Consider the following 137213-nt stretch of genomic DNA (forward strand, 5'->3'; position numbering starts at 1 on the left):
AGTGAAGGAGATGAAGGATGTGAAAGTAGTAGAGGGTAGAGAGGGAGGTTGTGAAGAAAGGAAGTGGCAATCGGGCAGGCCTGAATCAGTAATAAATAAAAATTAATGATTAATGATGGATAATAGTTTGTACATAAATATGATGTTGGAAAATGGAAATAAAAATAAGACAGGGTCTTATTTTTGGGGAAACACGGTATTTCCTCCCAAAATCCATCAACTGTAGGAAATGAAGCTAATTTGATGAGATGACTATATGCTGTGGATATAATGTCTCATCTCAAAAAGGGAAAAATATATACTTTATTTACTTCAGAGGAAAGGAAATATAACCTCAATTTGAAAAAAGATTGATGTTATCAAGTCATTGACTTTTTGTTTTTCTCCATGAAATGTTTATCTTACAACTCAAAATAAAAAACTGCCTCCTCTGTTCTATTGATACTCACAGGGTGTGTGTATGTGTGTGGGTTGTGTATTTCAATACACTTGAAATATTATTAATTACCCAGTAAGACCAGTCCATCATCCATTTTTGTATATATTTTGTCTTGTACTTGGTTAATTTCTAGATGCCTATATAAGGTTGCCATTAGTGGTCAGCAGAAAACTCCAGCTGAAGCATCCAGGTAAGTTATCCCCAATTCATTCTCATATATTACAGTAGCTAAAGCAGGGGTGTCATACGCACATGGTCACTGTGTCATCACATGACATATTGAGACTTTTTCCCCTTCAGTAAATAGAGCGGAGCTGGGGCCAGCATGTGACACATCTGGCCTGCAGGCTATGAATTTGACACCCCTGATCTAAGGGCTTCTGATTAAAAAAGCAAAGACTAATGAAGCCCTGTCACTTCCTTCAAGAATATTGCTAGTCTTGGAAACCAGTTGGAGTCTCAGCAAAAACAGCTGCAAATAGCAGAGCTCCACTGAGCTCTGTGAAAACCAGCCAGTATTTGCTTGCCGGGAGAGTCTATGGGGTCAAAGCCACCCAGGAGGAGAGGCGAAGGAAGGAGAGGTGCTTCATCAACCAATTTCTTTGTTAGGTCCAAAGAAAGGTTTCCCAAATGGCAACAAGGACGGTGGCCATTTTTGTGTCACAAGCTGTGACAACTGAGACAATTAAGATTTGTGCTGGAGCGGTAAATGGACAGAGTATTGAAACTGGGTGAGACAACTTCCAACTTTTATTCTAGAGACCTAACCCAAGTAAAAGAATTTTAAAAAATAATCTCCAAATGTTAAGAAAGCGGTGATTGGATACATGGAGAAAGAGAAAGATTAAAGACCCAGATGTGAAAGAAATATCTAATAGAAACTTTAAAATATAGAAAGCCTGGAAAAGATTAAACAATACTTTAAAAAGTGATTAGTGGAAGAAACTTTTTTTTAACTTATTTCTAATCCCCCCAGTTGGTTGACAATCAGCAGTTGTTTTCCCCACACCGTTTAATGGATTTGGAGCAACAGAGCCATCTACTGGAGGAAGATGATTACTGCAGCGTGGGAAAGTGATAATTGTTTAAGATACACAAAGAAAAGGAGGGGGAAAGGGAAGAGGAACATCAGAGCTGCTGCCGTCTGAGATCAGCAGGCCAGATTCAGTGAGTCGGATGCACCGCTGCCACTCAGGAAAAGAAGAGAGAGGAGACACTGTGAGAGCACCCATTTTGCGTGTTCTCCTCCTGGGCAGTGGCAGCACATTCAGCTCCCCAAATCTGGCTTGCCGATCTTGGCCGGCCAGGGGGAGTGGAAGTGGGGAGGGATGGGGTGGCAGAGAAACAAGAATTCTGCTGCTCGCTCAAACCTCAGATCTCCTGTTTGCCCTGAAGGCTCTTCAAGAGGAAGGTGATTGAGCGAGTCAGTGGCTTTTGCAGTCCAAGCCAGCTCTTCTTCTCCTGCTCCCCTTTCCTCCCCCCCCCCAGTGGTGTGTAACTTGAGAATTTGGATTCTATCTTTTAAACTCTTCCTGGCCATCTTTTTGTTCTCCACTTCGGCTTCAGGAGCAGTAACCAATCCCCATTCCACCCCATCCCTGGCTGGGGGGGGGGGGCGGGCTCGGGAGAACTTCTCCAGGGCTGGCTGGCTGACCCTTGGGCAGAGACTCCCACCCTGGCCTCCTTGGCTGTTTTGAGAGTGGCCGTGGAAACCCAAACCAGTTTTGTGGTCCTACAGCAGCGATGAGGTTGAGGTGAGGCCAGGGCCATCGAGGAGTGAAGTGTGGACTCCAGAGCCTCCAGAGACTAATGCATGCATGAGAAGAGCTGCCAGAAGGCAAGAGCAGCTCAAGCAAAAAGGACAACTTGGGAGTAGGGCCAACAGATGATTGGCTCCTCCCATAAGGCTTAAAACAGACCAGCTATGGCGTTTGGGCTTTGCCGGAAAATAACATTGGTAGCTTCGTCTTCTGCTTCGTCTACGTCTTGCATTTATTTTTGTGAATTCTGAATGTTTGCTAAGAAAGGCCTTTGGCAGTTTGCTAATTGGACCAAGGTTTGCGATAGGACTGAGGAATTTGTGTTGGAAGGAATTTGTTTTAATTTAGTTGAACTACACTGGGAATGAAGTAATTCTCAGCAATTAGAATAAAGTTTTTTTTTTCACGGACTGATTTTCCTACTATCTACTTGGGCCTGGGTCACAACATCCAGCCCAGTCCAGACAGCCTCCTTGGTTGGTTGCTGGGGAAGTGGGGTGGGGTTAAGAGAAGGTGTTGTGTCTCGTCCGCTTTCACCGCAGCCGGGGCCTTCTTATCTGCTTCCGAACGCTGAGGAATGTCCTAGTATGCCTCCCGGCCCCAGCCCTGGCTCCATGCCCAGACAGGCTGAGGAGGAAGAAGTACCTCCAGCCCCCAGCTCTGGCTCCATGCCCAGGCAAACAGAGCAACTAGACCCCTCCCCCACAGCATGTGAGCCTGAGGAAGGTCAATTACCAACAGCTACAGACTGGAGTGACCTTCGCTTCAGAAGAATTGATAGGCGGCGGCGACAGAAGGAAGGGAGGGGCAGGCCTGGATAAGTGCTGAGTCATGGAGCCACACCCCATGGCCTATATAAAGGATCTGCTTTCTGGCATTCTCTGAGTCAGGTAAAGTCTAACATATCTAGCTGAAGTCACTTTCTGGTCTCCTGCCTGCCTTGAGAACTTTGCTAGGACTTTGGCAGAGCTCCAGAGGCACGCCTGATTCGGATTTCCCTGACCCGGCTGTCAGCGGAGGAGTGGGACACGACAGAAGGTCCAAGAAGATCCCCGACTGCCATGCCGCACTTCTCCTGCCCCCTTGCCCTCCTTTCACACATTGCCATGGTCTGCAAACAAGACACCCTCCTCGAGCCGCTGTCCCTGATCTCCCACAATCCTTTCTCTGAAAGCCAATGATGCAGAGTTTGCTTGTGTACAGGCTTGCGTACATGGGCAAGCCTCAGAAGGCATGTGTTGTTGGCCTTTGCGCCCTGTGACCTGCTCCACACCGGACATTGCCTCAACTCGGGAGTTGGACTTGGGACTTTCTTCCAGGGCATCCTTCCAACCAAGCCCTGCCAACTTTATGGGAGTGAAGGAGGTGGTGGAAGAAAAATTAATTTTCTGGACATTGGGGAGCTGCCATGTTTGCTAGAGGCAATGAGTTGCATCGGCAGAGCAGCTTGTCAGTGCTCCGGCACCAGTCCCCCTGCCAGGGCCCAAAATTTTGAGGTCCTGCACCTCAAAAATAATGAACCCCGATAATAAGGCCAAGGCCATATTTTGTGGGTCAAAAGAAAATAAGACCCTTTCTTTTTTTCGGAGAAACACAGTAGAAAAGGGTAGAAAAGGTATTGGGAAAATAGTAGCACCAATATGGATATATAATAGAATTTATTATAATCAAGGCTAGGAGGTGGAAGAATGATTAGGTATATTTAAATGTATTATTATTATTAACTGTGAAAAAATATATTAAAATTTATAGCTTTTAAGGACTATAAATTCAGAGGACTTAGAGATATAACAACTAGAACAACTAGACACAAGAACAGTTTTTTCCCGAAGGCCATCACTCTGCTAAACAAATAATTCCCTCAACACTGTCAGACTATTTACTGAATCTGCACTACTATTAATCGTTTCATAGTTCCCATCACCAATCTCTTTCCACTTATGACTGTATGACTATAACTTGTTGCTGGCAATCCTTATGATTTATATTGATATATTGATCATCAATTGTGTTGTAAATGTTGTACCTTGATGAACGTATCTTTTCTTTTATGTACACTGAGAGCATATGCACCAAGACAAATTCCTTGTGTGTCCAATCACACTTGGCCAATAAAATTCTATTCTATTCTATTCTATTCTATTCTATTCTATTCTATTCTATTCTATTCTATTCTAATCCCGGGACTAATTAAACTTTATCAATAATTGGTTTTATTGGCGTTTATAGAAAATTGAAATATTGGAATTATGGTGGAATATTAATATTTAAAATATTAAATATTAGTGATCAACAACAGTAAGGATCAACAAATACATTGATTTAGAGGCTTGGCAGAAATTGTGGATGTATAATTATAAAATGACGATGTCTACAGCATTCAAAGAGAATTTGTATAAGATGTTTTACAGGTGGCACTTACCCCCAACAAGAATTGCTAGAATGTTTAAGGACAAATCTGAAAAATGCTGGAAATGTCATCAGACACCTGGATCATATTACCACATGTGGTGGACATGCGCCAAAGCGAAAAGATACTAGACTAAAATACACACTTGGTTGGAAAAAATGATCAAAAAACATATTGACTTTAAGCCAGAGGTCTTTCTGTTGGGAATTATATCTGAGATATATACTAGAGAGATAAAATATTTGATTGTGAATATCATTACAGTAGCTAGGGTTGTATTTGCAAAAAATTGGAAAAATGAAATTACCCTCACAAGATGAAATAATAAGAAAAATGTTGAAATATGCAGAGATGAGTAAGTTAACATTTGAAATTAGAGAGCAAGAAGATAAGCAGTACTATAAAATATGGGACTTATTCTATAATTGGTTAGATGGAAAGATATTTTAGAAAAGATAAAATATATGTATGAAAGAGATGTTTATTTTGTGAATGCACAGGAAGATATGTTAGCACCCCTGCAGCATGTTGTAATGAAATTGATTTGATGAGTTTTCTTTTTCTATGTTTAAAAATAAAAAAAATTCAAAAAAACCCCAACAAATACATTGTATGAAGAAATGTTATTAATGTTTAAATATATTTATGGAGAAAGTGATAAAGAATCATAAAGATAGAATGGTATTGTTTAAAGGCAAAGATGTGAAGGTAGGAGAACCACAACAAATGGGAAAAAATAAGTACAAATTGGGAAAATAATATTATATATATAGATACATAAATAATCTATTATAATTATAATGAGCATATTAAGGTTAAAAGTTGGAAGACAAAGACTATGTATATTCAATTATATTATTATTGTTAGCACTGTGTAAAAAATACATTGACCCAGTCAATACGCTATCCACAAAATATGTTGGTTGTTAAAGGAAAACTACAAATAAAACATATACAATTAAAAAAAAAGAATATTGCTAGTCTTGCACAATCTGGCAGACTTCAATTACTTTTTTTGTTTTTGTTCTCCAAGGCAAATTTTTCATTACATAGTGCACTGAAGATGTTACCTAATTAGGTAAGGAAAAAAAGGTTAGAGAGCACCAAGAACTCCCCAGTTCAATCTAGTTCCACATATATTTTCTTTTATTGGCACATCAGAATAGTATTTTTTATTTCAGATTCCAGCCCAAAGATTTAATATCTTCATCTTGATCCTCATATAGCTTACATCATTCTCTTAACATGTCCTCAGCAACAGACATCATGCCTGGGAATTGACCCCTATTTAGTATTTTCAGCCTATACTTTGATAAAGATAACAATTACGAATGAAAGCAAATATACCCGTCCCAGGATAATGTTGCAGGATCTAATCTGGGTTGGTCACTGGGAGCAGAAGTTTTGTCTTCTGAGCTTTTGGACTTCTGCTGGAACCCATCTTCAGGGAACTTCTCTCTAGCCTAGAAAGAAGTTCCCTGAAGATGAGTCTGAAAGAAGACAAAACCTCTGTTCCTGGATCCTGCAAGATAGCAATTACAGGTAGGACCACTCTCACTATTGCCAAAGTTTTATTTGTTGCTGAGGACCATCCCACTCCATCCTACCTTATCCCTGGGAAATCTAATCTACAGGTCACCAATAATCGTAACTACAATTAGTATCAGATTCTTAACTGAATAGAAAAATATGCCCAATGATATTAATCTCTTTATGAGTCTATCCTCATCATTTACATTCCTAAGTAAAGATTATAATCAAACCCAAGCAAACTAAATCAGGATCAATATTAACAAATGTGAATACCCACCCTTTATTTAGATGGACAGAATACAGTAGTTAGCTGATTGGTGAGAATCCTTCATGCCAGAAATACGATAATAATATGTACATGTACATTTATATGTATCTTTTCTTTTATGTACTCCGAGAGCGTATGCACCAAAACAAATTCCTTATGTGACCAATCACACTTGGCCAATAAAGAATTCTATTCTATTCTATTCTATTCTATTCTATTCTATTCTATTCTATTCTATTCTATTCTATTCTATTCTATTCTATTCTATTCTATTCTACATATTCTCATTGTGTAGATAGTACTCAGTATGAGAGAAAATAATTTCCAGCTTGAATCAATCGGACATGCATGTGTCAGTCTCTTAACAGGACTCACTCTTGCATTACAGTCAAAATTTCTTTTCATATTTTTCTGCTTTTTTTCCTGGAAGTTCTGCTTTACACTGAAAGTGATACATCCATATTTATCTCTAATTACTATGACTGCATATCATCCAAGAGCAAGAGTTGACATGGAGGTATAAGAATTATGGTTATCAACATAGCTAAAATGTTTGCTCTTTGCAGTTTAATCACTATTTTAGTGGCAATACTAGTATTTCATTACAGGAGGATGGAATCATATTAAATTACTAATTGCTCTGTATTTTGCCATCATCTTATTTAAGATAACCCTTCAATGGGAGAAATAAATATTCATGCAAAGCAGAAGGCAGTTTCAACTGAGAAATGCCTTTATGGCAACGGATTCCTAACTGCCTTCGAATAGCACAACGAGTTAAATGTTGCAGTGGGCGAGGTTGATTCACCAGGAAAAGAGCTGAATCATAGAACATTTGATGCTCCTGTAAAGACATAAAGAAAAGTTAAATGTGGGTTTTGTGCATACATGGGACTTCAATAGGAAAGCATCAAGAGGCAGACATCTTATACAGAAATTATTATAAAAGTTCCCTGCAAAGAAAAAAATCTCATATTCTGCAACAGACTAGAACCCCATGGAACAATGTTCAAAGTTCTCTGGTATTTTAGGGACACACAGGATATATGTTCCTAAATGTATGGTAGTACTGTATTACATGGTTTCCAGATTCTAAACCACTTTCTACATGTTCTAAGCTGTATCTATTATATTGTTTGTATCAAGACAGTCAAGACTGTTAAATATCTATCTCAAAAGCTGTGCACTTTCATCCACCACTATTTTTCTAACATTTATTGTTCAGTCTTGATATAATTTCCAGATTTCTCTATTTTATTGGTAAAGCAGTTTATACTACAGTATCTGTTAATGTTCTGATATCACAGTTCAACCAGCCAACTAAGCATAGGTCCTTTTAGACATTCTACTTTATATTTCAAGACTATATATTAAATTAAATCCCCATACATAGAACTAGTTGTCAAAGACCTTACTTAGAACCTCGTGTTATGGGAAAGAATCAAATGATGGAGTAGACTTTATAAAAAACAACAGCAGTAAAAGCCATGACATTCAATTTTAAAAATAAATCCCAAATCCGTGGTTGGACAATACTTTTAGGATCAATCCATGGTTGGACAATACTTTTAGGCTTGAGTAATACAAAACAATGAATTAACTTTTGATTTTTCCAGAATTCTGTTTATTTTAAATTGAGAATCCCTGTACTCAGAGTACTCTCATTAATGAAAAGTTCTAGACTTACCAATGCTTTTTTTTACTACATAGAAATCTCTCTCCTGGAGGTGTGGCCAGCATCGCGGGTGTGAAGGTCGCAAACCCTGGTGTCTCTGGGGTTTGTACCGATATCCCCCTCGATCTGGGGGTCCATCCAATTTTAGGATCGGACCATAGCTGCCTCAAAGGGGCAGCGAAGAATGGGGGAGCCGTCAGAGCGAACGGGGAGATTGCAAACTCCCTGCAGCTCCGAATCTCTTTCCCCCGGCCCAGCGGAGAGGAATGCAGCCACCATCAGCTGCACCAAAGCCGCGGCGGCTACAAGTTTGAGCAGGAGGAAGAAGCACTAAGTAAACAAAATGTTGAAGTCGGGTGAGTTACTATCTCACGAAGATAGTACGAGTCTTGGGGAAAAATCTTAGACTGGCGGCTAAATTGAATGAGAAGTGAAAGTGGAAGGAACTAATTGAAAGAATACACATTCTGAAGGTGAATGAGTTCTGATGGGGCTTGGAATGGAAGTAGAGCCCTAATTAAACAAGGAAAGATTTTTTTTTCAGTTAAGTAATTAAGCAATTAAGATCCCTGGAATTTTAATGGATTATACAGGAAATAAAAGAAATAAAAGAAAAGAGTTAAAGAAAATCGTAACTTAAAAAGACAATTAAAGATAGAAGAAAAATGAAAGAAAGAAACTGTCTCTTAGGGCTTAAAACATCTACAACCCAACTTTATAATATGGTTAAGGAAAAAATCTTGGAAAATTGACCTCCACATACTAAAACATCTGAGAACAAAGAAATTTTGTCATCAAAATGGCTACTTATTTTTGTGATTTGCAATTGTTTTAAAGAGAGACGTCTAGAGGCAGAGGAAGATTGTAAGAGTTGAATAGCTTTCTAATGACTATTCCCATGAGGATTGGTGTTGCTGGGACTACACAACAGTTTTAAAAGAGGACTTTAGATGGCTTGTCTTTGGATTATAGAATAAAGCGAAGAATTGGTTATTTAAGCAAGAATCCAGAGGCAGAGGAAGAATGCAAAAATGGAATAGTGGACTATTCCCACAGAGAAGGCTCTGTTGATGTGGTCACACAACATTTTTAGAAAGGATTTAATGGCTGCTCTTAGATTTATGTTAAGAATTTAATTAGAAAATGTTAGTATCTATGTTAAAATACAAGTGACAACTATAATTAAAATAATAATGATGCTTTGGGAAATGGAGAGAAAGACTGTAGAATAAACTGGGACAAGAGAGAAATGAGTGTTATTATGCAGATGAAAAAGTTATTATTATTTTTCTTGCTTTTAAGAATAAGTAAGGTAATAAAATGATTTGATAAAAACTTCTAAGGAAACAGTTAAACACAATGGAGGAATAACTGGGGGAAATAACTAGCAATTACCCTTTTAAAAATGTTAAACTTTTGTTTGGTACTAAAAACTGATTAGATGGAAAAATTTTAAATGTATGTTATTGATTTAGAGGCAGAGGAAGATGAAGTCTTTGTGAGTTCAGGACTATTCCTATGCAAGAAAGAAATTGTCTATGTGATCACTGGGCAGTTCTAAGAAAAAGCTTTTAGATGGTCTGACCTCTGATAAGTAATGTAGATATAAAGTTCAGATTGGTGAAATTTAAGAAGTTAATAGAAGATTTATTAATGATGTTTTGGGGAATTAAACAGGGGGACTAGACTTCATTTAAATACCTTTCAGAATGGGTTGAATTTGAATTTCTTTTTATTAGATTTGTGCAAATAAATAATTAAATTTAAGGAGAAGAAAATATATTGTATTAGATTATAATGTGGGTGAAATTTAATATTTTTAAAGATGTCCCTTACCAATAATTTGTTCACAATGATTTTTTTTATTATGTTTATAAAAAATAAAAAAAAATGGCAAAAAAAAAATCTCTCCCATCTTGCAATATTTCTCCAGATTTCTCCCATCTTGCAATATTTCTCCAGAATCACATACCATCATGTGATTCTTCATTTACACTACATGATCAAGCTTTGTTCAATGATACACAATGTAAGAATGTAATTTGATTGTTACAGGGAGAAATAATGTTATGAAAACATACAGTTGACTTTCAAACAATGTGATGGGAGCCCAAATTAAACAAGTAATTTTGGAGTTTTAACGGGAACAGGGAGATTGTAGAGGGCATAGAAAATGGCATTGAGAAATAGGAGGAAGAGCCCTTACTTAGTGAGAATTTGCTGAGTGAGTGGTCAGATGGTAACAAAAATGTGGGCAGGGTATGGTTATTTCAAAGCTTTCTGGAAAGCAATTCAAGTATATACACTCAATTGTAAAAACTAATTCTTGTAAAGATATGAGTACTTAAATTGAAGCTATGGATAGAAGTCAGACTGAATATATGACTGTTTACTTCTCTTTTAGAAAAAAGGAAAAGGGTACCCAAAACTGTCAAATTTCTTAACTAGCATTTCCCCCTCTTGCTCCATACCTGTAGTACAAGTCCAGATCTCACTCAGCAAGAAAAAGCCAAGGGCAACATTATGGTAGAAGACTATGACATATAAGTAATGGTGAACAAAAAATAAATAAATACTGTTAATGGAAAGGGAGGAGCTTCACACCGTTTCCAGTCACAGAGAACGGAGCTCTCTGTTCCTGTGCTGGTTTCTCTCTGTCTGTGGGCTCTGAAAGGAGTCAAAGCCGCTCTATAGGGGCAGCAAAGCTAAGGAGGTCGCTGAGAGGTTGCAGGAGAGATTGCAACTCTCCTGTGGAACCCTGAGGCTTTGTTCTCTCTATACCATGACAATGAGAAGACTCAGTCTAAGGTGGCTGCCACGAAGCTGGGACAGCTGATGACCATCTAAGCACAGTGCAGGAGCGGACTTTGGTGAACAGTGTGTGAACTGGGTGAGAAGAATTCTTTTTATTCAAATTTTAACCCCAAAAGAATATCGAGGAAAAGAGAGGCTCACAACTATTTTTAAAAGTAGCAGCGACCTAGCACTTTAAGAAAGCTTTAAGATTGAAATTGAAGGAATAAGAATTAAAGGGGAAAAGGGTACCCAAAACTGTCAAATTTCTTAACTAGCATTTCCCCCTCTTGCTCCATACCTGTAGTACAAGTCCAGATCTCACTCAGCAAGAAAAAGCCAAGGGCAACATTATGGTAGAAGACTATGACATATAAGTAATGGTGAACAAAAAATAAATAAATACTGTTAATGGAAAGGGAGGAGCTTCACACCGTTTCCAGTCACAGAGAACGGAGCTCTCTGTTCCTGTGCTGGTTTCTCTCTGTCTGTGGGCTCTGAAAGGAGTCAAAGCCGCTCTATAGGGGCAGCAAAGCTAAGGAGGTCGCTGAGAGGTTGCAGGAGAGATTGCAACTCTCCTGTGGAACCCTGAGGCTTTGTTCTCTCTATACCATGACAATGAGAAGACTCAGTCTAAGGTGGCTGCCACGAAGCTGGGACAGCTGATGACCATCTAAGCACAGTGCAGGAGCGGACTTTGGTGAACAGTGTGTGAACTGGGTGAGAAGAATTCTTTTTATTCAAATTTTAACCCCAAAAGAATATCGAGGAAAAGAGAGGCTCACAACTATTTTTAAAAGTAGCAGCGACCTAGCACTTTAAGAAAGCTTTAAGATTGAAATTGAAGGAATAAGAATTAAAGGGGAAAAGGCAAAAAAAATGTTAAAATACAGAAAATTGGACTTTTAAATTGGCTAGGCACTGCTCTGGATTGGCATTTTGAAATGCTGGAATTATCTACTTAAAAAACAATGCTATTTTTACATTGTGGGAAAATGGAAAAACTGGTTAATATTGAAATCTAATCTAAGAGTGCCATCCGCTGATGAAAAGAAGAATAACTTACTCCCAAAATCTTGGAAATATTTGATTACTGGAGATTTAAATGTGAGAATAAGAGACACTATCATTAAAATGACCCCTGAAGATTACAATACAAGACTGAATTTATAGAGGGATGTAAGGAGGTTCTGGAAAACTTATGGGACTATCCAGAGAAACAGGTTGATCTTTGTATCTTTGGGATACAAAGAGCTAAGAATATTGAATTTTTTGAGAAGTGACTATAGGTTTGAATATATGGTCTTCGGATTATTAAACAAAAGAGGTACACAACAAAATCTAATGAGATGCTTCATCAAGGAGAAAGGAGTGGAATTTGGGAAGAAATGGCATTGGCAATTCAAAGTACAAGGGAGACACTGATAAGACATTTTAAGGAAATTATGAACTGAATAGAGAGCATGGATGGAATGCCGGGAAATATAACACAAAGTTTAGTTTAGTTTTAGTTTTATTTAGATTTTTATACCACCCATCTCCCGAAGGACTCAGGGCAGTGTACAGCCAAGTAATAAAACCATACAATATACACATTAAAACAAAAAACTTAAAACCAAGCATAATTATATAAATGGCCGAAATTTAAAACAGTTAATTTTAAAACCCTAAAATTCATACATAGCCCCAATAAAATTTAATAAAACTTTTAAGCCAGTCCAGCTCACGGCGAAAGGTCAGAAGATCAGGCAATTGGCATAAACCAGGGGGAAGTTCGTTCCAAAGAGTAGGAGCTCCAACAGAGAAGGCCCTACCTCTGGGGGCCACCAGCCGACATTGTTTGGCGGACGGACCCTGAGTAGACCCTCTCTGTGTGAGCGTATGGGTCGGTGGGAGGCATAAGGTAACAGCAGGCGGTCCCGTAAGTAAGTACCCCGTAAGTAAGGCGGTCCCGGGAAGTAAGTACCCCGTAAGTAAAGTAAGTACCATAAGTAAAGGACAATGAATGATCAAGATTCCTAGGAAGAGGAGGAGCCAACTGAAAGAGTAGATGAAAAAACGGAACAGACAAAACAAATGACACAAGATGGTAAGGAGGAGATAATAACAAAAATAATAAGGATTGATGACATAAGCCAAGGGGAGAGCATCCCAAGGGAATTAAAAAAGGAACCTGAGAACAGGAAGATTCTTATGGAAGAGAGATAGGGGCAAGAGTAGATATTTTGGAAACCAATCAACAGAGAAGGGCAGAGAAGGGAGAAATGTTTAAAATGAGTTGCCAAGATGTGGAAGCAGAAAGAAATAAAGAACCAAGAGAGGAATACAGAAGGCAAGCTAAGAAACGAACAATTAAAACTTTAAAGCAGGTAAGAGATGATGGTTAGAAAGGGAATATGTTTAAATACAGTAGTGGCATAATCAAAGTTATAATGGGGATAGAAACTAGAGAGAGGGGGATTAATAGAATACACATTCTTATATAAGGAGAAGTAATAATAAGAGGGGAAATTAGAATTTGAATGATGGTATTCTTAAGTATACTTAAATAATATGGGACTAGCATAAAAATAATATATTCAGCTACTGATTATTTGTATTAAAACGTATGACATGCAGAATATGGTGATTGACATAAAAATATTTGAAATATTGAATAACTAAATAATGAAGTTATAAGTTGAACAAGCAAATAATGAAAGATTTTAATTTAACATGTTTGTATTATTATAATTATATAAGCTTGCTAAATGTAATAAATATGATTAATAATATTCTATTTGTATTAAAAGATAGGACACTTAGAATAGGGTGATTGGCATAAAAATGACACATTGAAATATTGAAAAACTAAATAATGAAATATTATATTTAATAAAAATATGTATATTATTACTAGAATTATATAAGCTTGTTAAATGAAACAAATATGATTAATACTATTTTACTTGTATCAAAATGTATGACACTCAGATGTCACACTGTTCATGCATTGATATGTTTATAAAAAATAAAAAACTTGAAAAAAATACTGTTACTTACTTGCCACATTTCAGTGGATACAGATCCCACCCAGGAATCACAGGACACTATTCGGTCATAAGAATTCAGAATTATTTCCATAGATCGAGGTGATGAGGCACAAAACTTTAGCATCTAAGTGCAGAAATGAAACAGCAAAAGACGACTATAAAAAGCATGAATATCTTGGAAGGGAAAAGGAATGTTTTCAACCAAAACCCTTATATTCTCACAGCATCTACAGGAAGCACAATCTGAGAGAAACATTAAAAACAGCATTGTGTCAATTTTCATCCAGGAGATGGTTTCTATTTTTAAAGCTGGTGTGGACTTTGAAGACAAAAAAATGGCTATAGGATTGGCTCATTTACATAGAGTGAAACAAGTGCCTCTCATTGTAAAAGCTGTAGGTAGTGCTATCATTCCTCTTAGATGTCTAATAGGATAGAGCCTGTTTGGTATCCTCTTTCTTCTATATGTGAAATTGAAACCCCAAATCTCTTGTCCTTGTACAGGAAAGAAACTGTCCCAAGTTGGCCATACATTTTAAAAACTTACAAACATTATTCCTTACATATATTATTGTCATATATTATGCAATCCAAAAATCAGTCAACAGTTTCAAGAAATGATCACCCATAGCATCAAGAAATCATTAGAATTGAAGGCACCATTCTTACCTTAGGATTAATACAGGCAGCACCATGGTTGAGCAATGTGACTATAACTTTTTCAGGCTCTTCCTCCAGGTAATCTTCCACTGCTTGCAGAGCACAGTCTATAGGAGTATTGCCAGCACAATTACTAATATTGACTTCTGCCCCATGCTGTAGCAGGAGCTCTACAATACCAATGTGACAGTTGCTGCAGGCATTGTGCAGTGGAGTATGGTTCTTTCGGCCAGCAATCTGGACATTGGCCCCACCATCGAGAAGTTGCTTTACCACTTGGTAGTAACGGCCAGCCTCCTCAGGTCTATCTGCATTGGCACAAGCAGTGTTGAGAGCTGTCTCTCCTTCCTGATTTCTATGAGCAGTATTTGCTCCATAGCAAAGATAGAGTTTGACATGATCCTCTAAACCATGCCTGCTAGCCACATGCAATGGGGAAGCATGACCATCTCTTGATTTCTGGTTCACTAGAGCTCCATATTCCAATAGTAGTTGAGCACATCTGAAAGGCACAGAGTTGCATTGAAGAATTTTGCAATTGCCCTACAATCCATTGTTATTTAATCTTACATTGTTAGCTTTAAAATGTATTTTAAAATATTACAGAAATAGATTTGGGTGCACATAGCTAAGTGCCCCTCAGTTAAGCACTCTTGCACTGCTTGTAATTACATATGGCTTTATTCCACTATACCCAGTTACTCTCTTTGCAGATCTATTAAACACAGCTTTCAATTATTTTGTTTATGAGGTAAACCATGTAAACAAATAAGTCAAACTTTATTAAAATTTAATTCTGAATTAAGCATTCAAACTGAAAGCATTCACATTAATAAACCAAGTGGGCAAACTAGTCCCTTAATTACAAAGTGCACTTCGCTGCAGTTTAAAAAAGAATGTCATTCATGGGCAATTGGACAGGGCGGAGGGCAGAAGCTATTTAACAGAAAATGTAAAAGAAGCACTTCTGCCTTAACTCATATCTATATACTACTAAAACTCTTATATCTACCTTATTGTTTGTAATCTTAAAGTTCATGAAATAGTGTGTCATATAACAACAATTTCTAAGTCAATATATCTCAAATGGAGTAATTTACGGAATGTGTCAAAATCCAGAACCCATAATTTCTTTGGGATTGAAATTTGGCAAAATTGCTGCTCTAGTGATATTTAGGTCATAAAAAGTGATTACATGACTCTGGGACACTATCAGCATATGAGCCAGTTTTCCAAGCACCCAAATTTTGATCATATAACCACTGGTATGGTAACAATCCTAAGTGTGAAAAATGATCATAAGTCACCCCTTTTCAGTGCCATTGTAACTTTGAACTGTCACTAAATGAATGGTGAGAAGTTGAGAATTACCTATATTTTAAAGGGAAAGGTATGGAATGCATATGTGAACAGGAACAGATTTGTTGTCATTTGGAATATTGTGTTTGGAGCTTGTCTTCTGTGAAGGAGCATTATCTCTCTCTCTCATGTTAAACTTGGGGTTTTTTTTTTAAGCAGGATATGGGGATCATTTTATGCCTTTTTAAGTGGGATTTTGTTACAATTGAGAGCTGAGGTGTAGACTGTTGAGTTTTATATACTTAATTAATGTTACAATCTTAAAAACTGTTTGGATGTTTTGCTGATAATTGGATTGAAGAAAACATTACTTATTTGATTTGCCAATTGTTAAGAGATGGATTAGGGCAGTGGTTCTCAACCTTTATAGTGCTGCGACCCCTTTAATACAATTCCCCACAATGTGGCAACCCCAACCATAAAATTATTTTTGTTTTGAATTTATCGCGCCTGAAGCCGTATTGGCTAGCGATCTGAACTGCTTGCGATTGCCTTGAGGACGGAGGCATTAAAGCAGAGACTCCTCCCCTATTAAATTTATTGCGCCTGAAGCCAGATTAGGCTAGCGATTGGGAGTGATTGCAGCTGGCTTGAAAGGGAGATATCAGAGCAAAGATTTCTCTCTTTTTTAATTCATCGCGCCTGAAGCCGAATTCGGCTAGCGATTTGAAGAGCCTGCAGCTGGCTTGTGGAGTCAACCATTGGAGCGTGATTCTTCGACTCGCAAGTATACTTCCCATATTTCCGATGGTCTTAGTCGACCCCTGGCAAATCGTCATTCGACCCCCAACGGGGTCCCGACCCACAGATTGAGAACCGCTGGATTAGGGGATGAAGAGTCTATATTTGTTAGATAAGAAGAGGTGAAGAGATCATGAAATTGTTTATACTTGCCATAATGATGATGGGAAGGGTTTTTTATCCTTTTTCTTGCATTTTTCCTCTTTTTTTCTATTCTAGTTATTCAAAATTTTTAATAATATTGTTTTTTTTTAAAAAGGAAGTTGATCCATTTCCATTGCTTTTCTACCCACCTGCAGTTATTGTTTCTCAATTTAGATAAGGAAATATCTATGAAACAATGGGTCATGGGTTATAGTTCAGGTAATAAAATATAAAAGGTTTCTATCAGTGGTGGGTTGCTACTGGTTGCTACTGGTTCTCCCCAGTTCGGGAGAGCCAGTAGCGGAGATGTTGATGTGAGAGAGAACCGGTTTACTCCAACCATCATCTGGGCCCTCCCAACTGCCGGTTCACACCGACTGTCATCTGGGCCTTCCCACCTGCCCCTGCGCTATACCTACCTTTATTCCTTTGTTTTTAGCCCAGCTGAAAGGTGCGACAGAGCAGATTGCAATACCTCAGCTGTTCAGCAATTCAATGCACTTGCACGAAGCGATTGCGTGCAAAGCTCGTGTGTGAAGCAAACAGGTGGTAACACCGGTTAGAACCCACCACTGGTTTCTATATGCCCTTCTATCACACTGAAGACACAGATTTCTATAGGAATGATCTGCCTTCAAAAAGTAATTAATGTGCTTCTTACATGTTTTACCCCAAGAGAGTAATTTAACATCAAAGAATAATTCTTGCACTTGAAGAACCTTCTTTGCTATTTTAAAAAATATGCCTCAACTTTCTAATTAACCCATCTTTAATCTTCCTTTAAGCCATTACACCCACAATTCTTTCAACTTCCCAGACATACGGCAAAGTTTCCTGAGTGGTGCACAAATGCAATGGGGCCAGCCCCTCTTCTGAAAGAATATTAGCATTAGCGCCATAACGTAGGAGCAGACGGGTACATTCTTCATGGTGGTTGGCACAGCTATCATGCAAAGCAGCTTTCCCACCAATAACTGCATTGACATCCGCCCCTTTCAAGAGCAGATGTTTCATACAGTCTTGATAGCCCCTGGCAGCTGTTATTCGCAATGGAGACGTGTGCTTCTTTTGAGCAGTCAACACCCACAACCCTGTAAAACCAATGAAGACAAAGATAATTGATTGGCCAAAAGCTTCCTGTATCAAAACATGGCAAAATATACTGTCAGAATATAGAGCTTCAGTAATCTAATTACAATAGTTAAAATTAAATTGAGGATATTTTTTCCTGTAGTACATTCATTACAGCTAATTTTGTTGAGGGACATCAGTTGAAGACTATTTCACATACAAGTTGTTCTTTATTCAGAATTCACTTATTTTAGAACATACATGGAGAACTTTCAGAAAGATGGAACATAAATTAAGGAACAATAAAGCTAATAATTATGATAACAAAACTAAAACTAAACCACAAAACCACCCCTAATTTACAGATTAATGCAAATAACTCAAACATGTTTATTTGTGGATTTCCAAGAAATATTAGTGCCTCAAATACTAAAAATATAAAAGCTGGTCTAGGTGGAAGTTTGGCCTGACTCAATTTCATTATACAGTCTGAGAAAATACTATGCTGGAGCACTAGAATGAAAATACAGAGGAAGATTAAAAGATGCAAAACATAAAAACAACTAACTATAGCCTTCTATAGTCTTCTTCTTTAATGGTACATTTCCTTACACAATTTTTTTAAAGAGGATGATATATGGCTCGGTGGGGAGAAGAAAAAAAGAGAAATGTGTTATATTTAAAATGTTTTGCTTTTCACCCAATTCCTGAGGATTATAGTTTGGTGACAATCATTAGTGAAATAGCTTTAAATATATAATCAGAACAGATACAGGATTAGGGATAAGATCCCTACTTAGATCTTGTCTCAGAAATAAAAACTAAAGACTCTAAAGCCAGGTAGAGATTGAAAACTATTGTTATAAAAGAACATGTTACAGAAATCTAAATCTAAAGAATAACAACAATTTACAGCAACACATTAAATTTATATGCTGCCCACGCCCCCGTGACTCTGTGTGGTCAATTCTAGGAAACCTTGTTACTATTAGTTCAGTCTTAGAATATCTATGGTATGTTGCAATGTTTATAAATGATATCACTTTACATACAATTCTAATTTCATCCGTTTTACTTTCTTATCAGAGTTTCAGATAAGAATTAAAATAGATGCTATGAATATATTTAATTATTTTTCTCTATTTTTATTGCAAGGTTAAAAAGATGTTTACAATTCAAACAAAGCCTGTATACTACTAATTGAAAACATAACAATATTGTACAGGTATTCCTTCCTTCCTATTACGGTAATGAAAATACTTTAAAAAAAAAAAATGACCAAAAACATGAGAAGCTTAAAACATGGAAATGGATGATTGAAAACATAAATAAGGCAGGATAGTATGGTAAAAGGCTCTCTGGGAAATAAACTTGTCTGGGCCTCTACTCAAAGTTTTTTTCCCCAGCTAAAATAATCAACACATATTCCTTATGGAATTAAAATACATATATTACAAGCCTTTGTTCCACAATATAAATAGTGAATGTTTGTCTAAAACTTGAAGAAAAAATGACCAACATTACTTGTTTTCTTTCGGCAAGAGATTATCCATCTTACCCTGATCAGCTGACCATTCTAGCTCTTCCACCTGGGTCTCCACAATCAAGTTAGAAGTGATTTTATCTTTAAAAATGCTTTGGATTCTTGGCAAGTCTCCTGTGTAAAGGGCATTGTGAAGAGCAGGATCCCGACAGTACTCAAGATGTCTGGTGGGCTTGGGGAGAGAAAGGAGGCTCCTGGCAGTTGGATGATACCTCTGGCTGGCCCACTGACGAGATGCAGCCCTCTGCCGTTCTTCCCATTCCAACTTTTCTCGTTGCAAGCGCAAGGAGCGCAGAGTGGAAGAGGTGAATACAAAAGTTTCCTTTGACATTCTTCTAAGCAAGAAAGGAATTTGGAGTTTTTTATACAGTAGCCCAACTCATCAACCCCAAATTATTTATGAAAACAGGCGATACTTCTAGTTTTCAAAAGCTACTATTATGACAAGGTCTCACTGACAAGCACATCTGCGTACTTATTACTCAGGATTATAAATAGAATTGAGTAGTCATCATAGAAGCAGTGTCATCTTTCTTTTTAGAACTGAGCAAAAAAAGAACATCAGTTCTCAAATTCAATTAGAAAATTAGTAATAAATCAACATATGCCACCTACTAACAAAACTATAATGAAAATATAAAATGATAAAAACAAGAACAGATAATATTTGAACCTAAACAAAATTGCTTACGTATTTAATCTCAGCCATATATATGAAAATTGCTTGAGGTGGCAAAAAAACAAAGGAACTTGACATTTAAATGCTGTTTCAAAGTATCAGCCAAATTGAGAATAAATTAATTACTGTTGATAGTCTATATAATAAGAATGCAAGAAATAAGTTTGCAAGTCTACCGTAGATAGCCATAGATGCACATAAAGGCATAAAATAGTAGAAAATGTTTCCATAAGAAAATGCAGATGAGCAGAATTAAGCAAATGAAGAACAAGGCAGTAAAATGTATTGGGTCTTTTCCAGGGACAAGGAATATTTTTCAATTTCAAGATAGCAGGGCATGGTTTCTCTATAACTCAAGAATGAGCTACAGAGCACTACAACAGAAGTTCTACATAAAGGCTAGTTATAGTAAAACTGCTTTCCATGAGAGTCAGATTTTTCTCACTTACTAAGAGCAATCTCTGCATGGAAATTGTGGACGCAGGATGTTTCATACATAAAAGAATATGCTATTGCATTGTCCAATACAGCTTTCTCCATATTGTTGTCAACTTTAAGAAATTATAATTCTGAAACTAATTGAAAATGCACCTTTTATGCACCTCACTGCATTGAATAATTTCATAAATATAAAATCTATTAACCTCTATGCCTTGTTCAGAGAACAGTAACTAGATTATCATCCTCACTGGACCATCTCAAAACATTGCATATTGAAGAACCACTGCAAACACACTCTATATTGCACATAATTCATCTGGTAGACAGATACACTGACCCTTAAAAAACTTCTACCAAGTAGGTTTCCATAATTTGATAAATATTCATACAATTTATCTGGAATGTTTAACAATCCATTTGGCATTGCAAATATTTTGCACAAGCTGACTCTTATTTGAATGAGTGCATGAAATTTGACCTCTGTCTTGATATTTATAATTGAAGTCCTTTTCCATCTATATACTACTATGTAATAAAAACCTCTTGCTTTTTATTGCTTTTTTTCTAATTTTCCAAAAGCTAAAATTAGAATTGAGTTTATTCAGTTCTTATAATACCCAAGAGTTTGTGTATCTAAAGGCCCTCACATGAATCTCTTTGTATGTAGAGACTTTTTTTGTTTGAACATGCAATGAATATACGTAATTAAAAAACTAAATGTAACTAAAAAAATGGAATTGTGGTATGTTTGTGCAAAAATGTTATAATTTTCACTGCATCCTGAGTTCAAATGATATGACATTACCTAACAAAAAAACAAACAAACAGCTGTTTCCACAATGTTTTGAAAAAGTTCTATAGGCACATTATTAAAAGTGAGGTAGGTAATAGCTGAAATAGAAGAAATTAATAAAAGAGCTAATTTGGTGTAGTGATTAAGGTATTACGTCTAGAAACCAAGAAATTGTGAGCTCTAGTTCCACTTTGGGTATAAAAGCCAAAATGACTTGTCACTATCTTTCAGCCCAACCCAACTCACAGGTTTGTTTTTGTGAAGAAAATAGAAGAAGTATTATTTATGTTCATCCCCAAAAATAAAAGTGGGAGAAAATCAATCAATCAATCAATCAATCAAGTAAATAAACGGTGAAATAGACAATCTTTTGTTAAGCTTCAGAAACACTTCAACAGATATATTTTTCACATTTATTTTTCAGACAGTATCAGTTAACATAAGTGTTTTTATTGTTTTGGAAGACCAGTTAGAAGACAGTTTGTTATGCCTGAAACAGTGTATAACAAAGCACCACAGTAAACATTCAATACATACCTAAGGCAATTTCAAACCAGATGGAGTAACAGTTACTTGTTAACTTAAAAAGTCATTGTAGGTCATTCCAATAGCCTGGCAAAATTTATTTTCTGAAGAAGCAAGTTTGTAATAAGGTGTGGTGCAGGGTCTCAGTACTAGTGTGCAAAAATATAGCATCTCTGCCAAAAACCAGTCAAGTCTTCCCACACACAGGAGGAACGTTAGCTTAACAACCAACCATCTTGCTACTCAATCTATTTTCTGTCTAACCCCATAAAGGACAGCTTACATCTAATTTATAAAGAGGATTTTTTAGCGATTAGAAAGTGCCCCTGCAAGGAAGTCTATCTCATGGTACAAAAGGACTCATGAACACAGGAATATGTCCATGATCCTACCCAGCAAGATCTTTTAGGATTAGTGAGCTGTCATAAAGTGTTCTGTTCTTCCAAACTGGAGAAAAAATCATCAGGGAGTTCACCAAGAAGCTGGTCCAGATCATCTACAAGGATAAAATGAGAAGTGAGACAAGTTTTTAACAATACATTAATCACTCTGGGCTACATCAGCCATGGTGGCACAGTGCTTAGAATACAATATTGCAGGCTAACTCTGCCCCTGCCAGGAGTTCAATCCTGACCAGTTCAAGATTCACTCAGCCTTCCATCCTTCAAATTGGTAAAATAAGGACCAGATTGTTGGGAGCAATATGATGATATCTGTAAACCACCCAGTGTTGTAAAATACTGTGAAGTGGTATATAATTCTAAGTGCTATTAGGTTCTGGTACGGACATAGAATTTTAATGAGAATCTGCCTTTTTTTTCTTCAGTGTCTTATTTTTTCTGTGATAAGGGCGGAAAAAGGAAAGAGAGGAAAATATTACCGTATATACTCGAGTATAAGCCGACCCGAATATAAGCCGAGGCACCTAATTTTACCACAAAAAACTGGGAAAAACTATTGACTCGAGTATAAGCCGAGGGTGGGAAATGAGGCAGCTACTGGTCAATGTAAAAAATAAAGATAGAGCCAAGTAAAATAACATGAATATTTATTTGAACGAAAAACATTTCCCTACATTTCTTGTGGGCAGAAGGTGGACCCCTATGTTTCCTTGAAAACACCTCCCAATATTTATTAGAGTGACTTCTCTCCCCAGAAGAAAGGTGCGAGCGCTGTTTAACAATCCCGCCAGCTAAATCCTATCGAGTCAAAGGCCAGTCAATGGGGCTAGGATGAATTCTGGGTCACCAGGGACCTTTTTGTGCCGTTCCCCAACCAGGGCGGGCCAAGCAGCCGCCTTTAGCGGCTCTGGAATGGATGTTGAGGTAACCCAAGAGGCAGCCTCTTTTCAACTCCCCGCCTTTTTAAACGCCCTGCCGGGCGGCGACAGGGACGCTGGACACCAAAAGCGCGCCTGCTCTTCTCCGCTTTTATTTTATTTTAGTATTCAATCGGCAGCAGAGGCTCGAGCCTTCTGGGGCGCCGGGAAAAGGAGCCGAGGAGCTGCAGCAACGTTGCAAGAGAGCCGAAAAGAGGGGTGGGGGGGGGAGAGAAGCAAAAAAGAAGAAGAAGCAGCAAGCTTTCCAGCCGACTTCGGTGTGGCGCGAGAATCCGATCCACCGCCTCCTTCCCCCGGCCGACAGGGCTGAACTGCCGCTGCACCACCACTTCCCAAAACAGATTTCCAGACTTGGAAGCAGCCCGCCACGAAAGGAGGAGGAGGAGGAGGAAGCGAAGGCGAGCGCCGGCTGCTCCTGCTGCTGTTTCGCGCTCTCCGCCCCCTTCCAGCGCCTTGACGCAGAGCGAGAGAGAGCAGAGAAAGGAACCGCGCCGTCCGACCGGCTGTGTGTGTTTGTGGTGGGGTCTCGCCCCAGCCACCCACCCACTCGCCTCCTTTCCTCTTCGGAGCGTGGGCTGATCTTAGAAGCCGCGCTGTCGGCGGGGCCGTCGCCTCCTCCTCTTCCTCCACGCCGCCTCTTGCACGCCTCAACCCCCATCCCCACCCTCTCCGCGTGAAGGTCACCTCCTCCTCTTCCAGGCGGCGGCGGCGGCGGCCCGAGCGGAGCGCCACAGCCGCAGCCCGCCTCCCACCTTCCTCCTTGCTAAAGGGCCAAAGTCGGCTCCCCGCCCGCGCGGGACCCGAGCAAGCCGGTCCCAGTCCAGCCGAACGGTGAAAGCGACATGCCGAGCGCCACTCCGCTTTCACCGCTCGCTGACTGCGATCGCTTGGCTCGGTCCGCAGTAACTCGCCAGGCTGTGCGAAGAAACCATTTAAAAGCCCCGCCAGGGCTTTCTTTCTTCTCCCTCCGTGCTTCAGAAGTTGGGCTTTTAAATGGTTTCTTCGCGGCACAGCCTGGCGGGAGTTACTGCGGACCCGAGCAAGCCGGTCCCAGTCCAGCCGGACGGTGGAAGGGACATGCCGAGCGCCGCTCCGCTTTCACCGCTCGCTGACTGCGACCGCTTGGCTCGGTCCGCAGTAACTCCCGCCAGGCTGTGCCGCCAAGAAACCATTTAAAAGCCCAACTTCTGAAGCACGGAGGAGAAGAAGAAAGCCCTGGCGGGCTTTTAAATGGTTTCTTCGCGCACAGCCTGGCGGAGTTACTGCGGACCCGAGCAAGCGGTCCCAGTCCAGCCGAACGGTGAAAGCGGAGCGCGCCGCATGTCGCTTTCACCGCTCGCTGACTGCGACCGCTTGCTCGGTCCGCAGTAACTCGCCAGGCTGTGCCGCGAAGAAACCATTTAAAAGCCCGCCAGGGCTTTCTTCTCCTCCGTGCTTCAGAAGTTGGGCTTTTAAATGGTTTCTTCGCGGCACAGCCTGGCGGGAGTTACTGCGGACCCGAGCAAGCCGGTCCCAGTCCAGCCGAACGGTGAAAGCGACATGCCGAGCGCCGCTCCGCTTTCACCGTTCGGCTGGACTGCGACCGGCTTGCTCGGTCCGCAGTAACTCCCGCCAGGCTGTGCCGCCAAGAAACCATTTAAAAGCCCAACTTCTGAAGCACGGAGGAGAAGAAAGCCCTGGCGGGCTTTTAAATGGTTTCTTCGCTGCACAGCCTGGCGGAGTTACTGCGGACCCGAGCAAGCGGTCCCAGTCCAGCCGAACGGTGAAAGCGGAGCGGCGCCGGCATGTCGCTTTCACCGTTCGGCTGGACTGCGACCGGCTTGCTCGGGTCGCAGTAACTCCCGCCAGGCTGTGCCGCCAAGAAACCATTTAAAAGCCCAACTTCTGAAGCACGGAGGAGAAGAAAGCCCTGGCGGGCTTTTAAATGGTTTCTTGGCGGCACAGCCTGGCGGGAGTTACTGCGGACCCGAGCAAGCGGTCCCAGTCAGCGAGCGGTGAAAGCGGAGCGGCGCCGGCATGTCGCTTTCACCGTTCGGCTGGACTGCGACCGGCTTGGCTCGGTCCGCAGTAACTCCCGCCAGGCTGTGCGCGAAGAAACCATTTAAAAGCCCAACTTCTGAAGCACGGAGGAGAAGAAAGCCCTGGCGGGCTTTTAAATGGTTTCTTGGCACAGCCTGGCGGAGTTACTGCGGACCCGAGCAAGCGGTCCCAGTCAGCGAGCGGTGGCGGGCGGCGCTCGGCATGTCGCTTTCACCGTTCGGCTGGACTGCGACCGGCTTGGCTCAGGTCCGCGCGGCGAACTGCTCAGCCTTGGGCAAATCCCGCCGGACGATCTCGCCGCCTCTTTGGCGTCTCCTGTGCGGGGTTCCCGAAGTACATCAAGACGTAGACTCGAGTATAAGCCGAGGGGGCGCTTTTCAGCACAAAAAACGTGCTGAAAAACTCGGCTTATACTCGAGTATATACGGTATATAGACTTGCTTTCTGACAAGCAAATTCATATTTAATGCTTAGTACATTCTATACTTAGATGACACTGAACGTATCCTGACACATCCTAAGAATTTCTGTTTTTCTTTCTTGGGGGGATGGGGGGGGAATGCACAGCAGGCCCTTATAATATGTAGCTAGAGCAGCACAGAAATAGATGGAACACACTAAGTAAGAGTTCCATGACTGCACATAAACATAACAAATGCAGCTAATAGTAACTTCCCTAGGTTTCGTAGGCAGGAGAGGCAGGAACAACAGAAGCAGGGGTGGGGCAGGCCTAGGAAGCGCTGAGTCATGGAGCCACACCCCACAGGATATAAAAGCAGCAAGGGCTGCTATACCTCTTCGTAGCAAGCAAATCAACTGCTTAACTAGAGCTGAAGTACTGTTTGTTCCTGGTTGACTCATCAAGAGAGATAACAGAGACACTTGGTAGACACTCGCTAGTTTGCTGCCAGAGCTGACAGTGCCGGCTAATTAAGTCATCGCTCGGACTGAGGCGAGAGGGACAGAACACCATGCAACCTGTACTAACAGGGTGGGCATGCTTCAAGTCCCCTTTCTAAAACAATGTTATTTGATTGGACTCGAAGGTATGCATTTTCTGTGGCAGTGCCTATCTTCGGGAGGAATTCCATCCTCCGCTCCCAAAACATACATTTTCTACTGGCCTTTAGAAAAACATTAAAATTCTCACTTTTTTTCAGGTGTTGGATCAGGATGATGAACACCCCTATCTGGAGGAGGGTAATAATTCTGAGTTTCTGATCACCTATTATGGGTTTCTTTTTCATTGTAATGGAGTTTCTTTTGGTTTTTTTGCTCATCCTTTACATTCTAAATCAGTCAGAATCACATTTTTAAAGGTGGGCAGCTATATAAATAAATAGGTGTAATATGAGGACTGATATGTGATTTTGCAAACATTATCTAGCTCTGCAAAGCTTCCCTCATTTTCCATTTTAAAAGCACACAGAGAAGAGTAAGAAAAAACAACAGATAAGAAGATAAACATTACTGTTTAGCATTCTATTTACCCAAGTCAGCTCTCTCAGCAGATTTGCCTACTCCACAATTTCCTGACTCTTGTAATAATGCTGGACTTTCATTTGATGCTAATACTTGATGACATCTCTTCTTATTTCTCTCACATCCTTCCATATTCTTGTTATCCATAGTGGCCATTACAATCATAGCACTTACGGGAGGATCCTTCTATAATTTTAAGACAGTATGTTCATATAATATCTCATAGACAAGCTAAGAAACTAAGTATTTGCACAATTTATTTATTCAATTTATTTTTCTGCCTATCTCACCATTGAGCTATTCTAAGTGGCTTACCACAAAACAGAAATGAAAAGAAATGTAAACATAACAGTAGCAAAGTAATGTAACAATATAACAATTTGCAACTTCCTCACCCATAAATGCTATCCAGTAATAGCAGGAAAAACCAGAGATGCTCCTACCATGTTAGATCATTCATCCATTCTGTATCATTCTGTTCAAAATGATCATTTGAGGTTTATTAGCCTTAAAAATTAAAATTTGAGACCCACTAACTGCAGAACACTCAATAATAATATCACATAATATATATCTTCAATGCCCGTTGATCAATTTTGAATTCAAGATATGTTCTAAATGATTTCAACACTTGTAGACTACCTTCTTCAAATTAATTGGCATTTAAACATCAAGTGATCAAGCCCTTCCTTGGGTTCCATTGATAGGGAAAGTATCACTGGCTAATATGGATTTGGACTAGAATAATGTATGCTTTAAAGAAGATCTAAAAAAAATATTTATCATCATTTAATTTTTATCTTGACCATTTTAACTCAAATAGGAAACATGATTAATCCTCCCTCCTATTTTTAGAGCAACCCTTTGAGGTGGGTTAGGTTAAGAGTGACTGGCCCAAAGTTACCCACCTATGCCTGAGGGAGGCCTAGAATGCAGTCTTTTGTTACACTACTATACTGAACTATTATACTAAGCTGGCTCTCATGGGAGCATAATATTTTTCTGTTCATTAATGAGTCACTATCACAAGTCTCAATTTAGCTCGCTTGGATTTAAATTATGCTTTCTTTCCGTTTAGCTATCTACCCACATGAAATTTCTTATATATTTTCCTACAATAGCTATATATCTATTTTTTTAATAATTAAAATATTACTATTGTTGTCATTATCATCACATCCTTACCTGTGGTATCACAGTCTCACTTGTTTCCCAAATCTCTTGGTATGGCTGAAGCTGATTTCCACTGTTGAAACCAGGTGAATATACTTTCATTAAGTTACTGGGTGTGACATTGAGATAGTGATTACGATGGGATGGAGAGAACACGCTCACCTGTGAAGATAGTTATCATTTGTTTTCACAATAATAATAATAAATGGCATTACTAACATGCTAATTTGTATAGGCATGCTAAAGTTTGATGCCAGCAGATGGAATATTTCCAAATCTTGTCTCTCCACTGATGCTTGAAATAATCCATGTATGTTATAGTCACCATAACTGCATTTCTTGTTTGCATCTTAAAGAACAATAGGAAGGAAACAGTCTTGTTATGTATTAAACATTGTCAATGGATAATCTGGTTTCTGTCCACTGCATTGAAATAACACACCAGGATTGATATATGTGTGTACAACAGGAGGGAATTAAAACATCTAGTTTAAAATTGTCAAATGGAAGTGAGGGTTGAGAATATTTATATTAGATAATTAGAATTTTTACTGAAGAAAGCTCTAAAAGAAATCATATTGTTTTCGGTTTTGTGTTTTGCCAGACTATAAATATCTGCTTTATTCTGGTTCCAGAGGTTTTAGAGACAGACAGCAGCAAAATATACATCACAAGCCTCTTGGATAGAAAGTTGATGTTTTTCTTTATCTTATTCTAACATGCTTCAAATTTTGCAAAATGTATCATAGCTCAAGAGCACAATACCAAGGAAATATAAGTAAGTCAAGTGCAAAGATTTTACATACATATTATTACTTTCGGCATGAAAATTTTCAAGGCACATCCAGCCTTGAATTTCTTGCTTCCTTACCTGTTTTAGCAGAAGCACTGAACCAGTTTTAAATTCACTTTCTTTTTCTTCCAGCAACAAACGATGTATTGTGCCCTGCATTTCACCTATTTGAGAGAAGATCAGAAAAATGACAGCAACAAAAAGAATCTGCCAAAATGTTATATAGCAGTAATTCTAATTTGCTTGTAGAGAATATATGGACTGGATTCAAGCATGTAATCTGTTATTTGCTCAAACACAGCTGTTACTCTCAGATGAGTAGTTGAATATTTAGTGCTATACATTTCTGCTTATCATCTGGCAATGTCACTGTTTTTGAGTTTATATTGTCGGATATGTTCTATAGGTATGGTTGCATAGTTAGTAATTGTATTAAGTTCTTCTAGAGAAGATTGGAGGATATATTTAGACACCCAGAATCTTTTTGGAGTTGGGTGACTTTCTTCTTAATCTGCTAGCTTCTCTTTTTAGGGTAACAGTTATGGGCAACAGGCAGACATTCCCCCAAACATATAGCCTACAGAGACATACTTCAATTTGGTGAAGTATTATGTTATTGGACTTAAGTGCCAAAAACCATTCATATAATCCATTTGGGAAACTTGGCGATAATTTTTGTGGCTTAGCTACTTTCGACATAATTCATCTTGGTACTGCAGTACTTGGCTAATCATGCATGCATGCAATATATGCTCAAGAAAAGCTTGCCTATATTTCTTTTGTAACCATGAAAAGCACAGTAATAATGAATTTCCCATAACTTCCATTAGAATGAATCCCTAGAGGAATGTACCATTATTTTCTATGGGATAAACTTTAAGTAATCAAAAGAGCAATGGCTACCCATTTCAGGTATCCACAAAAACTAATAACAATATTATGCAGGCAAAAGACGTTACTGTACATGACACAAATCAAACATCCAGCTAAGTTACAAGGGAAAGCATTATCTCATCAGCCTAGTAGGGTTGAACTCTTTTTATCCTCACCAGTAGGGTCCTTGAATTCAGCACCTGCATCAACGTTAGTCCTCATCAATGATTTAATCATTACTGCCATGTTTGGAACCTTGTTCTTTGGGAGTTGCTTCAGAGCTGCCTGAATGGAAGAAACCAAGGAAGGAAGAGAAAAGTTCCAACAAGAATTGGGAATGCATTCAATTGTGAGAAAAAATGTCTCACATTAAGAAGCTGACAAAGGAGATATGTTGAGATGGTCTTGAGGAGCTTATTTTCTATCCTTAATAGAAGAGACACAGGGCATAATATAGAGGGCTAAAGAAAATTACTTGGGTATTTTTTTTCTCATTATTCTTAAATAGTTAGCTTAGAATTAATTAAATAATCTTCTGAGGGAGAATTTTAGGGATGGTTTTCTTGCAAGAAATGAGGAGACAAATATTTTGGAAGAGCTTCAAATATATGACTGTGGTAATACTGCATCATCTCCTATTCCTTGACTATTAATTATTCCACGAAATAGTTATTTAAAAAAATATATCTGTTTCTTGCAACTGACATAGACTTTTCAAACAGAAAACTAATTCAAATTTCAGCATTTACCTTACGAAGTACCATAGAAATGCTGTACATCTGAAGAAAACAGGATGGATCTCCTTCATCCAAATCCAATTCATTTTTCATGGCAACCCATGGGCCTGTTTCAAATTCTTCTTCTATTGTTTGCTGGGAAATGGACATTTCCTGAAAGAATAGCAGAGAATCTCAGATAAAGATTTACCTCAAACCCACTGCACAGCAACATATTCATCTTAGAAATGTATTATATATTTTGGTGATATATTAACCAATTATATATCTGAAACACTGATTCATCTTTGTATGTACTCACCTTTCCCATTAGCTTTAATTATATCAAGGATTTAGGAAAAAAACCCTGATGAATACAAAAGTGTATTTATACTTACTACCACAATTGACTCCAACATTTCCATTGCTAAGCAGGACAGTTATTGAGTTGTGCCCCATTTGTGCCACAGTTGTTAAGTGAATTTGGCTTCCCCCATTGGCTTTTTGGAAGCAGCCAGAAGGTTACAAATGATGATCATATGACCCCTGAACAATAAAATTGTCATAAATACATGCTAGCTTTCAAATACAAGAATTTTGATCATGTGATCATGAGGAAGTGGCAATGGTTGTGTGAAAACTGGTCATAATTTTTCAGTACACTATAACTTCAAACTGAATGATTGTTAAGTCAAGGACAACCTGTACAGGTATAATTCAAGAATTACAGCTCAACTATTGAAAATATTATCACATTTCCTCTAGCTCCAAAAGTGGTAAAGTTGAATTTGCTTATCCATGAGCTGAAAGGTATTCTTCCATAGATGTTCTCTATTATTAATGACTTTCCAGGATTACAACAGTCACATTGGAGAGCTTATTCAGTTTATCATCCTTAAAATATTAAGTATATCATCTTCACAAACAACAGAACCAAATTATCCTGCAAGAACAAAATTTTCAAGATGGTTTCTTTACCTACAGGACCACATGACACATTTAGAGTCTACTTTTGAATAGTTAGGGATGGGACACTAAATTAATCTAGGCATTGGATGAGAGAAGATTCTTATTTCACCCAAGCCCCAACTCACAGACAGACCCAATAAAAATCTCCTTACTCCAAGATGCAGATGCTAGCTATAAGGAAGAAGATTGCTCAAAAGTACCTGTATAGGCTCATTTTAAAGACTAACAAGCAGATTGGAGGCAGCATGATTTTCTATTAATAAATTTAGTATCTTAAGCCTAGCCAGTACAAAATTTTCAAAGACAAAATGAAATTACCTCAGTTCGTAATTTTGCTACAGCTCCGTGAGTTGGCATATGGGGAGTTGCAATGAGAATCTCATCCAGGTTTTTCCCATTAGGCTTTTTAAATAAAGAGGAAAAAAAGTAAAAAATGTACATCACCTATGGATATTTTTAAAAAGCCCTCTTATTCTTTAATTGCTTAAATAGAGGCAGAGATTTCTTAGGATACTCAAAGTGGTCTCTGGAGAAATTCTGTGTTTCAAGTCATCCTACTTATAGAAGCTGAAGGTATTAAAGAATGCTAAAATTATTAGATCTAATAGACACACAATAGAAAACTCAAGAAAATAATCTATGCAGTAAAGGCTGAGCCTTTACTTAGGGCAGCATATGCAACATATCACAGTAATTTTAAGCCGGGTTACTTACGGGACCGCCTACTGCTACCGAATACCTCTCACCGACCCGTGCGCTCTCACAGAGAGGGACTCCTCAGGGTGCCGTCAGCTAGGCAGTGTCGTCTGGCGACACCCAGGGGAAGGGCCTTCTCTGTGGGGGCTCCCACCCTCTGGAACGAACTCCCCCCAGGACTTCATCAACTTCCGGACCTCCGAACCTTATTCATTTGTGCAGGACTGGGCTAGGTTTTAAATTTGTATTGATTTTAATTGGTTTTAGTATTTATATCATTTTAATTAATTTGGCTTTAGAATAAGTTTTTTAATTGTGATCTTAATCTGTATTTATATGTTTTTATTGGCCTGTGAACCGCCCTGAGTCCTTCGGGAGATAGGGCGGTATACAAATTTGATTAAATAAATAAATAAATAAATAAATTTTAAGTCACAAAATGTTTTGGAAAAGAGTAACTAATAGATTTAAGTTATATTAGTATTCTAATTTGGTCCTGTGTGCCATTCTGAGTATTTATATATTAGGAAGATAACTACTGCAGGCAAGAATCCCTCAGAAGAAATGGAGTAGCCTTCACAATCAATAAAAAAGTAGGAAAAGCAATACTGGGATACAATCCCCAAAATGACAGAATAATCTGTTCAAATCCAAGGCAAACCATTCAATATCACAGTAATCCAAATCTATGCCCCAACCACTGGTGCTGAAGAGGATGAAACTGACCGGTTCTATGAAGCCCTACAGCACCTTATAGAATTAACACCAAAAATGATGTCCTTATCATCATGGGGGATTGGAATGCTAAAGTAGGAAGCCAAAAAATAACTGGAATAACAGGCAAGTTTGGTTTTGGAGTACAAAATGAAGCAGGGCACAGGCTGATAGATTTTGTCAAGAGAATACGATGGTCATAGCAAACACTCTTTTCCAACAACCCAAGAGACAACTCTACACATGAACATCACCAGATGGTCAATACAGAAATCAGATTGACTATGTGCTCTGCAACAAAGATGGAGAAGCTCTACACGGTCAATAAAAAGGGCCGGTTTAGCTCACGCTGGTAAAAGCCTGTTATTAAGAACACAGTAGCCTGCAATTACTGCAGGTTCGAGCCCGGCCCAAGGTTGACTCAGCCTTCCATCCTTTATAAGGTAGGTAAAATGAGGACCCAGATTGTTGGGGGGGCAATAAGTTGACTTTGTAAAAATATACAAATAGAATGAGACTATAGCCTTATACACTGTAAGCCGCCCTGAGTCTTCGGAGAAGGGCGGGGTATAAATGTAAACAAAAAAAAAAACAAGACCAGGAACTGATTGTGGCTCGGATCATGAGCTTCTCATTGCAAAATTTAGGCTTAAACTGAAGAAAGTAGGAAAAAGCACTAGGCCACTCAGGTATGAACTAAATTATATCCCTGATGAATATACAGTAGAGGTGACAAATAGATTTAAGGAATTAGATCTGATAGATAGAGTGCCTGAAGAACTATGGACGGAGGTTCGCAACATTGTACAAGTGGTAGCAACTAAAATCATCCCTAAGAAAAAGAAATGCAAGAAAGCAAAATGGCTATCTTGCAAATAGCTGAGGAAAGAAGAGAAGCAAAAGGCAAGGGAGAAAGCGAAAGATACACCCAACTGAATGCAGAATTCCAGAGAATAGCTAGAAGAGATAAGAATGCCTTCTTAAATAAACAGTGCAAAGAAATAGAAGAAAACAATAGAATAGGGAGGACCAGAGATCTCTTCAAGAAAATTGGAGATATGAAGAGGACGTTTCATGCAAACATGGGCATGATAAAGGACAAAAATGGCAGGGACCTAACAGAGGCAGAAGAGATTAAGAAGAGGTGATAACATTACACGGAACTATACAAGAACAAGCTTAACATCCCTGATAACCACGATGGGGTGGTCAATGACCTCAAGCCAGACATCCTAGAACAGTGATGGCTAACCTTTTTGCCATCGCGTGCCAAAAGCGGGGGAAGTGCTGGGGAGGGGGGTCACATATGTGTGCCCACACCCATAATTCTATGCGCCCTGCTCTCCATGCAAGCGTGCACAACCCACCCCCCCGCACTCCCCCTACTTTTGGCACGTGATGGCATGGTGGGCCCAGTAGGCCTGTTTTCCTCTCTCCCCAGGCTCCAGAGCCTTTCTAGAGGAGTCTGGGGAGGGCGAAAATGGGCTCCCCACCCGAGGCCGTCCGGAGGCCCAAAATGGCCCATTTGCTGACTTCCAGTGGGCCTAGAAGGCCCAAAAATCAGCTGGCAGAGCTGAGGTTGCGTGCCCACCAATATGGCTCCGCGTGCCATAAGTTTGCCATGACAGTCCTAGAATGTAAATCAAATGGGCCTTAGGAAATCTGAGCAACAACAAAACTAGTGGAGGTGACAGTATTCCAGCTGAGCTATTCAAGATCTTAAAAGACAATGCAGTAAAAGTGCTACACTCAATTTGCCAGCAAATTTGGAAAACTCAACAGTGGCCACAGGATTGGAAAAGGTCAGTTTACATTCCAATTCCAAAGAAAGGCAATGCCAAAGAATGTTCAAACTATCGCACCATTGCACTCATTTCACATGCTAGTAAAGCTATGCTTAAAATCCTATAAGCTATGCTCCAGCAGTATGTGGATTGAGAGCTACCAGAAGTACAGGCAGGATTTTGAAGAGGCAGAGGAATTAGAGATCATATTGGCAACATATGCTGGATCATGGAGAAAGCTAGAAGTTCCAGAAAAACATCTACTTCTGCTCCATTGACTATGCTAAAGCCTTTGATTGTGTGGATGACAACAAATTGTGGCAAGTTCTTAAAGAAATGGGAGTACCAGACCATCTTATTTGTCTCTTGAGAAACCTATATACAGGTCAAGAAGCAACAGTGAGAACTGGACATGGAACCACTGATTAGTTCAAATCTGGAAAGGAGTCCGGCAAGGCTGTATATTGTCGCCCTGCCTATTTAACTTATATGCACATCATGAGAAAGATGGGGCTAGATGAATCAAAAGTTGGAATTCAGATTGCTGGGAGAAATATCAACAACCTCAGATGTGCAAATGATACCACTCTAATGGCAGAAAGTAAAGAGGAACTAAAGAGCCTCTTGATGCGAGTGAAGGAGAAGAGTGCAAAAGTTGGCTTAAAACTCAATATTAAGAAAACTAAGATCATGGCATCCGGCCCTCTCAATTCCTGGAAAATATATGGGGAAGAAATGGAGGTAGTAACAGATTTTATTTTCCTGGGCTCCAAGATCACCACAGATGGGGACTGCAGCCACGAAATTAGGACACTTGCTCCTGAGGAGGAAAGCTATAGCAAATCAAGACAGCATTCTAAAAAGCAGAGACATCACTCTGCCAACAACAGTGTGTATAGTCAAGGCTATGGTTTTCTCAGTTGCAATGTATGGCTTTGAAGGTTGGACCATAAGAAAGGCTGAACGCCAAAGAACTGAGGCCTCTGAACTATGGTGCTGGAGAAGACCCCTGTTGAGTCCCTTGGACTGCAAGGCAATCAAACCTGTCAGTCCTAGAAGAGATCAACTCTGACTGATCTTTAGGACTGATCCTGAAGATGAAACTGAAGTACTCTGGCCACCTAATGAGAAGGAAGGACTCACTGGAGAAGAGCCTAATGCTGGGAAAGATTGAGGGCAAAAGAAGAAGGGGACGACAAAGAACGAGGTGGTTGGATGGAGTCACTGAAGCAGTAGTCATGAGCTTAAATGGACTCCAGAGAATGGTAGAGGACGGGAAGGCCTGGAGGAAAGTTGTCCATGGGGTCGTGATGGGTCAGACACGACTTTGCAATGAACAACAACAAGTTTAAAATATTTTAGAAAGGTTTTTCCCAATGTTTTCACATACAGACTTACTGTGTCTCCTGAGTGTTCTCTTACTTGTTGAGGCAGAATGCCTGCTGGTCCTGGGAAGCGACGAGTCTTAGTTCGCAAAGAAACATGAGCCATTGACTGAGGTGTCTTGCTGGCTGCTGTGACCAAACGGACAAGATGATTGGTGAGAACAGGAGTCTGAGGCTTTCCAGAACCTGCAACTAAACTTGGGGCTTTAGGGATGACAGGAGGGATTCCCACAGTTGCCACTGAAGGACCATATGTGATATGGAGTTGACCACCACTATTGGCCATTCTCGAGTCAGAGCAGCTGGAGCTAAATATGCGTGATTTGGGCAGCCTTGAAGGTGTACTTGTTGAAATAAAGGGAGAAGAGGGTCTAATCAGTGGCAAGGAAGGACTGCTGCACTCAGAAGTGGATTTATCCAAAGAAGATTGAGCAGGCTTTATCATCTGAATACTGGAATTTGAAAGGGAGACAATACTGTTGCTCATTCCTAAGTTAGCCTGGGGAAAACCAGAATCCATGGAGGTAGGCCTCAGATTTGACTCTGAAGAAACTCCCGTTGGCTGTAGATGGCTGACGACCTCATCCACAAATTCTTTTCGAGTTTTTGTCATTTGTGAAGTATCCAATCCAACAGGATTCATTGGTGTCATTGTGTTTGTGACTTGTCGTTTCTTGACTGTTTCTAAGTCATTGTCTCTCATCGGCTTCTGGGAACCACAATCAGATCTGAAAGACTCTGGATACATACTAGATTCTTCTAAATCCATGCATGAAGCCAATACAAGTTCATTGTCAATATCATCCCTGGGGGAAGTCCCAGAGGGAAATATAGCTGGAGGCCTGTTCACAAATTTAAATCTCTTGCCTGAAGTGCTACCTGATTCACACTTGGCTAATAAGCCTGTTGGGTCCTTTTGAACCTTGAAGTTGTTTATCAGGGGAAGCATATGATTGTTTTTTGTCTCAGTAGTGCAGCTACCATCTCCAAATTGAAGTCTGGAGCAGTTTTGTACCTGTGAAATAGGTGGCATAGTCTCTGAAAAGCTACGGGTGCCTGGATCCTTGATTGGCATGAAGGCATTGCCAGGAGCTCTTAACCCTGCAGATAGGGGTCTCAGACCTCTTAAATTAGCAGATGTTGTGTCTAGAGTCTGCTTCTCCACATCACTCACAGCCATTAAGAAATCCTATGGAAAAAAGAAGATGAAAAGGCATGCCATGAAAAGTGATATTTCAGTTGTGTATATAGATTATGAAAATGTTGCTTAGGGACTTTAAGTTCTCAGAAGTAAGCAATGATTGAACAGTGAGATTTCATCTGAGATTTTGTGGCTAATCTATATTAGATTAGACTATAGACGTTCTTTATCAAATAGAACCTCTTGTTTCTTCTACTTCAATGGTTTGGCTTCATCATCTACTTTCCAATTATGATTCAGCAGTGTTCCCTTACCTCATCTTCAAATTCAGCCTCCACAGAAAACAACTTTTGGAGCTTGCAGGCCTGTAAGAGCAATTTAATAATTTGTAAGATTAACTTTAAAGGGGTTTCTCACAGCAATATTTTTATTTTTACTTCAAAACATTCTTCACCAGAAATTATAAGGAAGCTGTACTTCCTGTGTTATCAATACTACAAGCTGAAATTGCTAAATGATTAGGGGATGCTAAAAATACTGTTTGCTTCCTGGGGACTTAATCATAGCTAAAAACAGAATGCTAGATCTAGCAACAGATCCTTTTTTTCTTAAAGGAAAATTAAACCTCTCTTAAATCAAAGAAACTAAAAAAGAAATTGCTTTTTAGATAATTTTGAAGACAAGGAAAGACTTCTTTATCAAACTTCATAATTCTGCTAACCAATAGTATCCAAAATGAGATTTTTTGAATTCTTAAAATGAATTCTTATTGTACAGAATTCTAATTTTAAAATGCATAAATTCATCTTTATTTTAAAAGTCTATAGGGATTCTCAGTCATCCAGGTCATGGTTGTTCCAAAAATGCTTTTTTATGAGGCAACTGGACTGTCTTGGTTTTTCTTTGAAGACATTTCGCTTCTCATCCAAAAAGCTTCTTCAGCTCTGACTGGATGATGGGGAATGGAAGGATTTATATTCCTTGCAGACAGCTGGTCATTTGCATTCTTTTAGAGAGTCTTTGAGCCACTTGGAGTTTATCTGTGTCCTCGGGGTCACCTGAGTAGTGCAAATGGATGTGGAGCCTTCTTGGTTGCGGGATGTTTTCTTCCTTGTGTTCCTTCATTCTTGGGTCTTCAACAGTCCTTCCATTCCCCACCATCCAGTCAGAGCTGAAGAAGTTTCTTGGATGAGAAGTGAAACATCTTCAAAACAAAAACTCCAAGAAAGTCTAGTTGCCTCCTGGAAAGCACCTTTGGATCTTCTTCATTGTACCTTTCCAGAGGCTCCATACATTATTTGCATTCAACAGACCTGGCAACAGATGTGAGTTGAATTATCCAAATAAATGTCACTTATCTATTTTAAAAGTAATCATTATTTTTATGCTTATATACTTTGTATTGCATGAAGCTTTTGGACTTGACAATAAACTATAATGAACCTTTGACATTACTTGTTCAGTGCAAAATAAACAACATTAAGTTATAATTTTAGTGACATTCATGAAATACCACTTAAAAGTAACTTAGTGAAAGCACAATATTTTGACATATAAAATATTAGTAGATTAGTCTAATCAATTTCCATAGTTATAACATATCTTGGTTATTTAAAGGGATATATCTACATATATATAGATGACATCATCGTTAAATGTATTTGTAACGTAACTCTAGGCAGTTTACAAATGATTTCAAACATGATAATAAAAACTTCAAGTAGTAGATAGCACAAATTGAGTAGAAACCAATATGAATTGAAGAGATTATGAGTCTGCACAAAATAAATATCTTTTATACCATTCTGTCACCATAATTTGCTGCCTTTTGCTTTTCTCAATTTTTCCATATCTTTGCCTCTGAGTCTTATCATATGCATTCTAAAATGGTAATAACACCAAAATTGGTTTTTGTTTTATTTACCAGTATTTGTCATTTGCTTCATTTATTTCATAATGTTATTCAATATGCCAATCTGAAAAAGATAATTGTCTCTTAATTGGCTACAGAATCTTTAGCTACAATAACTGTGACAACACATGTCTGTAACTGGTGATCTCTCACCTTATTAAGGATTTTTGGACTATTCCTGCTTGTGAAGTGCTACAATTTAGGCATATCTGGGGGATTTCTAACAATTGTTCATTGTTAGAAATCATCCTGCTACATTTCTATGGAATTAAAGTCAGTGCTTCTCAAGCTTGGTAAATTATTCAATTTTTTTTTTAGTTGAATTTATATCCCGCCCTTCTCCGAAGACTCAGGGCAGCTTACAATGTGTTAAGCAATAGTCTTCATCCATTTGTATATTATATATATATATAAAATTGGGTAAAAGCGCCTTCTCTTTGAGTAATGATACCCAAACTCGTTACCAGAGGTGGGTTTTAGCAAGTTCTGACCAGTTCTGGAGAACTGGTAGCGAAAATTTAGAGTAGTTCAGAGAACTGGTAGTAAAAATTCTGACTGGCCCCGCCATCTATTCTCTGCTTTCCAAGTCCCAGCTGATTGGGAGGAAATGGGGATTTTGCAGTAACCTACCTGAATTGGGAAGGGAATGGAGAGTTTACAGTATCCTTCCCCCGCCATGCCCACCAAGCCACACCCATAAAGCCATGCCATGCCCACCAAGCCACACAACCAGAACCGGTAGTAAAAAAATTTGAAACCCACCACTGTCCTTTGCCCAACCATAACAGGAACATTTAAATAAGGACTTTCTGATAAGTAATTAAAATAGACTTTCTGACACGTGGATTTTTTTGATAAGAAAATAATGGGAAGTACTGAGGTAAGTGCTAAATTTCAAGTTAGCAATTTCAAAACAATGAATTTGTTCGCATTCATACATGTTCTTGCAGATTTGTTTGTATATTTCAGATCATTGATGCATTTGTGCTTCTGCTGATGGATAATGTCCTGATATTCTTCTGAAAAAGGGTGTCAAACTCAACGCCTGCGGGAGAGATCCAGTCCGCAGGGTGCTTAGATCTGGCCCATGAAGCTGCTCTGGAAATAGCAAAGGACCAGCCCATGGTGCCTCTGCCAGCAAAAATGGAGCTCGGGAGGGCTCTCCTGGGTTCTGTTTTTGGCTGTGACAGCCTTCCCGAGTCCCATTTTCACTGGCAGAGAGCTGCAGAAGAATCCCCCCATCCCTGCCTGGGCCATCACAGGTGCCCCCGACACGAGCGACATTGAGCTGGCCATGCTCACCCTGACCATGCCTACTTCGGCCATGACTCCCTGGCCCGCTGGGGTCAAATTCTGATGTAGCCCTCAATGAAATCAAGTTTGACACCACTGTTCTAGAGCAATGTTTCTTAAAACTTTTTTCTCTCAGACATTTTTCCACATTCAAAAAACACAGAGGACCTCACAGAACTTCTGTTTTCATGATTTATCAATATTTACATTAAAAATAAAACTGACACATTTATACCACTTCTCACAATAGTTTGACAGAATTTTAATGTTGTATTGTTTTTCAAGTTGACTGGCAAATAATTGGATTTCATGAACCCCTGAAAGGATCTTGGGGAAAACCCCTATGGTTCTAGGACCACACTTAAGAGATACTGTACCATTTGCTTACTTAATTTGTGTCCCACTTTTATTTTGACAAATAAACATTTGTCGTCGTCATCATCAAAACATAAGACAGAAAACATATCCAACATACCCTTCTCCTTCTATATTCCCCACAACAATAATCCTATGAGTAAGCTGGACTGACCAGTCATCCAGTTGGTTTTCATGGCTAAAGCAGGACTTGAATTTACAATCTCCTGCTTTCTGGCCTGGTGCCTCAACCAGTAGACCTCAACCACTACACCAAATTATTCTACCAGAAACCCTACCTTTATCCAATGTGTTTCTGATAATAGAGTAATAAATACTAACTTTAAACAAAGCAAGAGAGCCTGCAAATTCCTTGATGTTTTTGGAGGGGTTTTTTTGTAACTTCCTAGACAATTTTATACTTAAGTTCTAAGAATGATTTTAACAGAGTGGCCACTCTTGGAAAGATTCTGTTTTCTTTTTTCTTTTTTTTCAATTCCTATTTTCCAAAATAAGTATTTTCAACAGGGCATCATATGCTTCCAGAATCTTATGATGTGATTTCATTGCAATGCAGACAACCAAAGATTTATTCAAAGCAAGGTTGACCCAAATCAATTCTATTTAAATCAGTACAGTACTGTACTCACAATTAGTCCTTGGTATTCATTTAATTGAATTGATTAAACTGGAGTATGACTTTTTCCCATTGGCATGTTTCCTAACTTTATGAAATAAAAATACCCGCCCATAGGGGAAATCGGCAGCACAAAAATAAATAAAAATAAATAAATAAAATGTTGGTATTATTCATACAAAAACTAAACCATGAATGGGAGATTTATACAAAGTTTATATAACACTCAGGGTAAATACCCAAGCATGCATAAAATCTAAAAGAGAACAGATTTTCACAGAAGTGTAAAAGTGGAAACAGTGACCTAAACACAACTGGCCATAAGATAGTATATCATTAAACAGCAGTCAGTGTATCCCTTCTGGGAAAGCAAACCACATTCCCAATGAAAAAGGATAGAATTAATTTTAATTTTACAAGGCCTTCATATATCACAAGCATAACCTTCACTTTATTGATCAGTTACTGCCCATCTTTGCCCAAAAAGACACCAAAGACAATGGCAATTTCTAAAATATTCCTACTTTTATGTAGCTATTTTGAGAATCATTGTCTTTTGTGGCCACATGATTTTGAATACTTAATATTGAACTTTGTGGCCACAAAAGACTATTCTCAAAATGGTAGCTACATAAAACTAGGAATATTTTAAAAATTGCCAGTCTTGGGTGTCTTTTTGGGCAATGGTAACCAGGGAAGTTTTTTGAGGCATTTTGTTTCAAACAATATCAACCAGCATGACTGAGAGAAAAGATTTGCAGCTGCATTTCAAAAACTTTCTGAAAATCAAAAGGCTGTTTAGCCCAATTCTAAACCAATAAATAACAAGCGTATTTTAATACACGCCAAAACCTCCTTTTCATACTGCCTTATAGCTCTACTTAACACACACTCACACATTCTCTAGGGGCAAATCAACGATTTAAATTCAAATGCTTATTGTTTTTACGTTTACCGTTGGGTTTTGTACCCTTTGACCTTGTAACAGAAAACCACCTGGGGGATTTTTTCCTCGTTGGCCACACAGCTCCCTCGGTTTCTTTGCACGGAAACCAATGGCACCGTCTAGCTCATAGACACTCAGTCATTCTCTATATTTAATTCCTCCCCCCCAAGCTACGCCGGTCCTTCTTTACCATCGCAGAGTAAAAGCTCCAACGCTACTATCGGGGAAAAGGAAGCGAAGAGTGAGCCTTAACGCCCGAAAGGCAGCGCCGCCATTGCCTTAAACGCCGCTCTAGCGAACATTCGAATTAGCCATCCTCCGCCGACGAAAAGCGTGACGTTAGTTCTTCTTCATTACGCCTGCGCGATAGGGCTTCGTTTCCTGAAGTCCTGCCTCCTTTCTCTAATAGTTATCCTTTGATTGCGCAACCGTAAGCAAGTTCCTAGGATGCGAGGCCGCCCAAGTGGCAATTTTTATTTTATTTTATTTATTTATTTTTATTTATTTATTTTCGTCGAGCATGTATTTTATGACAGATTACAAGTGCAGACATACTTTACCTGACTCTGTGGTCTCTTCCCATAATCCTAAAAGCTTTAACCAAAAACTTTCTACTATTTTTTCTACAGTTTTTTCCCGAAGGCCATCACTCTGCTAAACAAATAATTCCCTCAACACTGTCAGACTATTTACTGAATCTGCACTACTATTAATCGTTTCATAGTTCCCATCACCAATCTCTTTCCACTTATGACTGTATGACTATAACTTGTTGCTGGCAATCCTTATGATTTATATTGATATATTGATCATCAATTGTGTTGTAAATGTTGTACCTTGATGAACGTATCTTTTCTTTTATGTACACTGAGAGCATATGCACCAAGACAAATTCCTTGTGTGTCCAATCACACTTGGCCAATAAAATTCTATTCTATTCTATTCTATTCTATTCTATTCTATTCTATTGACCTCACCCCATTCCTAAGAGGATCATAAGGGGTGTGCATAAGCGCACAAACGTGCCTACCGTTCCTGTCCTATTGTTTTTCTTTTCTTCTTCCTATATATGTTTATATGTGTATATACTATATAATCTTTTTGTATGATGTTGTGACAAATAAATAAATAAAAATAAAAAATAAAATGTAAAGGGTATGAATAAAAGAAGACATTAGGACAGGGACGGTAGGCACGCTCGTGCGCTTATGCAGTCAGACATACAGCAATGTATGTCTGACTGCTCAAGCGATCCATTCGTTTTCAGCGGCGCGCATTTAGCTTCCTCTTTTTTTTTTTTTAATTTATTTATTTTGTCACAACATTATAAGCATAAGCACGAAAATAACTATATAATATATAAGCATATAAATGAGCATAAGTATGTAATAACTATATTAATTGGATATAATGAAAGGAATCAATAGGACAGGAACGGTAGGCACGTTTTGTGCTCTTATGCATGCCTCTTAGGAATGGGGTGAGGTCAATAGTAGAGAGTTTTTGGTTAAAGCTTTGGGGATTTTGAGAAGAGACCACAGAGTCAGGTAGTGTGTTCCAAGTATTAATAACTCTGTTACAGAAGTCATATTTTTTGCAATCAAGATTGAAACAGTTAACATTTGAGTTGAAATCTATTGTTAGCTCTTGTATTGTTATGATTGAAGCTGAAGTAGTCTTCAACAGGAAGGACATTGCAATAGATGATTCTATAAGTTAAGCACAGGTCCTGTCGAAGGCGGCGGAGTTCTAAGTTTTCTAAATTCAAGATTTCAAGTCTGGTGGCATAAGGTATTTTGTTGTATTCAGAGGAGTGGAGAACTCTTCTTAAAAAATATTTCTGGACACGTTCAATTGTATTGATGTCTGAAATGTGATATGGGTTCCAGATAGACGAGCTGTATTCAAGAATTGGTCTAGCAAATGTTTTATAAACTCTGGTTAGCAATGTAGTGTTTCTGGAGAAGAAGCTTCATAAGATTAGGTTTACAACTCTTAAAGCCTTTTTTGCGATGTAGTTGCAGTGGGCTTTGGCACTTAGATCATTTGATATTAAAACTCCAAGGTCTTTAACAGGGTGGGGGTCATCTGTAAGGTAATGACCATCAAGCTTGTATTTAGTGTTTGGGTTCTTTTTTCCAATATGTAATACTGAGCATTTGCTGGTTGAGATTTGGAGTTGCCAAGTTTTAGACCATTCAGATACAAAGTCAAGGTCTTTTTGAAGGGTCGTTGTATTGTTGGTCATGTTAAATAGTTTGACATCGTCAGCAAAAAGAACACAATCACTTGTAATATAGTCACAGAGATCATTAATATATAATATGAAGAGTGTTGGTCCATATACAACAGAGTCAAAAGCTTTACAGAAGTCCTATGTAGATCGCATCTATTGCTTTGCCCTGATCAAGGTTTGTAGTCCATATGTTTTTGCAGTGAAGAAGTTGTAAGTTACATGATAATTTTTTCCTGAAACCAAATTGTTTATTAGAGAGTAGGTTGTTTGTTTCTAGGTAGAGGGTAATGGATTGGTTGATGATAGATTCCATTACTTTGCAGGTGACGCAGCACAGAGATATTGGTCTGTAATTTTCAACTAGGCTGCGGTCTCCTTTTTTGAAGACAGGGATGACCGTGGCTAGTGACCAAAGTTTGGGAAGGGAACTGGTCGTGAAAGCTTTTCCAAAGATTATGCTTAGGGGTTCTGCTACATTAGTAGAAAGTTTTTTTAAGAAGTATGCACATAGTCCATCAGGTCCAATAGATAGGGATGGTTTTAGTTTGCGAAGAGCTTTTTCAATATTATCTTCTGTGAAGTCTATATGTGTTAGATCGTTATACTCATTGTTGGTATGATTGGGAAATGTCGGGTATGAGCTATCACTGTTAACAAAGACTGAGCTGAAGAATGTGTTAAAGAGGTTTGCTTTAACTGTTTTGTCATTATTTTCTTTGCCGTTAGATTCTTTTAGTGGTAGGATAGATCTCGAGTCATTAAGTTTGTTGTTCACAAAATTATAAAAAGCATGATTGGAATTTGTGCGCAGAAGGTCTTCTTGCTTGGTGTGGTAATTGGTGCATTCAATTTTTATTTGGTTGCATATATCTCTGTAGCGGTTTTTGAAATTAGCTACATGTCCCTTTTTGTTTTTTCTCCAAAGGGATTTTTTTTTTGGATTGAAGCTTTTTTATTGATATGGGTAATTTGTTTTTCCTGATTTTGGTGGTGGTTTGTGGTACGTAGAGTTTAATGACTCTATTGATTTCGAGTAGGAAAATTCTGAAGTGGTCTTCAGCAGTGATACAGGTTGAGAATAGATTTTGCCACTCAAGAAATGAGAGGTAGGTGTTTATAAGGTCATAGTTGGCTTTTTTGAAATTGTAGTTTGGAATACTATTATTATGATGATTTTTGTAAGGGCGTATATTGAGACAAAAGTTTATCATGCTGTGGTCACTGTTGGAAAAGGGTTCTTTTATTTGTAGTCCATAAATTGAGTTTGAGTTGTTGCAGAAGATGAGGTCAAGGCAGTTGTTGAGTCTTGTATTGTTAGTTACTAGTTGTTCAAGACCGAGATTTGTAACAGCGTTGTATAGGGTAGTATGGATGGGTTCAGTTGTACATTCCTTAGTTATCCAGTTAATAAGAGGTATATTGAGGTCACCCAGGAAGATGAGAGGATATGGGTAAGAGGTAGCCCATGTTAGTAGTGAGGTAAACATGTTCACATGTGCGATGTCGTAATCAGGGGCTCTGTAGCATAGTAGGAATTGAAGTGTGGTGTTAAGGGACAGGTCGCATACAATAGTTTCCGGGAGAGCAAGTTTATGTGCAACTAGAACATTTTTTAGATTCAGTGACTTTTTATGAAAGATAGCAACTCCACTTCCTCTGCGGGTTTCACGATCTGATCTAAAAACATGGTACTCTTTGTTTGAAATAATGGAGTCAGGGATGGATGAGTTCAGCCATGTTTCACATACAAATATAATATCAAATGTACCATTGTTTAACATGAGGATAAATTCAGGCAATTTGTTTACAATGCTTCTTGCGTTTATCAATTTGCATTTAAGATCTGCTACGTTTGTTGAAGAGGAATTAAGGGGCGTGCGTACCTATTTATTGATGATAGTTGGTTGAAGGTTCTGATCCATGAATGTTTAACAGTTAGAACAATTAATAAGTGGAATGACATGCCTGCAGAAGTTGTGAATGCTCCAACACTGGAAATTTTTAAGAAAATGTTGGATAACCATCTGTGTCAGGCCTGGAAACCATACTAGACTTTAGGGTTCCAGACGCTGCCACATTTTTCCCCTGAGGGGAAGAAGGGGGGCTGAGGGGTATGTAACATTCTTCAAGCGGTCAAGGTCGGATGGCGTTCACATCTGCAGGAAGAGTGGCAAGAAGATATTCGAATGAACTGGGAGAACGTGGGACCATGTGACCATCAAAAGGGTCAGGGGGGTGGGACTCTTGGGGTTTGTATAACTGGGAAAAGAATCCGGAAATTCAGTTTTGGAATTTCACTCATCGTGTGCCAGTTTCCTCATGCTAGTAAACAACTCTGAAAAACAATGGCTTCTGAGTTTTTTTATGCAGAAGAGGTTTTTTCTGGAACCTTGACATTATTCCAAAACTCTGGTCTGAGACCTCAACCTCCCGCTCCCCCACCACCCTTGATAATCCAAAGTGAAACCCACTATGAAATCAAGAAAATCCTTGACTCTAGACTATACAGAGGTCAATTACAATATTTAGTCCACTGGAAGGGATATCCATTATCTGAATCTACTTGGGTCAAAAGTTGGAAAGTAAATGCGGACAATTTGATTAAACAATTTCACGACACTTTCCCTGACAAACCTAAAAAACCTCTTGGAGAGGGGAGGGGGGGTAGAAGGGAAGTGTGGACCACTGACACTCTTCTTTATCAACTCTTTGTTATCTTTCCTAGGATATAGCTTCTTTTCCAAGGGGGGACGCCTGTCAGGCCTGGAAACTATACTAGACTTTAGGGTTCCAGACGCTGCCACATTTTTCCCCTGAGGGGAAGAAGGAGGGCTGAGGGGTATGGTAACATTCTTCAAGCGGTCAAGGTCGGATGGCGTTCACATCTGCAGGAAGAGTGGCAAGAAGATATTCGAATGAACTGGGAGAACGTGGGACCATGTGACCATCAAAGGGGTCAGGGGGGTGGGACTCTTGGGGTTTGTATAACTGGGAAAAGAATCCGGAAATTCAGTTTTGGAATTTCACTCATCGTGTGCCAGTTTCCTCATGCTAGTAAACAACTCTGAAAAACAATGGCTTCTGAGTTTTTTTATGCAGAAGAGGTTTTTTCTGGAACCTTGACATTATTCCAAAACTCTGGTCTGAGACCTCAACCTCCTGCTCCCCCACCACCCTTGATAATCCAAAGTGAAACCCACTATGAAATCAAGAAAATCCTTGACTCTAGACTATACAGAGGTCAATTACAATATTTAGTCCACTGGAAGGGATATCCATTATCTGAATCTACTTGGGTCAAAAGTTGGAAAGTAAATGCGGACAATTTGATTAAACAATTTCACGACACTTTCCCTGACAAACCTAAAAAACCTCTTGGAGAGGGAGGGGGTAGAAGGGAAGTGTGGACCACTGACACTCTTCTTTATCAACTCTTTGTTATCTTTCCTAGGATATAGCTTCTTTTCCAAGGGGGGACGCCTGTCAGGCCTGGAAACTATACTAGACTTTAGGGTTCCAGACGCTGCCACATTTTTCCCCTGAGGGGAAGAAGGAGGGCTGAGGGGTATGGTAACATTCTTCAAGCGGTCAAGGTCGGATGGCGTTCACATCTGCAGGAAGAGTGGCAAGAAGATATTCGAATGAACTGGGAGAACGTGGGACCATGTGACCATCAAAGGGGTCAGGGGAGTGGGACTCTTGGGGTTTGTATAACTGGGAAAATCCAGAAATTCAGTTTTGGAATTTCACTCATCGTGTGCCAGTTTCCTCATGCTAGTAAAGAACTCTGAAAAACAATGGCTTCTGAGTTTTTTTATGCAGAAGAGGTTTTTTCTGGAACCTTGACAATCTGACTGAGATGGTGTAGGGTTTCCTGCCTGGGCAGGGGGTTGGACTAGAAGGCCTCCAAGGTTCCTTCCAACTCTGTTGTTATATTATTATATTATAGTTTCTTCCCACTCAGAAGGTAGTTCCTACATTTTGTAAAAGTTAATGTGCATAAAGCGTTTATCACTTAACTTATTTGAATCCAGCCTTACCATTAAATGAAAGCTAATTAGATGAAATACTCAATACCTCTTTGCCGAGAGTTCCTGATCCTCAGACCTGTGCAGCCTGTATATGGTTTCTATACAGATAACGGGCTGAATTTTCTAACACACTATCTTATATGCTAATCAGCATTAGTACAATCCTATTTTTTTCCTGCCTTTACTATATGGTAATATTCTTTCAACATCCCAGTAGATTTACTATGGATTTAAAAACAAATTAACTATACATTCTCTGTATTCCACAGAGAAAATTTTATTGTTCCATCATAACCACATTTGTAAACTTAAAGGCTTGGCATCACTGTCTGCTAACTTTAAATGCTTATGATTTTATTAAGTAACTACATTATCAATAGGTGGCAGCACTTAGCTGACATCGACTGGTCCTGAAAAAAGATCTGGGAAAGAAATTAAAGAAATTAAAAAAGAAACTGAAAAAAAGCAAATAGGAAATCCCTTCCCTATATTTTTTTTTTACCAAGGAAGTACATGGATATGTCCATGTCATCACCATTAATCAAGATTAATTAGGACTACATCTACATGGAGGGAAGTAAAGGGTATCACAAGGTTCCATTTTAGGCTGAATATTCTTCAATATCTTCATGAATGACTTGGGTGAGGGAATAGAAGGGAAATTCATCAAATTTGTAGATGAAACTAAGCTGGCAGGTATAGGTAATAACCCAGAAGACAAGCTCAGGATCCAAAAAGATATTGAAAGACTTGAACAATGGACCCTATCCCAAAAAAATAATTTTAATGAGGAGAAAAGCAAGGTTTTACACTTAGGCAGGAAAAAAACAAAGGTACAAGTACAGATTAGGTGAAACTTGTCTTAAAAACAGTAACTATGAGAGGGACCCTGGAGTCCTAGTGGACGATCACTTAAACATAAGCCAGCAGTATGCTGCAGCAGCCAAAAAAGCTAAAATAATTCTTGGTTGCATAAACAGGGGCTTAGAATCAAAATCATGTGAAGTATTAGTAACACTTTATAAATCCTTAATAAAGCTACATCTGGAATACTGCATCTAGTTTTGGTCACCACATCACAAAAAAAGATGTTGAGACTGGAAAAAGTGCAAAGAAGAGCAACTAATATGATTAAAGGCCTGGAAACTAAAACATATGAAGAACAATTACAGGGTTTGGGTTTGGCTAATCTAGAGAAAAGAAGGACTAGGAGGGACATGATAGCAGTATTCCAGTATTTGAGAGGTTGCCACAAAGAGGATGGTGTCAACTTACTTATGAAAGCATCAGAAGGCAAGACAAGAAACAATGGATGGAAACTAATCAAAGAGAAAAGCAATTAAGGAAAACTTCCTAACAGTGAGGTCAATTAACGAGTGGAATAGTTTACCTTCAGAAGTTGTGGAATTTTTAAAGAAAAGACTGGACAGTCATTTATCTGAAATGGTATAGGTAGGGTCTCCTGCTTGAGCAGGGGGTTGGACTAGACGACCTCCAACGTCCCTTCCAGCTCTAGTCTGATTGATTGAAGATGGACTTGAGATTTTATTTCTAATACAATCTAATAATTTTGTTTTATTATTATTGATTTTATTACTATATGACTAAAAGGTTACATTGAATCTCTCAGTTTGTGGGAATGCATTGGTGATGATGTGAGATACAAATATTGTCTGCTTTAGTCCAAGCTCTAGAGTTACATTTTAAAACAATTCAGTTTATGAATTCAGGAAAACAGAAATCTGAAGAAGAAAAAAACTGTTCTCCACTTTCAAATTGTAAATCTGTAAATACTAGTAACATATGAGGAAGGAGTATTACACCTTTGCCTCCAGTAATTTAAAAAAAAGTGGAATAAAAAGGTTGAATAAAAATAAAAAATGCTGATTTACTCTTGCATTCCAGTTAGGAAATAAGTCTATCAATACTACAAGGCGCTCTTATTTCGCTCTGCTGCCAATCTCTGCTGTGGTTATGCAAGCAAGGTCTGAAGCAATCTATCTGTACTGTGTAGTAGAATTCATAGCTAATATTTTCTAAATTTATTAAATTATCCGATCCTCTGGCATCAGAGAATTTTCTACATGGCAGCAGATTCTGTTAAATAATGTAATGGGGTTTTTTGGGGGAGGGGGACGGGACCAACTGAGGGAGGATTCTCACACAGATTCCTCTGCCCCTCCACCACACGCTTCTTGGGACCACGTAAGCAGGCCTCCTCCTATTTTCCACTGGGTTAATCAGGCGGCACTAGGACCAGGAAAAGGGTGTCTCTGAACCTTTTTAACGAGTCCGGTTCTCTTCTCAAGACTTTTTGTTGCCCAGGCACGTTTTTCAAATAGTTTCTTAGTCTTTGATGTTCAACTGGCAAGGAGGAAAGGCAGAACACCTCCTGTCTTTTGAGAGAGAAATTTTGCTAATCTCAGAAACATAGAAATCACAATCCCTCAAAGGTACTGGGATCTTTTTTTGGGCCATCCCAGCTCAGGCCGCTGTTTTACACGTCGACGGAATTGATGCTGCTTGGCTGGAGTCCCCTGGGCCGCCTCTATTTTAGCAAAGCGCCTCCTCCGGCCCGTTCTTTCCCCTCCCTCCCATCGCAGCGTGCAGCTTCTTTTCTCCCTTTTCCACAATTGTGCCATCGGGGAAGATCATGAATTTTTTGTGCCTTGCCTTCGCCCTGAGTTCTTGGGGGGTTTACAGCTTGGGAGACCCCGGCCCCTTAGAGGATGTCGTCATTGATAGATACTACATCCCCAAAGTGTGCTTGCGAGAAGTTCAGATGGGTGACTTCGTCCGCTACCATTACAATGGGACCTTTCAAGACGGCACCAAGTTTGACTCCAGGTACTGGCTCGCTCGGTAAATCCAGAACAACTGTCCGAGGGGAAAGTCAGGGCTGTTTTTTAAAACTGCTCTTTTTTTGTCGAGACCAGGGATAGGTATGCGCTGATCACGAAGAATGCCTTGGAATCATTATTAGCCCTGTTAAATCTGAATTCCAAAAGATTAAATATATTACTTATTAGTAGAATTCGAAGGGAAAAAAGTTTTCCCATAAATTGCAATGCAAAAACAAAAAAGTTACATTTTATTCTTCCATTTTGCAGAGTATTTCTGAAATATTAAGTTCAGCAAAAAAAAAAAAACTAAAAAAGAAAAGGCCACACCCTCTCTTTTTTTGAGGAATTGTGTATCTTATTTTCCCTGTTTTGCGGGACTTCAATAAAGAAATTCGGCATTGCTGACAGTTCACATCACTTCTATGTGACTGCACAGGATTTGTGTTGCAGAAGACAAAGCATGGAGGAATGTTATTGGAATAATACAGGGTTAATTTTATAAATTCCCAGTTCTGAATGAGAAAGTAGGTGGGACTGGCTTTGGAACCAGATATTTGAGTAAAGGAGGGATAAGATGGATTCCTGTCTTATAGTGGGTTGAGATGCCAATGCAAAATGGTGGAAAATTCAATATGGTAAACTTTTTAAAATGTGTTTAATCTACTAGATTAAATAGGTGGTAAAATGTTAACATGTCATATGATTGTCAACCATATCTTGAAGTTTACCTTTTGACCAGAATATTAGAAGCAGTTTTGTTCCTTATTGAACAATTAGATAGAAGCCATCTATGCTATGTTTCCTTTTATCTCAGCAAATAAAAGAATGAGAGATTTGAAAAAGGAAATACTCTGAGAACTGCAGTGTTTGTTTTTTAAACAATTTGATTATAATGACATCTATTCATGTCAAACTATGTTTGCTGTAAATTTTGATGTGGAAACTTTATCTTTAATTATTTTCGCAATTATTCCTTTTAGAAAATAGATTTAAGTTAGGATTGCAACATGCATTAATTACTGATATTGCCTCCCTCGACATCTGGTTGTCTAATGGCATTATTCTGTTAAACATCTACCCAGAAGTAGTTCCCATTGAATTTAGTGAGATTTCCTACTGGAGAAATGGATACAGGATTTAATTCTGCATCTGCCAGATTCCCCATTCATTCAGCATCTGAGAAACTTGGGAGCAGGGTTTCTGGCCATAATTTGCTTGATTTTTTGCCCTAGCACCCCATATTAAACACACATATTTGCACTGCCTGGGATTTCTGAACATGCAGCAAGCCTTCTCTAATCCCATGCTTTCCATTTGTATTTGACTACAACACTTATCATCCCTATGCCAGTCAACCTACCCCAATGGCACCTGAATAGGAAAACTAAGGAAAAGGCTTATGTTAGTTATATTGGCTAAGAGCCATTTATTAGCTGGTCTTCCACTAAGACTTTTTTAAAAAGTATTTATGTAAGCATTCCTTCAGTAGATCAAGCCAACATGTTACTATTATTTAGTCATATTCATAATAACCCCATATTCATGAAATAAAGTACCATGCCTTTAACTATGCCAAAAAGTTGAAAATAAATTCTTTTGCAGTAGCTGGATATAATACTCTGTTAGTTCAACATCAGTGAGTGTGAGTGTACTATAACTTTTACTTACAGACCTATGGTATTCAAATGTATTACAACATTTCAATGTTTATTTGTACCCTATGACTATCATTAAGTGTTGTACCTTATGATTCTTGATGAACGTATCTTTTCTTTTATGTACACTGAGGAGCATATGCACCAAGACAAAATTCCTTTGAATTCCTTTGTGATTGTCCAATCACACTTGGCCAATAAAAAAATCTATTCCATTCTATTCTATTTCCTTCAAGTGTTAAATATTATTGCCCTTAATGTTTAGTTTTGATTTTCATTTAGACAGGGTCCTCAGAGTATTTAAAAGAAAGAGACAGTGGGTTGCAAAGGGGTGCCAAAAAGATGGTATCTATAATGGGACCTGCAATTTTGGCTGTAGACGTGTCACCTCATGAAATCATAACCGAACTGAAAAGTTAATTTTGAATGGCTAAATTTTGCAAGCTAAAATTCCGTTCCCATTCCACATGAGATAAGCTGCAACCCCTATAAAATGCATGCAAGTTTATGCCTACTTTAAATTTTCAGAAGATTTTCTGGTAAGGAAAATTCAATCCCAGTTTAAACTGCAGTTTTGGAAAGGCCGTTATGACTTAGTTAGCCTTTCTTCCAGCTGCATTCGGAATGTAAGATTCTGCTGTTCCACTCTGAGCAAAGGAAGCTAGAGATCATGTTTCACTTTCTTCTTTCTATGCTAGAAAAAAAAGGGATCACTTTAGAAGGAAAGATTTGCAGAATTGCTTTCTTACTAAAACATCCATCCGTCATCTGGATAAATAATTAGGTTGAGATACAATTCTTTTAAACAGATGGATTCTTCTTTTGCAGCATGACAATAATTATAGTAGCTCTGTACTAAAATATTCAACTGCATCATTACTTTGAGAGGGAATGTTTAGCCCAGAGGTGTCCAACTTCCACAACTTTACGACTTGTGGATTTCAACTCCCAGAATTCCCTAGCTATCCATTTAAAGTCTACAAATCTTAAAAGTTGCCAAGGATGGACATCCCTGATTTAGTCAATCCATTCTGTGCATGGATGACCACTGTGACTCATTATTATACTTGCTTTTTTTGTATATAAAGTGAATTATAAAGTAAATTATAGCCATAGGACTTTTACTTGTTGATTTCTCCAGCCTATTTCTTTCTATTTTTTCACAACCAGAATCATGTCCTTCTCTATTTATATTTGCATGGATTCTATTCTGAACCTGAAACAATAGAAATATGACAGATGGAGAAAATCCTGTTGCGGGTAGAATAACCTTCCAACGGGACAGGCGTACCATTCAAAAGGAACAAAAGACTCACTTGCAATATTCAGGCTTAGTTGATATTCTATATAAATTGTATTGATTTCAATGGTAGGTTGGGCTGAGATAGAAATTGGCTACCTAGCAAACTTTATGATCAAATGAAAACTTGACTCTGGGTCTTCTTAGTAAAGTCTGGTAAGATTGAGCAGCTGAAGGTTTTAGGGATCCTCACATTCAGTGATATTTTTTTTCCATCATTAACTCTTGGTGAGGTAACACTGCCCTAAACAGGGTTGATGCACAATTTGGGGCTCCTCCTGGACTCAACAGTTCTTGCTCAAGGAGCACAAACTCAAAGGAGACTCTTTGCATACTTATATTCCTAGATTGTGGGGTATGGTTTATATAACTCATGCCATAATTGGAAAAGTGCAATACATTCTGAATAGCATTCAGAAGCTGCAACACTGTAATATATGCAATAATGTGTATGCCGTGAGGTACTCCCACACAACACACTGCTACATCAATTGAACTAGTTTCTATAGGCAATTCAAGGTTTTAGTTATCACCTTTAAAGACCTACATGGCATGGAGCAAGAATATTTGCAGAATGTTTCTGTCCATCCCACAAGATCAGAATGGGCATATTTCACGTCCCATTAGTGAAGTGGTGTTTCTTTAAGAGTCCTTGCCTTAGATTTTTCTTTAATTGATTTGTAAATTTGTATGATATTATCTGTTCACCACCCAGAATTTCACTGGTACTTAATCATTATAGAAATTTGCCTAATAAATAAACATAAGTTTTATACTTCGTTGACTCTCCCTACGCAGCTACATTTTGTTACTGATTAGTGGTCAATTTAGAACAATTGTCTAATGATTTTAAGGCTCACTCTTTCTGACAATAGTTTCTTCCTTCTCCAGCTATGACCGTGGTGCTACTGTGGCAGGTGTCGCAGGTGTGGGACGACTCATCACTGGCATGGACAGGGGCCTTCAGGGCATGTGTGTGAATGAAAGGAGGCACCTCATTGTGCCACCACACCTTGGCTATGGCAGCATTGGTGTTGGTGAGTATCAAACTTCTGATGTTGACTGGAAAGGAAAGATAATGAGAGCGAACTTTGCCTACAGATTTAAATTAGAAAGTTGCTTCTCAATCACAATTACAAATAGGCATAGTATTTTCCAGATTTCTTTTTTCCTCTCCACGCCATATATTTTCATCTATAATTGTTTTTTCCACCATTTTCTTTGTGAATATTTTCTAGCTATATGATAATATGGAAAGATATAATGCTGTGTAAGGACAGTGTACATGGTATTCCCCTGGTCTCCATTACAGTGTATCTTATTTTCAAACCCTTAGCTGGTCTCATCCCACCAGACACCACCCTCTATTTTGATGTCATCTTGCTTGACATTTGGAACAAAGAAGACAAGTTGCAGATCACCACCCTCCAGAAGCCACAACAGTGTAATCGCACAGTGGAGAATTCAGACTTCGTACGTTACTACTACAATGGCACCCTTCTAGATGGAACCCCCTTTGATTCTAGGTAAGAAATTCTAAAGCATAGAGAGCAATTTCCTGAATGCTGAGAATCAAATGTGTTTTTTTTTAAATCAATTAATGGCCACAATTGGGCATATGATGAGATGATATTACAAAGGGCATGATCTATGTGGTTCTATTGAAAGAAGTTTGCAGGCCACACTAAAATCATGTGTCACTTGCAGACTTCTTTTGGTTGCCTACTTTGGTGCTAACATATTACTGATGGCTTGATTCAGACAAAGAAAACAATTTCCATAATCAACTCAACAATTTCATTTTTTTCTGAGTAGGAGCAGCAATCCCCAAACAACTATACAGTTGCAGTTGCAGAAGAAGCAGACATTCCCAGCCCAAGAAAATTAAGTTGATTGATCAAGATGTTATAACCTTTTAACTCAGTTATAGTTAGAAAGTGGAGACCTTTTTGCAAAGTCATTAATTTCTAACTAATTACAACAAGGTCTAATAGGAGTAGATAGATACCAACATTTCATTTTGAGTGATTATTTATTGCCAGGCATCCAAATTTCTTGCTTTTTTAAGGTACTGTATTGGACCGCTGCTGGCTGCTCAGTTTTCCTTCATTCCCTGAGCTGCTTCATCTACCTAGTATTCGATGTTTTTTTTCTCTCCATCCTCTCTTGCTTCCTAGCTATGGAAAAGACAATACTTATGACACCTATGTGGGTTCAGGCTGGCTAATCAAAGGTATGGACGAAGGCTTGCTAGGGATGTGTCCTGGAGAGAAGCGGCAAATAGTCATGCCTCCTTTCCTGGCCTATGGAGAGAAAGGCTATGGTAAGCTGGTCATGTATTTCTTCTGCATCAAGAGATGGTCCTCTTCTTTTGCTATCAAATCCTGAGTCACAAAAATATGCAGATCTATTAATTTGGATTTCACAGATAATTTATTTTGTGGACTTAAAAAGCAACTACCATCCATCATGAGAAGGAGAAGGAGAAGTAGACCTTTATAGGTTGAGGATTGTGGCTGTTAGCTCTACTCTTACATAGGACCCTTTGTAGTTTTGGGATTCTGTAGTCACCCTTCCAGTATCCAGTTATTTCGGGACTGAAGATCTCAGAATTCCCAGCTGGGTAGGAGAAATATGTGATTATATGCAGTGCTGGGATATGTTCAGGTTTTTAAAATCTGTCTGCTTGTTTGTTTTACACCAAGTGCTGCTAGCTAATGAATTAAGCTTTGCAACTGGGCATTTTTTAAAATGAATGTCAAAATCTATTTCCATAAACATACCATCTTTTGTATTCCTCCAGAGTGAATGTCCACAAATAACAAACACATATACAGCGTACTGTGTCACCTAACTGAAAAGCATTGTTGTCACCTTATCTGGCTCAATTCATACGTTGCCAGCCTGAGCTGAGTCCTATCTTTTTTTCTCTCAGGTACTGTCATCCCCCCGCAAGCATCTTTGATTTTTTATGTTCTTCTGGTGGACCTGCACAATCCAAAAGATAGTATCTTCTTGGAGCACTTGGAAGTGCCAGCATCATGCAAACGCAAGGCTGTGACTGGAGATTTTGTGCGGTACCATTATAATGGCACTTTAATGGATGGGACCCTCTTCGATTCCAGGTGAAAAAAATATTCTGCAGAACCAGTTTTATATTCTGATGACTACATGTCCATACAGTCTTTATGACATGAAAGTATAGAAGTGATTGGCTTCTTCCAGCCTGGTCCTTGATGTTTATTTTATTTATTCAAATGTATTAGCCCTCAACGCCAATGGACTCGTAAGTGGCGTACAAAATTGGAGAATCAAGAAAAATAGATAAAATATCAAATCCAAGAGATGGTCCAGATAAAAGGATCTTATAAACAATACAAACAAGAGCACCAGAAATATAATAATACACTGATAAATCAACCCCAGGCTTGGGACTAAAAACAGGTTGTAAGAACTTTCCAGAAGTTGCAAGAGTAACCTTCAGCCTTCCATCTGAGTCCTAACCAGCCTTTTAGACATCAGCAATTGGCTAGGTACCATGACCAAGGTAGAAATGAAAATGAACGGAAAAAAGATCTTGGAATTGGAATTTACCTGAAAAATACACCATCAGACAAGAAAACAGGTTGCATAGAGACGTGATACGATTTGAAAGCCACCACTTGCATAGAGACATGATAGAGCAAGGGACATTACCCAGCATGGGTTGCTTTCTTAAAATTGGATGTTCGAAGTAGGGTTTTGCTACATGACTAGGTGTTCAACTGGGTCAGCATAACTGAAGTTGTACCTCTTTTTCTAGAAACGGGGGTTCCTGATCCTTTCTGGCAGAATAGAATCCTTACAGTAATGGGTACATGTGCCAGAAGATTTGATGTCATCACATCCTTATGCAAATAGCACTACAAATATTGCTATCCCATATACTAGATTCTGGCCTGAATGAAAGAAGTATGTTTACATTATGCAAGATAGAAAAGACCAGTTCATGTCAGCCTTTGTTATATTGTGCTTATGCAATTTAAGTTGTCATCCACAAAGGGGAAGTACCAGTAAGAGCAATCAGAACAAAATAAACTGCTAAACCAAAATCCTGGTGAATTATTTTACCATGCCATTCAAATAAGAATAGCTAATAAGAAAGTGAAGGGGACACGGTGGCTCAGTGACTAAAATGCTGAGCTTGTAGATTGAAAGGTCTGCAGTTCAACGGTTTGAATCCCTAGCGCCACGTAACAGGATGAGCTCCTGTTACTTGTCCTAGCTTCTGCCAACCTAGCAGTTCGAAAGCATATAAAAAAAGCAAGTAGAAAAATAAGGACCACCTTTAGCGGGAAGATAACATTTTTCCTTGCGCCTTTGGCATTTAGTCACAGTGCTGGCTCTTCAGTTTTGAAACAGAGATGAGCACCACCCTCTAGAGTCGGGAACAACTAGTACATATGTGCAAGGGGAACCTTTACCTTTACCTTAATAAGAAAATGTTCCCTTGTTTGTGTCCTATAGGTTGCTCCTTTATCTTCATAAACCCAGATCGGTACATTCAAAAGATCAGTATAGCCAAAAAGTGACTATTTAGGCAGATGTTTCCAAATACAAACCAAGAACAAGAAAAAATTACGCTGTGGAGCAAGAAATAGAAATCCTCTGATTGCTGAAATCCTAACTATTTGAATTTGATTTTAAAAATGGTAGAAGAATGAGGTTTCCATATATTTATCTTATTACTTAAGCCAGATTTGTGCACCTTGTTGTGATCTTCCTTCCCTTATTCAGGCAAAGTTTATTTAAATGAGCTTAGACAGTTTGAGCAGTCTAGCTGAGAGTGAGCAATGGATTTTGCTGTTAGCAACAGTCAGTTCTTCTCCACAATTTCTTCTCTCTTTCAATTCCAGTTATTCACGGAATCATACTTATGACACTTACATTGGAAAAGGCTATATTATCCCTGGAATGGATCAAGGACTACAAGGGGTCTGCATTGGTGAAAGAAGACGAATAACAATTCCTCCTCATTTAGCCTACGGAGAAAATGGAGCAGGTAGGTAGCAAGGAGATTGTGGAAAGCTTTAGTGTAATTATAATAAACATTTTTATATGTATAAACATATATTACCTTCCAACTGTGTCGGACTTAAGCTCTTATAACTCCCATAACCATTGTACAATATGAGTTGTATAATGCAAACACACCTAGAGAGATCTTGAGAATTCTCTTCTTGATCAGACACAGCAATCTGTATCTGTAAGATACAATTATATTATGAAAATAAATTAGGCACTCTTAAGTTTGGCCAAGAGTTCCCTATAAATCGGAAGTGCAGATTTTAAGATGTCTTGAGGTACTATGTGGCTCAATCCCTGTATGGTTACCTGGGATGTCCAGACAGATGAGCTACTGGTGATAAAGTCTGTGGAGATTCTCAGTCATCTGGTCATAGTTGTCTTAGAGGTGCTTTTTAAAAAAGCGACTGGCCTGTCCTCGAGAAAAAAAACCAGTTCCATTGCCTGTGAAACACTGGCAATAAGCTATTATGACACATGGAATACAAATATACTTGTAAATTTAAGATAAATGTTCAGCTTTTTGCAGTAATTCCTTTTCTATTTCAGAATGTTGTGCCACTTTCAAGAACATATTTTACCTGACCTGAAAATAAATCCAGGTTGTTTGTGCTGTGTGGCTTGTAATCAAGTTTTTTATAGGCCATTGATTAATTTGATTGGAATGGAGTCACACTTTTCCTCTGGGAAATTAGGGTGGGATGTATAGCACTCCATTCTCCAATTTTTGCACCTCAAAGCTACCTAAGTTAAGTTAAATGGAGACTGTCCCAAAATAACTGACTTTCTATGACAGAGGATATATATACCCTTTTAACTCCTAATCAACTTATCTGCTACATCACAAGGGCTCTCCTATAAAATATTAATAGAACGGTGCTAATTAGGGTCTAGTATGATAGAGTTAGCTCTGCTCTTCCTTTCCCTTGAACACACAATTTTAGATGAGCATTGTTTGCCTTCTAAATCTAATAGACTAGAGCAGGGGTCTGCAACATTAAATACTCAAAGAGCCATTTGGATCCATTTCCCACAGAAAAGAAAACACCAGGAGCCACAAAACCTGGGTGTGTGTGGCCAACTTGATGTCACTCACTCCCAGTCACATGACTCCCTACCCACGTCTACCCAGTTGGTCATTCGGGCAGAGAACTGGTTGTTAAAAAAATGGGAACCACAAAACCCTTTTGACATCTCTCCCACCCACCCTCCCTCCCTCCCTCTTTCTTTCTCCCCGTCTCTGTATCTCTCCCCTCATACTCTCTCTCTCCCCTCTCCCTATCTCCCCCCCTCTGTGTCTCTATGTCTCTCTCCCCCTTCTCCCCCTCTGTATCTCTCTGTGTGTGTCTCTCTCTCTCTACACGTCTCTCTCTCTCTCTCTGTATCTCTGTCTCTGTCACTGTGTCTCTTCTCTTCTCTCTCTCTCTCTCTCTCTCTCTCTGAAGACTGAAACTGGGCCAACCCGGCAAGCTCTCCTTGGGGCTCTCCACTCCTACTTTTCTTTCTTGGCAACTTTTTGGAAATCCGAGCTGGCTAAGGAATGAGCATGAGCCACAGCAGAGGCTTCCCTTCAGGCGACCCTCCTCCTCCTCCTTCTCCTCTCTTTAGACAGAGACAGACACACAGAGACATAGAGAGAGATACACAGAGATACAGAGAGGGGGAGACCGGCTGACGGATGCGCTTCTTGGCGAAGATGCTCCAGCTTTCTCCTAGCCTGACCCCCAGGGTGGGCATGTGGGGGCAGTCCCCTTTTCGTGCTGCCTTGAGTTTTTTTACTCCTCCAGTGGAGCAATGCCACCACTGGCTTTCATTGAAAAGCGTTCTCTGGGCAGCGAAAGTCCCCCGTGCAAGTTTTAAAACCGCAGTTGGGCTCATACTAGTGAGTCCTCATGTTAATGAGGCCGGTGTCGGTCGTGGATGGGGCGGGCCAGTGTCTTGGGGCAGAGAGCAGGTTCCATGTCTCCCCAAGTGACTGAGGCATGCCCAGCACCAACATGGGCTGGAAGAAGCTCCAGCAAGGGTGAGGCACTGGAAAATCAGCCCCGGCCACTTCTCCATCTCCTGTCGTCACCCTTACCTTCTCAGGGCAGGCGAGGAGTAACTGGTAGTGGAGGGAAAGAGGCAGGGCCAGCCAGTGGTTGGATCACCTGACAGGGACCCACACCAGAGGGCCCAAAAACCCTCATGCAGCTCTGGAGCCTTGGATTGTCAACACCCAGACTACACTAACCCTGAGATACAACAGCTTCTTTATAAAATGTGAAAGTTTCCAATGTCTACAATTTACTTGATTCCTGCCAAGGATAAGTTTGCATTCCATAATAGGTAATACTGTAGTATGGAAAAAGTTTTCAGAAGATATAAAGTTCAAAATTCAGTGGGCTAGATTGTGAAACCAAAGCAGAAGTAATGGCCAAGTTTATTCTTCATGGTGATATGCTTGATTCTGCCTTCATGCAGTATGTGAACTTACTGATTCTGATTTGTTAGATCAGTTTGTCTCAACATGGTGTGTATACCTTGATATCATAGCTTGTTCACCAAACCAATGATTAAAACAAACAATGGGTTAACATATGTAAACACAGGGAACAGATCAATGGACAATGTTGCCTCATGTACTGTTTGAAACTTTCTGAAACCCATGTTCCTGGAGAAACAGCAGCAAAATATCTTTGGTCAGCCAAGTTCCACAGAAGACCTACATATGTACTCTTCTCCTCATTTTTTCTTCCATTATTTTGTATTCTAGGGAACAAGATACCAGGCTCAGCTGTACTTATATTTGATGTCCATGTCGTTGATTTCCACAACCCCACAGATTCCGTAGAAATAGAGACCATCTTCCGCCCTGCAGACTGTAACGTCACTGCTCGGGATAGAGACTTTGTTCGCTATCATTATAACTGTTCACTCCTGGATGGCACCAAGCTTTTCTCTTCGTGAGTTCCTAGCTCCAAGTTCATTTCACTTAAATATCTACACTGCCTCACTTCAAAAATGCCATAATGGAAATATTGAACAAATACACAACATAGGACTTTTTTTAACCTATATGAACTAAACCTCCTGATTTGAATTCATTTTTCACAATCAAAAATTGACTAATCCCTGTCTATCTCAAAATCACTGTTTAAACCTGAAAACATTGAAACTTCTAAATTACAAAAATAGTTGTTTAAGATATTTTTTCTTTTGAAGATATTTCTTTCATGGGCTGTTTTGTGAGAGTATCACAACTTTGTCAGTGTCCCACATTGCTTTAGGTACTTTTCTAAGACAAAATAATATTGGCTAAATAAGGAGATACAGAAGTTTGCATAATCAATACAGTTGCAGAATTTAGACTTCCTAAATCTAGAATTTAGATTCAGAGAGCTAATAGGGGATAGAACACATTATTCTGAAAACCCAACAAAGTATTTTCAAGATGACTCAATAGCTTGTTTTCCACTAACAGACATGATTATGAACATCCTCAAGAAGCTACCCTGGGTACCAATAAGATAATTGAAGGCTTGAACAATGGCCTACTGAGCATGTGTGTGGGAGAGAAGAGGACTGTCATTGTTCCTCCACATTTGGGGCATGGTGAAAGTGGTGGTAAGGCAACTTCTTAGCAAACATTTCAGATTATCATTCAGTTATACAGGCTGAGAAGAAATGGAAAAATAAATATTGGATGGATCCTGAATCCCTTCCTGCCTCACTTCCTCCCTTTCTTCTAGATATCATTATTGAAAAAATCGGTTGGTGTGTATGTGGAAGATGATACAGGTAGTCTTTGAGTTGTGGTGGGAAGTCAGAAGATTATTAAATGAACCAATAATGTTGGCAGAGCTAAAGCAAGCATCAACTAAGAAATGGAAAACTGAAAGGATTTTTCTCATCGCTAGCACTGGCCTTAGCTCTTTCAGTTTTAGTTTTGCTAGCATTATACTAGCAAACCTGATGCTGGTGGAACTAAGGCATTTAATATTAATGAGAAACTAACATTAGCGAAGCTAATGCTGGTGGAACTAAGGCTATTATTTAGTGTTAGCAAGAAGCTAATGCTAGTGAAGCTAACGCAGGCAGAGCTGAGGCTAGCCTTAGTGAGGAAAAGAAAACCAAGAATATCACCAATGGTATTTTTCACTCGGAAAAAGATATACACTTGTGGGATTATGCTAGGTAGCCCAGCAACAGAATGGCCTTTGAAATGATGCATTGATTCTATCCAGAGACTTAAATTCTTAGAAATGATTGTTGTAATCTCTAATGTAATTTAAAGAGACCATATATTAGAACAAATATTTCCCTTGCCTTTGACTCACAAACCTAATTTGAATGTCACACTAAGTCATAATTTGACCCTTTGGGCAGATTTAAGCTTAATATGATGCATGAACACAGGATTTAGTATGCTGTATGAGCACAGCATTATATGTATCAGCTTATTTATTAAACCATGGCTAAGACCACAGGCCAAAGTAATGTATGAACCAAGTCACTTACTGCTGCCTATAGCACTTTCGTGCATGCCTGGAAACTATATTTCTGCATTACAAGAAGCCCTCGATTTATGACCACAAATGAACCCAAAATTTCTGTTGCTAAGTAAGGCATACCTTAAGTGAATTTTTCCCCCATTCTATGACCTTTTTGCCAGTTAACTGAATCACTGCAATTGTTAAAGTGAATTACATAGTTGTTAAATGAATCCAGCTTCTCTTAGTGACTTTGCTAATTGGAAGTCAGCTGGGAAGGTTACAAATGATAATCACATCACCCTGGGACAATGCAACTGTGATAGATACATGCCAGTTGCAAAGTGTCCAAATTTTGATCACGTGACCATGGGCCTGTTTGTATGAAAACTGGTCATAAGTCATCTAGAAGTGAGAATCTTCATTGGCATATTCATAAAGTCACTTTTTCAGTGTTGTTGTAGCTTAAAAGGGTCACTAAAAATAGGTTATAAGTTGAGGACTACCTGTACTGAGATGTTAATCTTTTTCTTTAAGCCCGGGGTGTACCTGGAAGTGCTGTTCTTCGCTTTGACATAGAACTTTTACACCTGGAAATTGGTGTTCCAGAAGGTTATTTGTTCATCTGGCATGGTGAGCCACCACAAAACCTGTTTGAAGCCATGGATCTGAATAAGAATGGTGAAGTCCCATCAGAGGAGGTGAGACTGAGTTCTGTTTTAGAAAGAAAGCATCTCGTAAAAGATTCAGAACTGGTTTAGATTGGTCTTTATTGCCTAGTCCAAGGGTCTGCAATCTTAAACATTCGAAGAGCCAGTTGGACCCATTTCCCACAAAAAAAAAAAAGGAGCCACAAAACCTAGGTGGGCATAGCCAACTCGATGTTACTCACTCCCAGTTACATGAACCCCTAGCCACCCCTACCCAGCCAGTCATTTGGGCAGAGAACTAGGAACCCCATTCTCCCCCCCCCCATCCCTCTCTGTCTTCCTCTCTATATATATCTGTCTCTCTCCCCTTCTCTGTATCTCTCTCATCTCTCTCTTTCCCCCCTCTCCCCCTCCCCCTGTCTGTATCTCTGTATTTCTCTTTCCCCCTCTCTCTGCATTTGTCTCTCCCCTCCCTATCTTCCCTCTCTGTATCTGTCTTCCTCTCTGTATGTCTCTCTCTATTTCCCTTCTCTCTGTATATCTCTCTCTCCCTACTCTCTATCTCTCCCTGTATCTCTCTCCCCCTCTCTGTAGCTCTCTTCTCCACCCTCTGTATCTCTCCCTCTCCCTTCCTATCTCGCTCCCTCCCTCTGTATCTTTCTTTCCCCCTCCCTCTCTCTCTCTCTCTCTGTATCTCTCCCCCCTCTTCCTCTGTCTCTCTCTCTCAGTATCTCTCCCCCCTCTCCCTCTCCCCCCCTCTCTGTCTCTCTCTCAGTATCTCTCTCCCCCTCCCTCTCTGTCTATCTCCCCCTCTCTCTGAATCTGTGTGTGCGTGTGTTTCTATGTCTGCGTATGTATGTGTGTCTGTATCTCTGGGCGGTGTACAGGCAAGAATAAAACAGACAGTACAATATACAAATTTAAAATGCAGTTAAAAAACTTATTTTAAAATTGGCCTGAGAAGTAAAATATATAATAAGCTAAAAAACCCCATTTAAAATTAATTTCTAAGAATTTAAAAATTTGTTAAAATCAATTTAAGCCAGCCCCGCGCGAATAAAAAGATGTGTCTTCAGTTCGCGACGGAATGTCCGAAGGTCAGGTATTTGGCGTAAACCCGGGGGAAGTTTGATCTATGTCAGTGTCTGTGTCCCTTCTCACTCTCTTGGAAAGCCCAGCGAGCTCTCATTGGGGCTCTTCGCTACTCCTTTTCTTTCTTCTTTTTGGAAATCCGGCTGGCTGAGGAATGAACACAAACCACAGCAGGGCAACCTCCTCCTCCTGTGACTCCTTGGCTGGCTATGGCAGAGCTGGGAGTGTGTGAATGAGCGGGGAAACCATCCTCAAGTGAGTGGGTGGGCTTGGCCAAAGTGCAGCAAAGAAGAGGAGAGGAGAGGAGAAGGAGGAGGTGGGTCGCCCGAAGGGAAGCCTCCACTGCGGTTCATGCTCATTCCTCAGCCAGCCCGGATTTCCAGAAAGAAGAAAGAAAAGAAGAAACAAAGAGCCCCAAAGAGAGCTCGCTGGCTTGGCCCAGCCTCAGCTTTCCTGACCTCCAGGGTGGGCATGCAAGGTTTGATGGGGCCATCCCCCTTTCCCACTGCCCTGAGCTTAAAACTGCGGCTTGGCGCTGCAGGTCCATCCCCCTTTCTATCTTCTCACCCTCCCAGTTCCCATTCCCACCCCACCAGCCCTCATGTTAGTGAAGCCTGCATCGATCACGACCAGGTCGGGGCAGAGAGCAGGTTACACATCTCCCCAAGCAACCGAGGCACATCCAGTACCAACAAGGGCCGGAAGAAGTTCCACAAGAGTGAGGCGCCAGAGAATCAGCCCTGGCTGCTTCTGCACCCACCCACTCCGCCGTTGCTCTTACCTTCTCAGACCAGGCAAGAAGTGACTGGGAGGGAAGGGCGAGGGGCAGGGCCAGCCAGCGATGGGACAAGGAGCTGTAGCAGAGGGTCCAAAGAGCCATATGCGGCTCTGGAGCCGCAAGTTGCCGACACCCCACCTAGTCCTTTGAATGCATATGTTGGCAAAAAAGAAAGAGGTCTAAAGAAAGCAACAAGATTTTTAGTTCTAGAATATGCATGTAGTTGGGGCATTTCTTGATATGAGATGGGGCTCTTAAAATGTTACCTAGTTCCTATAAACATTTGAACTGAATTGTTATTAAACCTACATTGAGGGAAAATTTTATTAGGGCACTCAAGTCAGTATATACAGTAAAATCAATATCTAATTAAACTGATCATTTCATCCTAACTGCATTATTGCCAGAAATAAATCACTTTGTTTGAAATGCTACACATACTTGGAACCCATTTGAAGAAATAATTGATCGATTATTGTCTTTTTTTCTATGTCCATTCTACAGTTCTCCACATTCATTAAGTCCCAGGTTGCAGAAGACAAAGGTCATATGATTCCAGGCATTGACCCAGAAAAAGTCATCACAGACATGTTTCAGAATCAAGACCGGAATAAGGATGGGAAGATCACAGCAGAGGAACTAAAACTTAAATCAGATGAGGATCAAGTTAAACATGAGGAACTCTGAATGATAAAGAATCCCTTTTTTAAAAACGCTCCAGTTGGTGGTCCTTTCTCTATTTGGGGAAGCAAATTGGCCCCCAATCACTGCTAGACTGGATATAGGAAGCCAGTAGTTTTTCCCCCCCCTCATTTGGTTTTGCTTTGACTGTATATTATTGGAAATGAGTTAAATGAGAAACAAAACTCAGTGGACTAAATGAATGATGATAAATCTCCCAATTCACTGGTTGCATATCCTTCCTGAAACTAATTATTCCATCTCGATTGAATTCTGCGTTTTTCCCAGTTATATCACATTGTCTTGCCCAGAAATCTTGACATTAAAACAGATATTTTGCTTGGGATTTGTGCATTCAACTGTCCAAATCAAGGTTGAATTCACTATCAGGAAACCCAGACTGGCTTATTGGAGCCAAATAAGCAGTATCAGGACTCTCTCTCTTCACTAACTATCTTTAGATTTTTAAGGCAAACGCAACCCAAATTATTATTTTCTTTTTGGTGTAAGTTAGAATAAGCAGACTTTTTTTTTTAAATATTCCTGTACGATGCTTAAAGGATTTAATTGGTTCAGTCTTTTCTCATGATTTTATCTTTGAATTTCTGTTATTGCTGTTAAAGGACAGAATTGTTGGATCAATACTAATTTTGAAAATCCAGTGTCTTGATCAGAAGGGCATGACCATAATTTACTTTCCTTAAACCAGCTTTAGTTGTATTTTCCTCTAATGGGGATCGAGGATTAACTGATAAAATTAAACTCCTTTAACTATTAAAATTCTTGAAGCAATCAGTTCATCATAAAAAAATTGGCTAGTACAAATAATGTATTTTTATGGCAGGCAATTGGACTGTTAAGATCAGTGACTTTGTCAGTCAAGAGGATGTTAGTCTTAATTTGATATCAGCTAGTTACATCACCACCCAACCTCACTCCAACCCCCAGTATAGCTGTATAATAAAAAGTACGAAATAGTAAGGCTAAAATAAGTTAGGAAAATCTGTACACATCCATGTCTGAGATATTGTGGTACATGTTTCAACTGAATCATTAAAATTCTCGAAAGCAACATGGAAGAGTTATAAGTACAGGGCACTTATAATTATACTGACTTGTAAGATGTTTTTCTGAAAGACAGAACACACAAGTCCTATTTGTATTGTTTGCACACAATATACAGACAGATGCATTGATACAAACAATTTCTGCAAGCTGGTGTCTTATAGAAATATATGGATTTCAGTTCTCATGCCTTTTTCTGTCTGAGTAACTGATTTTCTCTCATGCACTTCAAGTTGTACAGCAAGTCATTCAAGAAAGTCCTAACATAGCATCACATATTTTGAAAGCACTTAAGTCACCAATGGAACAAATATTTATCATCACATAGAGAGTGCAAAATTAAAATGTCTCTTGTGTTTCACCCACCTAAAAGTAGTCTAGGACCCATTATCTTTTACTGAAGAGAAAATTCAGAAATGTACAGTATCTAGAATTCTTTTGAATAAACCATAATGTTAAAGATTGAAATCATTGAACTCACTACTAAGATATGTGCCTTTGGACTTACACAAGTCTGAATAGTATTTTTTTTAAAAATTACGATTGTTTTTTAAAAATTGTAGCATATTGCAGTCATTGGTACTGTGATAACTTTAAAAATTGGTTCAATTAAAGCAGATAAAACAAAATAAAACAGGCATATTAAATGTTTAAAATAAGACATTTGTTTTATTATATTTACATGTCTTTTAAATAAAAAAAAGTTTAAAATTTTGTGGAAAAGCTGGATTTGGGCCATATATAGTTCAAAAACGTTTTGGAAAATAAATGTTTCATGAAACCAAAATACAGAACATCAAAAATCCAAAAACAAAAATCCTTAAATTATGCACACATTTTAATTATCAGGATTAAACTTATTTGTTATACATGTTAGATTAGAAAAAGCTCAATAACTACTAGGGCCAATATTAGAGATAGTTTACATTACATCTGGCATCTAAATTCACTCACACATTCAATTTAGAACATGCCCAAATACATAGGATTCCAACAAAGCTACTCACCCAGAAAGCCCTTCAACTCACATTCCACAAGTCATTTGCATTAAAATAACATCACCAATAATACCAAATTGTTTCCCACAGCAAGATTATTTCAATAACTGCAATGTATCTTAAAGTGGACTATACCATATTATTACCATTGATTTCTACTTTAGAAGAGACAGGGAGTGACAATAGACAAATCTAATCAATGTCACTCCCATATTGTACTTTTAAGAATATTTAATTAGTCAAATGAATCTGATTCGGCCAAGAAAAAATTGTCTGCTAAATTAGTAGATATCTGGGTACAATTGTGATGCCATTTTAATTAACAATATAGTAGATGTAAAAATAAGATTAATGCCAGCTGGGCCCTATTCTATTATTATGGAAATGTTAAAGAACACTGAGGGGAATATTCCAAAAGAAAACTAGTTGTCAAGAGTTAAGGGAGCATATATAGAGTTTCGGCAAGGATGAAGTGTAAAATACCATTTACTACATCCAATGTTTCATCTTTCTCCAGTACAATATCATAAGCCTCAATGTATTTTTCCCGCCGTTCTTCCACCTGCATGGGACAAAGTATAAATAGCAATTATAGTATTACTCTCAACAAGCCTGCAGTCTGTGGTTTCTATAGATACTAATACTATGGTGGAACATTTTCTTTGTATGAAATGCCACAAGAAATGGCTAAAAATCCCACCTCAAAATTGAATTGGAAGAATTACTTTATAGTGTAATACCTAGCCTAACTTGTGAACTATCTTGTTTCTTTCTCATCCCCCCTTTCTTTGGCAACAACTTGCCTGATGAAAAGTTCTGAATAACATAAAACCTGGCAGACATTATTTGCCACTGTGGTTGTTCTAATCAAAAAGCACAACTAGAATCTTTCTCCTATTAATTTCTACTGCTAATATTTCAAGTCAGCTCTTACTATCATCTGGTAGATAAAATTAAAGCTTAGAGACCTAGAGAAGATTGATGCTGTTCCATTTTCACACTATTGCCCTTTAGGCAGAACCTATTTATTTGTAAGGTTGGAAAAGACAACAAGGCAGGAACAGCATTAAGCACACAAGATAAGAGAAAAACAGCTCTTACTTTCTAGTTAAACTTTTCATACCTCTCCCAAGCCAACCATCATATATGGCACCCAAACTCTTCTACTTGAAACAGGTGCCTTATTTTGCTTCCACACAGGGCTTTCACCATCTGTTTTACCCATCTAGATACTCTCAACTCACCCTGTCATTCAGAAAGCCAATCCGGAGGATATTCTCCATGTCAGCCACACCATCTGCCATACTGAGGTCGCCCATGGAATCTCCAAGCAATAAGATATTTGTTCTTGTGCAGAGTTGCTGGAAATACTCTGTATTCTTCAGGACTGTGTTGTTCTTGTTATAGATGTGGATAAGAGGATCTTTGAAACCTTGCAGAATGCCCTTTGAATACAAACATAATGGATTTATAACAAAAAAATGGCAGATCTATAGGAAGCAAAATTAATTTTAATTAAAACCTGAGAAAAAAACCCAAGCTCTAGCCTCCATTGAAATTAAGCCCATCTCCATAAAACAGCATTCTTAATATATTTTAGAAATGGCTTCTACTAAACATAACATAATAACAGAGTTGGAAGGGACCTTGGAGGTCTTCTAATCCAACCCCCTGCCCAGGCAGGAAACCCTACACCATTTCAGACAAATGGCTATCCAACATTTTCTTAAAAATTTCCAATATTGGAACATTCACAACTTCCGCAGGCAAGTTGTTCCACTTATTGATTGTTCTAACTGTTAGGAAATTTCTCCTTAGTTTTAAGTTGCTTCTCTCCTTGATTAGTTTCCACCCATTGCTTCTTGTTCTACCCTCAGGTGCTTTGGAGAGTAGTTTGACTCCCTCTTCTGACTCCCAACCCCTGAGATATTGGAACACAGCTATCATGTCTCCCCTAGTCCTTCTTTTCATTAAACTAGACATACCCAGTTTCTGCAACCATTCTTCATGTTTTAGCCTCCAGTCCCCTAATCATCTTTATTGCTCTTCTCTGCACTCTTTCTAGAGTCTCAACATCTTTTTTACATCGTGGCGACCAAAACTGAATGCAATATTCCAGGTGTGGCCTTACCAAGGCATTATAAAGTGATATTAACACTTCACGTGATCTTGATTCTATCCCTCTGTTTATGCAGCCCAGAACTGTGTTGGCTTTTTTGGCAGCTGCTGCACACTGCTGGCTCATATCTAAATGGTTGTCCACTAGGACTCGAAAATCCCTCTCACAGTACTACTATTGAACAAGGTACCACATATACGGTACCTGTGCATTTTGGTTTTTTTGCCTAAATGTAGAACCTTACTTTTTTCACCGTTGAATTTCATTTTGTTAGTTAGCGCCCAATGTTCAAGTCTATCAAGATCCTTCTGTAACTTGAGCCTATCTTCTGGAGTGTTGGCTATTCCTGCCAGCTTGGTGTCATCTGCAAATTTGATGAGTTCCCCATCTATCCCCTTGTCCAAGTCATTGATGAAGATGTTGAAGAGTACTGGGCCTAAAACAGAGCCTTGGAGTACTCCACTACATACTTCCCTCCATGTGGATGTAGTTCCATTGAGGATTACACGTTGAGTGTAGTTGGTCAGCCAGTTACAAATCCAATTGGTGGTGGATGTTTAACCCACATTTTTCTACTTTATCTAGTAGTAGGTTATGGTCTACTTTATCAAATGCTTTGCTGAAGTCCAAGTAAATTATATCGACAGCATTCCTCTGGTCCATTAATTTTGTCACTTTGTCAAAGAATGCAATGAGATTAGTCTGGCATGATCTGTTTTGAACAGAAGTTGTTCATAGTTTGAACAACCTCAATCATACTGAACTTGAAAAGAATAGAACCGTGATGGCAACCTAGGGCATGCATGCCAGAGGTGGCATGCAGAGCCCTCTTTGTGGGCACGTGTGTCATCACCCCAGCTCAGCCAGCTGGTCATCGAGTTTCTGAGACATACGTGTGCTAACAGCTGGTCATCTAGCTTCAGGTGCTCTGGTGCGCGCATGCCCCTTCCGGTTTGGGCACTCTATGCCTAAAAGGTTCACCATCATTGGAATATAAGATACTTCTTGTGGATAGCAATAGCATTTAGACTTTTATACCACTTCACAATGCTTTAAAGCCCTCTCTAAGCTGTTTACAGAGTCAACATATTGCCCCCAACAATCTGTGTCCTCATTTTACCAACCTTGGAAGGATGGAAGGCTGAGTCAACCTTGAAACTGGTGGGATTCGACCTGCCAAATTGTAAGCAACTGGCAGTAAGCAGAAGTAGCCCACTGCGCCATCATGGCTCTAATAAAGGTAGTCCTCAACTTACGATCACAATTGAGTTCAAAATTTGTTGCCAAGTGAGAAAGTTTGAGTTTTGCCCCATATTACAATCTCTCTTGCCACAGGTGTTAAGTGAATCACTGCAGTTGCTAAGTTAGTAGCACAATTGTTAAATGAAAACTGATTTTCCTTTTGGCTTTGTTTATTTTTTATTTTTATTTTTTTTATTTTTCAAATTTATATACCGCCCTATCTCCCTAAGGACTCAGGGCGGTTCACAGGCAGTTAAAATACATATAAATACAAATTAAAAAACAACAATTAAAAAACTTATTTTATTGCCGAATTTAAAAAACAATATAAATAATAAAAAACCCCTTAAAACCAATAACTTTAAAATCTAATCCAGTCCCGCGCAGATGAATAAGTGCGTTTTAAGCTCGCGACGAAAGGTTCGGAGGTCCGGAAGTTGACGAAGTCCTGGAGGGAGTTCGTTCCAGAGGGTGGGAGCCCCCACAGAGAAGGCCCTTCCCCTGGGTGTCGCCAGACGGCACTGCCTAGCTGACGGCACCCTGAGGAGTCCCTCTCTGTGAGAGCGCACGGGTCGGTGAGAGGTATTTGGTAGCAGTAGGCGGTCCCGTAAATAGCCCGGCCCCATGCCATGGAGCGCTTTAAAGATTGTCACCAACACCTTGAAGCGCACCCGAAGGCCACAGGTAGCCAGTGCAGTCTGCGCAGGATAGATGTAACACGGAGCCCGAGGGCTCCTCTATCACCAGCAGCCGCGTTCTGGACCAACTGAAGCCTCCGGATGCCCCTCAAGGGGAGCCCCATGTAGAGAGCATTGCAGTAATCCAGGCGAGACGTCACGAGGGCGTGAGTGACCGTGCATAAGGCATCCCGGTCTAGAAAGGGGCGCAACTGGCGCACCAGGCGAACCTGGTGGAAAGCTCTCCTGGAGACGGCCGTCAAATGGTCTTCAAAAGACAGCCGTTCATCCAGGAGAACGCCCAGATTGCGTACCCTCTCCATCGGGGCCAGTGACTCGCCCCCAACAGTCAGCCGAGGACTCAGCTGACTGTACCGGGATGCTGGCATCCACAGCCACTCAGTCTTGGAGGGATTGAGCTTGAGCCTGTTTCTCCCCATCCAGACCCGTACAGCTTCCAAACACCGGGACAGCACTTCGATAGCTTCATTGGGGTGGCCCGGTGTGGAAAAGTACAGCTGGGTGTCATCAGCGTACAGCTGGTACCTCACACCGAAGCCACTGATGATCTCACCCAGCGGCTTCATATAGATGTTGAACAGAAGGGGCGAGAGAATCGACCCCTGCGGCACCCCACAAGTGAGGCGCCTCGGGGCCGACCTCTGCCCCCCTGTCAACACCGTCTGCGACCGGTCGGAGAGATAGGAGGAGAACCACCACTTTTGCAGAAGGTTGCAAAAGGTGATCATGTGATACCAGGACACCACAACCACGATAAATATGAGTCAGTTGCTAAGAGTCTTAATTTTGATTACATGACCATGAAGATGCTGCAATTGTCGCAAGTGTGAAAATTGTCATAAATCACTTTTTTCAGTGCTGTAGTACTTCAAACGGTTACTAAACAAACTGCTATAAATTGATCTATTCATAAATGTTTTGCTTTGGGCAGCAAAGATGGAATATTTAAATATTTTCAAACTATATATTTGAACTTCAAACTTTCTATTTCTATGTTATACTTCTCCATGACAATAAATAAATCAAGATCCTTCAGACTGCAGGTGATCAGGCATATGAGCAAATGCTATTTCATACACGAACGTCTCACACTGGAAAAGAAAGTCCTTCCCATATCTTCTGCTTTTCAACATAGAATATTTTTAATAAGTCATAGCCTCTACAATCAAAACAGCACAGCACAACCCAAGTTTTTACCACTTTCAAAAAATTAGATCCAAGTCCCTAAGAAAGTCATTGTAACTGCAGTATTCAAAATTCTGTACATTGTGGCAATGTACATTGTGGCAATGTACAGATAATGTTTACACCTTATCTGATTCTACAGGAAATATTTTGGAGTTACTCCCATCAGGGCAAAATAGCAGAATGCTTCCAGGTCATAGGAGATGAAGTGGGCAAAAAGAGATGATTCAACTCACATTGTCATCAAAGTCCATATAATTGGAGACCACATTGATGTTAGGGTGGAATACACCGGCCTGATAAATTATTTCCTCTAGCACATCACCTACACCTGCTGAAAAGATGAACAGGGGAACTTTGTTCTCATGTAGCTGGTCAAAGAAAATGTTGAAGCCATCTCTAAGTGCAAGAAGGAAGAGAAAGACAACATTAAGCTAATATTGTGAAATATGGGCATTTATATTTAAAGGGCAAACTCCCAATGTTTCTAATATATTAGCTCAAAAGGGCAATGATTTCCTGAAGCACACAAGTATTGACAAAAAAAAAATATCCTTTTTATATTATCAACAGTAAAAAGTGAACTTGTCCACTCACCTATCTATTTCTTGGAACAAATAAGATTGAAAAAGACAAAAGCTTTTTGACTGTTAGCTAAAAATTAAAATAGCATGTGATTTCCTAAAATATATAAAATATATAAAATCGTCAAATCTGTATTTATACAAAGTGTAGCTTTCTAGAAAATGTTTCACTGAAATATGCATTTAATTATCTTTGCATCACCAGCATTCATCATGTGAAGAGGCCTTAAAGGTAAAGGTAAAGGTTCCCCTTGCACATACGTGCTAGTTTGTTGCCGATTCTAGGGGGCGGTGCTCATCTCCGTTTCAATGCCGAAGAGCCAGCAGTGTCCGAAGATGTCTTCGTGGTCATGTGGCAGGCGTGACCAACGCCAAAGGCACACGGAACGCTGTTACCTTCCCACCAAAGGTGGTCCCTATTTTTTCTACTTGCATTTTTACGTGCTTTCGAAACTGCTAGGTTGGCAGAAGCTGGGACAAGTAACGGGAGCTCACACCGTTACACGGCAGCACTAGGGATTCAAATCGCTGAGCAGCCGACCTTTCGACCAGCTAATCTAATGTCTTCTTTACATAATAGCCTCTTCAGTTTTTTATCTCAGGAAAATAAGGTGGACTTTATTATAGATTTATTAACAGAATTATTAAAATAAATGCATGTGAAGAGCTCCAAAACTTCAAACACATACTGTTATGACTGTGTCTGACATTCTGCTTCTGTAACTGAAAAACATTCTGAACCCCATTTACTTCTTCCTTCTTTATGGTTTCTGGTACCATAGTTAATCACGTACACACAATTATGTACCAACAGATTTGCTTTGGGTGAAAAAGAACATGCAAACAATAAGCACTTTTAAGTGTGCAATATTATACCTTAAAACTTTGGGCCAGTTTTTATATTTAATTCCATATGCAGAATTCCATCTTCAAATAACTGGGGAATATTTGATACTAAGAAGAAATACCATATTTTTCGGTATATAAGGCGTACTAGAGTATAAGATGCACCTTAATTTTTGGGGAGAAAAACAAGAAAAAAAGAATTCTGCCTCTGCCTACCAGCATCAGGATCAGCGGCGTCTTCACCTCCATTCGGATTTTGATAACAGGAGTGGCTGGGGAAGAGCGGAGGTCGGGAGTTGCTTGGCGAAACAGGTGCTGCGCAGGGGGCAAAAGGCAAGGCACTGCCACCTAAAAACACTATTGCTGCGATCACCGCCGCCCGGAGGCAAAGAAAGAGCAACGCATTTTTGGGCAGTTCCAGGCAGCAGAGATTGCGGCAACAGTTTTCAAGTGGCAGCACCTTGCCTTACACCTCCTGCGCAGTGCCAGCAAGCCAGTTCACCAGTTCTCCAGAGAGGCTGAGGCATCAGTCAGACATGGGTTGCTACAGCCAGATCTACCTAGAGACTGAGTCATAGTTTTTTGACCACACCCCTTCCTCCTTCCTGTTGGGGCCAGTTTTAACTCAGTCAGCCTGAGAGAAATATCTCTAGCAGATCTGGTTTCCAGCCCATTTCTGTTCGATTCTTTCAGAGCCACTGTGAGTTTTTTTCCAAAAAAATTTCTTTTTTCTAATCAGGAAACATACCGATCTACCAGGCTTGCTTCAGTCTAGCAGAGCCATACTGGTCTACTTGCCTTTTTTGGGACTGCACCAGTCTACCATCTTTAAAAATAGAGGCACCGGTCTACTAATTGCCTTTTTGTTTTATTTTTTTGGAGCGCACTGGTCTACCTTCTTTAAAAATAGAGGCACTGGTAGCTACTAATTGGCTTTTTTTGGAAGTGCACCGCTCTACCTTCTTTAAAAAAATAAAGGCCCCGATCTACTAATTGCCTTTTTTGGGGGGGGGAGGAGTGCATCGGTCTACGTTCTTTTAAAATAGAGGCACCAGTCTACTAATTGCCTTTTTTTGGGAGCGCACCGGTCTACCTTCTTTAAAAATAGAGGCAATGGTCTACTAGCTGCTTTCAGCGCTGATCAGCTGTAGTGCGGTCCTTCGAAGCACCACAGCAGATGCAAGACCATTTTCATGAGGACGCGCGGCTGCGCAACGCTCAGAGGCCAACAACCTCCGAAGGGTGGGGGGCAGCAGGTGGGTGGGGCTACATTCAGTGTATAAGACGCACCGAGATTTTCACCCTCTTTTTGGGGGTAAAAAGGTGTCTCTTATACACCGAAAAATATGGTAATTGTAATTATGCTTGGATAATTTACCTCTCTCTTGAACTGATTTTGTATCCAACATGCAAACCTCATACCTGAGTTTAACATCCGATTCTTTCACTATTTGGGCAATATCATTCTTCAGAATCTTTTCTTGGGACAGGAGGTTATGGGCTTTAGTCCACCTGGAAAATATGAGTGTCAGGAGCTCTTGTCAGTTGAGCTAATTCACCCACCTTCTAAGCAACCAACCCCTACTCCTCATTCCAGCCTGCAAATTGTTTTGGGACATCAAATTGTTTTAGGACATCTTCTTTAGTACAATACTCACCATTCTATCATGAGGGGGAGTTTGTCTTCCATAGTCCGATAAGGGTCAATTTCAATAGGATAGTAATGATGGAGTAAATCTTTCAACTGCAATATTGGGCAGAATCAACAAATTTGTTCAAAGAAAAAACAGATTTTCAAAGCAGGTAAATAGCACTAAATTATAAGGAGTTTTAAAATTGGAACACTGGTGTTACCTTTCTCTATGTAATTATATGGAACATTAGATAATGTCAATAGATTGGCCACTGCTGAAAAGGCTTAATCTCTGGCACTTTCCATTTTAATAATACTTATTCCAGGCAAAACTGGAATCTCCAAAGCTGATTTTAAGTTACATGATGATTCTCATAAGTATCAGCAGTCACCTTCACATCAACTGATTCAGGGGTGGGCTCTACTTACCTTTACTATCGGTTCGCAGCGGGATCGCGCACGCTTGCTTCGCTCGTGCACGCTTGCACGCTTGCTACTGCACGTGCGCAGAAGCTTCCTGATGACATCGGGGTCGGTGGGCGGAGCCTACCTCTGGTTTTACTACCGGTTCGCAAGAACCAGTCCAAACCAGGGGCAACCCACCACTGAACTGATTCCAAATTCACTGAAGCTTTAACAAACTGACTCCCATTTTCCAAATTTGGTATGAAAATGGAAAGAAAACAAACTGCCCCAGTATACACTTTTAGCAGTTGAATTCTTAATACTTGAAGTTTCCAGTCTTCAAAGAAAGCCTCATGCATTAAAACAGTGAAGTATTTTCTCTAGCTAAAAAAGCCTAAAAAGTCACAAAATTTTAATTCCTAGGGTTCCTGATAGCAGGACGTGAAATGTGAATATCAGTTTGGATTTTAATTCGGATATTTGCTAAAGAATTCCTAAAAGCTCATACCTTTTTTCTGCCTTCTTCACTGATGACCCGGCAGTTATCTATGATATCTGAAGAGATACAAGCAGATTTCTAGAAGCTCTTATACACAGTAATGCTGAGTCTAAATTTATTTTGAACATGCGGTGTTTTAAAAGCATGTTCTTTCAAATAAAAAGGATTAGTGCAAATGAATAATAATATGCATGTGGCTATGTACTATGCAAAACCAGAATTTTAATTCTGGCATAAAATCTAGTAACTAAAAAAAATATAACTGAATTTTAAAAAACTATAACTATGTTTATTATTAAAAAGCAAGAATGATATCTTTTCTTTTCTTTTTTACACTCCAAACATGTGTAATATGGGGGTACAAAATAGCCTGGACAAAGCTTAGTCACACCTCTTTCTGTCCTATGTGCCTTTGACTCCAATAAGGCATTTTGGTTAAAAAATGTGCATTTGTAAAATAAAGTACTATTTCAGTGATCTAAAATGGTACTTAACAATTAAAACCTGGATTAGTCTGGTTATAATTATCTTATATTAGCCAAATTATAATTACAATTAGATTGGGGTTAATATATCATGTGAATATATTTACATTTACAGTGTATCAATGACTCACTTAAAAGTGGCCTAAAGACCAAAAGCAATAAGAAGAAAAACATAAGAAAAAATAATTTGAGAAGTTTTTACATGCCATCTTGTAAAGAATGAGACAGAGGACAAAAATATGAGAAAATACCAAGAAAAAAGAAAGAAAACCATCAAGGAGAAGAATATTTTTTTTTTCAAAAGAGAATTGACAGTTAAAAAAGGACAGAAATTACACTCACTGTGCGAAGTAGGACAGCGCTTCCCATTGAAGCCAAAACGAGTAAGAGTCATATCAAAATCAGAAATGACCTGGTTTGAACAGAAAAGAAGACTTAGTAACTTACCAAGGAATATTGTGTTCAGGGGGCATCCTACATCACCATACGACAGAGCGACTTAACAATTAGGTCTCTAAATCAGGGGTTTATAACTTATTCTACAAAAGCTTTGATGCAATATTCAATATTAATTGCAATTAATTTTAAGTTACATTTAGTTTTGTCCTGGCCCCGTCTACCATTGTTTTACGCTAGTGAAATTGTTGAAATAAACAGATATCCTGAAAAGTTCTGGGAAAGAAACTAGGATTATAAAAAGAGTCACACACCTGGAGTCTTGCTGCTCCACCTTTCCTGAGTGCTGAAACTGTATTTTTTACATGTTCAGGATTCTTCATCCGGACAGTTATTTTTTGCAACTCAGGTACCTTGAGACAGATGCACAGCACTTAATTATATTTTAGAACACAAGTACCATTTTTACTGTTGATAAAAATTATAGAAACTTAAAATACATAAAATGCGTATAAAAATAAGTGCACAATTAAGATGCATGCAACAAGGGGTAAAAATAGCAAAATAACGGAATTTCCATATGTTTCTATTCCCAGTCCTTTCATTTTGAAATCTGCCATGAGATTATCATCACTTGTGACCAATTTGGAATGCTGAAAAGCAGGAACACCATGTAATAAAGAAAGCTCCCTATAGCTAATTAGTAAGGGAATGCAAACACAATTATTCAAGTCAATGTTCATAGTCCAAATTATGGCAGCTCTGGAATAGCAAAAAAACAGTTTGTCCTCTTTCACAAAATTAAAATAAATATAAATGTCTAGCCCTCTTTCTACAAACTCCAATATGTTTGTTAAAAATGTTGGTCTGACTTTTTTTGAAAAATAGTGACTGTTGGTATGAATATTTTCTGCATTTGCTTTCTACCCAATTTCCTTTGGAAGTATGGTGACAGCCAAGTACTTTCCCCAACATCTGCCAAGTATAGATTGCTTCGTAAAACTTTATGTATATATATGGAAGTGAACAAAAATAATTCACTTTGATCCACAAGCTGGGAAGCTTATCTCTAAGAATTTTGATTCATACTGCTTATATACGGTAAGTAAGAAAAGTCAAGGCAGGTAGCTTTATATAGAGATTGTAAATTAGAATTAGGTCTAGTGAGAATGTTGCCTATGAATCCCATCAGAAAGTTCAAAGAAGAATAAGGAATATATTGTGAATGGGAAAATTCCCTGTTCCCATGCCTAGTATTACAAACTAAAATAGCAAAAATATTTCTATAAATAAAATATAAAACCTGTTGTTCTCTCTCTTTGTTTCTCTAAGCTTTCAGTACTACATCATCACCTATAATCTTTCAATCAATTTCCCCAATCTCTTAAATACTCTAACATCGCAAATAATCACATTACTAATACCCAAATATTGTTTTCAGTTCTGCACCATCACATCTGTAGCATCTAAAGAAAAGTTTAGATTTTCTAAATTACTTCCCCAAATCTCCATAATTAACCCGAAAACAATCTTCCTTACATATTCTTTACATATTCCTACCTCTACCCCTAAACTAAATCAGGTAGCTATACCTGACCACACTTGTAAAAGGATCATAAGCTTCCTAGCAGACAGGAAGCAGCAGGTGAAGCTAGGCAAAACCACATCAGATACCTGTATAATTAACACAGGAGACCCCCAGGGCTGTATACTCTCTCCACTTCTCTTCTTTATACACTAATGACTGAATCTCAAAAGATCCCTCTATTAAAGTACTGAAGTTTGCAGATGATACAACAGTGATTGGTCTTATTCAGATAATAACGAATATGCATACAGACAGAAGACTGAACAACTAGCCTTGTGGTGTAACTGGAACAATCTTGAACTAAACACACTCAAAACCGTAGAAATGGTGGTAGATTTTAGGAGAAACCTTCCTATATTACCACCTCTTACAATACTAGACAACACAGTATCAACAGTAGAGATCTTCAAGTTTCTAGGTTCTATCATATCTCAAGACTTAAAATGGACACCTAACATCAAAAAAGCATAACAAAGAATGTTCTTTCTGTGCCAACTCATAAAGTTCAAACTGCCCAAGGAGCTGCTAATATAGTTCTACAAAGGAATTATTGAGTCTGTCATCTGTAGCTTTCTAACTGCAACCAAACAAGACAGACACAGACTTCAACGGATAATAAGAACTGCAAAAAAAAAATTGCTACCAACCTGCCTTCCAATGAGGATCTGTATACTGCACCAGTCAAAAACAGGGCTGTGAAAATATCTACAGACCCCTCACATTCTGGACATAAATTGTTTCAACTTCTACCCTCAAAACGCTGTACGCTGCACATCAAAACTAGACACAAGGACAGCTTTTCCCCAAATGCCATCTATCTGCTAAACAACTAATTCCCACAACGTTGTCAAATTATTAGTAAGACTGTATTACTATTCTTCTTCTCATCCTTCCTATTACCTATCTTCTCCCACTTATGACTATAACCATGATACTTATATCTTTACGATTTGTATTGTTTTGTTTCCTAGTATGATTTAATTGCTTATTAGTAACCTATCACTATCACTAAGTGTTGTATCTTATGATTCTTGATGAATGTATTTTTTTTCCTTTTATGTACACTGAAAGCCTATGCACCAAAGACAAATTTCTTGTGTGTCCAATCACACTTGGCCAATAAACAATTCAATTCTATTAAATTAAATTCTTTTTGTTAAGTTTGGGCAGTAACGAGGCTGGAGACCAGGGTAGTGACAACAGCTCTTTAATATAGGGTGAACCCAGCAACCAGGCTGGGGAAAAACCTCTCCTTATATACAGTTCAACCGGCGGCTTCAACCAATCAGCAACGTGCTTGTTTCCCGCCGAAACATTTAAAGATACATTACACTCCTTCCCTCCCAGAAAACACTTTACCAATATTTACATGATATTTACATATTATTTTTCAACGTAATCACGCAAATAGGCTGGGCGTCTCCTGACTCTTTCGGACCTGCGCAGTTCATTCCCTGGGAGTGGGTCGAGCTGACCGGAGGGGCTGTTTGCTCCTCTCAGCTCCTCCTCTAGGCCATCCGGCCCTGGATTATTTGCAGAGTCGTCCCTGCTGTTTCCTAATGGAACCTGTTGGCGTCGCTGGACCTCCGGGAATTCAGATAAGTCCTGCGATTTTCCCGGGTTTGAGTCAGCTGTGGGTTCAAACATTGTATAGTCAGGGCCTGTTTCGTCTAACTCGGATTGTTCGGCTATTCGTTTTCTTATTTGATCTATGTGGCGCCTCCATACTCGGCCGTCCACTAACTCCACCAAGTATGATTTTGGACCTGTTATGTTTAGAATTTTTCCTGCTACCCAGCTCGGGCCTTCACCATAGTTGTGTGCCCACACTCGGTCGCCTATTTCCATCCCTCTCGTTTTTTCGAGTCCCCCCTTGTAACCCTCCGGTGTATAGTTTGGATTTAAACGGTCTAGTGGGCACCTGAGCTTTCGGCCCATTAATAATTCTGCTGGGCTTCTGCCGGTTGTGGCACAGGGGGTTCTGTGTTGGACGGCCAGGAAAACATCTATTTTTGTTTGCCAGTCGCCTGGCTTGAGTCTGGACAATGCCTCTTTGCGCTCGGACGAAACGCTCTGCAAGGCCATTCGTCGCAGGGTGGAAAGGCGCCGAGAGGGCATGCCGGATGCCCTCTTCTGCCAAGTACTCCTCAAACTGGGTTGCCGTGAATTGCGGGCCGTTATCGGATACTAACGTGTCGGGCAACCCATGGGTTGCAAATAGGTGCCGTAGGACTGAGATCACGGCCTCGGCTGTCATGGATCTCATGAGAATGATTTCCAGCCATTTGGAGTAGGCATCGACTACTACCAGGAAAGTTTGGCCGTGGAAGGGGCCGGCAAAATCAATGTGGATTCTAGACCAGGGCCCTTGGGGTCTTTCCCATTCCCGAACCGGGGCCGTTGGGGGTAGTGGTCTGGACTCCTGGCAGGCCTGGCATTTCCCTACCCTTTCAGCAATTTCTGAGTCCATTAAGGGCCACCACACATAGCTTCTCGCTAGACCCTTCATCCTTACGATCCTTGGGTGACCCTCGTGGAGGAGATCCAACACCCTTTTCCTCAATTTCTCTGGGATCACCACTCGATCCCCCCATAGCAGGCACCCCCCTTGAGCCGACAGTTCCCCACGTTTCTTTACAAATTCTTTAAAACGCTCGCCCGGCGCAGCGGGCCACCCTCTTTGTACCCATCCGAGTACAGTTCTCAAAGTAATGTCCCGGTATGATGCCCGAGCCACCTCCTTAGACATGACTGGGCCAGAGTCCAGAGAGTCAATTAACAGTATGGGCGTCCCCGGAGTGGGGTCCTCGATCGCCCCTGGTAGTGGGCATCTGCTTAATGCGTCCGCATGCCCCAACTCTTTTCCTGGCCGATGCTGCAGTTTGTAGGAATAGGCGGCTAAAAAGATAGTCCATCGGCTCAATCGGGGCGAAAGTGCCACAGGCGTTGGGCGGTCGCCAGCCAGTAACCCTAACAGTGGTCTATGGTCTGTAACAATTTCAAAGTCTCTACCAAAAACGTATTCGTGAAACTTTTTCACTCCTGACACTATAGCTAGAGCTTCCTTATCCAACTGGCTATAGTTCCTCTCTGTCGAGGACATCGTTCTGGAGTAGAAGGCTATTGGGGCTTCTGTGCCATTTGGAAGCCTGTGGCTGAGCACAGCCCCCACCCCGTAAGGGGAAGCATCGCAAACTAATACTAATGGCATTGTGCTATGATACTGGATCAGTAAACTATCGCTCGAGAGTAGGTTTTTTACTGCTTCGAAAGCCCTAGCTTCCGACTTTCCCCAAGACCAAGCAGTATTCTTTCCCAGTAACTTATGTAGCGGCTCGGCAACGGTTGCCTTATTTTTCAAAAAGACCGCGTAAAAGTTCACTAGACCCAGGAATGCCTGTAGCTCTGTTTTGTTTTTGGGCGCTGGAGCCTTTCTTATTGCCTTGACCTTGCTCTCAGTGGGGTGAATTCCCTCCTTGTCTATTCTGTAGCCCAAGAACTCTACGGATTCTACCCCTATTTGGCATTTGTTCACTTTAACCTTTAGACCGGCTGACCGGAAAATGCCCAGAACTTTTCTCAAACGCTCCCCAATTCTTCTAAATTTTCGCTGATACCAATACATCATCGAAATACGGGACTACCCCCGGGAGCCCTTGCAGAAGTCGCTCCATTAAATTTTGGAATAGACCAGGTGCCACACTCACCCCAAACTGTAACCGGGTACACTTGAAAGCACCTCTGTGGGTCACAATTGTCTGGGCTTCGGCTGTGTTGGCGTCTACAGGCAGTTGTTGATAGGCTTGGGCCAAATCTAATTTGGCGAAGACGTGCCCTTGCCCCAGCGAGTGCAACAAGTGTTGTACCACGGGGACCGGGTAAGCGCTTTTTTGCAAGGCTTTGTTTAACGTTGCCTTGTAGTCAGCGCAGATTCTAACTGACCCATCTGATTTCACTGGGGTGACGATTGGCGTCTCCCACTTTGCATGATCGACTGGCACTAGTATCCCCTGACTGATGAGCTTGTCTATCTCCTTGTCAATCTTGGGTTTAAGGGCAAACGGGACCCTCCTTGCTTTTAACCGTATGGGGGCTACCTGGGGGTCTAAATTGAAGGAAATAGGGGTCCCCTTGTACTTGCCCAGGCAGTCCTTGAACACATCTTCGAATTCGTCCATGAGTGTGTCCTTTAGGTTAAAGTCATTTCTGTAGATGCCAGTCACTCCCATGCCCAGCGCACGGAACCAGTCTAGTCCCAACAAACTTGGCAGGGTCCCTTCGACTATCGTGATGGGCAGGGTCTTCTTGTGTGGTCCGTACTCGACGCGGACGGAGGTGGTCCCTCGAACAGGGATGCGATTCCCTTGGTAGTCGTGAACTCTTAGCCGCTGTGTTTGCAGTTTGCGTTTGGCGATTTTCGGCAACGCTTTCGCAAGAGTGTCCCAGGACATGATTGTGATCGCTGACCCTGTGTCCACTTCTAGTCGGCACGGCACTCCTTCGATTTTCGGTTTCGTGAAGATTTTCTTCTCTACACGGGTTGCTGCACGGCCTACTATCACGGTCGTTCGATTTGAGTTCGCGCCCTTTTTGTTTTGACCAATCACGGGTCGCCTAGCCGATCCCGCGCTCTGATTGGTTGGTTTGAATTTTCGGCGGGAAGGTTGGGGTGCTCGACAGACTTGAGCCAGGTGCCCCTTCTTCTCGCACCGCCGACATGTAGCGTCCTTGAACTTGCATTGTTGACGCTGGTGTTGCCCTCCGCAACTTCCGCATTCATCCCGGTCTTCTTTGCCCCTTCTCCCGGTGAGGCAAACTCCTTCCTCATCCTCGCCGTCTGATTCGGTCTGGATTTCTTCGTTGTGGACCGGGGTTGATTTCGCGCTCGCCGTTGGCGTTAGTGGCTTTTGTAGGGTTTCCGCCGCTTGGGTGGACATCTCATGAGCTCTGGCTTCGTCCAGAGCGTTTGCCAGCGTTAGATTGCTTTTTGATAGCAGCCGCCTCCGCAAACGAATGTCTCTGACCCCACGGATGAGTTGCTCTAACAGCTCCTCATCCAAGTCTCGGTACCCACAATCCTTGGAGGCTTTCCTCAGGGCGGCCATGTACTCGCTGATGGATTCGCCCTCTTGCTGTCTGCGCTCTCCAAATTCAAAACGCCGTACATATTTGGACGGAGTTGGCGCGAAATGGTTCTTCAATAGATTTTGCAGAGTTTGCCACGATACCGATTGTACCGGCGTTGGCTCTGCCAGGGCTTCCGCGATGTCGATGACCTCGGGACCGCAGTGGCTCAGGAAATATGCCCTTTTGCGGTTGTCTGGAACTCCTTGCAGTTCGTTTGCCTCGAGGAAGCTCTCGAAACGGGTCATGTACGTTCCCCATTTCTCCCTGGATGGGTCAAACGGCGCGGGCGGAGTGTAGCTGGCCATCGCTGCGTTTCCGCCCTGAGCTTTGCTGGGTTCGGTTCTTTCGTGCGTTCAGCTCGTTCCTGGTGCTCTTAACCTCGAGATCCCATCCTCGTCGCCAGTGTTAAGTTTGGGCAGTAACGAGGCTGGAGACCAGGGTAGTGACAACAGCTCTTTAATATAGGGTGAACCCAGCAACCAGGCTGGGGAAAAACCTCTCCTTATATACAGTTCAACCGGCGGCTTCAACCAATCAGCAACGTGCTTGTTTCCCGCCGAAACATTTAAAGATACATTACACTTTTCTATTCTTCACAAATTGCACAAAGTTTGAATATGTAATATACATTTTATCATCTCAAATCAGATTAATGGTTTGAATTTACCATTAAATCTATTCAGATCACTCTCAGTTTTAGAACTCTAAAAATACAACCTGTAAAGTAGATTGGGCTGAGAGAAAGTGTCTCACCTAGAATCAGTTAGTGAAACGCTGATGGACCTGAATCTAGCTTTTTAATTATGTCAGAGTTTCTTGCAAAAATCAAATCCAGAAGCACACACAGATAACTGATTCATTAACTTCTTTATAATCATAACACATAGGGTATATTTACAATACCAACAACGGTTCTTCAGCTCAGACCAGCAGACATGTTCACACACAGAGTACAGTAGAGAGCTTAACACACACTCTCTGAAATAGTTTCAATTTCAATTCTTTGCACAGAATCTGCAGTCTAAGATACACCCGAGCTCCAGTCTGTCTCAGCTCCCAATTGGCTGGCCTTCTTACCATGTCTTTCCAGTCATGACTATTCTGACAAATTATTGTATTAAACTGACTTTCAATTTTATTTACTGTAATCGGTCTATTTTTTCTGGACTCTGATCATCCACTGAAGCACTAAAGTCTAAATCACATAACCAACTAAGCTAAAGCATAGCTGTTTAACCTGTAGCTGTGGGTTGTGTAAACCCAAGACAAACTGAAGTAGGCGATCCCTTGGACAATTACCCACCCATACACTTTTTACTGACAGCAAATCTTGATGCCAAATGAATCCGATCATTCAACTGCCACAACCTACTTGATGCCACCTGACCTGTTGAGAGTACAACGCTCCTCATTTACATTTAGGGCACAGCACAGCAGTTAAACGTCAGCAAAGGTATAGAAAAATCTTAACAAAACCCGCGGTCACCCAGAGATCTTGGGGATTTATGTACTACAACGGCATGCTGACTTGGGGAAGAACGAACCGCCATTATCTCAGTATATCCATCCCATCCCACATCAGCCTTGCCCTACCACGCGTTCCCCATCAACCCTACCAGCGGACATCCGGACGAAATCCGGACGTAAAGGTAAGATTCGCTTTCCCAAACCTTGTCTCGTTAATTAAATAATACCACGGTGGCCTTTTAACTGCACTGTCCCCAGAAAGGGCCAAGGTACCACACGGGCGCTCCTTACAAATCCCTCACCATGACTCCGGTTCTACGGCGGCGGCAGCTGCGAGCGAGAAGGGCCTCTGTCCGGTTCTCCTCAGGAGGGCCGAGGACTGCAGAAAGCGAACGGCCGCCAGGCGAGAGAGCTCCTCTGGGCAGCCGAGGCAACTCCTCCCGTCCTCGTTAACTAAGCGCCTGAAACCCGAGCAGAGGTTTTATCTTAACCGGGTCAGGAAAGGCCAGAGCTCTTCCTTTTTTCTCTTGTTCCCTCCTCCCTCAACGGGGGAGGAGACGTCTGGCATCAGCCCCTCCTTCCTGAGGTGAGGCGGGTTGCCTGCAAACTGGACGTATGCCTTCCCTCCTAGCGAAAGTTTCTGAAAATAGCCGATGCGTTAATTAGGTTTTAGTTATTTTATTCTCGGCAAACTCGAAAGACGGACTGTCCCTTCAAACACTACAAAACGGCTTTAAAGGAATCTTGCTATTTTAAAGATAGCTTGACAGTCGACGACTCTCTTGTTAAAAATAGTATGCTTGTGGTGTGACAGGTACATAGTTTTATGGATCCTAGAGGAAAGTAATACTTCTAATTAATAACTCATGATCCGACCTCAAAGTGGGGAAATTAAAATCAATTCATTTAAGTACCAGAAAATGTGCAGCTGTTTCTCGTAGATTAATTGCATCATACTCTTGTAAAAAAAAATATCTCCTTCTTTTCCCCTAGAAGCATCAGGGCAAGATACTGTCCCTACTTATTCAGGGGCAAGGTTCCCGCTGGTTAACAATTTCGCAATATTGGCAATTTGGCAACAGTTTTGAGAACGGTTGAAAAGTATCCATGGAAAAAACTTTGGAGCCCCAGAGTTATTACACTATAGTGCTCATTGAGGGGATCATCCACAAAACGCCTTTACCTGAGCTAAGACGTGGCTGCTTACCAGTTGTTGGCACCTCCTCAGGCTGGAGCCTCCATCCTGGGGGCAACTTGTCACTATAACAGCATAAAAATAGATAACAGCAGGAAAGCAGTAGTTTCTAGCAGCAATATTGCATGGAGGAGGAGCCGAAGGAGATCAGTGAGCTCCAGGGCTCCAATTGGCTTCTTTCCTAACCACCACCCTGAAAAGGGAGTGCCTCAGTTCCTCTCTGCTGGGGAAAGGAGAGCTTCGCCTGACAACCAGAAGATTTGGGGAGGGGAGAGGGAAGAAGGTGGGGTCTGGTAAAAATACAAATCTTATACAAGTTTCATAAGGTATTTAATTATTGGTGCCAGTAACTTTTGCTTATAACCCCACGATGATTCATTCCCTTAAAGATAGCAACTTGGTCACATCTTCGAACTGTTAGAAAAGGACTGCTATAGGCTTTCCACTTTCCTTTGATTTGGAGAACCGTATGTTGCTGGATGTGAGTGACTTGGACCAATCCCATTCTTTAGCTGAACTTGAGAAAATCACTATTGTAGAGGAAAAAAATCAACGTTATCTCTAACAAGGAGATACACAATAAGATGTTCCCATTCTCCTTAAGCTCTTACAGAAAATAAATACTAATAAATTCAACTGGGACTTTAGCATCCCTCTGAAAAATAAAAGGCCATAAAATACTTGGTCAAATGTAAGGTTTATTAGTGTGTTATATCTGAATTGCATGTTCATTCTTGTTTTTCAACGAATGTATCTTTTCTTTTATGTACACTGAGAGCATATGCACCAATATAAACTCCTTGTGTGTCCAATCACACTTGGCCAATAAAGAATTCTATTCTATTCATGTTGCATGCTGTGTCTACATTTAAATTTAAATAAGCCAATGTATTTATTAAATTTATATGGCTCCCATTTCATTATCCAAATTACAGCTATGTTTATTATTTATTTATCCTATGATGAGAACATAACAGAAGTAAACAGCTATATATGATGACCTGGTTTGCACAATAGGCTAAGACAAATCATTGTATTCTATTCTACAATGTTATACCAGACCAAACAATGCTTAATTTGAGAGTTTTATTTAACCCTTTCATTTGTATATAATGGCCATAAGCTCCTATTTAAGATTTTTACTTCTAATAACATAATCTCTCTCCAGAATATCATTTTGGCTTACAGCAAGGAAGAAAGAATTTACTGTATAGAAACCATTGAATTGATAGTTATACGCTAAAACTGCAGAATTCAAAAGGAGGGATGCAGATATTTCCTCTGCCTAATTATCCCATCCCTTTTTGTCTTTTAATTAACCATCTTTCAATTGCATGGAAAAGTGAAAATATCAAATGCATTAAAGCTACTTTACTTCTACATAAAGCCTTTTCTATTCTTTACAAAAAATTTTGGTGGATAAAAATATTATCTGAGTTTATACAAAACATGCTTATAAAATTTATGTACCTTACAATGGTGGACTAAAGTATGTTGGATTTAATTGTGGGTGGCCAATATCTGGATCATTGTACAAATCAGTATGACTAATAGTGTTTTGGCAAAATCAAGCAACAGAATTCAGTTCAATATAGTAATTGCATGTTATATGGACACAGCATCTATTATTACTTTAAATCCTACCACTTTTTCCTTCTTTTGTACCAGAAGATTATGACTATGGGAAAAAAAATGCACAGATACTTTTTAGTTAATGGTATTACCATAGGATCCAGTGGTGGGTTGCTACCGGATCTGGTGAACTGGTAGCAGTGGCACAGGAGGCTTCACCCACCCACCTGGACGCTTCTGCACATGCCCAGAAACGTCGCGCAGGCCCACAAGCAAACCGGTAGCAATGGGTTTTGAAACCCATCCCTGGTAGGATCCCTCCAGTTGTAAGCTTCCCAACACTGCATTTAAGACAGTTATAGATGAATCTGTATGTAACAATGGAGATGGAGGAATAGTCTCTCAAGAAATATAACAGGCTACAGAGAGTAAGAGATAAGTAAAAAAAAAAGTGTAAGTAGTTGAAGATGGGGGTTCTGGTATTTGTGGTCATAAAGTCCTTGACAACTTTACAACTATTTAGTAGTAACTTAACTGCCTCAAAATACAGTTGGAACATTTTGGTATTTTAATTATTTTAATGCATCCACCCATTTTTTCAACTTGACTAGTGTCTCTGGAGACACTACTGTTGAAAATGGATTAAGTCCTGCCATTGATTGTGGCAGTAATGCCATAGAGCTTAAGTTGTTTGACAGGACAATTTTAAGATAAAGATATAATTTTTCAACCCAGTATGCAATTTGTCTTGAATACCAGTTAGCTATATAGAATACAATCCTGTTATAGATAGTGGATAGAAAGCAACTTTAGGTAAGTTCAGATGAACATGAGAGAACATTTTTATGTATGAAAATAGGCTTTCCTCTCTAATGCTAGTTCTTGGTTGGTTGATTAATAGATATCACAATTATATAGAGGCCATCTCACAGAATATGACTCTAGTGTACAATAAAAATCATAAAAAGCTAACACAGAGCATTCTACAATTAAAAACAGTCAAAGCTATCAGCAATAGTTGTAGAGACAGCTATCATAGGCAATAGAGCCACCTCTTTACAGGTATTCCTTGACTTATGATGGTAATGGAGCCTGTTCATTATGGTTGTAAAACAGGTAATCTATATGACCAGCCCAATTTTACAACCTTTTTGCTACAGTTATTAAGTACACCCATTGTTCACTATGGGCTGGTTTTACAAAAAACATCAAAATTTATGCTGATTTTTGGCAAAAACTTTGGAAAAAGCACTGAGGTGCTGCAAATGGCATAGATTTAGGCCAGCTGCCCAATGCCCAAAATGTGATTACATGACAGCAGAAAGGAGCTGAATGTTGGCACTTCAGCACTGGGTCACAGGTATGCCCACGGAGGTCTGTCATAACTTTGAATGGTTGCTAAGCTTTTAAGTCAAGAACTACCTGTAATTCCCAATCCCGATTGCACAACCATGTTTTAAGGAACTTCTGAAAAGATAGTGGAGCTGAGACCATTCTCGCCTGAGAGAAGAAACAGTATCTCTGAAGTCAGGCAGGATTCAAAACATATTTATTCTGCCAAGTCTAATGGGATGGGTAGAGGTAGTCAGATAGAGGCGGTTCTTCATTTTACCCAATCCCATGCCAAGAGGGATTTTAAAGATCAAAAAAAGCGTCTTGAATTGGACCTGGAAGCAAATTGGTAATTTGTGCAATTTTAAAATAGATGCTAAAGCCTTTAGGATTTTTGTTGCTCTCTTAACTTGATAGTTTTCTTGCAGATGTTTCATTACCATATTAGGTAACATCATCATGCTAGAAGGGAGAGGTTTGCTCTTAATTTATATATATAGTAGCTTGCATGTCAGTGTTGATAGGAATGTTCTGAGGTTCCTTGATTGGGTTATTGTTTACTGTTAACTTGTCGGCATTGGTAGTTCCTTGATTGGGGTATTGTTTACTTGGTTTTGTTCAACGTGTCCCAAATCTGGGATGCCTAACTCCCAGGGTATTAACATATGGCAAATTTATAAAACTATATGACAAAAATTATTATAAAAAATGTCATGTAGTACATTAGACATTCTATTATTGAAAACACTAAGGAATATGGTAAGGAAACATCTCTGAAAGGTTAATTCAGTTGGTCACGGGTTGTCTACTATATCCTGCCTTTTTTTTTCCCCAGGCAGAATTCCTTTTCTTTTACTTATTAATTTTCAACTATCTGATCATCTTCCCTTCTTCATAGCTAAATACATCTCAAAAGTGGAACGGAAACAGCCAGGTATAATATTCCAAGCCTGGTATTGCTGAACAGAATGGAACTATTTGTCAGTTTTGGAAGGCAAAACTGTATGCAGTTTGCATACATAACACCTACCCACTACCGCTAATGAAGGACTTATTAAATCATCTGGCGAGAGGCAAGGTTTTCCCCGTTAGATTTAAGGGAAGCCTACTACCGGATCCACATACGAGAAGAAGACGAATAGCACTATTACTTCGTTTTAATATTTTGATTTTTAAAATTTTATTTACACCTCAGGAACTTATTGTTAATTTAAAGCTTTTTCTGTTGGCTTTTCCTGTCATAGTTTTAAACTATGTTTTCTAGAATGGGCAGCTTCAGAATTAGGAAATAAAGATATTCCTATTTGTTGACCTTACATTGATTAGTTTGTCTTCATTCTATAAGAGACAGAGAGATATGAATAAAATGACTAGAATCTTCTTTTTGCACTACTTAATAATTCAGTGAAAGCAATTGATATTGAAGGATAAGAACTTTTGTGCTGAAAACATATCCACGAAGAATTTTAATAAGAGAGGAACAAAAGATATAGAGAAATAAAATGTTTATTTGAATTAGTCTTTAGTGTTACACAATAAAATATAGCACATAATGAATTGCATTTTAAAAAATAAAGTTTAGCGGCCAGCATACCATCTAGAATATTCTGCCTTAAACCAAGTGAAAATTCTGCATTGCAGTCTGAGAGCTAACCCATTTATTGAGGAATAAACCAAACACAAATTAGGATCATAACAGAAAAATGAAATGGGAAGTTAATTTACAAATTCTTGATCCACTATGAACTCTTAGGAGAAAGAGTTTTATATTTTATAAAGTGTTATTTTTTACTGTTTTTTTTTTCAAATTCAGAAAAGGCCAGCAAGTTAAGAGGTCCATCAGTATCAGCTTGGCATACAACTGAGCATCAATTTATATCATTAACAGATTTACAACCATTGTAAACACACTTTACCAGAATTGTAAGAGATTGATGGGAAAGAAAAGTAGGTTTAAAACCTGCTGCTTCTATAGTTTCACAAAACATTTTACAGCACAGTTGGTACTACCAGTTTCCTGCAAAATAGGAAAATTCTCCACCTTCTCCTGATTCACTCTTCCCACATCAAGTGTCATTTGCACAATGTGAGTACAAGATAGAAAGGAGCTATTCTTTTGTGGGAATTCTTGCAAATGGCTTATTGTCATACTTTTAAAAATGACTAACATAACATATTTCTAATGTTTTTTGTGGTAGATGTTATAGCAATAACAAATTACCATAATAACATTGTACTGATATATTTAGTTACTTTTTTTGTGAAAATTGAGCCTTAGTGAAACAGACACAAACACAAAACAGGAGTTCCAATATATGAAGAGCATGTGCCTATGAATATAGCCTTCAGACAACTTTACTCTAGTAATAATGCCCGTTTATTATTAAAAAAATCTGATACTTCTGTAAATCATAAAAGAAAGGCAAACCATATTTTTTTCAATAGAAATGCAACTTAAAAAAATATTGTGTCCTAAGACTCTATCTAGCTTTGATGTCTGTCTATCTTTGAACATTTCCACTGCAATAATTAGAAATACATTTTGTCCACAGAACATATTTCTAATTATTTTCACTCAGGCAGAAGTCCCAGTCATTTAATTGAAACTTTCAGGTATGCTGAGGGACATAATCTCAATCTGTTAATAATTCTAAATGGAAATATTTTTGTAGTTGTTCCTTTCGCTACAAGACAAATTTGTCAAGATTTTCATGACTAAATAAGAATAAGAAACTACATGCAAACCAGAGTTGTGCACTCAGACCAAAGGAACAAGTTAGTAGTGTAATATCCAGACATTATGAAATTCTGTCATTTGATGTGGCTGCTTTTCATACTGCTCTTACTGCTTCATACAAATTGAAATCTTCAAGCAAGGTATGTAAATAGCTGTAAGTGACTGCATTCACAAACAACCAAAGTGACTCATAACTAAAGTTATACAAAGCTTATCAGACTAAACAAGCATTTTGAACAAGCATTTTAATTAATATAGTCAACAGAATATTTGTGCTGATTTAGCAAAATATTTGCAATGCAGGCCATATATATTACTATGAAGATTTCAAATGTGTGTTTCATTTCAGGTAATTGAAATTTCTTCAAGATTGTCATTACTAAATAAATATAAAACATTTAATTTCAAGTACTACAGCTATAGATATATTGTATGATTAAAGGGAATACTGAGAGATCTAAGAAAAATAACAGATTGAAAAATTACAATTTCCAATTAAAGTTTTAAATTTTGCATACAAATGTGTCTATGCTTGGGGCTAGATTATGTTCTTAAGAAGTATATTTAATTAGTACTTCAGATAATAATTTTGACGAATGAAGTTTAGACCTTGCAGCTTTGGAATGTCAAAAGATTTCCAGAAGATAAATTGCTTTCTGAAGCAGCTATTACACCATAAAAAAAGTGACTGGTAAAAATAAAGTATCTTTAAGGCAGGCAAGTGGCATTTGATTGTTAATATCTGTGACACCGTCGGACAAAAACATGTTAGTCTTAATTTGATATTAGAATTGTTACTTCAGCCCACAAGATTAACCCTGCCCCCACCCACTATACAGCTATATAATAAATAGAAGTATTAGAAGAGCAAAGATAAGTTAGGAAAATCTGCACACATGCAATTGAAACTTACCCCAGTATCTCAGACATGAATTAGGATTCCCGCTAAATTGGAAAACAGTATCGGTCAGTCTGTAATATTCTTTTTATATTTTAAAAGACGTGCTTCTAAAATTTAAGACATAGTTATTTACCAATCAAACACCATCAATAATAATATTGACCAATATAGGCTTCTTCCATACTGATTTTATTTATCTCATCTTAGTTCTCCCAAACATAAATCTGGACTAGTTAAAAGAAAAAAAGATGATAAATTAAGAGATGAGAAAAGTAGAGCTAGAGGAAGCTACTATTTTAGATCCTTCTCAGAAAATATTTAGATGAAGAAATCAATTCTTTTTCTGAGGATTCTACTTGCACATCATTTGATGATTACATGTATCTGATCTAGATTTTTCTTAAAATTTCCTTAGACATTGTCATCACTACATCTTTATATTTCTGACACAAAGGAAAGAGGAGAAATTAAAAGATGTTCTTCCTAGCTAAAGATTGTTTCTGGAGTAATTTATTTTAATCATTTGAAGAGGCAGGATAAATAATGTAAATATATATTCAGGTTTTTAGAAAAGGGAATAAAAGATAAGTAATAAATGCAATATTACTAAATTCCTTAAAAAATACTTCAGAATTGAGACATATACCTGTGATGCAAAATAATTTAAAAATAAAATTCAATATTCTATTGGATCAACAAGCGTACATCAAATATTGCAGAAATGCTTCATATCAGTTTGCTTGCCTGAACAATTCTGTAGCGTTCTAAAACCTAAGTACTCTTAAATCCAATAAAAATACATTTGTATCATCTGGACATATTCTGCATCTTCCATTAAACTATCAGAACTTTAAACAAAATAAGACTCTGCTTACTACCAGACTGGTGGAGAGGACAAAAAGCAGCAAATAATTTATATCAAGAATTATCTTGGGTGAGAATAAATTTTATATGCTGCCATATAAAATATATAAATATAATTAGGACATGGGAGTTATGGGCTCTTAATGTCTAGAATAATTGCTCAGGCAAATTTTCTACTCAAAATTGAAGAGCCTACTGTCCACATAAAGAATGGTGTATCATTTAAGACAAAAGGCTTTGATTGTCAAAGATAAATCCTGGTAGTTAGACTTGCCCAGATGTTGACACCCAAGTTTACACAGCTTTAATCCTTCCATGAGGAACTCACAAATCCTTAGTTATGAATTAGGATCTTTTTGGTCATTTCATTCATGTTTTAAGGCCACAATTCTGAACCAATTAAATAAAATTCATTAATGAGAAATCTGTGGGGCAATTAAATAGCAGAATGATCATCACTAAAAATAATACTGATGTCCTCAAACAACTCAGAACATTTCCATTATATGAGTGACAATTATTAGGTTTACCATTTAGCAACTTCAAGTGCTTTTAGATAAATACAATTTTAAAGTATTTATAATCATGGAACATGTTGAAGCTCTTAGAAAGTTTGTGCTTTATTCCTTTTGTAAACTTTTTTACTACTGCACATCTCCAAATGTGACAGAAATAAGCAGATTTACAGCAGATTAAAAAGAGGAAATACCCCTGCAAAAGCAGATAAAAATATTTTTTAAGAAAAAAAATGAAATGGTGTTTTCTATATATACCAACATTTTACAACAAATTAGAGTATTTCACATGAGCTGTATAAATGTTAAGGAATAAGGAAAAAGCTGTGCTAAATCTTCGTACTACCTGAACACATCCACAAAGTGCAAGAACAATTCTTTTGTTGGACTCATATTTGTGGAGAAACCAATAGGCTGTAAGATTTAATATTTCTGCCTACCTCCATATTTATGGCCAGTATACACCAAATTTCCATGTGGTGCTTGTAATCCAGATCAAATTCTTAACACCAAGAAAGCTTTGTCTCCAATGATTAAGCAGTTTAGGTACATGCCAGGCATGACAATTACAGACAGGTATTTCTGATATCATTTATTCAAGCTAGCATTCTATCTGAGACCGAGGCATCCTCCGTAAACTTAAGGAATGTCGATGTATCTCCTGCATCTGCCGGATCCGGTCCTTCTGCCACATTAGGTTTTGCGGCATTGGATATTTCTGGGTACCATGTAAGGATCGAAAGGGGATTCTCACGTGACAGGCTGTAGCACGGCAGCGAGGCTGAGGCATAGGAGGAAGTAACAGCCAACGCTTCTTCTCAGCACAGTAGCGGTAGGCCTCTTTTCTGTACTGTTTATCAGTATCATCGCTGTTCTTCCATCCACCTATGATGAAGATATCATCTTTGTAATAGCAGATAGCCGCCCCTTCAATGCTAAGAACCTCTGATGGTAAGCTTTCCAGAATGTCATCAGATACTTGGTTAGAGATTTTTCTCTTGGCCTCTTCATGGTCTAGAGGATAGCTTCTGGGACAACAAGAAGCGGTGTGGTAAAAGTTGGTGTTCCCCACAGCCATTTGGAAGCAGCAATAGTTGTCAAGGAGTGGCAGAGACTCACAATCTCGCCACTGTCGTGTGTCTGCATCATAGCGAATAATGATAGACATTAAGCCATCTTCATTATCTCCATCAACTGGGGTGCGAGCTGCCATGTATACATATCTGTTGTCTATTGTAATCACTTTAACATCCCGGAGTATCTTTGGTGCAGACTCCAAATTGTGCCACTTATCTTGATCAGGGTTGTAGACAGCTACATCTTTAAAACCAGGGATAAAATTCCCATGGCCACCAATACTGTACAGGTTTCCCTTTACCTCAGTAAGTCCAAACGAATGCTTCCTGGTTATCAGATTGGAAACTTGCTCCCAAACATTTCTACCTGGGTTATATCTTTCCATGGTTTTGGCAAAGCCAGGCTCCATGGAACCTGCCACATAAAGATAGGATTCAGTTACTACCACAGCATGTCCATCAAGGTGATTGTGGGTGTGTGGTAAATTCACCCATCTATCTTCATCAATAAAATACCCCACACACTCACTCAAGTAATCACCTCCCTCAGACACACCACCAATGACCATGATAACATCCATGTTTTGGCCAAAACGAGGCAGAGATGAGATGGGGGAGTTAACTTGCTGGAAATTCTCACCCTTGAGAGCATGGCTTTCCACTGCTTCCAACACAAGTTTGAGGCATGTTTCATTGCTTGATACCAGCTTTTCAGATTTAACATGCCGAGTCAAATAGGTTGGTTTAATTTGTGACAGACGGAGAAGCTTAAAGAGCTCTCCAAAGTACTTTTCTCTTTCGTCAGGATTTCTCTGGACCCACTTTAGAACCATCTCAAAGAGAACCTCTTCTGCATCCACTGTGATTTCTGAATCTGAAAGCCAGTCCCTAATAAGGTGAAATGGCAAAGTATAGAACTCTTCATCTTCGATGACTTTGTAGAAGTTCCTCCTGATCATCTCAGCAGCCTTTAAAGCCAGCTGGTTCAAAGAGTACATATGAGCTAAGCTGTGAATGGCTACAGAGTTCGAGAGACTCAGTTTTTTCTTGAGGAATTCCCCACAGAACTCTTTTAGACGTATTAGCAAGAACCTGCAAAACAAAAAGGCAATTTAGAAATGCCACTAGAGAATTATTAGCTAGTATTTTATATTTAACTTGTATTTTGCTTTCCACCAAGCTGACATTCAAAAATGTCAAGTACCACTGTTTTTTTTTTAAAGGTGTCAGAGCTGAACTTGTCTTTAAGTGTCCAGCAGTCCCCCTTCATACTATAACTCAAGTAATTCAGAAACTGCACTGGGAAGAAATGGTGCCATAAGAACGTTCACCTTGGTAAGGTCCATGTTCAATGCTGTCATGCTATAGTGTATTTCTATACTTTGTTCTATTGTACTAACATCTTGATATGCCTTATAGCAGCTGTCACCAACTGGTGATCCCCGAGAAAATTTTGGTGGTTCATGGAAAAATCTTCGTATTTTTGCCGGTGTACCCTGGTGGAGGAGTGCGGCGCAAGCGGGCTGAAACAGTGAGCTTGCACTTGCACAGCATCAGCATTCCACCTCGCTATATTTGCCCAGCCAGTGGCACAAAGCAGCCCTCGTCTCCTGCCGCTTAGGACTCAGAGCAGTAAATGGTGACTGGTCCGGGGAGCAGCTGGATTTTGCTCTCTATTGCAGATGCCAGATTGGCCGCTGCAAGCTCTCATCTCTCGAGGAGCGCTCAATAAAGTGGCGTGGGAAACTTTGGCCAGGCTGCTTGAGAGATGAGAGCTTGCAGGGGGCCGGTCTGATGTCCGCAATGGAAAGCAAAATCTGTCCCCTGAACAGACGCCGTTTACAGCTCCAAGTTCCAAGTGGCAGGAGACAAGGGCTGCTTTGCTCCACCAGCTGGGCAAATATACCGAGGCGGAATGCTGATACTGCACAAAATGAAATAGAAAAAAAGAGACAGAATGAAAGAGAGGGAATGAGAAAGAGAATGAGAGAGAGAGAGGGAGGGAGAGAGAGAAAGAGACAGAGAGAGAATCAGAGAGTGAGAAAGAATGAGAATCAGAATGAGAGACGGAGAAAGAGAATATGAGAGAATGAGAGAGAGAGAGAATGAGAGAGAGAGAGAGAGCACTGCCTTCTTGGAAGAAGTGCTGGAGGGGCCGAAGGGGATATCTTGCATTAAGTATGATCCCCCCACCTCAATTTTGCGAGGTCGGCGCAGCAGACAGTGGTTCTTCCCAACACGCCTTGTTTCTCCAGAGCATTCCGCCCCCCCTCCAGCTTCTCCCTGCCTCCTTCTCCTGCTGCTGCTGGTGTCTCTTACTCAGCCAGAGGGAAAACTCAAAGGGCGCTCTGCTGCCCGGCTTGCCCGCCTCCCCGGGGAGGTCGCCCGGGGAACCGTTCTCTTCGCAGCTCTTGCTCGAAGCCGCCTGGCTTCAAAAGGGACTCGTGGAGAATCAGAGGGAATCAGAGCGTGAGACAGAGAGAATGAGAGGGAATCACAATTAGAGAGAGAATGAGAGACATAGAAAGAGAATCAGAGAGTGAGAGAGAAAGAGAGAATGAGAGAGAATCAGAATGAGAGAGAAAGAGACAGAGACAGAATGAGAGAGAGACAGAATTTAAAAGAATCAGAGAGAGGGAATCAGAATGAGAGAGAAAGAGAGAGTGGGAGAGAGAGAGAGAGAAAGAGAGGAGGGAGAGAAAGAGAGAGAAAGAAAGAGAGGGGGAAGAGAGGGGGAAGAGAAAGAGAGAGAAAGAGTGGGAGAGAGAGAGAATGCGAGAGAGAGGGAGAAAGAATGAGAGAGAATGAGTGGGAGAAAGGGGAGAGAGAAAGAGTGGGAAAAAGAGAGAATGAGTGAGAAAGAGAGAGTGAATGAGTGGGAGAGAGAGAGGGAGAGAGAAAGAGTGGGAGAGAGAGAAAGAATGAGAGAGAAAGAGGGGGAGAGAGGGGAGAGAGAAAGAGTGGGAGACAGAGAGAATGAGTGAGAAAGAGAGAGTGAATGAGTGGGAGAGAGGGAAGAGAGAAAGAGTGGGAGAAAGAGAGAATGAGTGGGAGAGAGAGAGGGAGAGAGAAAGAGTGGGAGAGAGAGAGAAAGAATGAGAGAGAAAGAGGGGGGGAGAGAGAGGGAGAGAGAGAAAGAGATATGGGAGAATGAGAGGGAGAGAAGGAGTGCGAGAGAGAGGGGAGGGAGAAAGAAAGAGAGAAAGACAGAGGAGGGACAGTGCCTGAAGATCCCATCCCATCACTGGGACTCCAGGTGCTTCAGCAAGCGACGCGCTGGATTCGTATTAGTAGTCCGCGGCAATGGTGGGTTCCTACTGGTTCTGCCTGGTTCTACCAAATAGGTAGTAACTTTAGGGACTAGTTCTCCGAACTGATAGTAAGGACAGCCTGGCCACGCCCCGAACTAGTTCCCCGGTCACTGCTTGCTTGGCCACCCGATGCATCTATTGGACAGTAAGCTGGCCAGAGCTGGGAAGCGGCTGGCTGGCAAAGAAGCCTCTCAGCTGCCTGGCCACAGGGCAACGAAAAGTCCTTCACCTGGTGAGAAGAAAGCTGCACGTGTGCAAAGGTGGCAGCTGCGACCGGAGGTCTTTCCGGTGCACTGTGCCAGTGGCTGGATGGAAAAGAAGCCTCTCGGCTTCCAAGTTCAGCAGCAGGCTCAGTCCCTTCACAGGGTCACTCTTCTCCGCACTTGAGAAAGATCAAAAGGCACAGAACAGCCTTTAAGGAGAAAGTTGGCATAGCCACCTAGACAAGGTAAAAGAAAATGAACCACTGAAGGAAGGAGCCCCTCAAAGCTGCTGGCGTTGCAGTCACCCCCCCTCCCCGCAGCTTGGAGCTCCAAGCAGAAGAGGTCCTCGGCTGTTGCGAAGAAGCGGCAGCTCTGGGTGCGCCATGCCCACTTCGTTCTCTTTGAGAGCAACTTTGCAAAGCTGCTCTCAAAGAGAATGAAGCAGGCGTGATGCACCCAAGCTGCCGCTTCTTTGCAACAGCCGAGGATGGAAGAGTTCGCTCAGGAGAGATGCTGGTGAGGAAGGTGGCTGCATCCTCCCCATAGCCTGAACTCTCTGGGATGGGTATAACAAGTGTGGGGAGGCGAAGGGGAGCGGGCTCAGCCCCCCACATGTTGCACCCCCCTCCCAGCCTTCGCCTGCGCCTCCAGCATCTCATGAAGCTGCCACCATTGGAGCTGTGACAGGGATTGAGGCAGCCCGGTAAACTGGGCGCCCAAAAACAGCACGGAGGTTCCCCCCAGTTCCTTAGCTTCCTGGCCTGCAGCTGAGTCCTCTGCCCTGAGCCAGTGGATAGAGGTAACCCTCCCCAGCCAGATCTTTCAGGATTTGACTTGGAGGAAAGTGCAGCTCATGGCTGCTACATTTCGCTGTGCTGGACCAGCAAAGAAGAAGAAACAGCCAGTGGAGAGCACAGAGCTGCTCCAGTCCACGTGTTCTCCAGGTCAGCGGCTGTTTCTTTCCTTCGTTACTCTTTATGGGAAATCATTTGGCGCGGCACAGCAAAATTTAACAGCCATGAACTGTGCTTTCCTCCAAGTCTCATCCAAAAAGCTCTGTGCAGAGAAAAGCTCCTGTTTCCTCTGCTGCCCACAGAGCTTAGACTAGAGGAAAGCATGGCTCATGACTGTTAAATTTTGCTGACCCGCACCAAATGCTTTCCCATAAAGAGTAACGAAGGAGAGAAAAAGCCACTGACCTGGAGAACACATGGACTGGAGCAGCTCTGTGCTCTCCACTGGCTGTTTCTTCCTCTTTGCTCGTCCAGCACAGCGAAATGTAGCAGCCATGAGCTGCACTTTCCTCCAAGTCAAATCCTGAAAGATCTGGCTGGGGAGGGTTGCCTCTATCTATTGGCTCAGGGTAGAGGACTCAGCTGCAGGCCAGAGGAGCTGAGGAACTGTGGGGAGCCTCCCGTGAGTTGCACCCTCCTCCCAGCCTTTGCCTGTGCCTCCATGCTGCCAGCGTCTCCTGAAGCTGCCGCTGTTGGAGTCGCAATATAGATGGGGGCAGCCCAGTAAGCTGAGCGCCCGAAAATGTTGCGGAGATGCGGGTGAAGGCTGGGAGGAGGGGTGCAACACGCAGGAGGCTCCCCACAGTTCCTTAACTCATCTGGGCTGCAGCTGAGCTGGCGGAGGCCGTGCAGGGTGCGGCTGGGAGCGTGCTAACATTGCCCTCCCCGGGTGCCAGAGTCTGCTGTTGCCATCACTCCTGACCCGCCTGCTCTGGCTGCAACCACGGGGAAGGCCCGTCAGAGGTGAAAGGGGGCACTTTTCAGCCAGGAACGGCAACAGAGGGAAAGCCGAGACGACCACTGCCATCCCCCTGCGTCCTGTCCTGGATATGGGGCTGGAGTGTCATAAAAAAAAGTGTAAAAAGTCTCAAAGATTTTCGCTGCCGTTTCGGTGAGCGTGGCTTGGTGGGGGGGGTCATGTGACTGAGTGCGTGAGTGATGTCAGGTTGGCCACGCCCACTCTGTCATCTCCCTCCCCACCTAGCTACACCCATAGAACCGGTAGTAAAAAATTTTAGAACCCACCCCTGATCCGCGGGATTTAAAATGATGAATTTGGTGGTCCCCAAGGTCCAAAAGGTTGGGGACCCCTGACTTATAGCAAGCCAGACCGCTAGTCCTTCTAGCAAAGTAGTCTACTCCAACTAAAGCCACCACTGGTTTACACTGGAGCCCAAGATCCATTTTCACCATTCCAGGGGAGGAGGCACAGAATGAGCATCCCTGGTTGCCTTCACTGACAACTTCCTTCACCCATCAGAACCTCACCCATCAGAACTCAGGGAAACCGACATACATCAGTCGGTTGGTGTCTGATTTATCTTAGCCTGACGCTTCGTTCCTCCTTCCCGCCTCACCTGTCGGCCAACTCCAGGACCTCGTGCACGTTGCCAGGACTGACGCGAATGGTCCCCGTGTACATGAAGCTGATGACCGCCTCGATCGTCTCCGGGTCTGGTCCCGCTCCCGAACTCCATTTTCGTAACTCCACCCGCCCCGAGCGGGACTCCGCGAAGTCGCCCAGAAGGAGAGGAGCGAAGTATTCGGTGGCCGCTGCCAGGACCGAGCGGTGCGCCCGGAACTCTCGCGGCGGGGGCTCGGAGCCGGAGGAGGCCCCGCCCACTCCCCCCTTCTCTTCCTCCTCCTCCTCCTCATTGCTGCCGCCACTGAAGGCTAACGTGACGTCACAGAAGAGGCCTAACCGCCGCTGTTCGTTCTGGCGGCAGGCGAGGTCGGAGCAATGGGCCACGCACGAAAATACCTCCGAGTCAGGCTCTGAGTCTGGCCCCGCCTCGCCCTCCAGGTCAGGGAGGTTGACATCTGCGTCGCCGTGGCCTCCTGCGTCCAAATCACCGCCACCTCCAGCCGCCGCCATCTTGGCTTCTCCTCAATCGACTCGAACACTTTTCCCATAGCTACGTCCAATTACGTCACTTACACGATAATAGAGATATGAATATATTATACTTCCGGAAATAAATATCGCCGTTTGAGACGATAGATAAAAGAATGACAGAGAAAAAAATTCGCACAAGTTATCTTGTTTGTAAAAACTGCTTTCTCTTTATTTAGGATCACTTCACCAATTATTTTTTGAATTAGTATGTTCATGTTTATTCTTAATTAGTCGAAATAGAAAGAGGAAGTTAATCTCTGACAAATTAAGATTTGCAGAAAATCACAAATTAAAAATCAGATGGTCTTCCTGAAAACAAAATAAACTTTTAAAGCCAGTAAAAAATATTTTAAAACGTAATGGAGTTAATCTAAAATTATACTAAATTACAACTGAAATTTAATATAATTAGGAGCTGCTGATATAGTTCTACAGAGGAATTATTGAGTCTGCACATCTATTAACTGTCTGGTTTGGCTCTGCAAGCCAACAAGACAGACACAGACTTCAGAATCAAAACTGGAGAAAAAGCAATTATTATCAATCTGCCTTCCATTGTGGACCTGTACACTGCACGAGTCAAAGAGGGCTGTGAAAATATTTACAGACCCCTCACATCCTGGACATAAACGGTTTCAACTCCTACCCTCAAAACGATGCTATAGAGCACTGGACACCAGAACAACTAGACACAAGAACAGTTCCCCCTACCTCCCCAATGCCATCACTCTGCTAAAGAAATAATTCCCTCAACACTCTCAGGCTATTCACATTAGGCTGCATTACTATTGCTATTAGTCTTATCGTTCCAGTCACCCATTTCCTCCACTTGTGACTGCATGACTGTAACTTTGTTGCTTGTAGACTCACGATTTATAGTTATATTTTTTCCTGGTATTTGATTGTTTATTGTACTGTATGACTGTCATTGTGTGTTGTGCCTTGTGATTCTTGACGAGCGTATCTTGTCTTTTTATGTACACTGAGCATATGCACCGAAGACAAATTCCTTGTGTGTCCAATCACACTTGGCCAATAAAGAATTCAGTTCAGTTCAATTCAATTCAATAGATAATTAAGTCAATAATTGATTTAAGAATTTAAGAATTCTAATGCTGCCACCTTTCTTGGAATCCAAACCTGGTATGTCACTTATGTGAAACAAGTAAAAAGTTCATTCTTCTCATTTATAGAATGTGGCTAGTTATCATTATGCTTAAGGCTATATTTACTGAATACACTAAACCAAATAGACCATATTCTAAACAAGTTAAATAGTACAGTTAAAAATTAGCCCATTGTCCTATACATTGTCCTTTAAACCATGATTAAACTGGCAAATCAAGCCACATAAGACGTTCTATTTCCCCATGTTGTACCTTGGCAACATCATTATTCAAAGGCAGATAATTTGCTCATGGAGATATATAAGGTTGATGTTTTTCAAATTCTTTCCTAAACATTCTCAGGAATTTATTCCCCATTCCAGTGCCAATGCTGTTGTACTATAAGAAGGCATTTTGCTTTATTTATCTAGTTTGGTCCTTTGTTGATCAGAGCCATTAATTGGAAGGGGGCATTTTAGATCAGGAGAGCAGGAATGTGAATTAAAGGATCCTGAATTAAATGATTTGTTCATTTTCTATCTTGCTGCAATCACAAATAACAACACGAACAAAAGACAAAGAGAAATAAAATGTTTATTGAATTAGTGTTTAGTGTTATACAATAGTAATACAACAAAAATTGCATTAAAAAAATAAAGTTTAGGTTTCAGCATAGCATCTAGAGATTTCTACTGAACGGGGGTGAAGTTTACATTGCACTCTGAGAACTGACCCATTTATTAAGGAACAGACCCAAGGCAAATTGGGATTACAACAGAAAAATGAAAGAGCTATTTTATGATTTCCCAGACTTTACTGGAAAAGGTTTTATATTTTATAAAGTTTTGTATTTTTTACTACTCCGATTCAGAGAAAGCCAGAAGCTGCCAACTACAAACCTGCAATTACTTAGATTGCTTTCAGAAAAGTGATCCATAATTAAGGGCAAATATATATACCTCTATTTTAGCTTGGCATGCTACATGACATGCCAATGTAATAGTAAATTAAGAGATCCATAAGTCTTAGCTTGGCATATCAACTGAACATCAATTTCTACTATTAACAGATTTACAATCCTTGTAAACATATAACCCCTTGCTAGAACTTCAAAGCTATTGATGGGAGAGAAAACTAGGCTTAAAATTAGGTGTTTCTATACTTTTCCAAAACACTGCAGAACAGCCAATACTTCCAGTTTCTTTCAAATGGGGAACACCTTATCCTGTGTTACTCTTCCTATGTGAAGTGTCATTTGCACTGAGAATTCAAGATGAAAGGTGCTTATAACAATGTCATTCTTTGTGGCAACTATTGCAAGTTACTTGTCACTTGGTTAAATTGTGACTAACTTAAAATCTTTTTGATACTATGTTTTTTGTTGTAGAGGTTATGAAAACAACCAATGTATCATTGCACTTAAGTGAATCAAGCAGTTAAGAAAATTCGGCTTCCCCTATTTGCTTGTAGGAAGCTGGCTGGGAAGAATATACGGTAAATTACATGACCCTGGAATGCTCCATTCCAATTACTAAACACCTGAATTTTCATCAGGTAACCATGGGGAAGCTGTGAGTGTTCTAAATGTGCATACTAGTTGTAAGTCTCTTTTTTCAGTGCTGTTATAACATTGAACGTTATATATTGCTAACCAAATAGTTGCAAGTAGAAGACTACCAGTACCTTAATAATATTGTACTGATATATCTAATTAGCTTTGTTATTAAAGGTGCTGTGAACAGAAAGCAAGAGATCAAACACTGTATATGAATATGTGCCTGTGCAGTAATAATGTCTGTTTATTATAAAAAGATCTATTATAGTAGGATCATAAAATAAAGGCAAACTGTGGAACCATACATTCTGTCAGTAGAAAATTAGTAATTTATAAAAGATTGTTGTCTCCTAAGTCCCTATGTAGCTTTGAAGTCTGTCTGTCCCTGAACATTTCCACTGCAAATTCCTTTGGTTGTAGGAAATAACAAAATGTATTTATAATTATTTTCACTTAGGCAGAAGTCTCATTTATTTAACTGAAATTCTCAAATATGCCAAGGAACATAATCTAGATCTGTTATTAATTCCAAATGGAAATATTTTTAAAATCTGTTGGAGGATTTCCCTTTGCCCTTTGTCAAAGTTGTCATGCCTAAGTAAAGTTAAGAGATTTTTACATAAAAGCCAGTGTTGTGCATTCAGACCAGGGAGCAAGTTAATAGCATAATATCCAAACACTACATTAAGAAACTTTGACTTTTCACGCTATGTATTATACTATGCGACTGCTTGCTACAGAGTGCTCTTAACTTGACATGCAAACTGAAATCCCCGAGAACAGCATGTGAGTAGCTGTGACTTCATTCACAAGCAACATCCGAAGTGGCTTATGATTTTAAAATACAAAGCTTACCCAGATTAAATAAGCATTTTAAACAAGCATTTTAATTAGTATAATCAGTATATTAACTTATTTGTGGTGATTTGGCAAAGATTTGCAAAGAATGTCAACTATACTTACTACAAAGTTTTCAAATTGTTTAATAGGGACATGACTATACTGTAAGCTTAATCCATTTTAATTATATTTAAAAGGTTTACTGAGATATCTAAGAAAAACAGGCTGAAAAGCTGTAATCCCAAATTTTAAAAAATTAAATTTTCCACACAAATGTGTCCAGGCTTGGAGCTAGATAATGTTCTTAAGAAGGGTACTTCTTAATTAGTACTTCAGATAATAGTTTTGAGGAAGGGAGTTTAGATCCCTGCACCTTTGGAATATCAAAAGATTTCCAGAAGATAAATTGCTTTCTGAAGCAGCTATTACCCATAAAAAATGGCTGATTGTTAACAATAAAATATCTTTAAGGCAGGCAAGTGGCACAACGACTGTTAATGTTTGTGACTCTGTGGTACAAGAACATGTTAGTTTTAATTTGATATCAGGATAATTACTGCAGCCCACAGGTTTACCATGCCCCCCCCACTTACCACTAAATAATAAAAAGTAGTATTAGGATGGCAAAGATAAATTAGGAAAACCTACACATCCATGCAATTGCAACACTTACCCCAGTATCTCAGACATGAATTAGGTTTCCTGCTAAATTGGAAAACAGTATTGGTCAGTCTGTAACATTCTTTTAATTTAAAAAAAAATGCTTCTAAAATTTAAGACATAGTTATTTCCCAATCAAACACCATCAATAATAAATAATATTGCTCAATACAGATCTTTCCCATACTGATTTCATCATCTTCATGTTTCATTTTTGTGCTCCCAGCAATAAATCCAACTTGTCAAAAGAGAAGAAAAAGCAAGAGAGATGAGAATAGCAGATGAAGTGTTTGATATCTTTTTCAGAAAATATGTATAGATGAAGAAGAGGCAAATTCTATATTTGAGGATTCTACTTATACACCATTTGGGGACCTCATGCACCAGGTCTTGATTTTTCCTGAGTCTGTCTTAGATATTGCCATCACTACATCTTTATTTATCACATTTATGACCCAAGGCCATAAGGGGAGATGAAGAGGGGCTCTACCTAAGGAAGGATGATTTCATAGGTTAACATGTTTTGACACTTTGGGATATATATCTGTAATGGAAAGGAATTTATAAAGTAAAATTAAATTCTCTCTTGGATTAATAAACTAAGGTTAAATATTGCATAAATGTTTTATATAAATTTGTCTGCCTGAACAACTCTACAGCATTCTAAAACTTCAGTATTCCTTGAACCAATAAAATATATATTTGTGTCATCTGAATATATTCTGTATCTTTCATAAAACTACCAGAATCTACAAAATAGGATTCTGCATGCTACTAGGCTGGAGGAATGGAGAGAAAGCAGTAAGTTACAGTATCTCAATTATTTCAGTGAGAATAAATTTTATATGCTGCCAAAAGACAAGACTTGGACAATATGGACTCTCAAGTCAAGAATATTCAGGCAAATTTTCCAATTGGACAGCCCTGCATCCAGTACTGTCCACACAAAGAATGGTATCACATTAAGACAAATGGATTTGATTGTCAAAGATAGATCAGATGGTATTGAGACTTACTTACCCAGATATCGACACCCATATTTATACAACTTTAACCCTGCATAATGAATTCTTAATTGCTTCAATTATAAATTAAATTCTTTTGGTCTTTTCATTCATATTTTAAGGCCACAATTTTTAACTGAAAAAAATTAATGTGAACAAGTGGGGGTACTGAAATGAAGAACAGTAATCACTAAATATTATAGTGAAGTTCTTAAGGAATTTATATTTCATTAGATAATAGTGCATGGTTCAACTAGCAAAATTTATAACTAATACATTTTAACAATCTCAAATGCTTTTGGATAAATAAAACTATAAGGTATTTATTCACAGAACATTTTGAAGTGCTTAGAAAGTTTGTGCTTTATTCCCCTTAGAAGAATTTTTATTTTAGCTATTTTACATTTTCAAATTTGAGAGAAATTCATAACAGAAAAGAAATGCCTCTGCAAAAAAACTTAGGAAAACCTTGAAATGGTCCATTACATATATATCAGCACTTTAGAACAAACTGAAATACTTCACATGACCTGTGTAATGCTTAAAGTGAGATGAGATGACCCAAAACACAAAAAGCAAGCCTAATACAAAAAAAAATGTAAGGGGAAAAAAAAGGCTGTGCTGAATTTTTAATTATTACCTGAACACATTCACAAAGTGCAAGAACAATTATTTTGTTGGATTCTTCATCTGGATCACATCTGTGGAGAAACCAACAGGCTCTAAGCATTTTACGTCTGCTTACCTTCACATTTATGGCTAATATACACCAAATTTCCATGTGGTGCTTGTAATCCAGATCAAATTCAACACCAAGAAAGCTTGGTCTCCAATGATTAAGCAGTTTGGTGGTTATTAGTCCATGTCAGGCATGACAATTAGACAGGTATTTCTGATATCATTTATTCAAGCTAGCATTCTATCTGAGACCGAGGCATTCTCCGTAAACTTAAGGAATGTCGATGTATCTCCTGCATCTGCCGGATCCGGTCCTTCTGCCACATTAGATTTTGCGGCATTGGATATTTCTGGGTACCATGTAAGAACCGAAAGGGGATTCTCACGTGACAGGCTGTAGCACGGCAGCGAGGCTGAGGCATAGGTGGGAGTAACAGCCAACGCTTCTTCTCAGCACAGTAGCGGTAGGCCTCTTTTCTGTACTGTTTATCAGTATCATCGCTGTTCTTCCATCCACCTATGATGAAGATATCATCTTTGTAATAGCAGATAGCCGCCCCTTCAATGCTAAGAACCTCTGATGGTAAGCTTTCCAGAATGTCATCAGATACTAGGTTAGAGATTTTTCTCTTGGCCTCTTCATGGTCTATAGGATAGCTTCTGGGACAACAAGAAGCGGTGTGGTAAAAGTTGGTGTTCCCCACAACCCTTTGGAAGCAGCAATAGTTGTCAAGGAGTGGCAGAGACTCACAATCTCGCCACTGTCGTATGTCTGCATCATAGCGAATAATGACAGACCTTAAACCATCTTCATTATCTCCATCAACTGGGGTGCGAGCTGCCATGTAAACATATCTGTTGTCTATTGTAATCACTTTAACATCCCGGAGTATCTTTGGTGCAGACTCCAAATTGTGCCACTTATCTTGATCAGGGTTGTAGACAGCTACATCTTTAAAACCAGAGATAAAATTCCCATGGCCACCAATACTGTACAGGTTTCCCTTTACCTCAGTAAGTCCAAACGAATGCTTCCTGGTTATCAGATTGGAAACCTGCTTCCAAACATTTCTACCTGGGTTATATCTTTCCATGGTCTTGGCAAAGCCAGGCTCCATGGAACCTGCCACATAAAGATAGGATTCGGTTACTACCACAGCATGTCCATCAAGGTGATTGTGTATGTGCGGTAAATTCACCCATCTATCTTCATCAATAAAATACCCCACACACTCACTCAAGTAATCACCTCCCTCAGACACACCACCAATGACCATGATAACATCCATGTTTTGGCCAAAACGAGGCAGAGATAAGATGGAGGAGTTAACTTGCTGGAAATTCTCACCCTTGAGAGCATGGCTTTCCAGTGCTTCCAACACAAGTTTAAGGCATGTTTCATTGCTTGATACCAGCTTTTCAGATTTAACATGCCGAGTCAAATAGGTTGGTTTAATTTGTGACAGACGGAGAAACTTAAAGAGCTCTCCAAAGTACTTTTCTCTTTCATCAGGATTTCTCTGGACCCACTTTAGAACCATCTCAAAGAGAACCTCTTCTGCATCCACTGTGATTTCTGAATCTGAAAGCCAGTCCCTAATAAGGTGAAATGGCAAAGTATAGAACTCTTCATCTTCGATGACTTTGTAGAAGTTCCTCCTGATCATCTCAGCAGCCTTTAAAGCCAGCTGGTTCAAAGAGTACATATGAGCTAAGCTGTGAATGGCTACAGAGTTGGAGAGACTCAGTTTTTTCTTGAGGAATTCCCCACAGAACTCTTTTAGACGTATTAGCAAGAACCTGCAAAACAAAAAGGCAATTTAGAAATGCCACTAGAGAATTATTAGCTAGTATTTTATATTTAACTTGTATTTTGCTTTCCTTCAAAAACGTCAAGTGCCACTGTCTTTTTTTAAAAGGTGTCAGAGCTGAACTTGTTTTTAAGTGTCCAGCAGTCCCCCTTCATGCTATAACTCAAGTAATTCAGAAACTGCACTGGGAAGAAATGGCGTTATAAGAACGTTCACCTTGGTAAGCTCCATGTTCAATGCTGCCATGCTATAGTGTATTTCTATACTTTGTTCTATTCTAATAGCATTTCGATTCGCCTTATAGCAAGCCAACCGCTAGTCCTTCTGGCAAAGTAGTCTACTCCAACTAAAGCCACCACTGGTTTACACTGGAGCCCAAGATCCATTTTCACCATTCCAGGGGAGGAGGCACAGAATGAGCATCCCTGGTTGCCTTCACTGACAACTTCCTTCACCCATCAGAACCTCACCCATCAGAACTCAGGGAAACCGACATACATCAGTCGGTTGGTGTCTGATTTATCTTAGCCTGACGCTTCGTTCCTCCTTCCCGCCTCACCTGTCGGCCAACTCCAGGACCTCGTGCACGTTGCCAGGACTGACGCGAATGGTCCCCGTGTACATGAAGCTGATGACCGCCTCGATCGTCTCCGGGTCTGGTCCCGCTCCCGAACTCCATTTTCGTAACTCCACCCGCCCCGAGCGGGACTCCGCGAAGTCGCCCAGAAGGAGAGGAGCGAAGTATTCGGTGGCCGCTGCCAGGACCGAGCGGTGCGCCCGGAACTCTCGCGGCGGGGGCTCGGAGCCGGAGGAGGCCCCGCCCACTCCCCCCTTCTCTTCCTCCTCATTGCTGCCGCCACTGAAGGCTAACGTGACGTCACAGAAGAGGCCTAACCGCCGCTGTTCGTTCTGGCGGCAGGCGAGGTCGGAGCAATGGGCCACGCACGAAAATACCTCCGAGTCAGGCTCTGAGTCTGGCCCCGCCTCGCCCTCCAGGCCAGGGAGGTTGACATCTGCGTCGCCGTGGCCTCCTGCGTCCAAACTACCGCCACCTCCAGCCGCCGCCATCTTGGCTTCTCCTCAATCGACTCGAACACTTTTACGTCACTTACAGGATCAGAGAAATATATACTTCCGGCGGGAAAAAAATCGCCGCTTGAGGCGATAGATAAAAGTATGATAAGGATAAAATTCACACAAGTTATCTTGTTTGTAAAAATTAGTTCTTTTTAATTAGGAGCGTTTCAGCAATCATTTCTTGAATTAGTATCGTCAGGATAACTATCCATTCTTATCTAGTGGAAATAGCTCGTTTTGTTTTAAAGAGGGAGTTAGCACATTCAGGAAATTCCCCACTTGCAGAAATGCACAAACTAAAAATACAAACGTTCCGTCTTAAAAGTTAACTTTAGATGACAAAAACATTTGTTTAATGTCTCTCAATACCTGCCTGCAGTTTGTTTTATTAAATTTATGTCATTAAGTAAATTTTGCCTCTTACACCGAATCATTGATAATCCAATTAGTGGGATTGCTAGCCATGATTTATGCAACGTTATGCGACGACGTGCAATCTACAGCTCTCAAATAAATATCAAATTGTAATTTTTAAGCCCGGAAAAATTATTAAAGAGAATGGAGGTAAAATAAATTATGATATTGTTGGAATTTAAACATAATAGTAAAGAAAAATAAATCAAAAATAATATTCTAATCGCACTGTTGCTTCCTTGAATCCAGTCCTGGTATGTGCAGTAAGTAAAAAGTGGATCCTTCTGATTTGTTGTTTGTCAGAAACCATGATAAACTAATTAATGGTTAGTGTAAAACAGCATGTCTTATTGTTTATTGAATAATCACATTGTTGAGTTCAGACAAAATGCAAAACTATAAACTAGAAAGTTAGCACCCACCCCTCTCCTAGAAGAATGAAATATATTGAGAAATATTTTTTAAAAGGCAGAATATTATATTTCCCTAGATGAGAAATGGAGAAACATTTTTTTAGAGGCAGGAAGCTGGCTCACTCTTAATAGCCCCCACCTTTCTTAATAGCCCTCAGCAGATGTCAGCACTTAAAGAGATAAAGAGATAGCTAGCTCTATTCATAAGCAAATTCCCTCCAGCAAGGTCTGAACTGAGGAGCAAATAACATGGGTTTTAACTGCAATTAACTTGTGTTAACTATAAAAAGAAGGGAAACATGGGACTCAAAGTTCTCTCTCTCCCTTTTTATAGAGAGACCCACTTTATCAGGGTACCCTAATAAACTGGTTTTAAATTATCTTCTGACTCAGTTGCTTATTGAAAAGGTAAACAGAGGCAGAATCTAGAGCCAGATTTGGCTTTCAGAACTGTTGGAAGAAATATCCATCTGGGTTCAGTTCCAAGTGGGGACAAAGACACTGGAAACATGGAGACTGCTTGGAAAGATGGTTTAATGGTGGCCAGGATCACATGGCTTGAGATCCTGAACAGAAAAAAAGGGCCGAGATCCTGTGTGCTCCCTGGCTTTATGCTTTTTCTGAGCTTTGAACTTTCTGGGGCACAAGAAGAGTACCCTGATTGGCTGTCAGACTCCCAGGGGGTGGGGGTCTTAGCTAACATTGTAGGTTGTCCCTCAAGCTTGCCTGAGCCTTGCCATGTGGTGAGTTTCTGTTCTAGATGGGTTCTATTATGATGCAGATGGTGGTTGACAAAGGTGGGGGGAAATGAGTGAGCTTAGCTGAGGCTTTAATGGCCCATTGACAAAGGTGGGGGGGGAGTCAGGAAGCTGCTTTGTCTTTAAAACATGTTTCTCCATTTCTCATCCAGGGAAATATATTCTGCCTTTTAAATATTTTCTAAAATATTTCATTCTTCTAGGAGGGGGGTGGGTGCTAAATTCCTACAGAGCAAAGGTAGGGTTAGCCCTCAGCCACTGTTGGAAGAAATGTCCATCTGGGTTCAGTTCCAAGTGGGAAGAAAAACACTTGAAACATGGAGACTACTTGGAAAGATGGTTTAATGGTGGTGTAGGAATTAAGCACCCACCCCCCTCCTAGAAGAATGAAATATTTTAGAAAATATTTAAAAAGGCAAAATATATTTCCCTGGATGAGAAATGGAGAAACATGTTTTAAAGACAAAGCAGCTCCCTGCAACTTCCTGCCACCCCCCCACCTTTGTCAATGGGCCATTAAAGCCTCAACCAAGCTCACTCATTTCCCCCCACCTTTGTCAATGGGTCAGAGGTAGAAACTCAATCCCCCCACCTTTGTTAATGGACCATCTTTTGCAACACAATAGAACAGAAACTCACCACATGGCAAGGCTCAGGCAAGCTTGAGAGACAACCTACAAGGCTAGCTAAGACCCCCACCCCCTGGGAGTCTGACAGCCAATCAGGGTACTCTTCCTGTGCCCCAGAAAGTTCAAAGCTCAGAAAAAGCATAAAACCAGGGAGCACACAGGATCTCAGCCCTTTTCTGTTCAGGATCTCAAGCCATGTGATCCTGACCACCATTAAACCATCTTTCCAAGCAGTCTCCATGTTTCCAGTGTCTTTGCCCCCACTTGGAACTGAACCCAGATGGATATTTCTTCCAACAGTGGACAAGAACACATGGGGTTTGTTGGCTCCTGGGCAAAAAGAGCGCATGGAGTGGAAAGAGGGATTTATTTATACATTCTCTTGGGCCCTGCCTTAGAGTTTCCAGTTCCTTTACAAGAAATGTATCCTATTGGCTGTCAGACTTCCAGGGGGCAAGGGTCTTAGCTAACTTTGTAGGCTGGCTGTGTCCCAGGCCTGGTTGAATCTTGCTGGGTAATGATGTAATGAAGGGGCTTTGGGCAATTCCTATCATGGCTTAATGGCTTTGCCCTGGTTTGGATCTTGAGTGAGGGCTGATCCTATCAAGTCCTAAGGGCCATGTCTTGTGTGTTGTAGATAAGCTTGTCCAGCCTTTTGTATTGCAAATAACCAAAGTATCTTCTTGGGGCAGGGAGCTGGGGCTGAATTTCTGTCTTAAGATTTCTATTTCTCTTTTAGGGGAAATATTCTGCCTGTTTAATATTTCCTAGAATAATTCATTTTTTCTAGGAGAGGGGTGGGTGCTAACTTCCTACACCACAATAGGAATTGCCCAACAAGCCCCTTCACTGCATCAGCCGAACTTCAACCAAGCTTAGCTCAGACAAACTCCAAGCATTTGCACATGGCACCATGGGAGTCTGACAATAGCCAATAGAATGCATGTTCTTTCACATGAACAGGAAGTTCAAGTGCAAAGCCCAAGAGAATGTATAAAAACCTCTCACTTTGAACTCCAGGTGGTCAGCTACGCAGAATCACATGCTCTTATTTGTTCTGCTTCATCAATAAATGGACCCTCTTTCCAGCCTCTATTTTGTCTCCAGTGCCTTTTTCCTGGCTTGGAACTGAACCTGGATATTTCTTCCAAAATACTAATAACTAGATTCACTGTGTACACTAAGTCATATTATTACTAACAGGTTAAAGTGTACAGTTAAACAGTAGACCATTGTGAAGTGCTATCTAATCCAGCAATCTGAAACAGGCAATCAAGTCAAATAAGAAGTTCAAAGGTCAAAAGGACAAATTATTTCCTCATGTTGCATCTCAGCAACATCACATAAATTTGGTTAATTTCAAATCCTTTTCCAAAAATTCTCAGGAATTTATTCCTCATCCCATTGCCAAAGCTATTGTACTAAATGAAAGCATATTTATCTAGTATGTATAGGAGATGGCCAAGCTGAGCGCAAGGTTGGGGGTCAAATGTGTCATTAATTTGGAGTTCCTACGTTCCCACAAATGACCTAAATCCAGTCATCCTTGTATTCCATTGTCTCTAATCTAGTGCCAATTTGCCTTGAATGTTCATAAATCAGATTCTTGTTAATGGGAATAGCATAGCGTAGCTTAGCGAATACTGATGGAAGGAATTGAAATAGTTTATGTCCAGGATGTGAGCGATCTGTAGATATTTTCTCAGCCCTCTTTCTGACTTATGCAATATACAGGTTCTCAATGGAAGGGATGCTGGTTGCAATTGTTTTTTCTGCAGTCCTAACTATCCGTTTACCATATTTTTTGGTGTATAAGACGCACCTTTTTATCCCCAGAAAGAGGGTAAAAATCTGGGTGCGTCTTATACGCCAAATGTAGCCCTGCCCACCCGCTGACCCCCACCCTTCGGAGGTTGTCGGCTTAAAATCCCCACTGCTGTGTTTTCCTTGAGGACACACGGCTGTGCGAATTGCATCGGGGAGGAAAACGCGATGCATGGAGGCAACGCTCTTTTTCCTCCCCGATTGCCCGAAGCAATTCGCAAAGCCAACTTTGCTTGGAGACCGAGTTAATTTTTCTTTTTCCATGCCTGGATCCTCCAGTTCGACTCGGTCTTCCACGAGGAAAAACTGATAAAATGAGGTTCACCATTCTTCATGACAAATTCAACAGAAACAAGTTTAATTTCTACCGAGCAAGGCTCGACGATCGCGGGAGCGCGATCCAGGAGGTTACCGGTCTGCTGGTAATCCTCCCTAATGGCCTGAGATCGGCCAAGGTCCCTGCCAGTCCCTCGTTCCGCGGAGGGGGCTTTGCCTTCCTCGGGCAGCCCCTGGCAATTCTGCAACCGCAGAGAGGGACTCAGTCCCTGCCTGGTTCGTCCAGGCACACTGACAGCGGCAAGCGCATCTGGCGCCCTAAGAGCCACGGCAGGAGTGCTCATGACGAGCCAGGCTGCCTGATTTATGTGTAGAAAGCAGCTGCTGTTTTGGCGGTAGGAGCGTTCTTTGCGAGCCAGGCTGCCCGAATCCTTTTGAAGAAGCGGTGACAATGCTCGGCTCTAGGACAGCCAACAGTCCTAGAGCCGAGTGTTGTCGTTGCTTCTTCAAAAGGATTCAGGATTCAGGATAGGGAGGATTACCAACAGACTGGTAACCTCCCGGAACACTCTCCCGCGATCGTCGAGCCTTGCTGGGTAGAAATTAAACTTGTTTCCGTCGAATTTGTCATTGTTGTGTCTTGCCCGCTCTCACCGCAGCCGGGGTCTTCTTATCTGCTTCCGAACGCTGAAGAATGTCCTAGTATGCCTCCCGGCCCCAGCCCTGGCTCCATGCCCAGACAGGCTGAGGAGGAGGGGGCACCTCCCGGCCCCAGCCCTGGCTCCATGCCCAGACAGGCTGAAGAGGAGGGAGCACCTCCCGGCCCCAGCCCTGGCTCCATGCCCAGGCAAACGGAGCAACTAGACCCCTCCCCCTCCCCCACAGCATGTGAGCCTGAGGGAGGTTTATTACCAACAGCTGCCGACTGGAGTGACCCTCGCTTCAGAAGAATTGATAGGCGGCGGCGGCAGAAGGAAGGGAGGGGCAGGCCTGGATAAGTGCTGAGTCATGGAGCTACACCCCATGGCCTATATAAAGGATCTGCTTTCTGGCAGTCTCTGAGTCAGGCAAAGTCGAACATATCTTGCTGAAGTCACTTTCTGGTCTCCTGCCTGCCTTGAGGACTTTGCTAGGACTTTGGCAGAGCTGCAGAGGCACGCCTGATTCGGATTTCCCTGACCCGGCCATCAGCGGAGGAATGGGACACGACAGTCATGAAGAATGTTGTCTCTTCATGACAGTCTCTCCTCGTGGAAGACCGAGTTGAGCTGGAGGATCCAGGCAAGGAAGGCGTGGAAAAAGAAAAATTAACTCGGTCTCCAAGCAAAGTTTGTCTTTGCGAATTGCTTTGGGCAATCAGGGAGGAAAAAGAGTGTTGCCTTCATGCATCACATTTTCCTCCCCGATGCAATTCACACAGCCGCATGTCCTCAGGAAAACGGTTCTGCATCTTCAAGGAACTGGTGGCTTGCTGGGTGCTGTGCAGGTGGTGTAAGGCAAGGCGCTGCCACCTGAAAACTGTTGCCGCGATCTCTGCTGCCTGGAACTGCCCGAAAATGCGATGCTCTTTCTTTGTGTCTGCACACCACATTTTTGGAACTGGGGAGGCAGCGGAGATCTCCAGGCGGCGGAGATCGCAGCAACAGTGTTTTTGGGTGGCAGCACCTTGCTTTTGCCCCTTGCGCAGTGCCTGCTTCGCCAAGCAAGTCCCGACCTCCGTGCTTCCCCAGGCCGCTCCCGTTATAAAAATTCGAATGAAAGTGGGGACGACGCTGATCCTGATGCTGGCAGAATTCTTTTTTTCTTGCCCCCCCCCAAAAGGTGCATCTTATACTCCGGTGCGTCTTATACACCAAAAATACAGTAAGTCTATACCATTTTGTTGTTTTTGTTGTTGCTGTACCATGACAGACTCAATAATTCCCTCTGCAGAACTGTTATCAACAGCACTGGGGACAGCCTGTATTTTCTGAGTTGATGTAGGAAGAACATTCTTTGTTTTGCCTTTAATGATGGTTCCAATGTTAGATGTCCATTTCAAATTTTAGCATATAATAAAACTTGAAGCGTTTGAAACTCCTTTTCCCGATTGCTTGTGCTTAACAGTATGAATCCTTTCTTGATCACAGCCATCAATTTGGATGGGGCTATTTTTTATCATCACTGAATCTGGATTTAATCATCTTAAATATCTATGGACATTCTCAGTGAAGAAGCTTCTTGGATGAGAAACAAACAAAAACAAAGAAAGTCCAGTTGCCTTTTGAAGAAGCATCTTTGAGGCAAACATCTTGAATAGATCTTCATTCATCCATATTCTGTCTTGCTGCAATCACATATAACAACATGAATAAAAGATACAGGAAAATAAAATGTTTATTAAATTAGTGTTTAGTATTAAATATAATGAACTGCATTTTAAAAAATAATGTTTAGGGGTTTCTAGTGTAGCTTCTAGACAATTATTCTTGAACTGGGAAAAAGTTTGAATCTCAGTGTGAGAGCTGACCCATTTATTGAAGAATAGACACAAAACAAATTATGATCGCAACAGAAAAATTAAACAAAACGTTATTTTACAGATTCCTGATTCATTATGAAGTCTTAGGAAGAATTTTATATTTTTTAGTTTTATATTTTACTATTTAGAATAGAATAGAATTTTTTATTGGCCAAATAAAAATTGGCCATTGCATATTTTATTTGGGTTCAGAGAATGCAAGGAGTTCTTTCAGATAGCTCTTAATTTTCAACCATAATAAAGCCTAGAATTTCTGTTATAAGTCATTATGTTCATAAATTAAGGCACCCTTATGACCAAACCTTTTTACAATTTTTTACTTGCAGAATTAAACAAATATCACAGTTATAACGCAAATTCATATATGATAGTCCTCAAGGGATGACTCTGAGTCTGCCCATTAGAATAATAATAGTAGAGAGCTCCTGGAGGTCTAGCCGTTTAGAGGCTGATCGGACACTAGTTAGGTCCTATACTAGGACCTACCTGGTGGCACTGAGGGAAGCGAGGCGTTGCTACGCCTCCTCCCTCATTGCGTCGGCAGATAACCGCCCAGCCGCCCTGTTTCGGGTGACCCGTTCCCTCCTTCACCAGGGGGAGCGGGATGACCCGTTGCAGGGACGTGCTGAGGAGTTTAACGGTTATCTATACGATAAAATCGTTCAGCTTCGAGACGGTCTAGACCAAAATTGCAACGATTCAGATGAGGCGTCTGAGGGTGGTCTTGGTGACATTTTCTGGGATGAGTTTGACCCTGTGGCTCCCGAGGACATGGACAGGTTGTTGGGTAGGCTGAATGCCACCACGTGTTTACTGGACCCGTGCCCCTCCTGGCTGGTGCTGGCCACTCAGGAGGTGACACGAGGCTGGCTCCAGGCGACACGAGTGCCTCCTTGTTGGAGGGAGTCTTCCGCCGCCTTGAAAGAGGCGGTGGTGAGGCCCTCCTCAAGAAGCCCTCCCTGGACCCGGCTGTCTTAGGTAATTATCGTCCGGTCTCCAACCCGCCCGCGCGAAGGTTGTAGAGAGTATGGTGGCATATCAGTTTCCCCTGCACCTGGATGAAACTGTCTATCTAGACCTGCTCCAGTCCGGTTTCCGGCCCGGCTACAGCACGGAGACGGCTTTGGTCGCGTTGGTGGATGATCTCTGAGGGCCAGGGATAGGGTTGTTCCTCTGTCCTGGTCCTATTAGACCTCTCAGCGGCTTTCGATACCATCGACCATGGTATCCTGCTGCGCGGTTGGAGGGATTGGGAGTGGAGGCACCGTTTATCGGTGGTTCTCCTCCTATCTCTCCGACCGTCGCAGACGGTGTTGACAGGGGGGCAGAGGTCGGCCCCGAGGCGCCTCACTTGTGGGGTGCCGCAGGGGTCGATTCTCTCGCCCCTTCTGTTCAACATCTATATGAAGCCGCTGGGTGAGATCATCAGTGGCTTCGGTGTGAGGTACCAGCTGTACGCTGATGACACCCAGCTGGACTTCTCACACCGGCCACCCCAATGAAGCTATCAAGTGCTGTCCCGGTGTTTGGAAGCCGACGGGTCTGGATGGGGAGAAACAGGCTCAAGCTCAATCCTTCCAAGACAGAGTGGCTGTGGATGCTGGCATCCCGGTACAGTCAGCTGAGTCCTCGGCTGACTGTTGGGGGCGAGTCACTGGCCCCGATGGAGAGGGTGCGCAATCTGGGCGTTCTCCTGGATGAACGGCTGTCTTTTGAAGATCATTTGACGGCCGTCTCCAGGAGAGCTTTCCACCAGGTTCGCCTGGTGCGCCAGTTGCGCCCCTTTCTAGACCGGGATGCCTTATGCACGGTCACCACGCCTCGTGACGCCTCGCCTGGATTATTGCAATGCTCTCTACATGGGGCTCCCTTGAGGGGCATCCGGAGGCTCAGTTAGTTCAGAATGCAGCTGCGCTGGTGATAGAGGAGCCCTCGTGGCTCCCGTGTTACACTTATCCTGCGCAGACTGCACTGGCTACCTGTGGCCTTCCGGGTGCGCTTCAAGGTGCTGGTGACAATCTTTAAAGCGCTCCATGGCATAGGGCCGGGCTACTTACGGGACCGCCTACTGCTACCAAATACCTCTCACCGTCCCGTGCGCTCTCACAGAGAGGGACTCCTCAGGGTGCCGTCAGCTAGGCAGTGCCGTCTGGCGACACCCAGGGGAAGGGCCTTCTCTGTGGGGGCTCCCACCCTCTGGAACGAACTCCCTCCAGGACTTTGCCAACTTCCGGACCTCCGAATCTTTCGTCGCGAGCTTAAAACACACTTATTTATCTGCGCGGGACTGGATTAGATTTTAAAGTTATGGGTTTTAAGGGTTTTTTATTATTTATACTATTTTAAATTTGGGGCAATAGAATAAGTTTTTTAATTGTTTTTTAATCTGTATTTATATGTATTTTAACTGCCTGTGAACCGCCCTGAGTCTTTAGGGAGATAGGGCGGTATATAAATTTGAAAAATAAATAAATAAATAAATAATCAAAATTTATAACATGAATTGGAAGAGCAGTGAGAGAGATTCATTTATCTAGTCCTTCAATTGGCAGAAATGAAGAAGAAAAAAAAATGATGTGCCAGCTGCAAAGTCCCTGAGCTTGACTGGTCATGTGACCGGGGGGGAGGGGGGATGCCAACCATTGCTTATCATAACTGGGCAAGAAAGGGCACTCAAAATGGCCAGCTTCAGAAATGACTGACTACAGGTCACAGATACTGCAGAGGTTTCTTGTAGTTCACAATTCTGAACCTTTGTCATAAGTATACTTTTGGGATGCATTCGTAACTTTGAACAGTTATTAAATGGCCATTTATACTTTGAGGACTACTTGTATTCCTATGGTGATTTTGGCAGGAAACCAGTCTTGTAAGCCAGCCAAAAATATCATAAAGTGAAATCATATGACCATGGAATGCTGCAACTGGCTATAAAGGTGAACCAGTTCCAGTTCTCAAGTACTCTAAATCTATCGTGTGTTTGTGTGTGTGTGAAGTCACTGAAATTCAAGAACCAGGTCATAAGTAATTGAGGGGAGTCGTTGTAATTTTAAAGAATTGCTAAATGATTGGTTATTAAGCTGTAATAGCTGTACTTTATAAACTAGCTATAATAAAAAAACTGCAATTTATAGCGGACCACCGTGGACCACTGGTGGTCCACGAGAAAATTTTGGTGGTCCACAGAAAAATTATTTGCATTTTTTTATATTGCACTAAATCAGGGGTCCTCAAACTACAGCCCCTGGGACAGAGATGTGCAATGAATGTTTGTGTTGCTACAGAGAGTCTTTCCCTTCGGGGTCTTTTTGTGTGGGTCAGAGCGGGGCAGAAATTCTGACTTGGGGTCTGCTTTAGCCTCCTGGTGCAGGGCTTTGGACAAAGTCTGAAGGGAAGTGCCACTGGTGGTGAAGAGCCAGAGGACCATGTTCCAGTGGGACTGTATCTTGGCCTGGAACTGGCTGATCATCTCAGCTCACTGAGCCTCTAGGCACCTGTACTTGGCTTTGCACTCCTGCAGGTCTTCCCTCTGCTTGGAAAGCCTTTGCTCATAGTCCTCAGTGAGGTGCTTCTACTGAGCCTCCTTCTCGGTCAGATCCAATTTGAACTGAGCTGTTTTGCCAACTCTTTCCCTTAGCTCCAACTCCTGCTTCCTGTTGGGGCCCTAAGGAGCCCAGGTGGGGAGAGGAGGGGCGAATAGAGGCTAACAAGGCACTCCTCAATGCGAGTGACATTGAGTTGGCCACCCCACTAGCCAGTCATTAGGCAGATCATATCAGTGGTCCATGGGATTTAAAATTATGAATTTAGTGGTCCCTGGGGTCCGAAAGGTTGGTGACCCCTGATTTATAGGATAGTTTCTTCCAAAAATTCTGTAAGTAGGGACATATACACACCACTATTTAAAATGGTGCGCTACATGAAATGCTAGTTATTATAGTAAATTAAGAGATGCATGCATATCAACCGAGCATTAATTTATATCATTATCACTGGGGAAAAAACCAATTGCAAGTTATTGATGGAAGAAAAAGCTAAGTTTACAACCTGCTGTTTCTAAATTTTCACAAAACTTTCCACAGAATAGCCAATATTTCCAGTTTCCTGTAAATGAGGAAACCTCTCCACCTCTCTCCTGAGTTACTTTTCGTACATCAAATACAGGGTTTTCTGCCTGACCAGGGGGTTGGACTAGAAGACCTTAGTCCCTTCCAACTCTGTTATTCTATTCCATTCTATTCTAAATATGATTTGCCTAATGTGATTGTTTATAGAAACTTGCAAATGGCTTGTCACATGGTTAAATATGACTAATTTAAAATATTTTTCATATTAGTTTTTTGTGGTAGAGGTTACAAAACTAACAAATATGTCATTTGTAGCAAAGCTGTACAGATTGCCTTAATAACATTGTACTGATATATCTTACCTTCATTGTGAAAGGTGAGTCTTAGTGAAATCAGTTTCAAACCAAAAAGGAATTTATATATGTGGAGTATGTACCTATGAATGTAGCACTCAAATATTAGATAGTCCGCAATCTATGACCACAACTGGGACCAGAACTGCAATGACTAAGTGGTTGAGAATTGAGAAATGAGGTGACTCCCTCATTCAACAATCGCAGTAACAGCTCTCCCAGTTGTGGGCCTTAACTGACTATGCAGGTCATTAAGCAAATGGAGCCCCCCCCCCCAAGGAGTGTAAAGGTGCCCCAGGGGCTTGGGGGAGGCCCAACATAAACCACTTATGAGTTCAGTGGTGCTGCAGTGTCCTGGAAAGCTGCTGGTTCCTGGGAGACCCAGACCTGCTCCCCAGCCAATCAGGCTTGGGAGACCTGGATTTTTCCTTGCCCCTCCAGGCTTGGGAGGCCTTGGTCAGTTACAGGGTATATTCAGCAGGCTTAAAGCACTCCACTTACCTTCATTTTCTCTTTACCTGCTGATAGGCAGCTTCTGCGAGTAGGCTTTTCTCCCGTTGTTCGTAAGGGTTCTTCTAACCTTCCAAACAATCATGAGAACCTTCTCAGAATATATGCTAAATGGTTTTTATTTAAACAAAATGTTACAGATTAAATACTGACAAATTCAGAAATAAATTTAATTCATGTCTGAGATACTAAGATAACTCCTGCAATTGCATGGATGTCCAGTTTTCCTAACACTTTATTGCCTTCCTAATACTATTTTTTATTATAGAATAAAATATTCTATATTTTATTCTATAATATTGGGGGCTAGGATGGGGTTAAACCTGCATACTAATGTAAGTATCCTGATATTAAAATAAGAGCCTGATAAAATCAGACATTAACCGTCCAATTATGCTACTTGTCTGCCTTAAAGACACAGTATTTCTGTCAGCCACTTTTTTTACGGTGAAGAAAGGTTTTATTTATTAGAAATCTTTTGACATTCCAAAGTTACAGGGCTATAAACTCCTTTTCACAAAACAATTTACAATTAATTAACATTAATATATACATCCCTATTACCTGAAATTAAATATTTGACAACTTCATACTAGGTATATATTTGACTTTCATTGCAAATTTTTGCTTTGCTTGCAAAACTGTTTAATCTGGTAAGTTTTGTATTTTAATATTATAAGTCATTTTGAATGATGCTTGTGAATGCCAGTCATTTAAACAAGTAGTCCTTTTCTGACCACAGTTGGGCCCAGAATCTCATTTGTTGAGCAATCATTAAACAAGATACATCATTACCTCACCTCAGTGAATCCAATTCCTGCTCCCCCAGTTACAATCAAGGGACCACATGGATTGTTAGGTGGGATGCCAGAGAGATGGCCCAGACCTCGAACCACTTGGAAGGCTTGGGCCCTCTCCCTACATTACCAGAGTGTTTTCCCCAAATTTCAGGTTCTTCTTTCAGTGCGCCAAAGAAATTCCTCCAGAGGTGAAAATGCTAGCAAATGCATGTTCTGAAAGATAGCATTTGTTAGGGAAAATTCTGGTAACCAAGTGCTTTCCCTTCCCCTCTGATGGGAAAACATTAGTGAAGGCGAATGTTCAATGTTCAGAATAATGGCCTTTGCTAGCATTTTCACCAACTTCTTCCAGCATGCAGGGAGGTGAAGGAAAATCCCTTACCAAGTTGAGGGACAGACCTGAAATCCAGTTATCTCCTCCACCTTTCCCCACCAACTTCCCTATGACATTCTGGGGAAACTGGCAGCGAAGAATGCAAATGAATCTCTCAGGGATAAATATGGACTAGTTAAAAGAGAAAAAAAAGTAAGAGATTAGAAAAATAGACCTAGATGAAGTTAACTGTTTTAGATCTTTCTCAGAAAATACTTATAGATGAAGAAGCAGTCAATTCTTTTTCTAAAAATTCTGCTTGCATATCATTTGATGACCACATGCATCATAGTTTGACTTTTCTTGAGATTTCCTTAGACATTGCTATCATTACATTTTTATTTACTGCCATTTTTGATGCAAAGTGTGAAAAGGAGATTAAAAGGTACTCTATCTTGCTCTAGCTAAACAAAGATGGTTTCATAAAATGATCTCATAAGATGGTTATTTTAATCATTTGTAGACACAGAATAAATGCTGTGAATGCATATTTAAGTTTTGAAAGAGAGTAGAAGTAATAATGATGCCAAAGCAAATTTCATTACGAAACTGTCTCAGAAAATCAAGTAATATGTTGGGCACCTTGGGAATATAATGGAACAAAATTATTCATGGATGTAAAATTAAATATTCTGTTGGACCAAGAAGTTAATATTAAATATTGTATGTTCTACATGACTTTGTTTTCCTGAACCGTGTAACTATTCACGTAAGAAATGATATATCATTAAGACAAAGAAGTTTGATGGTTAAAGATGGATCAGATGGTAGTTAAAAGTTATTACCTAAATACAGACATCCAGAATTTTTGCAGCTTTAATCCTTCCATAATGTATTCCCAATTGCTTCAGTTATTAATTAGTATTTTTTTGGTCTTTCCATTCATTTTTTTAAGGCTGGAATATTTGACCAATTAAATAAAATTAATTAATGGGAAACCAGGGGACTACAAAAAAATAGAATGGTCTAGTTAAAAATTAGGTCCTAATTTTTTGTGAGACACATCTCTCAAATTATATGAATGCAAATGATCCAAATAATAAATTTTATTCTTTTTATCAATACACTTTTAGCAAACTCAAGTGCTTTTAGATAAATAAAAGTATAAAATATAATCATGGAACATTTTGAAATTCTTAGAAAGATTGTGCTTTACTCTTCTTGTTTTTAAGTATTGCACATATCTACATTTGACAGAAATAAGCAGATTCACAGCAGATTAAAAAGAGAAATATCTCTGCAAAAGCAGATAAAAATGTCTTAAGAAAACCTTCGAATGGTCCTTTACATATACATCAGTATTATAAAACGAATAGAAATACTTCACATGACCTATATAAACATTTAAAGTGAGATGAGATGACCCAACGCACAAAAAGCAAGTCCAATTCATACACATAAGGGGGGGGGGGGGAAAGGCTGTGGTGAATTTTTGTACAATTTTATACAACCTGAACACATTTACAAAATGCAAGAACAATTCTTTTGTTGGATTCTATATCTGGATCACATCTGTGGAGAAACCAATAAACTCTAAGACTGTTCTATGTCTGCTTATCTTCATGTTTATGGCTAGTATAAACCAAACTTCCATGTGGCACTTGCAATCCAGATCAAATATTCAAGAAAGTTTTGTCTCCAATTTGGTGGCTGTTTGTCAATGCCAGGTATGACAATTACAGACAGGTATTTCTGATGGCATATATTCAAGCTAGCATTCTATCTGAGAATGAGGCATCCTCCGTAAATTTAAGGAATGTCGGTGTATCTCCTGCATCTGCCGGATCCGGTCCTTCTGCCACATTAGGTTTTGCGGCATTGGATATTTCTGAGTACCATGTAAGGATCGAAAAGGGATTCTCACGTGACAGGCTGTAGCACGGCAACGAGGCTGAGGCATAGGTGGAAGTAACAGCCAACGCTTCTTCTCAGCACAGTAGCGATAGGCCTCTTTTCTGTACCGTTTATCAGTATCATCGCTGTTCTTCCATCCACCTATGATGAAGATATCATCTTTGTAATAGCAGATAGCCGCCCCTTCAATGCTAAGAACCTCTGATGGTAAGCTTTCCAGAATGTCATCAGATACTAGGTTAGAGATTTTTCTCTTGGCCTCTTCATGGTCTAGAGGATAGCTTCTGGGACAACAAGAAGCGGTGTGGTAAAAGTTGGTGTTCCCCACAACCATTTGAAAGCAGCAATAGTTGTCAAGGAGTGGCAGAGACTCACAATCTCGCCACTGTTGTGTGTCTGCATCATAACGAATAATGACAGACCTTAAGCCATCTTCATTATCTCCGTCATCTGGTGTGCGAGCTGCCATGTAAACATATCTGTTGTCTATTGTAATCACTTTAACATCCCGGAGTATCTTTGGTGCAGACTCCAAATTGTGCCACTTATCTTGATCAGGGTTGTAGACAGCCACTTCTTTAAAACCAGGGATGAAGTAACCCCGCCCACCAATACTGTACAGGTTTCCCTTTACCTCAGTAAGTCCAAAATAATGCTTCCTGGTTATCAGATTGGAAACCTGCTCCCAAACATTTCTACCTGGGTTATATCTTTCCATGGTCTTGGCAAAGCCAGGCTCCATGGAACCTGCCACATAAAGATAGGATTCGGTTACTACCACGGCATGTCCATCAAGGTGATTGTGGGTGTGTGGTAAATTCACCCATCTATCTTCATCAATAAAATACCCCACACACTCACTCAAGTAATCACCTCCCTCAGACACACCACCAATGACCATGATAACATCCATGTTTTGGCCAAAACGAGGCAGAGATGAGATGGGGGAGTTAACTTGCTGGAAATTCTCACCCTTGAGAGCATGGCTTTCCACTGCTTCCAACACAAGTTTGAGGCATGTTTCATTGCTTGATACCAGCTTTTCAGATTTAACATGCCGAGTCAAATAGGTTGGTTTAATTTGTGACAGACGGAGAAGCTTAAAGAGCTCTCCAAAGTACTTTTTTCTTTCATCAGGATTTCTCTGGACCCATTTTAAAACCATCTCAAAGAGAATCTCTTCTGTATCTACTGTGATTTCTGAATCTGAAAGCCAGTCCCTAATAAGGTGAAATGGCAAAGTATAGAACTCTTCATCTTCGATGACTTTGTAGAAGTTCCTCCTGATCATCTCAGCAGCTTTTAAAGCCAGCTGGTTCAAAGAGTACATATGAGCTAAGCTGTGAATAGCTACAGAGTTGGAGAGACTCAGTTTTTTCTTGAGGAATTCCCCACAGAACTCTTTTAGACGTATTAGTAAGAACCTGCAAAACAAAAAGATAATTTAGGAATGCCACCAGAGAATTATTAGTTTGTTGCTGCATTCCAAAATATTTTTATTAGCTTTTAATAGAAAATACAAAAATACAAAAGTAGTAGGAAACAAAAGGGAGGGACAGAGGAAGGGGGGGGGAGGAAAGAAAAAGTAGGCTCTGATTTCCGACTCCCTCTGTTGCAGTGGAATAAGGCATTTAACATCAAACTTCAACTTTTTACTTTTCCATAAAACCATGTTTCCCCGAAAATAAGACCCTGTCTTATATTTTTTAAACCCCGAAATATGTGCCTGGTCTTATTTTTGGGGAGGTCTTATTATTTGGGGCATATGGAGCTCCTCTTGCCATCTTACCTGATTTCCAGTTCTGCATTTAAATATTTTTGGGGAGGGCTTATTTTCCGGGGGAGGCTTATTTTAGCGCATGCACTCAAAAGCCCAATTGGCCTTAATATCAGGGGCTATCTTATTTTTGGGGAAACAGGGTAGTATAAACTAGCAATTTCTATAACAACAAATCAATCAATAAAACCCAAAATCAAAGTTTCATTTTTTTCCACCTCAAGCACAAAGTCCAGAAGCAGTTTCCAAGTAGAAATAAAAGTACTTAATATTCTTTTCTTTGATCAAAACAGTTAATTTAGTCATTTCAGCTAACTTTTACAGCCATTCATCCATGATGGAAAGTGAAATGTCCTCCCAGTTTTGTGTATAAAGTAGTCTTGCTGCCATCAACATATATAACATCAACATTCCAGTTTTTCCCCCCAAATCTTTTTCCATTAAGCCCAAAAGTTTTTTGTTTTATTTTTATATTCACTTTAAGAATTTTCTGTATTAGAATATGAATCCTATTCCAATATTTCTTTGTTTTATTACATGTCCACCATAAATGGTAGACAGCCCCCCCATCTTTACATTTACATTTCCAACATTCATTTGAAATACCTTTATACACTCTGGATAACTTGTCTGATGTTAGATACATCATCTTATAGAACTTTCTTTTAAATTATAGTTTAATGTAAATTTTAAATCTTTTGTCCACATATTCTTTCATTGTTCAAGTGTCACATTATGGCCAATGTTCCTTGCTCACTGAATCATAGAATGCTTTCTTTATATGTTCACTTTCCAAATTCAATTTCAATAACATTTTATAAATCTTGTAAAATATGTTAATCACTACTATACAGTAAGATTTTCAATTCATTTTTAACAAAGTTAAATCCATAACTCTTTTTGTCTAATTTAATTTTTTTTTCAGTAGTAAAAAATGACAAAACACAACCTTTTGATTCTAACTCTTCCTTGGACTTGAGTGTGGGGTCTCCAAAGTTAAAAGATATTATTTTACCATAAGTCCATCAGTCCTTTTTCTTTTCTGAAAAAGGCTTCCAAGGTGATACCCAAAGAAGCATTTTCATAGAAAACCTTGTTTTGTATTATTCAAAACTCTTACTATGGCTCTTCTAACAAAATAATTGTTGAAATCAACATTTACTTTAACTTTGTCATACCATAAATAGCCGTGCCATCTGAATTTTAATTCATGACCTTCTAAACCAGTTAGCCTCTTGTTCTGCAGATTCACCCACTCTTTTTGCCAGACCAGATGACAAGCTCGAAATACAATTTCAAATCTGGTAAACCCAAACCCACTGTTTCCTTAGCATCTTGCAATAGTGTATATCTAATTTTTTGTTTGAGAATTATTAGCTAGTTAATAACTTGTATTTTGCTTTCCACCGAGCTGACATTCAAAAACGTCAAGTGCCACTGTCTTTTTTTAAAAGGTGTCAGAGCTGAACTTGTCTTTAAGTGTCCAGCAGTCCCCCTTCATGCTATAACTCAAGTAATTCAGAAACTGCACTGGGAAGAAATGGCGCTATAAGAACGTTAATCTTGGTAAGGTCCATGTTCAATGCTGCCATGCTATAGTGTATTTCTATACTATAGTTCAGTGGTTCTGAGGAACTAGCAGACGTGATCTCAGAACCACTTTCAAAGATCCTGGAGCACAGGGGAGCTGCCAGAGGACTGGAAAAAAGCTGATGTAGTTCCCATCTTCAAAAAAGGAAAAAAAACAGATCCAGGAAACTACAGACCTATCAGCCTGACCTCAATACCGGGGAAGATTCTGGAAAAGATAATCAAGCAACGAATCACCGAACACCTAGAAGCAAACAAAGTAATAACCAAAAGCCAACATGGGTTTGTCAAAAACAGATCATGCCAGACTAATCTTATCGCATTCTTTGACAAAATGACAAAATTAGTAGACCAGAGAAATGCTGTCGATATAATTTACTTGGACTTCAGTAAAGCATTTGATAAAGTAGACGATAACCTACTACTAGATAAAGTAGAAAAATGTGGGTTAGACAGCACCACCACCAGATGGATTCGTAACTGGCTGACCAACCGCACTCAACGTTTAGTCCTCAACGGAACTAAATCCACATGGAGGGAAGTATGCAGTGGAGTACGCCAAGGCTCTGTTTTAGGCCCAGTACTCTTCAACATCTTCATCAATGACTTGGACGAGGGGATAGATGCGGAACTCATCAAATTTGCAGATGACACCAAGCTGGCAGGAATAGCCAACACTCCAGAAGATAGGCTCAAGTTACAGAAAGATCTTGACAGACTTGAACATTGGGCGCTATCTAACAAAATGAAATTCAACAGTGAAAAAAGTAAGGTTCTACATTTAGGCCAAAAAAACAAAATGCACCAGTACCGTATATGTGGTACCTTGCTCAATAGTAGTACCTGTGAGAGGGATCTTGGAGTCCTAGTGGATAACCATTTAGATATGAGCCAGCAGTGTGCAGCAGCTGCTAAAAAAGCCAACACAGTTCTGGGCTGCATAAACAGAGGGATAGAATCAAGATCACGTGAAGTGTTAGTACCACTTTATAATGCCTTGTTGGAATATTGCATCCAGTTTTGGTCGCCACGATGTAAAAAAGATGTTGAGACTCTAGAAAGAGTGCAGAGAAGAGCAACAAAGATGATTAGGGGACTGGAGGCTAAAACATATGAAGAACGGTTGCAGGAACTGGGTATGTCTAGTTTAATAAAAAGAAGGACTAGGGGAGACATGATAGCTGTGTTCCAATATCTCAGGGGTTGCCACAAAGAAGAAGGAGTCTGTTCTCCAAAGCACCTGAGGGTAGAACAAGAAGCAATGGGTGGAAACTGATCAAAGAAAGAAGCAACTTAGAACTAAGGAGAAATTTCCTGACAGTTAGAATAATTAATAAGTGGAACGACTTGCCTTCAGAAGTTGTGAATGCTCCAACACTGGAAATTTTTAAGAAAATGTTGGATAACCATCTGATTGAGATGGTGTAGGGTTTCCTGCCTGGACAGGGGGTTGGATTAGAAGGCCTCCAAGGTCCCTTCCAACTCTGTTGTTATGTTATGTTATGTTATGTTTTGTTATGTTATGTTATACTTTGTTTTATTCTAATAGCATTTCGATATGCCTTATAGCAAGCCAACCGCTAGTCTTTCTAGCAAAGTAGTCTACTCCAACTAAAGCCACCACTGGTTTACACTGGAGCCCAAGATCCATTTTCACCATTCCAGGGGAGGAGGCACAGAATGAGCATCCCTGGTTGCCTTCACTGACAACTTCCTTCACCCATCAGAACCTCACCCATCAGAACTCAGGGAAACCGACATACATCAGTCGGTTGGTGTCTGATTTATCTTAGCCTGACGCTTCGTTCCTCCTTCCCGCCTCACCTGTCGGCCAACTCCAGGACCTCGTGCACGTTGCCAGGACTGACGCGAATGGTCCCCGTGTACATGAAGCTGATGACCGCCTCGATCGTCTCCGGGTCTGGTCCCGCTCCCGAACTCCATTTTCGTAACTCCACCCGCCCCGAGCGGGACTCCGCGAAGTCGCCCAGAAGGAGAGGAGCGAAGTACTCGGTGGCCGCTGCCAGGACCGAGCGGTGCGCCCGGAACTCTCGCGGCGGGGGCTCGGAGCCGGAGGAGGCCCCGCCCACTCCCCCCTTCTCTTCCTCCTCCTCCTCCTCATTGCTGCCGCCACTGAAGGCTAACGTGACGTCACAGAAGAGGCCTAACCGCCGCTGTTCGTTCTGGCGGCAGGCGAGGTCGGAGCAATGGGCCACGCACGAAAACACCTCCGAGTCAGGCTCTGAGTCTGGCCCCGCCTCGCCCTCCAGGCCAGGGAGGTTGACATCCGGCCCGCCGCCTCCAGTTGCCGCCATCTTGGTTATTTTTAAATCGAATCGAAGTTTTCCCCTTGCTGCATCGAATTACGTCATTTACAAGATCATAGAGATATGAATATATCATACTTCCGGCACTAATAGTCGCCGTGTGTGATCACAGATGTAAGAATGATTCACATAAAATTCTCACAAGGTTTTTTTTTCATAATTGCTTATTATGCTTATTTTTATTTTATTATGCTTATTTTAATCGCCTTTTTTTCCAAGTTGCAAAATAAAGAGGAAAGCTATTTTTTGAAAGTATAGGCCAAATCCAGGCTAGTTAAAGAAAACATCTTAAACTTTAATCCCAAAGGATAAACCACTGTAGAAAAAGTATGTCCATCTTCTTCATCAAATTAGGGTCCAACGTATTATACATATTTGTAGGTTCACTAGCTTGAATATTTGCAGGAGGGTTGAGTTTTGGTTGTAATTTGTAACATATTCACCAGGTTGTCAGAAACGGTGTAGCGTTTCCTACTTGGGGCGGCGGGGGAACGACTAGATGACCTATGTTAGACTTTTTGTTAGGTTGCCCATATGCTTGCTTAGTGGATCTGAGGGGCAAATAACATATGTTCTGTAATTTGTTAACTAACATAATTGCTTTGCTTTTTAATTTGATTTATATTCTTTCTTTTAAAGTGATGTTCAAGATTTATAAGCTTTTAACATTCCTAAACTGATAAACAAGCTGGAGACTAGCTCCTGATAAGAAAAGTTTGTAAGTACAAATTGGGGTCTCTTTTGTGAACCCTAAAAACCTTTCTCCTTACAATTTATTCCCCTTCAGACCTCATTTTAATAAACATGTATGCTATTATCCTGTCCAATCAACTTTACTCTTTCAGACTTCTTTGTTATGTTAATTATAAAAGAGGATGTAAGCTAAAGATCAGGGTTCCCTCTTTGAATTAGTAATTCCTTTTGTTTGAATATTCTGATAAATTGTAATAAAATGATCTTCCTGTCTCAGTTTGTCTCATTGGAAAATATGCACACCAAGACAGGAGCCTGAAAAATCCATATTTGGTCATCAATTAGATGTGTCTAGATGAGCCATGATAGGCAGTTGAGATCAATATATATGCCTGATTTTTGTTGATCCAGGGAAATTGTATTAGATGACGTGAAGAGTACAAAAAGGGTGACAAACCTTAAATTATGTTTTTTTTAGTGTGAAGTACTATTTTGGTTTAAGCATATCTATTCATTCTTACAATATATGTAGCAAAGGTCTGAAGTATGATGGATCTTATTGTTTATGAGAAAATCTAATGAAAGATGCAGACGTAATGAGAAATTCTGAAGATGAGTGTACAGAATGAGTCATAGGAAAAAAGGATGTGAAAGAAATCTAACTAATCTAACCTAATGTAAAAAAATTAGCACCCACCCATCTCCTAGAAGAACGAAATATTCAAAAGACAGAATATTGTATTTCCCTGGCTGAGAAAGGGAGAGGAATTATTGAGTCTGTCATTTGCACCTCTATAACTGTCTGGTTTGGTTCTGCAACCCAAGAAGAAAGACAGAGACTTCAGAGGATAATTAGAACTACAGAAAAAATAATTGCTACCAACCTGCCTTCCATTGAGGACCTCTATACTGCATGAATCAAGAAGAGGGCCGTGAAAATATTTACACATCCCTCGCATCCTGGACATAAACTGTTTCAACTCCTACCCTCAAAACGACGCTATAGAGCACTGCACACCAGAACAACTAGACACAAAAACTGTTTTTTTCCCCGAAGGCCATCACTCTTTTAAACAAATAATTCCCTCAATACTGTCGAACTATTTACTAAATCTGCACTACTATTAAACTTCTCATTGTTCCCATCACCCATCTCCTTCCACTTATGACTGTATGACTGTAACTTCATTGCTTGTAGCCTTACAATTTATATTGATATTGATTTTCCTAATGCTTATTTGTACCTATGACTATTATTAAGTGTTGTACCTTATGATTCTTGATGAATGTATCTTTTCTTTTATGTACACTGAGAGCATATGCACCAAGACAAATTCCATGTGTGTCCAATCACACAATAAAAAATTCTATTCTGTTCTATTCTATTCTATTCTATTCTATTCTATTCTATTCTATTCTATTCTATTCTATTCAAGACAAAGCAGCTCCCTGCAGCTTCCTGCCCCCCATTCAGCTCCAGGGTATGGGATTAAGACATGGCCCTCAGGATATGATAGGATTAACCCTTTACCATCTAGCAGCAGAACTCACCACATGGCACCTGGGGAGATTATATCACCCAGCAAGATTCAATCAAGCTTGGGACTCAAGACACTACAAAGTTACCCCTGCATGGCCCCATGGAAGTCTGACAACCAATCAGAATACATTTCTTTCACAGGAACAGGAAGCTCCAAGGTGAGGCCCAAGAGAAGGTATAAATCTGTCTCCCTTTTTCATCCATGTGCTCATTTTTCACAGAAAACCCATATGGTCCTGTCCACCATTAAACTATGTTTCCAAGCAATTTCCATGTTTTGAGTGATTTCCCCATTTGGAACAGAGGGACATTTCTTCCAACACTAATCTAATCTAACCTTAGAATGGCTGAAAGAAGAGTACAAGCCTTATATGATAAACTATTAGAACATAAATTAATCTCTTAGCCAAATATGTTAAAGTCAAATAGACTAGGACAGTGATGACTAACCTTTTTGCCATCATGTGCCAAAAGCACCCACATGCGTGTGCCCACCCACAACCATAATTCAATGCGCCATGACCCCCCTGTGCTCCCCCTGCTTTTGTCATGCGATGGCATGGTGGGCCCAGTAGGCCCATTTCCCGACTTCCGATGGGGCAGGAAGGCCTGAAAATCAGCTGGCCAGCACGCACATGTGCGCTAAAGCTGAGCTAAGGCAATGCTCGTGTGCCCACCGATATAGCTCAGCGTGCCATCTGTGGTACACATGCCATAGGTTCACCATCACAGGACTAGGATAAAATAGGAATAGGCATAGGATAAATAGAGTTGAAAAGTACCTTGGAAGTTTTCTAGTCCAATCCTCTTCTCAAGCAGGAGAATATACGATTTCAAACAAATGGCTTCCAGCCTCTTCCACCTCCAGTGTTAGAGCACCCATAACTTCTGAACGCAAGCAGTTCCACTGGTTTAATTGTTTTCAACTATCAGGAAATTTGTCCGTAGTTCTTCATTGCTTCTCTTCTTGATTAGTTTCCATCCATTGTTTTTTGTCTTGCCTTCTGGGCTTTGGAGAATAGCTTGACCTCTTTGTGGCACCCCTCAAATATTGGAACACTGCTGTCATGTCATTCCTAGTCTTTCTTTTTACTAGAAAGACATACCCAATTCCTTCAAATGTTCTTCATATATTTTAGCCTTCAACCTCTTGCTTTTTTCCACATCTTTTTTTCTACATCTTTTTTATAATACTGTACAATACCCAAAACTGGATGCAGTATTCTAATTGTGGCCTTACTAAGGCTTTTTAAAACAGTACTAGTAATTCAGGTGATCTTGATTCTATCCCTCTTTAATGCAACCTAGGAATGCATTGGCTTTTTTGGTGGCTGTGTTCCCAAATTACTGGGCAAGTTGTCTCCCTAGGCATCTCCCAAAGACCAGCACCATACAAGGGTTTTAACTGGAATTGAATATGAGATATTTTATGTGACAGGTATTCAATGATGGCTCTAGCCCTATTGGGCTAAGAGGGATTGAGTGATTTGCAATAGGGTCAGTGGGTGACACTGTGGATGCAATAAGAGCAGAGAACTACTTTTGTTTCACCATTTTTATCACCATGAGATAGGCCTTAATAGGGACTCTAAGACATGTCCAGTCAGAGTCATCTTTTGTTTACCTGTAGAGTCACTCAAGAAATCTCAACCCATTTCAGAACCTTCCACTGTTCTTTGAAGCAGAGAGAATGATGGGAACGAAGTGTGTGAGAGGGTGATCCTGTCCAGAGCCTCAGTGGCCCTTCTGGTTCCAGGTCTTTACTAAGGCTTCAGCAACAGGACTATGCAGTAAATCCTTTAGGATATCCCCCAGATCTTTCTGAAACCCATTTGGGTCCATCAGTCTTGGGTTGTTTGTGTGTCCAGGCTCTCTGGGGTGGTGTAGGAGAGTCT

General features: G+C 40.3%; 7 protein-coding genes across 20 annotated transcripts; 1 reads left to right on the forward strand and 6 right to left on the reverse strand.

Annotated features, from left to right (window-relative positions):
- Positions 1 to 5737: 5737 nt before the first annotated feature.
- ASB16 (ankyrin repeat and SOCS box containing 16) lies at positions 5738 to 22010 on the reverse strand. Of its 2 annotated transcripts, none has more exons than XM_058182391.1 (6): positions 21879 to 22010; positions 19444 to 19763; positions 17638 to 17905; positions 14580 to 15072; positions 13921 to 14034; positions 5738 to 7254 (listed from the first exon to the last, which is right to left on the reverse strand). In XM_058182391.1, exons 2-6 carry the CDS (start codon positions 19757 to 19759, stop codon positions 7069 to 7071), a joined length of 1377 nt encoding a protein of 458 aa, XP_058038374.1. In that variant the 5' UTR covers positions 19760 to 19763; positions 21879 to 22010; the 3' UTR covers positions 5738 to 7068. The 2 variants fall into 2 exon arrangements, with proteins under 2 accessions (XP_058038374.1, XP_058038375.1); XM_058182392.1 differs by having other exon boundaries at positions 19444 to 19760; positions 21879 to 22000.
- HROB (homologous recombination factor with OB-fold) lies at positions 21741 to 42439 on the reverse strand. 6 transcript variants are annotated; one of them, XM_058182389.1, is made up of 10 exons: positions 42304 to 42439; positions 37286 to 37336; positions 36846 to 37019; positions 31570 to 31653; positions 30316 to 30456; positions 29743 to 29851; positions 28772 to 28857; positions 27913 to 28062; positions 26736 to 26913; positions 21741 to 22362 (listed from the first exon to the last, which is right to left on the reverse strand). In XM_058182389.1, the coding sequence occupies exons 1-10, from the start codon at positions 42304 to 42306 to the stop codon at positions 22289 to 22291; spliced, it is 1050 nt and encodes a 349-aa protein (XP_058038372.1). In that variant the 5' UTR covers positions 42307 to 42439; the 3' UTR covers positions 21741 to 22288. The 6 variants fall into 6 exon arrangements, with proteins under 6 accessions (XP_058038372.1, XP_058038368.1, XP_058038367.1 ...); XM_058182385.1 differs by having other exon boundaries at positions 35868 to 37019; XM_058182384.1 differs by having other exon boundaries at positions 35844 to 37019.
- Positions 42440 to 50945: 8506 nt separating this feature from the next.
- Positions 50946 to 67259, forward strand: FKBP10 (FKBP prolyl isomerase 10). The gene is made up of 10 exons (XM_058181473.1): positions 50946 to 51227; positions 55070 to 55215; positions 55515 to 55704; positions 56356 to 56501; positions 57114 to 57303; positions 59074 to 59219; positions 61998 to 62187; positions 62706 to 62848; positions 64252 to 64415; positions 66739 to 67259. The coding sequence occupies exons 1-10, from the start codon at positions 51034 to 51036 to the stop codon at positions 66919 to 66921; spliced, it is 1692 nt and encodes a 563-aa protein (XP_058037456.1). The 5' UTR covers positions 50946 to 51033; the 3' UTR covers positions 66922 to 67259.
- A 1363-nt stretch (positions 67260 to 68622) lies between these two features.
- Positions 68623 to 88555, reverse strand: NT5C3B (5'-nucleotidase, cytosolic IIIB). Of its 6 annotated transcripts, none has more exons than XM_058181475.1 (9): positions 88436 to 88555; positions 79385 to 79483; positions 79017 to 79086; positions 78199 to 78245; positions 77311 to 77396; positions 77075 to 77164; positions 74459 to 74621; positions 70223 to 70423; positions 68623 to 69540 (listed from the first exon to the last, which is right to left on the reverse strand). In XM_058181475.1, the coding sequence occupies exons 2-9, from the start codon at positions 79451 to 79453 to the stop codon at positions 69415 to 69417; spliced, it is 852 nt and encodes a 283-aa protein (XP_058037458.1). In that variant the 5' UTR covers positions 79454 to 79483; positions 88436 to 88555; the 3' UTR covers positions 68623 to 69414. The 6 variants fall into 6 exon arrangements, with proteins under 6 accessions (XP_058037458.1, XP_058037459.1, XP_058037457.1 ...); XM_058181476.1 differs by having other exon boundaries at positions 88460 to 88547; XM_058181474.1 differs by lacking the exon at positions 88436 to 88555 and adding an exon at positions 87555 to 87801.
- Positions 88556 to 92841: 4286 nt separating this feature from the next.
- Positions 92842 to 103894, reverse strand: LOC131197799 (kelch-like protein 11). 2 transcript variants are annotated; one of them, XR_009155029.1, is made up of 3 exons: positions 103330 to 103894; positions 96809 to 98536; positions 92842 to 95033 (listed from the first exon to the last, which is right to left on the reverse strand). XR_009155029.1 is itself a non-coding variant. In XM_058182306.1 (2 exons), exons 1-2 carry the CDS (start codon positions 103845 to 103847, stop codon positions 96970 to 96972), a joined length of 2085 nt encoding a protein of 694 aa, XP_058038289.1. In that variant the 5' UTR covers positions 103848 to 103894; the 3' UTR covers positions 92842 to 96969. The 2 variants fall into 2 exon arrangements, 1 of the variants encoding a protein (XP_058038289.1); XM_058182306.1 differs by having other exon boundaries at positions 92842 to 98536.
- Positions 103895 to 105552: 1658 nt separating this feature from the next.
- Positions 105553 to 112662, reverse strand: LOC131197222 (kelch-like protein 11). Of its 2 annotated transcripts, XR_009154912.1 has the most exons (3): positions 112082 to 112631; positions 109779 to 111511; positions 105553 to 108074 (listed from the first exon to the last, which is right to left on the reverse strand). XR_009154912.1 is itself a non-coding variant. In XM_058180996.1 (2 exons), the coding sequence occupies exons 1-2, from the start codon at positions 112588 to 112590 to the stop codon at positions 109945 to 109947; spliced, it is 2076 nt and encodes a 691-aa protein (XP_058036979.1). In that variant the 5' UTR covers positions 112591 to 112662; the 3' UTR covers positions 105553 to 109944. The 2 variants fall into 2 exon arrangements, 1 of the variants encoding a protein (XP_058036979.1); XM_058180996.1 differs by having other exon boundaries at positions 105553 to 111511; positions 112082 to 112662.
- A 13906-nt stretch (positions 112663 to 126568) lies between these two features.
- On the reverse strand, positions 126569 to 133099 carry LOC131197223 (kelch-like protein 11). Its single transcript, XM_058180997.1, has 2 exons — positions 132583 to 133099; positions 126569 to 128815 (listed from the first exon to the last, which is right to left on the reverse strand). Exons 1-2 carry the CDS (start codon positions 133071 to 133073, stop codon positions 127249 to 127251), a joined length of 2058 nt encoding a protein of 685 aa, XP_058036980.1. The 5' UTR covers positions 133074 to 133099; the 3' UTR covers positions 126569 to 127248.
- Between the last annotated feature and the right edge of the window lie 4114 nt (positions 133100 to 137213).

The sequence above is a fragment of the Ahaetulla prasina genome, chromosome 4 (genome assembly GCF_028640845.1).
Source record: "Ahaetulla prasina isolate Xishuangbanna chromosome 4, ASM2864084v1, whole genome shotgun sequence".
Lineage (NCBI taxonomy): Eukaryota > Metazoa > Chordata > Lepidosauria > Squamata > Colubridae > Ahaetulla > Ahaetulla prasina.

Excerpts from the sequence above, each read along its gene's own strand:
- ASB16 (XM_058182391.1), bottom strand. The coding sequence starts at position 19,759 with ATGTCAAAGGAAACTTTTGTATTCACCTCTTCCACTCTGCGCTCCTTG. Across the intron at positions 17,906-19,443 it reads AGAATGGTCAGCTGATCAGG|GGTTGTGGGTGTTGACTGCT; the intron begins GTAAGATGGATA and ends TTGGTTTTACAG. Across the intron at positions 14,035-14,579 it reads CTGCCTGTATTAATCCTAAG|ATGCTAAAGTTTTGTGCCTC; the intron begins GTAAGAATGGTG and ends TTCTGCACTTAG.
- HROB (XM_058182384.1), bottom strand. Across the intron at positions 31,654-35,843 it reads GAGAACACTCAGGAGACACA|CCTAATGGGAAAAACCTGGA; the intron begins GTAAGTCTGTAT and ends TTATTTAAAAAG. Across the intron at positions 22,363-26,735 it reads TGCTGAGAGAGCTGACTTGG|ATGATCTGGACCAGCTTCTT; the intron begins GTAAATAGAATG and ends TTATCCTTGTAG.
- FKBP10 (XM_058181473.1), top strand. The coding sequence starts at position 51,034 with ATGAATTTTTTGTGCCTTGCCTTCGCCCTGAGTTCTTGGGGGGTTTAC. Across the intron at positions 55,216-55,514 it reads CTATGGCAGCATTGGTGTTG|CTGGTCTCATCCCACCAGAC; the intron begins GTGAGTATCAAA and ends TCAAACCCTTAG. Across the intron at positions 62,188-62,705 it reads GGCACCAAGCTTTTCTCTTC|ACATGATTATGAACATCCTC; the intron begins GTGAGTTCCTAG and ends TTCCACTAACAG.
- NT5C3B (XM_058181474.1), bottom strand. Across the intron at positions 77,397-78,198 it reads GTGAAGAAGGCAGAAAAAAG|TTGAAAGATTTACTCCATCA; the intron begins GTATGAGCTTTT and ends CCAATATTGCAG. Across the intron at positions 70,424-74,458 it reads ATATGGACTTTGATGACAAT|GGCATTCTGCAAGGTTTCAA; the intron begins GTGAGTTGAATC and ends TTGTATTCAAAG.
- LOC131197799 (XM_058182306.1), bottom strand. The coding sequence starts at position 103,847 with ATGGCGGCGGCTGGAGGTGGCGGTGATTTGGACGCAGGAGGCCACGGC. Across the intron at positions 98,537-103,329 it reads GTCCTGGAGTTGGCCGACAG|GTTCTTGCTAATACGTCTAA; the intron begins GTGAGGCGGGAA and ends TTTGTTTTGCAG.
- LOC131197222 (XM_058180996.1), bottom strand. The coding sequence starts at position 112,590 with ATGGCGGCGGCTGGAGGTGGCGGTAGTTTGGACGCAGGAGGCCACGGC. Across the intron at positions 111,512-112,081 it reads GTCCTGGAGTTGGCCGACAG|GTTCTTGCTAATACGTCTAA; the intron begins GTGAGGCGGGAA and ends TTTGTTTTGCAG.
- LOC131197223 (XM_058180997.1), bottom strand. The coding sequence starts at position 133,073 with ATGGCGGCAACTGGAGGCGGCGGGCCGGATGTCAACCTCCCTGGCCTG. Across the intron at positions 128,816-132,582 it reads GTCCTGGAGTTGGCCGACAG|GTTCTTACTAATACGTCTAA; the intron begins GTGAGGCGGGAA and ends TTTGTTTTGCAG.